At 34.0% G+C, this 144,179-nt stretch overlaps 10 protein-coding genes, 2 long non-coding RNA genes and 2 pseudogenes across 15 annotated transcripts; 6 read left to right on the top strand and 8 right to left on the bottom strand.

Annotated features, from left to right (window-relative positions):
* Window positions 1-8,029: 8,029 nt before the first annotated feature.
* LOC131655573 (uncharacterized) lies at window positions 8,030-9,387 on the top strand. Its single transcript, XR_009299823.1, has 4 exons — window positions 8,030-8,182; window positions 8,540-8,566; window positions 9,078-9,159; window positions 9,242-9,387. It is a non-coding gene; the product is annotated as an uncharacterized LOC131655573 (long non-coding RNA).
* A 2,698-nt stretch (window positions 9,388-12,085) lies between these two features.
* Window positions 12,086-13,613, bottom strand: LOC131655572 (uncharacterized). Its single transcript, XR_009299822.1, has 4 exons — window positions 12,992-13,613; window positions 12,822-12,890; window positions 12,596-12,627; window positions 12,086-12,373 (listed from the first exon to the last, which is right to left on the bottom strand). It is a non-coding gene; the product is annotated as an uncharacterized LOC131655572 (long non-coding RNA).
* Window positions 13,614-21,952: 8,339 nt separating this feature from the next.
* LOC131655571 (protein RESPONSE TO LOW SULFUR 3-like) lies at window positions 21,953-22,629 on the bottom strand. The gene has a single exon (XM_058925415.1). The coding sequence runs from the start codon at window positions 22,533-22,535 to the stop codon at window positions 22,185-22,187; it is 351 nt and encodes a 116-aa protein (XP_058781398.1). The 5' UTR covers window positions 22,536-22,629; the 3' UTR covers window positions 21,953-22,184.
* A 2,733-nt stretch (window positions 22,630-25,362) lies between these two features.
* Window positions 25,363-27,241, top strand: LOC131661216 (uncharacterized). 3 transcript variants are annotated; one of them, XM_058930673.1, is made up of 7 exons: window positions 25,363-25,495; window positions 25,627-25,687; window positions 25,784-26,451; window positions 26,542-26,653; window positions 26,813-26,908; window positions 26,990-27,104; window positions 27,200-27,241. In XM_058930673.1, the coding sequence occupies exons 1-6, from the start codon at window positions 25,428-25,430 to the stop codon at window positions 27,071-27,073; spliced, it is 1,089 nt and encodes a 362-aa protein (XP_058786656.1). In that variant the 5' UTR covers window positions 25,363-25,427; the 3' UTR covers window positions 27,074-27,104; window positions 27,200-27,241. The 3 variants fall into 3 exon arrangements, with proteins under 3 accessions (XP_058786656.1, XP_058786657.1, XP_058786655.1); XM_058930674.1 differs by having other exon boundaries at window positions 27,182-27,241; XM_058930672.1 differs by having other exon boundaries at window positions 26,990-27,241.
* Window positions 27,224-32,118, bottom strand: LOC131661217 (ABC transporter B family member 19-like; annotated as a pseudogene).
* Window positions 32,119-45,881: 13,763 nt separating this feature from the next.
* On the bottom strand, window positions 45,882-46,220 carry LOC131655570 (peptidyl-prolyl cis-trans isomerase FKBP12-like; annotated as a pseudogene).
* A 1,567-nt stretch (window positions 46,221-47,787) lies between these two features.
* LOC131661214 (uncharacterized) lies at window positions 47,788-54,517 on the top strand. The gene is made up of 15 exons (XM_058930671.1): window positions 47,788-48,083; window positions 48,167-48,301; window positions 48,420-48,506; window positions 48,619-48,690; window positions 48,939-49,143; window positions 49,912-50,030; window positions 50,360-50,749; window positions 50,844-50,978; window positions 51,207-51,347; window positions 51,548-51,703; window positions 51,810-52,001; window positions 53,121-53,281; window positions 53,436-53,550; window positions 53,770-53,850; window positions 53,965-54,517. Exons 1-15 carry the CDS (start codon window positions 47,955-47,957, stop codon window positions 54,160-54,162), a joined length of 2,316 nt encoding a protein of 771 aa, XP_058786654.1. The 5' UTR covers window positions 47,788-47,954; the 3' UTR covers window positions 54,163-54,517.
* A 13,485-nt stretch (window positions 54,518-68,002) lies between these two features.
* Window positions 68,003-74,438, bottom strand: LOC131661213 (uncharacterized). 2 transcript variants are annotated; one of them, XM_058930669.1, is made up of 11 exons: window positions 74,171-74,438; window positions 73,529-73,636; window positions 72,676-72,861; window positions 72,471-72,582; window positions 72,363-72,396; window positions 72,187-72,227; window positions 71,998-72,032; window positions 71,760-71,912; window positions 69,147-71,620; window positions 68,574-68,645; window positions 68,003-68,445 (listed from the first exon to the last, which is right to left on the bottom strand). In XM_058930669.1, exons 2-11 carry the CDS (start codon window positions 73,597-73,599, stop codon window positions 68,396-68,398), a joined length of 3,228 nt encoding a protein of 1,075 aa, XP_058786652.1. In that variant the 5' UTR covers window positions 73,600-73,636; window positions 74,171-74,438; the 3' UTR covers window positions 68,003-68,395. The 2 variants fall into 2 exon arrangements, with proteins under 2 accessions (XP_058786652.1, XP_058786653.1); XM_058930670.1 differs by lacking the exons at window positions 72,676-72,861; window positions 73,529-73,636; window positions 74,171-74,438 and having other exon boundaries at window positions 72,363-72,413; window positions 72,471-72,525.
* Window positions 74,439-76,321: 1,883 nt separating this feature from the next.
* LOC131657970 (uncharacterized) lies at window positions 76,322-79,311 on the bottom strand. The gene is made up of 3 exons (XM_058927311.1): window positions 77,956-79,311; window positions 76,931-77,875; window positions 76,322-76,849 (listed from the first exon to the last, which is right to left on the bottom strand). The coding sequence occupies exons 1-3, from the start codon at window positions 79,309-79,311 to the stop codon at window positions 76,322-76,324; spliced, it is 2,829 nt and encodes a 942-aa protein (XP_058783294.1).
* A 24,653-nt stretch (window positions 79,312-103,964) lies between these two features.
* On the bottom strand, window positions 103,965-107,281 carry LOC131655569 (uncharacterized). Its single transcript, XM_058925414.1, has 9 exons — window positions 107,131-107,281; window positions 106,791-107,025; window positions 106,515-106,662; window positions 106,257-106,407; window positions 105,948-106,073; window positions 105,770-105,850; window positions 105,369-105,561; window positions 105,024-105,294; window positions 103,965-104,521 (listed from the first exon to the last, which is right to left on the bottom strand). Exons 2-9 carry the CDS (start codon window positions 106,995-106,997, stop codon window positions 104,244-104,246), a joined length of 1,455 nt encoding a protein of 484 aa, XP_058781397.1. The 5' UTR covers window positions 106,998-107,025; window positions 107,131-107,281; the 3' UTR covers window positions 103,965-104,243.
* A 9,224-nt stretch (window positions 107,282-116,505) lies between these two features.
* LOC131661212 (cytochrome P450 714A1-like) lies at window positions 116,506-120,053 on the top strand. The gene is made up of 5 exons (XM_058930668.1): window positions 116,506-116,961; window positions 117,741-117,967; window positions 118,363-118,616; window positions 118,937-119,306; window positions 119,493-120,053. Exons 1-5 carry the CDS (start codon window positions 116,652-116,654, stop codon window positions 119,922-119,924), a joined length of 1,593 nt encoding a protein of 530 aa, XP_058786651.1. The 5' UTR covers window positions 116,506-116,651; the 3' UTR covers window positions 119,925-120,053.
* Window positions 120,054-126,761: 6,708 nt separating this feature from the next.
* LOC131661211 (GCN5-related N-acetyltransferase 3, chloroplastic-like) lies at window positions 126,762-128,668 on the top strand. Its single transcript, XM_058930667.1, has 4 exons — window positions 126,762-127,302; window positions 127,525-127,583; window positions 128,136-128,192; window positions 128,271-128,668. The coding sequence occupies exons 1-4, from the start codon at window positions 126,829-126,831 to the stop codon at window positions 128,452-128,454; spliced, it is 774 nt and encodes a 257-aa protein (XP_058786650.1). The 5' UTR covers window positions 126,762-126,828; the 3' UTR covers window positions 128,455-128,668.
* A 107-nt stretch (window positions 128,669-128,775) lies between these two features.
* On the top strand, window positions 128,776-130,261 carry LOC131661210 (uncharacterized). The gene is made up of 2 exons (XM_058930666.1): window positions 128,776-129,466; window positions 129,567-130,261. The coding sequence occupies exons 1-2, from the start codon at window positions 129,013-129,015 to the stop codon at window positions 130,067-130,069; spliced, it is 957 nt and encodes a 318-aa protein (XP_058786649.1). The 5' UTR covers window positions 128,776-129,012; the 3' UTR covers window positions 130,070-130,261.
* Window positions 130,262-130,432: 171 nt separating this feature from the next.
* LOC131661209 (uncharacterized) lies at window positions 130,433-133,756 on the bottom strand. The gene is made up of 6 exons (XM_058930665.1): window positions 133,484-133,756; window positions 132,075-132,552; window positions 131,632-131,965; window positions 131,380-131,478; window positions 131,174-131,294; window positions 130,433-131,060 (listed from the first exon to the last, which is right to left on the bottom strand). Exons 1-6 carry the CDS (start codon window positions 133,674-133,676, stop codon window positions 130,846-130,848), a joined length of 1,440 nt encoding a protein of 479 aa, XP_058786648.1. The 5' UTR covers window positions 133,677-133,756; the 3' UTR covers window positions 130,433-130,845.
* Window positions 133,757-144,179: the final 10,423 nt, after the last annotated feature.

Here is a 144,179-nt window from a genome sequence, read left to right as displayed (position 1 = left end):
GTTAATTGGGAGCCGGAGAGTCAGGTGGAGGACTCTTATACGAGCTGGTTACTTGAGGTATGTTTTCGAGGACGAAAACTCTTTTAGTGGGGGAGAGTTGTAACACCCGTATATTTTAATTTTTAATTTAAATGGAAATTTAATTAATAATTAGAATTATATGTGGTTTGTGGGATTTAATTGGAAAATGATGGTTTATGGTGTTGGGCCATGTGTGATGTTAAGGAATGAGGGGGTGTTATGTTAGTAAAGGTTTTATTCCAATTAAAATTTATTTTATAAAATAATAAGAATTGGGAATGAGAGAAAGGAACGTGAAAAGCAGAGCAGAGGAGATGAGGGATTGGAAAGCTGGTACGTGAAGAGGAGCAATGGAGGGAGAGACCAATCAAGAACTCTTGGCTAAGGTAAGGGGGGACTCTCTGGTTATCATCTATTATCGTATTCTTGGATAATGATATTGATTAGGGATGTTGTTGAGTCAATTGGATTATATGTCGGGTTTATGGAGGTTATGAATTGATGAAAATTGCATGGATTATTGATTGATTATGTGTTGTTTTGATGTGTGATGATGAATAATGATACAATTGATGATTAACTGCCTGTATATGACGTTTAGAGTCAGTTTTGGACTCAGATTGAGTCAGATCACAGGATCTGACGCAGACCCGAAAGTCTGTGAAATCGCCGGTTCGCGCCGCGTCCTAGTGTTGGTGCCGCGAAGGCGTACTTGTTTTCTCGCATCGCGCCGCGTTCATAGGTTGGCGCCGCGAACGTGCTTGTGTGCTTCAGGTCGCGCCGCGAACTTTGGTTGCGCCGCGTGCTGTAGCGTTAGTTGTTTTCTTGGAAAAGTTAAATGATGTGTAACTTTCGAACCGTAGGTCCGTTTTTAGTGCCGTTTCGAGCACGATGAATCTTATGAGATAGCCTACGTGTTTAAATGATGGAATGAGGTGTGAATCCAATTATTTTTAAATATGATTTTATTTCTTGGTGAATGATGTATTGTACATGTACGTGATGAGATGTGTTAAATACATGCTACGTTGAAATATTAATCATGTGATGATTTGTTTAATTGGATGATATATTGTGGACATACATGATGAAATGTAACAATATAAGATGTTGTTCTGAGAAACATTATGATGTGATGAATTGTTGAGAATTGTATGATGTTGATTGATTTGTTTTGGAATGATGTGGATACATGTGTGTTCTTCTTATTGATGACGATGATTGATGTGGACACATGTATGTTCTTTAATGATGATGATGATGATTGATTGTGATTGAATGATGTTGAAAACATGTACATACTTATTGGTGATGTGGTGTTGAGATGAGTTGTTCATCGTGATTCGATGATGTTTTAAGTATGTTATGTGTTTTTCATTCATTCATATGTATTTGATGATGGATCCCGTTGATGAGTGGATCGTTGGTGGCTAATCCCCATTGTGCGGAGATTAGTAAGCAGTCATCGTGTGCCCATGTGGGGTGTGAGCGATGAGGCTAATCGTGTGCCCATGTGGGGTGTGAGCGATTAAAGGGTAGTATCGTGGAGAGAAGTCCTGTGAATATGATTCACGAATTTTGGTACCACATGCATAGTGTCAGTTCATACATATGCATACTTTTATAACATGATTGGAAGTATTCCAGTGTTATAAATATTGATGATGTGTTGGTTGCGTGTTTTGTTGAATTAATGTTTAGTATGATTGCCTGTTTGAAAGATGTGTTCGTTTGGCCTTGTGTAAATGATGGATGTTCCTGATAATCTGAATATGATGAAATTGGGTGAATAATATAACTATGATGTGTTGTTATTTAAGATGCAATAACATTTGTTAACTGTGATGAGACTCACCCTTACTGTTGACATTTTCAGATTGAGGATAGCTGCTTTCGACTTGGTGAGGATTAGCTCATAAGTCAGTTTAGTTGTTGTGTCGGTGTCATGCTCTGATAGATGTAACACTGGGGACGCAATGTTTTGAGTTTCGATTATAACTCTATTGTTTATTTTATTTGAAGTCTGATACATTAACAATGTAATGTTGACTTGATGATTTGATTCCGCTGTGTAAACATGATTTTTTATCTAATGAGTTATAATTCAGATGTTTCAGTGAATGCATGACATATGCCGAACGTATGTTTTCTTTTATTTTTGAATTGTGACACCCTTTGCATGTTTACTCTGATTTAATTTTGTTAAATTATCGTGGGGTATTAGAGGGGTGTTACAAGTATGTCTTAAAATTCAATTGCTCATAAATTCATGACCCTCTCAAATTCTCTCATCCAGTCTAGGTGTTAACTGGTCATCCAGTCTACATATAAACTACAAAATTACATGCTAATTTAAATTCATAAATTAAGCTTCATTAAAATTTGCATTTGGTCCATGACAAATGGTAGTATGCCAACAAAGATACCACTCCTAATTAACTTAATATGATTTTTAGTAATTTTGTGACAATGTATTGGAGTTACTGTAATTTTAGTTGGGGTCATTTTCAAATTACAGTCACTGCACTGTGTCGTGATTGCTTCTAAATAGCTTTGATTTACATTTGATTTTTCCAAGTTCACCTCCAGGTTGTCATACCTCACAGCTACTGGCTGACCATATGAGTCTCTCAAATTCTCAGTTGGATTGTTTCTCTGACTATTAACTTCATGTAACTGCGTCAAACTTTCCAATCCTAAAAGGTTAGTGAAAGAAGTCCTGTTGAAAACATTGTATTTGGCTGTGCTTAGCCGATCTTCTACTTCTGTGTTGCTGTCTGAGACTGATCCTATCTTCTCAGGATTTTGATCAATGGAAAAATCTCCCGACAATTGAGGTGTCACAATGAAGTAATGGGATGAAAATAAAGCATTTAACTCTTTCCTACCACCCCCATTACATGAATTTTCTTGGCCTTCCCCAGTCACAGGACTAACAAATTCCACTGTACCATGTTCGCTAATATTTCTTTGATCAGGTTCCGACATCTTACAATTTGACTCATCTTTTAAGCTGCCAATAGTTCCACAGGAATCAATGTTGTTGCTGTCAACAGTTTCTCTTTCTTCAGGATGTTCAATGTTGTCTTTTGTCATGGAACTCAATTCATGAACAGATTGATTCAATATTTCCCACGGCTTTGCATTTTCTTCTGGTTCCACAATCTGCATTTCTGGTGAGTTTGACTATCATGCTTGCACTTTCATCATGGCATGTATCATACTTGCTGCTTGGCTTTAAGGAAAATCGAGCAGCAAGGGACATGAATGCAGAACTGTCAAACAGAAAAGAAAGGGAAAGTGATGTATCATGTATTTTAATTACATGATAATTTGTGATGAATGCACATTTAGGATAATTTGTGATTATTTTGTATTTGGTATCTTTTTCTATAAAATAGTACTCATAAATATTTTGTATTTGATAAGCAATGATAAATGTGTGAGAAAATAAAAGTGATAAATGTTATTCTTGAAAGTATATCACTCATACCTTGACTTCTCCCATATTTTGTTATTCTTTTTCATTTTTAATTAGTTGGTGATTTATGTTTACCTCTTTCCCCATTATATTTTCAATTTGGTTGTGTTACCACATTTACAGTGACATTTGCTGTAATTTGACCGCGGGTGTCGCACGCTCGCGAAAAAATGAACAGAGTCGCCACTAATATATTTATCCCATAAGGGAAAGGAATATCAGAAAACCTAACAAAAGATAAGAACAGGGTCTTGCGACCAGAGAATCAAGGTGCGGGAGTCGGTTACGCAAGGGGAAGGTATTAGCACCCCTCGCGCCCATCGTACTCGATGGTATCCACCTATGTTTGTTTCTATCTAAAGGGTGTGTACTATGTCTATGTCTACATGCGAATGCATGCAAAAGAAATACGGGGAAAAGAAGGAATATTTACAAGTGTGCTCGTTCAAGCCCCGCGACTTGATGCCTACGTATCCTTTTCAGGAATCAGGGCGTCGTAGTTCGGCTCGCGATTTTCTGTTTGTTTTTGTGTTTTTTAGTTGGGCGGAGTTAACGCTCGCGCTCTTGCATAAGGGGACAGCCTAGGATGCAATGGAGCGGAGATAACAATGCCCTTAAGAAAGGAGAGGAGAGAGAGAGTTTGAGTGTTTCGAGGAAATCCCTTAAGCAAGGGAAACTCGAGTTACTCTTTGGTTTTTGTCTTTTAGAAGTTGGGAACTTACGCCTGAATGGGACCCTTAAGCAAGGGAGATCCAAGCACTCGAACATTCCCTTAAGCAAGGGACGTTCAAGCTTCCATTCCCTTTTTAAGAATTTTCACTTTGATTATTAATGTTTTAAGTGTTTTCTTTGTATTTTTTATGGGGATTTTTATTTTGAGTATTTATTAAGTGTTTTATGTTGTAAAAGAAAAAGAATGAAAAGGGGGAGATTAGCCTAGTTTCTAAGCCTAATTGTTGATTACTTCTAATAGAAATGAGGAAGAAGTTATTTTTGGTATTTCACAATATAAGAAAATATTCACAAAAGGAAGAGAATTAAAATCTAAACTATTCACGAAAATATGTACACAAACAATTGCACTTTATTCATGTGAGAAATTATTTTGAAGAATTAACAAAGAAACTATTTATTTATAGCTTTACAACCAATCACAAATCAAAGAAATCAACAAAAAAAAATCAATTAAAGAAAATAAACTTCTAAAAAAGTCTAATTGGGTGAAAATGTCTTTTGTTATTTTTATTTGCAAGGAAATTGAATTAATAAGCAAAAGAGTAAAATATGAGACTATTTTTATTTAGTTTGTTTTTATTAGCTGGGGGTGCAAAAGAAATGTTGATTGAACTAAATTCTAACTACAAGGCGCCTGGGCCTGTTACTGGAGGTGTGGGAACAAAAAATGAGCTGAGCCCAAGGCCAAATCGTGGCCCAAATCACATATTGCCAATTTATTACTCATTTGTTATTTCATTCTTGTTATTGCATCAGCATGTGAAATTATATTAACCTATGATCTAAAATAAAATGAAAATGTGACATGGTATCAATTGGTTCAGTGGAGTTTTAAGTGATAGTAAGACAAAAAGAGAACCAGGACCAATCATAATGCGCCATCACGTCCATCCAATGATTATAATAAAACAAAAGTCATTCACAAATGGGAACAACTGCCAGTAATAACGTGACACGTAGGCAACTGAGGGAAATGAAGGCTTAAACTTTCAGACGCCGGAAACCTTGTTCCGGTCGTCTTCTCCGAGCTAGACTCGCCGGAGCTAGCGGAAACTCGCCCAGAAATATGCAAGCCGCATACCGTTCTACTCGTATTTTCGTGTAGAACACGAATCTAGCCTTTGTTTTCATTAATTCTCTCTCTATCTCCTAAACTGAAACCGTTTTAGAAACCCTGACATGAATAAACTCCATGAAAACGCAAGATAACTATGTCAGGACATTCCTCGAGATGTATAGAATCCAATGGCGCCGTTCAAACGTCTAAACAGTCATGATCTTATCCAAACCGAAATCAAAACTCAAGTATCATAAGATTGAATGCCAGAGGAAACGAGACCAGAGATTCAGATGCATACACTCCTACACATGGTCACTACGATGCTGAGAAAGGTTTGAAGATTTACCTGTTGACGGATCTTGAATCAAGTCGTAAAGAGAGCCTTACGATCCCTTCGCTACTTGAATGAGACGAAGATGATCATGTTAAGCTTTAAATCCGGTCTTGATCTCTGAATGAGCCAAAGCTCGATGGAGCCGACGTTCAGAAGTGAAACTCGATGATGATGATGATGATGAGAGAGAGATTGGTGGCTGAGTTTGTTGGTGAGGGTGGTTGTTGAAGCTCGGTGATGACGATGATTTCTGAAGCTTGATGAAGATTGTTGTTGCTGTTACGTAATGGAAGTGAAGGTGGTGAGGGAGCACGGAGGATGCGGTTGGAGAAATTGTTATGGAGTGTGAAGGTTTGATGCTTCCACGGTTTGGATGAGAAAAGGTGATGGTGAAGATTAGAAATGGATGAAGATTTGAAGGTGGTTGAGAGTTAGTTGTGGTGGTCGGAGTTAGTTGTTTAAGTTTGTTATGGTGGCCGGAGGTGGAGATGAGAGGAGAGAGAAGAGGATGAAGAGGGTGGTGAGAGAGAGGAGGAGGAACTGAAAAATGGAGAATGGAAGTGTGTGAGTTTTTGTGAATCGTGAATGTGTGTGTGAGTAATGATTGCTGCATGAACCTCTATTTATATTGCCAATCATTGGCTCATGATTACAATCCATAGATGTGGTACTTGGAATATTTTGCAACACAACTTTTCCATTTTTCCAGTGTGGGACTTGAAATGTGTTGTATGTGTTGCAATGGTTGTGTAGCTTTGTGAGTCATCTTGCAACATGCATGGCTTCATGCAAATCTTAATGAAATAGTGCTTGCATGGTAAGTAATGGCATATAGAGATAATATGTTGAACAATTCATGCATGATGCTGCAGCAAATGCACTTTCTCTGACATGCCCAAAGTAGCCACTTTATGCCCTCATATCTCATGCCATGGGTGACCAAATGATGCAATATTACTGTCATAGCAAAGAGGGCATGGGGTAGAACAAGATTGTTGTTGAAAATATCTCAAGATAAGGCTTAGAAGTATGAGAAAAACAGCCTTGAACTCATGCAATTACCACTGCACGCGCCCAGCAGGATGCTGTCCCATGCGTATGGTCAGAACGTGACTCTGCGAGGGTGGTACTTTGAGCCTCTCTATCTCGATCAATACATGTCCAAAATTACTGATATTGGTCTCAATGGATAGAGGACATGGCAAATAATATTTTAGAACTGGGCTTGTTTAAGATAGTGACTTGTGGAGGAAGAAATAGGCCTTGACATTTGGCCCACCGTGTGTTTGCTGAAATGCGTTGCGTGCCCAGCATTCTGTGCCTTGGCTGCCTGCAGAGTTTGGTCAGGGTTGGGGCACCACTTTGAAGGCTTGTATCTCACTCAATATTTATCCAATCATACCAATTCTCGTTCCAATGGATAGAGGAGATGGCAAAGAAGAGATTGATACCAAGTTTGCACCCATGGCACTTCTGTAGAGCTCTAAAAATGGCTGGAGATTTGGCATGCCAGGTGTTTGTGAAAATGCCAGGTCATGACCTGACTTGTGACCTGGAATAGGACTTGGTTCAAATGAGTTTCCAGCAACTTCCCAACACTTTAACTCTTCATACAAGCTTCAAATGAAAAAGTGTCCAACTGCAAAGTTGTTCTCCTCCATGAGAGGAACAACTTTGATGTTGGAAATTTTTCCAGAAAATGCCATTTGACACGTGTAATCCAGTGCTGAAGCGGACTGCCCCACAAGATTTAAGACATCAAAAAATTTTCTAAGTGTTGGAAATTGCCCTTTTACTATTTTTTCCAACTTTTTGCCGAACTCCCGATTTTATCCATTCTTCGACTTTTCTTGATTAATTTTCCACCAAAAGTCAATATTTGAATACTTCTTCTGATTTTGACCCCAAAAGTCAACTGTTCTGATTTTTCTGACTATTGATGAAATTCCCGATTAAATCTCCTCCAGTCAAATCCAGTCAAACAAACACATCCACCTAGTCAGTATGGGAACTTTTTCACACATAGAAGCCATTCCTGATTGAATGTTGACCAGAAAGTCAACTGGTTGACTTTGGTCAAAGAAACCCTGATTTGGGAGGCCAGATGATTTGTAAGCTTGTACCCTTCAATTAATGCCTTGAATTGAGACTGAGAAAAACCCCAATCCAGGAGGACTTCCTTGAACATAGAATCACACGATTATACCTCAGTTCCCTTATTCTCTGATCAAAATTCTTTGCAACAGAGCTTTTTCTTGCTAGCCTTTGAATAGCACCAATGATATGAATGCATGAGTGTGAGTTATGACCTAAGTGATGTATGTACATAAATGCAAAGCCTAAGCCAGTTAGAAGTTAAAGGGTAGGACAAATTTGGGGTATGACAGCGGGGGAGTATCGAATATTTGAATATCTATTCGTGATGAAACTGTTTAAATTTGGAATTATTCTTTTTGCAGGAGCTTGGAGTATATTGTATAGAATTCATGCCATGTAATGAGTTCAATGAGTTGGAATACTACAGTTATAATGTTGTACAAGGGGACTATAGGTAAGAGAGTCATTGGTGATGAAATCATTATCATTCTTATCGATGACATTTGATCATATGATCTTCTGAGTTATAACTTATTATTGATTTTATAGAATAGCTTCTTTTGCGCTATTTATATATTACTCTGATCATGGATGCCCTAGAGTTCTTGGTATTTAAGCACCTAAGCATACATTTTAATAACTAGGTTTATCTTATACAGAAATTACATATCAGTGTTTTTTTAAAATATTTTTTTATGTCATAGGAGTTCTTGATATTTTTTTTGAACTACTAGATGTTTCCTTAATATTGTAGTTCCAAATTTATCTTATGATAATAATTCTCTATGCTATTTGTCTTTTGATGTCATAGGCTGATGGACTTGAAGTTGATGAAAGGGTATGGTTTTTGCTGATCCCCTTGGATTATTACGAGACAAAACTGTATTTAAACTTATTTAGAAATGGTTGGGTGTTGAGTCAGTGGTTAGCAAGCAATCTAAAACATCAAAAGTAGCAGATGCAAATACAATCAATCTTATGGTTCTCTAAATCTGTTTCTTTTAGAAAACCGGGAGATCATATCCACATGCTTGTGCTCCACATTGACGTAAGGAAAGTATTTTATCATGCTATTCAACAAATTAGTGGAGGAAGTTGAGTCTATAGATAAAGTATGGACAAAATATGTTTATGTGCATTTCTAATAGATCCAATTATTTCTGATACTTTTATGCACATTTCTTATAAATGCAAATATTTTTTAGAGTATGGACTAGGATTACCTGAGGAATATGAGAGTTTGAAAACTGTTATGTTTATATAGTACATTTTATACCTTTGTTTCTTAAAATTTTACTATCCATATTTCTTTTGTTTAAAATTTTATTATCCATAAATTTCAATTTCAGGTCCTTGCAGCAACAATAGTTATTCTAATATTTTCCAATGTTCAAGTGGCTCTCTTTTTTGCCATTAGTGTAAGCTATGCAGGTGAGTCTATATTGATCTCTCAACTCCCACACCTTAGTCTTATTATTGGTTTTAAGTTTTTGCTTAAAACATATACATGTAGGAGTGATACTGCATGCTGCATTTCGGTTGGTCGGAGGTGGATAGTCGGTTAATTAAAGAAACAATGACCCACTTGCTTTTAGGAGATTCAAATTGCTCTGATAATGAAGAAGGGGACATGAAATTAATACAGAAGATAGCACTGAGGATTGGGAGTGTCTCAACAAATTGGATGTTTATAATCACATTTAATTAAGATAGAGTTTTAAAAAATTATAACCAACATTTAATTAATATAATTGATTGTTTCAATTATTCTATATTTATAATCAATAAATATATTTGTGTAAAAACATGCAATAAATGTATTTGATTATTTCATAAACAAAATATATCAAATTTAAATGCATATAAATATGAATAAAAAGTTTATAGCACTGGAACGGGATATTTTCATGTTTTAATATTTGTTAGCGAGTTCTCAAAATTTCATTTTATTCAAAATTATTTATTTATTAATATTTTGTATCTTTTCTTTGATTACATAAATGATGTGAGGAAGGAAATAAATAGATTTGTAGGTTGTGACATTTAACCATATATATAGATTTATTTTCTTTTCAAATTATTAGTAAATTGCTATGACACCAATAAACAATAATTTATAAGTTGTTTTATGAGAATATTATTTTAAATAAATAAATATAACAATTTAAAGAATTTATTGATGTTTTGTTTAAAATAAAACTAACAAATACCTCAATATTTTGAATTTTTTTAACATTTAACACATTGAAAAATAAATATTGGAATTGTTTGATAACTTTATATTACACAAAATTAGCATATAAATACTATAATAAAATATAAATATTATAATCAAATATTTAATCATACGGGTCACTATCAACCTAATATTTAATTTATTTTAATTAATAATTGATATGTAAAATCTTTTCATTTTGTGTGATTTTTAATACAATTGAATTTTAAAATAATTATTTATTTTACAATTTCAATAATTCAAATTATACCGTATTAAATAAATTTACCCGTGCGGGAGCACGGGTCTCTTACTAGTTTTTATATAATATAAATTAAGATAAATTCTTAGAAGAAATAAATTTTCTCCCATTAAAAATATTCCTTTTATTCTTTAATACTTAAAAAATCATTTTCACATATTTTCTAACAAATATATTATATTGAATAGGATTAAAATTATAATAAATAATATAATTAATATATTATATATTATTTTAATAATTAAAATAGTTATAAAAGCAGTGTTTATTCCGATTATGTAAAAATTAGTACACAAATGATTAAGGAAATAATATATTTTTAAATAATTATGACATATTTATCAGATTGTGTACATTCTCCAATTTTTAATAGAATCTCGTATTTTTATTTACACTTTCAATATTTCTATATGATTTTTCTTTCCACAGCAATTATAATAAACTTTCTAAAAATCACCTGCCTCTTCTTCATTTCCATCGAGAATACAGTCTATTTTTTATAAATTAATTGTATCAACAATATACTTTTTCTCGTTTATAATTTATTGATAACTTTTTAAAAACAAATGATAAATAAAAAGTGGCAAATATACTCAATAAATGAATAAAATATTTATTGTAGTAATAAGGGATATGTACAAATATCATAAAGTGATTGATTTAATGATAGAAAAGTATAACGTGAGAATTTTAATTTATTGTATGGTCATAAACCATGGTTTGATTTAATAATTAAATTTTATAAAATCTACCATAAATATAATTAAATCATAATTATTGTAATTATTATTTAATTGCCTTTAACATATATAAAAATAAAAATATGAATAGAAATAAAAATAAAAATTGGATCTCTGTCTTAGTTTAAAGTCTTTCCGTCCTCCCTTGTGATCTTAAACAACGAAAATTTAAATTTATATTGAAAAGTTATAGAAAAAACAGTCACCCATATATATATATATATATATATATATATATATATATATATATATATATATATATATATATATATATATATATATATATATATATATATAGGGCATATCATATGAGAATGACATATTTATATGAGAATGTGAGAATGAATCTGAACCATTGGATTTTAAAATAAATGGTGGAGATTATAATTGAATCTTTTTTTTCTCTCTCCTGCATCTTGAAATACATGAAGTAGGAGAGAGAAAAAAAAGATTCACCCATAATCTCTACCATTTATTTTAAAATTCAATGGTTCGGATTCATTCTCATATTCTCATATAAATATGTCATTCTCATATGATATGCCCTATATATATATATATATATATATATATATATATATATATATATATATATATATATATATATATATATATATATATATATATATATATATATATATATATATATATATAGTAATTAGGAGTTAAAAGAGAATAATTCAAAAGATGTGTGATGTTTAGAGACCCACATAATCTATTTAAATAAATAATAATCATAATGAACATTGAAAGAAAACATTGGTATTAAAGTCATTGAACAATTAAAAGGCATAAAATGATTCAGTTTTTTGAAAAAGTAAAATTAAAAGGCATAAAGTGATTTAATTACGTGTTTATTAAAAGCAGATTGAAAAGTTATAAAATGTTTTAATTTCCATTTAGTAATAATAAATTTAATTCAATAAAAAAATTAATAAAGTTCCAAATAAATAAGGCGATGATTCTTAGAGACCTCTTACACAGAGTCTATAATTTTCCATCGACGGGACGTATTCAACGGATGCAGAGATGGGTTCCTTCAATAGAGATGAAAAGTCATCAATAAGGTTTATAGTATGGTTTTGTTATTAAGTGGATCAGAAAAACAATTTTACTTTAAGGGAATCATTGACACCAGACTATACAAAACAAACTCTTGCTTGCAGCATTCAATACAATATTAGATATGTATAGACACAGTGTAAACAGTTATATTGCATTATCAACCTCTATTAAACCCTTTTTCATTTCATGAATATCTAACAAACACAAAATCAGCTGGTTTATTTGAGTTTTCAATGAAGATCTGCTATAAACTCCTCCCATAATCTCTTGACATCCAATTCCAGCTTTGCAAGAGTAAAGTCACCTGCAGTGCAGTATCTTCAAAAGCTATGTTCGTCTTAATCTTTATTTCTACCAATCAAACTGCAAAACCGAAATTGAATAACTGAGATTTTTCATGTTACAATAGACATAAGCATAAAAAGTAGAAAATAATCCAATACAATAGACCTTGTTGAGAATAATAGCATTATAACCTATATCTGTGTACTTTAGATAACACAAAACTGCACATACAAATTATAAAATAAGAAAATTCTACTAAACTTTGAAACTTATATATAAAATTAATAAAAAGAGACATACTGAGTGAGACAAACCAATCTTTGGAATGGCCTCTGCAACAACAAACATGAGAATTAGTTAAGAGTCAATAAATCGATTCAATTCAATTAGATAGAACATAAAACCCGAGAAAAAATATAAAGCCCGAGAAACATATATTTCTGTCAACATCAATACACTCTAACTAAAATAAAAATTAGTTTACACAACATAACAAAAGTTGGTCCTATTTCAGATCTATTGTAACCTTGCGTTTGCAGGAACAATGAAGAAGTGTCCCAATTCTATACACGCTTCAATTCCTCTTCTTCGATTCCTATCAAACAAAAAATCCAATTAGATTATAACCTAACCATAAAAACCAAAATTGAATCCAAAAAAGTAGATGAAAAGAGAGGAATTCATATCTATTGTAACCTTGCGTTTGCTGGAACAATGAAGAAGTATCCCAATTCTATACACGCTTCAATTCCTCTTCTTCGATTCCTATCAAACAAAAAATTCAATTAGATTATAACCTAACCATAAAAACCAAAATTGAATCAAAAAAAGTAGATGAAAAGAGAGGAAGAGAGGAAGAGTAGAAGATCAAAGTTTTGCGTGCGTCTCTCATGGGAGGGGTGAGGCCATATCTACACTCAATTACATCTGGAGCAGCGTCACCAGATTCACTCACCATAACCACGTAACTTACCAGAATCAAAAATTGATCGAGGGGTTTTGAAGTAGAGATGATGAGAGACACTTTGATCGGTTTAATTTTGGAAGATGATGTCTGTTGCAGCGGGAATCGGAGCGTGAAGGTGGCGCTAGGGTTCTCCGGTAGAGAGGATCTAAGAGGTTTGAGGGGGAAGAGAGAGAATAAGAAGAATAGTTTAGGGTTTGAAACTCTCCTAAAACGTGATTTTTTAAATAATGATGCATTCTTTTCATTTTTCCCAATAAAAAGTTGGAAAGTGACTTTTTAGAAAACTGGAAAGTGGTTTTTCATTTTTCAAGGTGAAATTTGAAATTTGAATTCCAATATTATGTCTTTCCAGCTTCTTGTGTATTAAAATAAATAAAAAATCAGTAAGAAAATAATGAGGGATTGACATGTCAGCAAATTTTGAATTACAATCAACCATGTTTCAGTATTTAACAAAAAGACTAAGCTGCCCTTAATTATTAGATCAGTTTAAGTTAAACTCAATTTGGGTAAACTTGGTAATTCCAGGTACTTTAACTTTTATATATTGTTAATAGATTTCATCAATTGAATTTCCTGCAATAATGATGCCATATACATAAACTAGTAGCCAAGTAAATGATGCATGAGTTTTTTTATGAACAAGGAATCATCATAGTTAACTTGATGGAAGTTGAAAGAGATTAGTAGAGATGTGAGTCTTTCATATAATTTTCATCTAGCTTGCTTTAGGCCATAAAGTAACTTGAGGAGCGCTCATATCCTTTATTTAGTTTGGATGGGCTGATGTAAGGAGGAATTATGATATAAACATCCAGTTGATGGAAGAACCGATTGTTAATGGTTGTAAGTGTTATAATTAATTTGATTGTGGTAGGTTTATCCACATATGAATATGTGTCAATAATCGAATTCCTCAATCTTATTGTAACCCTTTGCTACCAGTCAAGCTTTGAATCTCTCTATAGCATAATTTGCATGAAATCTAATCTTGTAGATCCATCTACATTCATATATTTGTGTTAGGTGGGAAATCCACTAATTTACATGTACATGTTTTGTCAAGAGTTGAAAGCTCAATTTGCATTGTTTGGTTCCAACATTCAAATTTGCTAGCCTTATCATATGACTTACTTATAGTGAAGGTAATAATGGACATGGAATGATGAGTTTGTTAGGGAGACAAACTTGAATAATACATGTACATTGAAACTGGATAGTTCATGCATTAAAAATATTAACTAGAAGCGTCGTTGAATGAATTGCATAAATAGTCTTTGACGTTTATTGAGGATGTTTGATTCGAGTAGAATTCTGTGTATGTTGGATATGGTTGGTAGATTCAGGATTTGCATGAAGAGTGGATCAATCTTGTGGAAGATTTTTGTGTATGTGTCCTCAATGAGTATTTGATAAGGTTGACTGATATGGTCATGAGTGATATTGGTTGGATGACGTAAATTAGTTTTTGGGAGATTTTATGGTAGTGAAGAATTTTGATTAGGTTTAGGTATGAACAATGTATGTGAGTATTCATGATGATGTGAAAAACTATGTTGAGGATTATTGGTTAAATAGATATTCCATTGATTAGTAATGGAAGTACTCTTGTTGTGATAAGGAATGATATATTCTTGAAATAAGACATTTATTGATTGATATGAATATTTCTTTTGATCGAATATCGAGAAAAACATATCTTTTGAGACCTGACTTGCAACCCAATAAGGTTGATTTTCTTGCTCTAGTTTCAAGTCCAGTTTTGTAGGATTAAGTTGTTGAGGCATATACTAGACAAACAATTATTTTAAAGGATTTGAGGTCAAGTCTGTGGATTTATGTGCTTGCATTTATGACCATTAGTTGATTTCACTATTTTAAATATGCTCTCACTATTTTACTCAAACCAAATGACCCTCAACATTTGATTCAAAAAATCTCATTGGAAGATTTTCTAGTGGATCGAGATCTATATTTCACTTTGTTTTAATTCAGTGTTAGGACGATTACACAAAATTCAGTTATTTAGGTAGGAATTCCATCCAATTGTATCTAATACAACTCTCAATCAAATATTATCAGTTGGGTGAATAACTCCTTATTCTAATTCATCATTTGGATTATTCTCAACTCTTTCTTGTAAACGTATATAATCTTATTATAATTAATTTAGTTAAGTTAGACTAAATGCTTTAGTAATTAGATATTAAATTTATCTCATCACACCTTACTAATATATAATATGCACCTCGCGTTGGGTGAAACCTACGTATTCGATACTAGTCTCGATGAGTGCTAAAATTTGAATAGCATAAACTTAATATTTATTTATAGGCAATTTGTAAGTAGTTTGATCTCACCGACTTATTTATCGCATGAATCGTCTCTCATATGCATTGACATATATTCACATGTATCAACATACATATCTAAAAAATAATATGATTATGGCCCCTAGCACAATTTTTCCCTAAAGCCAATGAGAGAATCTAAGCTAAGCATTTTGTTTCGATCGAATTAATACAAAAGCACAATAAATAAATAATAATAATATGGTGTTTATTATTATTATTACCTTCTGTAGCAGCGTTGTTCTTCGTTCAACGCTTCTGATCGTTCATTCGATTCTATATCAAAGGTGTTAATCGCCACAAGAGATAAATGTTTCTATCACTAAGCATGCTCATTCATAATGATCGACTTAAGGAAAAATAATATTTTCTATTGCGTTTATATTATGATTTCCCTTCGCGGGTGATATTGATCGTTCTCAAAACGTCAACCTCAAAGTGAGTGAAGGAGATCTCTCCCCCACCCCTCACATATTTGATAATATGCACCGTACGTAAGAAACTACTTATCTTCCACCCCTTCGTGCCCGCCACATACAAGATTTTTCCCCTCCATACAAAACTCTAAATTAATGTCTTCCTCATTATCGGTAAAAGAGATCGTCAAATCCTCACGAAACACCTTTACCCTCATTTCATTTTTGAAAACGGAGTTGACATTCATCATATCATCATGAAAGTAGTCCAAATTTGTGTGTAGAGGCCATACACTAGTTGTGAGAAATAATAAATTAAAGTTATACCTCTAGACAAATTGCTGTTGGAACCACTAATAAAGTTATCCCAAACATTGTTCCCAACCATATCCCTCATTACTAAGTTTACTCAAATGTTCCATTTGCTCACCTCGAGCTCTCAACACAATAAATTTATAATTCACATCACTCTCATTGGGTCTTATGTTTGACCATGGTGTTATAATCAATACACTCCTTAAGAAAAAATATTCTATAAAAATATGAAGGGAAATAAATATCGGAAAGGAAGAAGGGAAACACTTGCAAATGGGCTCTGAAGGGTGCTTGGCTAGCTGAGCATGAAGTATAAAGGGTTTTTGAGTAGCTGAGCAAGAAGAAATAATCATACAGTCAATAAAGGGCCTATATTGAATGGTCCTTTACAAGAAAATGTTAATCATAACCATTCTAAAAAGAAACCCAAAGGTCTTTACAAATGAACCTTAGATCAACATATTAGACTATCTCCACCAATCGTGCGGACCATTTTTAACCCAAAATCAATTGTATAATAAGCACCACATTTTAACTACGTATACTTCTCAGCCACTATTCCCCTAAAAGCCTTGTGCTTGTGGGGGGTGTGAATTTTTATTTCTTATCTCAACCAGTTTTCCCCTTTAAGCCTCTTGCTTGTGAGGTTGTGGACCGTTATGACTTTTCTCAACCACTTCGCCCCTACAAGCCTCGTATTTGAAAGACTATCGAGCATCATGAATATTTTAGCTCAAGCCCACATAAAATCAACATTTTTTCTCATTCACTTATGACCACATCATATGCACGAAGAGCACATAAATTAGGTTCAGCAATATCAAAAAACATGTTTGACACTAAAACAAACTCGTCATGTTTTGTTATATTATTTGTGATGAATCATCCACTATGCTCGCTACTGGAGCAGAGTCGTGTGAGTCAAAGTTAACAATATAGCCTAAAGATTGTGCATCACCGGCTAAGCCATAAATGGCTATATATATACATATAAATATTGTTCTGGCAGAACATATTTGGATTACTTCCCGAAAGTGAATCCGACAAGGTCATAATTGTATAATATAAGGTGACTTCTTCACTAATTTAGACCCCAGAGGGAGATGTTGGATAGTTTGGGGGATTCGGGTGCCACGATTATGTAATGCGTGCACCCAAGAAGAAGGTCTTGGTTATTCGTCAGGTAGAAGCCCCATTTATAGTGTAATCCTCCCTTGGATGCCCCAAGAGTCACAGTTTGATGGACATTAAGCACCTGTAACCATCACAATTATTAGCCGCCTTGTAACATCTGTAACCGTCGCACATAAATTCAATAATTTCCGTAACGTTCATAACCAACCATTAAGTGTCTTAACGGCCTGAATTCGAGGCATGTATTAACCCAGGTCAGGGATATACATACAGACACAACTCTTGAGAACTCATGTATGAACAACCGACCTCGTCATGGAGCCTTACAAGTCGACCTAAGTATTTTTAGCATGTACATAAGCCCCCCGATCTTGAGGCACATCGGGATGAAGAGTTTGGCAAATTTAACTTTTTAAAATTCTTCAGTCGGCTTGAGAAATAGGCTACGTGATTGATCCAACGGCCAGGAAAATGCTTGTGTGTGTCAGTAGTTTTTTGACTTGTGTCCATTATAGAGCTTGGTATGCTTTAAATCTAGGAGAGCCCCAATGCGATCTCGACCTGTTGTAGACATACAATCCAGTGAATTTTTAGGGATATATAGGTTGGATGTCCCCAGCGACTTCTTGATTCGCAGTTGTCATAGAGACCTGCCGGTTTCTAGACATAAAGAATTTGCAGAAGCCCCAGCGGTTTCCCGCTTCACTATAAGTAATCAAAACCATGTGAGTTTGATCTATGCGGAAGTCTGAGGCTACGAGTATGTTTAGGACTCTTGACCATTGCAGAACTCGGTTGATTTTAGACCTGTAAAAGTTAGAGAGCCCCAATGGGTTCCTGACCGGTTGAAGTCTTTGAACTCTAGGAAGCTCTTGACATAGATAGGGCGGGGAGCCCCAATGACTTCATGTTTTGATGGCATCACAGAACCCAACAGGCTTTAGATATGGAGAGGTCGGAAAGCCCCAGTGGGATCTTGACCCATTGTCATTTTATAGAACTTAGCTAGGTTTTAGACCTGGGATGTAGTAGAGCCCCAGTACAAATTCAATTCCTTAGTATTTTGCAATTTATTTTTATCTAAGTCATGGAAGACTTTACACGCTCCTAAGACGGCACCTCCTGCATAGTCTTTACTTTCTGCATGACCGCGGAGGACCATTGGTGTGGTGATAGAGTTTTAATTTACTCAAATTGTTTTGTCAATGGTCATGACTTAAGTCTCTTGCGGCTCCGCATAGTGTTTTGAGCCTCTATTAAGGAGCAGGATGAAGCGCTTCGAGCAAGTGCTATCCCGGCTGGTTTAAAATGCTTTGTTCTTCTGTGATATCTGAGTTATTCATATCCCGATTGTTTGGGTAAAGGAGTAACTTAGCCCTATTAAAAGGTTTCTCAACTGGTATTCGTTGTTTTGATCATCCTTCGATGATGCATTTGTAATTTTTTCTCAAATTTGGTCAGAGGTTTCTTATTGAACATAACTGAAGTTCGGAGTCCCTGGCGGGTTTAAAGTAAAAATAGGGTCAGAGGCTCGAGGGCGTGGCCGATGTATGAGCCCCATGCAGAATGATGTTGTAGAGTGGGGTTAGAGGCGCGAAGGCGTGGCCAGCTTCGATGCGAACAGAGGCCTAGAGGCGTAACCGGCTTCGGTATGGAAAGAGGCTCGGGGGCGTAATCGGCTTCGTGTAGACATAGGCTCAGAGGCGTAACCGGTTTCTTGCAAACATAGGCCCGGAGGCGTAACCAGCTTTGTGCGTACATAGGCCTATAGGCGTAACCGACTTCGTGCGGACATAGGCCCAGAGGCTTAATTGGCTTCGATGCGGACAAAGGCCCAGAGGCGTAATTGGCTTTGGTACTCGACTGTCGGATGAGTGTCAACTCGATTTCTTCCCTACAAAACTGACAAACAACAAAGATAATTTAATATGTCACAAATAATTGTGTTTAGATGCTTTCCTAAACAAAATCTTCCTGACCGGGAAGCCTATATAACCCCCCAAGCGTGAGGTTTGTAGAACAAGGTGCAGCGCTTAAAGCAAGGCTATCCCGGTAGGACATTCTAGTTTATTTTAACAATAATGTGCATTGTCCTCCTTTGATTTCTTATGTAATACTTAGGTTACTCCAGTGACACTCTTGCATAATTTCTATGGGTCGAAAAAATATGAGGTGTCTCTCACCTGCGCAAGCGAAAGGAGAAACACTTATTGCGTAAGCTCTAAAAAGTTCTTTAAAATAAATACAATCGCCAAAGATCATTACTCGCCTTTATCTAACAATAAATTAAAGCATACATAATTTTTCACATATTCCACCTCTTGAATTTGTCAACAATCTTGCAAGCCCGTATAAAGATTCAGAGTCGGGAAAGTTTATTGGCTTTTGTCAAAGAATGCTTAGTGTTCTCGGTCTTAGGCCCTTCTAGCACCTCAACTTCATACATACATGAATGCATATATGAACTTTATCTAGCAAATACAGCTAGTCACTAAATACAGTTACTTATCAGTTCAAATTTTATATATAATTTCAACTACACATTCGTAATATGAATCATATGGGATCCAACAATAATTGAATAGTTTATTCCACAAGTAAGAATCACTTATCTTTGACTGAAGGGTGCAGTATGATGAGTCAAAGTGAGATTGATGTGGCGAGTTCTTGGATTCGTCGAGTCAACTCGCCGGTTTACTCTCTAGATCGCCGGCGGATCCAATGGGTGACCTACATCAAAGTCAGAGATTATCGCCAATATTGGTGGTGCGATCCGCTATTTGGGCATGCTTTCTATCTAACGAACACTATGAGCGATTGGATCAGTTTCTCGACTCCTGTTAGCTTCCTTTCTTGAGACTTGTTGTCGCAGAATACTCTTATGTCGCTTTTAACAGAACTAGGTGTTTATTTGATGTGATCCTCGTTACCTTCTTCGACCAAGGTTGTGATAATGATATTTTGATCTACATAGACAATTCCAATTGGCGAGGTCCCCCAGAAAGTCTCATGGTACCCGACATTCTTTGACGGCAAGGTGTTCGTGTTCAACTGAGAGTTGTCGAACTGATTGTTCATATTCGGACCGAAACGCACATGACGGGAACACTAAAATAACCAAATTAACGCAATCATATGACGCTATTAGTATGTAAAAGTAATTATCTTACAGAAAAACAACTTATCTTCCATAGACTTTGTCAACGCATATGTCCATTTGTATGTTGAACACTTATGATACGTCTATATAAAAAATACATAGTGATCAAAGCTCATCTATCACCAGGGGATCTAGGAGATCGAACGTGGTGACCGAAAGCTTAAAAGACTTGAGGCTGAGTTAGTTTTACCGAGCTCCACAGTGCGCGTCAAATGTTCCGGCATAACATATTTGGATTACCTCTTGAAAGAGAACGATTATGGAATGTGTGCACCCTGTAACATCTCGGGCCCCTCGTTAGGCGCTCCTGACACTTCCACCTCACAATCTTCTCTACCCCCTCTCTAGTAGAGTTGTTGCCTTTCGTGGGAATCGAACCATGTATCCTAGGATTGAACAAGTACTTGAACCCCATAATACATGGTTCGATTCCCACGAAAGACAACAACTCTACTAGAGAGGGGATAGAGAAGATCGTGAGGTGGAAATGTCATGAGCGTCTTGCGAGAGGTCCCGACTGTTACATAAAAAATAGCCTTATAACATGTGTTTATCTTGTAAGTTAATCATAAACACCGATCAAGTTAACTTATAAATAGCTACTATAAATTAGTAAAATTATATATTATAAATAGGTGAGTGAGTGATTATTATTAATCTAAATTTATAAACTATAAGATGAATTATAAAGTTAAGAAATAGTCTTTTATCAAATAAAATTTAAATTAAATAATTTTTTTTAATATATGTGATATTCAACCAATCAAATCGACTAATCGACATAGAAAACTTTCACCCTTCGTAGCCCTTAAGGGTTTGGAATTTTTTTTAGTCCCGAGCACTATCGAATTCGAGATTCCAAGAGAAACAAACCCTTAGGACAAGAGCTCCCTGAGAGTTTGAGAATTAAATAACTTTGATTCCGATGTTTATTACAGGAAGCTGATTTATCCTAAGATATTTTGTTCTTTATTTTGGTGTCGGTTGGATTCAATTGCACTCTGTTTTTTATATTCGTTGCACGCTTTGTGGGATGAAGGCTTGTTAATAAAAAACAAGCTAGAAATATGGACCACCACCAAAACCCCTTCTTTATGGCAAATTGGCAATAATTAATTGCAATTTGCAAATGCTTCCTTGCCACGGGTTTTCTCATCGTGGCTTCTCTCAACTTTTGCACACAGCCACACATTACTTTTGTGTTGAATCTATACATGCTGCCGAGTTAAACGGTGATGGTCCTACATCCTTTTCCTTTAATTTCATTAATTTAGTAGAAGACAGAAAACAGCCTCCACACGCGAGAGGACAATATAATCCCAAATTAAAATTTTCTCGACGCACAATTATGAAAAATTACAAAATTTAATCATTCCATAACATAATTTAATTTAAACTCAAAATTTTGGTTAATCTGCAAAAGATCGTTTACCATCTCATTCATCAATCTTCCAGGCTCATTTTCATTTACATATACATTTATGACGTGGTAGCCGCAGATACAAAATCTATTACAAGCCTCATTTTCATTTTCACGAAGCCTTCGTTAGGTTGAATACGAAGGAATGGCCTCGTGTATGAGCCTCTGCGCGCGTGAGAGCTGCTCCATCAGAGAAACTATCCGATCGTGATAGTCACGCGCTTGATAAACGGCTTCTGCTTCCAGCTCTCCGAGCTGCGAGCAGAGTCTCTCCTCGGCTTCCTCCGCCACGCGCAGCCTCTCCCACGCGCTCTGTAACTGCCGTCTCATTTGCTCTTCTCTCTCCTTGCTTTCCTTCAACTCCTTCTCGAGCTCTTCGTTTCTCTTTTTCAGCTCGGACTCTGGCTCCGGCACCACCGCATTTTTAATCTGCTTTTTTGCGCCGGTGCCGATCGCTGCCATCATAAAAATACTCATGAAATTAAATTCTAGATTTGGAGATAAGAGAGATGCGGTGGAAAGAAGAAGCTTTGGTGATTTTGGGTTTGAGTGTGTGTGGTGTTGAGAATTGAGATGTGGGTATAAATATAGTAAATAGATCGTAATTGGGTGTGTCCAGGTTCAATGAACCTTATTTTCACTCTTACTGTGTGTTTAACCCGTTCAACACTGCTGGCTTCGTTTTGTTTTTAATTGTTTAAATAACGATTTTAATGTTTTTGTATTTGAATAACATTCTTAATGTGGCATATAAACAAAACAAAATGTATTTGGATTAAATTTTGACCAAATACATTTTGATTTTTTTGTCAAAGAAAGATGGATTTGTTTTAAATTTAACTACATTTGTATTCATATTTTATTTTATTTTTATTTTACTTCTTGTTAAAATAACATATATTTAGATAATACTATCTCCGATCTCATTTATAAGAAAATATTCTCTTTTTAGATACATTGAATAAATAATGTATCTGGACAATATGTTGTCTAGATACATTATTTATTCAATGTATCTAAAAAGGGAATCTTCTCTTATAAATGGAACTAGAAGGAGTATTTATAAATATAAAAATATGATTATTTAAATTCAAACATAAAATTAGAGATGACAAAAAAATCCATACCGGGAGTATCCACAAATAAAATTTGTCACGTGTACGAGTTGGATGGCTTAATGGGTTTCTATGGGTAAAATAAATAGATATTTAGTTACCTATTTTTTTACAAATACAAATACGAATTTGATGATTTTTGTATTTGTGGATATCTATATCCGTTAATAATTATCAAAATTACTTAAATATTAATATTAATTTATTTAATATAAAATTATTATTATTATTATTATTAGAATTATTTAGTTGAATTGTAATTATTATTATTATTTTGTTGATTTATTATGTGTACTGTATTAAAGTAGTAAATAATTTTTTAATGAAATTAGACCTTTGACCCATTTAAAATGTAGTTTTGATTGGAAAGTTTAATTTAAAAGGGTTTTCGACATATATTCGGGCAATCGGATCCTAAACCTAGAAACGCTTTCACTAATAGTTTCAAAATCACTTTCTAGAAATATTAAGTTTCCCTAATTAATTAACAAAGTGCTTTCGCGGTATTTGTTAACAAAAACAAATCAATTTTAACCTTAAGTATCAGAAGACTTTCGATCTTATCTAATGTATTCACGACTTTACTTTCGTAATACCATACCAAATTAAATTCAGAAAATTTGTATAAAAACCAAAACAGTGTGTAGTATCAATCCTAAGAAATAACGAACAAAGTATCGTCGAATCGACGATCATCACATTCCAGCACTAATAATTTAGTTGGACGTGATTACGGTAAATGAAGACGATTTTGTTTGGAAGGTAGAATTAAACATGCTGATAAATAAGAATGTGCACTGAAATAAACGTGCGAAGAAAGTAAATAGACAAAATATAGATAAAGCTGAATTAAATAAGAACCTGCTCCAAGCGAATGCTTGAATCTAATACAATGGAAATAAACTTCGACTCAAAGTAAATGCAGGAAATAAACTTTTGCAAAGTGTAAATGCAGGAAGATAAATTACTTCAAAATAAAGGTGTTTCAAACCTGACAACAACAACAATGCGATAATCTTCCAATGTGAAGAATTAAAGCCTTTTGAAGATGAACTTATGCTTAAGTTGTACTAAATTTGGATGGGAGAAAAAGTGAAAAGGAAATTCTATTAATAATGCATAGAAACCCTAAATCATGCCATGATGATTGCTGAAAACGTGTGAGAAAATATAGGAACAAGTGGAGGAAGTGGAGAATGAGCACAAGTTCACTTTTGTAACTGCCTGGAAAAACAAAAGGGTGGCGAACGCCACCCTTACACGGCGACACCATCTTCAAAAAATGGGAAGACTTAGTCTTCCTGAACGTTGGTGGGTGGATCGGGTCGCTCGCCTCTTGGCTTTCTCCATAGTGAACACCATCACGAACGCCTTTAGTGCGAATTGATTAATTTCCTTCTTTTTTATTTCATTTGTTTCATTTCTTCGCGTAAGCCCCTAATAAGGTTAAATTGAGTGAGATTTGATCATGGAATCTCAACGCCCACATAATACTAGGAATAATAACAAAACAATGATAAAAACATGTGCAAATCGAGTCAAATATGTGATGCGTTTCAGTGTATTCATATTGCTTCGGGGATCTGGTTTTTAAATCGAATGAGATTTGATCATGGAATTTTGCGGGAGTCGAATGATGATTCTTATAAACGACATCATAATTTTGTCTAGGACCAAAAATTCTAAATGAGTGGAGATCATGAACTCTTGATGTGGTGGTGTAGGTATTTGGAGAGGTTGCACGAGGTGGATCTACAATGTTAGTACATCAACACCCAAATCAATGATTGAATTAAAAAGAGATACAGTGAAATATGAAAAGTTCCTTTAGTCTTAGATTCATTTCCTGATAATTGTAAATGAGTATTTATGTTTATTGGGCTCCTGACAGGAACACAATAATATTTATGGATATCCGTAAATATAAGTGGATATCTCAAAACACAAGGATAATGTCGAGTGAATATTCGCAAAGGTATTAGACGGATACAAGTATCATATTTTAAATATTAGACGGATGATTTTTTAATAAAAGGTGACTTTTTGTAAATATCTTTCAATTTATAATTCATACATGTTAAATTGCATTTTTTTAATAAAAGGTGACTTTTTGTAAATATCTTGCAATTTATAATCTAGTCATTTAATGGGTGATCCATATAAATTAAACTGCCATTTTTTAATATAATGCGACTTTTGGTAGATATTTCGCAATTTGTAATAAACAAGACAGTTAGTGCGACAGCAAGACAAGATGGATCCTGATTCGTGGAGCACGTGTCCCTTCTGTGATTTACCAGTTCCTTCATCTCAACTTCAATGGTATGTATGGTATGCGTGTGTATGTATGTTTGTATGTATGCATGTATGTATGTCTGTCTCTTTCTTCTTCACCATTTCACATCGATGAATTGAGCATGATGATATAACAATATGATTCTGCATACATGCAGGCACGCCAATGATCATTTTCATGATCCCGAGCTGCCCCAACAGCCCCTCCAATCTCTACCGGTATTCTCACAATATCTATTAATCTATATGCCTACATGAGAGGTTCCTCTTGTGGTTCTAAAGCAATGTTTTTATGGAGAATTATATATTTTACAGAATGAACATTGTAACTATTATGGTGGTGAGACTAGTAGAGATAAAGGGGAGCATGAAATGGATGAAAAAATCTCTTGTTTGATTGGTTTACAAACAAGTAGTGAGTTTTACAAAGTTGAACCGGGTTTGATGGCCTTATTGAGAAACTGTTTGGAGTCTGAAACTGAGAATTCGAAAACCATTTTGTCCGGTTATGTTGATCATTTCCAGAGCCTTGATTCCGAGGATGCTGGATGGGGTTGTGGATGGCGCAACATTCAAATGCTTAGCTCTCATTTGCTAGCTCAGAGGCTGGATGCAAGAGAGGTTTTGTTTGGTGGTTCGGGGTTTGTTCCTGATATCCCATCGTTGCAGAGATGGCTTGAGGTTGCTTGGGAAAAGGGCTTTGATGCCCCGGGAGCTGCTCAACTTGATCATGTTGTTTATGGTTCGAAAAAATGGATAGGGACTACTGAATGTGCTGCTCTCTTGCGTTCTTTTGCGCTTCGAGCTAGAGTAGTCGATTTCGGTCCTAAGGAATCTCAATCTGTCGCAGGAACAAGTGTTGATAACAGTAATGTTGACAAAAGTGAGGCTTATCAAGTTCTCATGGATTTTGTGTGGAATTACTTTTCTAATGAAAATACGATCCAATTCGATCAGCAGCATGTTCTGATCAGCGAGAAAACGTGAGGGAACATTTAAAATACATATATTTAACCATACAAACAATTTTGTTTCTTATTTTTTAAATTTTGAATGCTTTGTTTGTTGGAAAGGCCCTTGTACTTTCAACATGATGGTCATTCAAGAACAATCATTGGCGTTCAAGCCAAACATCAACCGGATGGAGTTCAAACGTACAGTCTCCTAGTTTTGGATCCTGCTCATGTAATTTGTCTTCCTTGCCAACCATATACTTAGCTGTTAATATCTGTTCTCTCTTAATTCCAACGATTTTGAGATTTTCCATGTTACGCCAGAGCCTGTTGTTAGTTTTGCATCCTTCCATTTCAAGTTTCAGACTAAGAATATTTTTTTTCATTATAGAGTACGATTGCTCTTGAAAGATCATTAAAGAAGAAAATTGGATGGCAAAAACTTATAAGAAAGGGGAGGAATACACTGAAGAAGCCACAATACCAGGTTTTGTTTCTCTTAACAAAAACTTATAGTTGCATTAGATTAAAAAAATTATTAAGCTTGATGATCTTGTTTCTATTTCAGTTGTGTTACGTTGATCCCGGAATTGCTAGTGAGGAGGAGATGGAAAAGCTCAAGACAATTGATAGTGTCTTCTTTGAATTATAGGAAAACATGTAAAGCATTTTGTTACATTAAGGTACTCTGACTATAATTTAATTACATCAGAGAAGAAATTTAAGAAAAAAGCGTAGTTTTGTAAAATCACACAAGTAGTGATTTTCATTGTTTCAGATACCGTTTTTTAGAAGCATCAACCTATGAGGTTTCGTCAAAGCTCTGTAGTCTGAATAATCTTGAATAAAGTCCTGCATCCACTGCTATTAGAGTTGAGTGGGAGCCCGTCTCTACGATTCTACCTTTTTCCATGACGATTATGGTATCCGAGTTTTTGACTGTGGAAAGTCTATGAGCTATTGTGATCTGGGTGGTTCTTGAACACAAACCAGTTGCTTCCTTTAGATTCATTGCTTTAATAGCATTTACGATAGTTCTTTCAGACTCAGCATCGAGGGCACTTGTTGCTTCATCAAGGAGTAATATTGATGGCTTCTTTAGTAAGGTTCTAGCAATGGCTATTCTTTGCTTTTGTCCTCCTGAAAGCTGGCAACCTTTCTCTCCAACAACAGTGTTATATCCATTTGGTAGATTACTCACAAATTCATGTATATTTGCTTCTCTTGAAACCTCCACAATTTCGCTTTCAGAAGCCTCGTTATTGCCATAGCAAATATTGTCTCTAATTGAGCAGTTGAAAAGCAGTGGCTCTTGTTGTACCAGTCCTATTTGTGTCCTTAGCCATCTTAGATTATATTCCCTCAAGTCTTTCCCATCAATTAGTACTTTTCCTTCCACTGGATCGTAAAATCTTAGTAAAAGGGCCAAAACAGACGATTTTCCAGCGCCACTCGGTCCTACAAAAGCCACCTTAGATCCGGCTTCAATTTGCAAACTGAAATTGTCAAGAACAGTGACTTCAGGTCTTAAAGGGTACTTGAAATTTACATTTTCAAATCCAACAGTTCCTTCAATCCTCTCGGGTTGTGAATCATCCGCTATATCTGGTTCAATTTCGGTTTTACGGTCAAGGGTTTTGAATGCTGGGGTTAGCATATTGATGGCAGTGATGACAGTTGGGATCAGTGTGTATAATTCTGTGATAGAAGGAACTGTGAGAGAAAATATTTGGTATGCTCTTATTCCATTTTCAAAAGAGGCTTGGCGTCTGTCGACCAGAATTGTAGTGTACCACAAAGCAACGGCGTGTGCAATGTTCCACAAGCAAAGGGAGAAGCCTTGGATGATCCCATATTTGATACTTTCTTTCCTGTACTTTTTCTTCGGAATGTCCAGATATGTTTTCGCTTTCTTCAATACTTGTTCTTCATGGCAAAAGGATGCTATAGTCTTTATGTTGGTTGTGGACTCAGATGCAAGAGCGACAAGGTCTGAATGTGTAGCCGAGTAGTCTCCTGAAAATCCCTTGGCAGACTTGGCTTGAATGAGACCACCTATGAAGTGGCAGGGCATCACAGCCCATGCCACCAAACCCATTCTCCAGTTGACATACATGCTAACACCTGTTGCTATTAGTATGGAGGAAACACATTGCACAATCACGGACATGCGGTCAGCGATTATGATTTTGACCATGGAAGTATCGCTAATGATGCGTGAAGTTAACGAACCGACTGTGTTGTCAGGTTTGTCAAACCAGCCTACTTCGTTCCGAAGCACACCTGTAAAAGTTTAAATGATTATCAACTGATGTTTGTTAAACCATTCTGGCATTTTACGGATATGATGCGTTTTGGGCTTTTAGCTCATGCCGAGAGTTTTTTCTTCCCTCAATGAAAGAGAGTTAAAGCATATAGAAATTATAATAGGGAAATATCCAATACCTGAATACAATGCACGTCTGAAATTCGCCATGGCCTTTTCTCCAACCACTCCAAAGAAGTAATGCTGGAAGGTGTGGCTAAATAATGAAAGCAACCCTATTCCAGAGAAGATTGCTGAGAACATTCCAACTTTTCGTTTTGCATCTTCTTCAAAGTATGCTACTCCGATGGTGATGATGTAGAAACCGAAAAACGGCTTTGAGATGCCAGAGAAAGCTGCTGCAAATGAGCCAATAGCAATCTTCACCAGCTCCTTCTTTTTTAAATCAAACCAAATTCTGAAAAATACATTTTCTTCTCTTACGCTCGTCTTGTTTTGTTCCTCCACTACAGAATGCTCTGTGAGATCTCTTTGGACCTCTCTCTGTGCCTCCGGTAACGGTCTAGTTTCATCAATAGTGCCTACTTGGCGGGAACTTTTACTCTTGGAAGTTGTAGTTCTATCCATTAAACATTTAAATCTGGTTAGAGTTGTTCATTGAGTGCCATTGGTTCAATATTAGAATATGAATATGAAGTGGCTAATTACCTTAGTTCAGGAGCTGATTCAAGGTTCTGCATGCTGAATAATGTACTATAAAATTTGCTCGTCTCTAACAAGCTCTGGTGTGTTCCTGTCTCTACGATTTGTCCATTCTCCACTACAGCAATCATATCTGCATTTACAACTGTTGAAAGCCTGTGTGCAATCAAGATGACAGTCCTTCCCTCCATAGCTGTGTCAAGTGCTTCTTGAACCAGCTTTTCCGACTCTGAATCGAGGGCACTAGTGGCCTCGTCAAGCAGAAGAATGGGAGGATTTTTCAGAATGGCTCTTGCAATTGCGATTCTCTGCTTCTGACCTCCTGATACTTGAACACCCCTTTGTCCTACCTGTAATATCAGGCACACATATGGGGCGATTAATGATGTGAATGGAAAAAAGACGAGTTTGAAAATACATCAAAATATGATTGATGTATACAAAGTATGAAAGTTATTAGAAACAATACAAAATCAGACAAGCCAACATTAAGCTAACCACAAAAGTGACATCCTATATTGAGTATCTTACCTCAGTTAGGTACTGATTAGGAAGCTGTGATATGAAAGAGTGTGCATTAGACATCACTGCTGCCTTTTGAATCTCTTCATCATCTGCGTCCATTTTTCCCAGTTTCAAGTTATCCTTGATCGTTCCTGTAAAAAGTGATGGTTCTTGGTATACAGCCCCTATATTACTTCGAAGAAACTGCAGATCAAGGTCCTTGATATTGTGACTGTCAATAAAAATTTCTCCTGAAATGTAATGAACAATATCAGGCTTGGCTATTTGCATTCAAGATCATGAAATCAGTTCCTATTACTCTAATGCACTAATTAAGCTAACCTCTAGTGGGGTCATAAAACCTAGTTATCAGGGAAATGACAGTGCTCTTTCCGCAGCCGCTGCTACCAACTAGAGCTACTGTCTTTCCTGCTGGTATGGACAATGACAGTCCTTGAAGGATAGATTTCTCTGGCCGTGACGGGTATGAAAAGTGAACATCTCGAAGCTCAATGTAACCGCTAATCTTTGTAGGAATCTTCCCTTTTGATTCATTATGTATTAGTGGCTTTCTTTCAATCACTTGAAAGACCTCATATCCCGCAGCTTTTGCCTGATTGAATATTTGCATGTCTGGTGCTGCATAAGTGATAGATCTATAATTCAAAAAGAAAGTTTTGTTACTACACACTGTTAATCTTTATTTTCATTCTAAAACTAGCATTAAGTTTATTGCTTCCTTACATGGCGCCGAAAAGAATACTCATTACTGCGGTTATTATATCCCCTCCCTTTGCTCTCCCGGCTCTGACAACAACGGCTCCAACCCATATAATCAGTGACCAAGAACAAAAACTCACAGTTTGAAACATTCCTGTTCCAACTCCCTTCACAAGTGCCTCCCCCTTGCTTATGACATACTGTTTGTCCATGTTCTCTGTGAAGGATTTGACTGCCAAACCCTCTCCAACAAAAGCATATACGGTTTTTATTTGTGATATGGTCTGTCATAATATGATTAATATCAGTAATAGAGTTTGTTATAGTCAGCTATATGACAATAGATTAGACTAAAAGTATTACTGATATTGAAGACTTGGCTTGTGTATATGCGTGTAAAATTCACAATTTGTCATGTTGTAAATCATAGTATTGTACTATGCATGCATCAATGTTGTATACCTGTTCTATCATAGACGTTGCTTCAGAATGGTAAAACAATTTGGTAGTTGAGATCCTGTTCATTTTCTTAGTGTAACTTGCTCCAATTATGAGAATAAGAGGGACAACCACTAAACAAAGCAGTGCTACTTCCCAACAGGCTATAGCGGCTATCACAATTCCGGCGATGAAAGTTGCGCAGCTAGAACTAAAGTGACCTAGCTGTAAGCAAGAAATTCACTTGGGTGGTTCAGTCATAAAAAAGAAAGATGAAACTTGCTGTTACAATGATTTGTTTGCTTACCTTTTCACCTATGGCATCTTGTATAACACTCATGTGCTTGCTTATTCCAGTGATGACTTTTCCACTTGTTAATTCTGTATCAAAAGCTCCTATCTCTTGGCTTAGAACTGCTTTTAGATATGCTAATCTTAGACGCGATAACTGTCTTTCACTTGCATACATCCAACAACCAATCTCTGCATAAATTTTCATCTTATGAGTTGTAGAATAGAATTCCATATTTCTAAATATATGATCATGAAAATTCTGTCATAAACATGAAAGAAAAAAATACCAAGTACTCCAGCAGGAAATGTTGCAATGGCCATGTACCACACGTACGGAACAACCTAAAATCGACGTCAACAACATCAACAACCTATATGTTTAAAGGTTTGTTTGTGTGTACTGATATGAATATTGTTAGTATCATTGTTAACTTAAGTACCTTTTTAAGAGCGGGAACCATAGCATCAATGTCATGAATATTGTTACCAAAAGCATTAAGAGCTTTTCCTAGCAACAAATACCCAACAGGAAGTGCCATGCCATGCACAACAGAACCTAAAGTTCCCAAACCCATAAGAATCCAATCCACATAGTCAGCATAGCTCAACAGTTTAAAGAAAGGCAAAGCTCTCACCGCGTTCTTCTTCACCTCATCATGATCTTCTTCTTCCATTTGCACGACTTTTTTGGGTCGACCCGGTGGTGCCATTATAGTTAAATAAGTAATATGGCAGCAACACTATTGCTATGTACGTGTGAAATATTTTGGGATTGAAACTGAATGTTTAGTTTAGTTTAATTTTATTGACTTGTATGTATATATAGATGAGTGATATTTGTATTCAATTATATCCATGATAGTAATGTGGGAAGAATATGCGTTCAAAAGATTACGCTCAACTTAAAAAATTGTACTAGAATGGCTTTGTACTCTTGGTTTAGTTCATTTGTTTGGTCGATGTTCACAAAGTTGCTGACAGAAGATCATGCATGCATACGCCCATAAAAAAACATGCAATAGTTTAGCAAAGCTACCTGTATTATCCCAATAATTGTGGTTGACCATGTTTCTTTCTTCTGATATTTTCTTTTTAAGAACTCTTTTTTAAACAATATTTGTGAAGCCTTATATTAATGTGTATACAGTTTATATTTAGGAGGCAAAATACTTTTTTCCATATTTTATTTTCGGAGTTCATTTTGGTCCCTTAATTATAAAAAGTTTTATATTAATCTCTTAACTCTTTAAAAGGTGTCATTTTAATTTTTGTCATATTAGCGACCGATTTAGCGATCAATTTTTGAGTTTTTTCGTCGCTAATATGACAAAAAGACTAGAATGATACATTTTGAAGAGTTATGGGACCAATATGAAATTTTTTGAAGTTAAAGGACCAAAATGAACCTCAAGATTAACATACGGGACCAAAAAATGTATTTTGCCTATTTATGAAATGTAATTAAGAATTAAAATTGGACATCTCTTTATTTTTATTTTTTCGGTTTATCACCACCGGTTTAATCCGGTTCGAGGGTCAGTTCTAGCATCAAGTGGTATCAGCCCTCTCTCAAGCGGCAACGAGTAGGATAAAAACATTCATTAAGGATACAAACGGCAATAGTAACAATTGAGTCTTATCACACTAAGTGGCATCGATTATATAGATGAACTTCTGTCATAATATTCTATTGAGAATCATGTTTCTTTTCAAATTGTTAATTTCGAGATCTTTTTTAACGACTTATAGTTTTTCTTAGGGTTTTCTCTATCTCTAATTGTTTGACTCTTCTTCATCTTATTTACTTTTTTTTTTTACATAATCTTCATGTTTTCTCTCTATAAGTTCAAACTACTTAAATTTATTTTTACCATCTTTCCTTTTATAGGTGCTACTACTAACATTCTTTCAAAGGGAAATGTTCTTTCCACCCATAGTGGTGCCTTCCACACCCTTGAAAACCCGACAATGTCCTTCTACGCATCCAAAATCACATTAGCCTTCACGTTGAGATTCACCCCCAATTTTTTTTAAAATATGGTCTGAAGATGCATCTTTGTATCATGTTTAAGTGTATTCGGAGATGCATCTCTGAAATACCACATGCACTCATTTATATGGTTTTGTTATTCACTCAACTGACGTAATTAACAAATCAGTTATATTTTGAAAGATGCATCTCCGGATATGCCCAACGAAAAATTTCATAAAACACCACCTTGCATGATCTTCTTCTTCGTGCTAAAAACATACTCCATGCAAAACTCTTAAAAAAGATTTCTCTCATTCTCAGTCAATATTTTACCTCCAAAATATCCTTCTTGTATTTCATCACTTCAAAGGGAGCAAAACGGGCTGAAATTGCAGATAAATCTCATTCATTATGTCCCTTACTCCTTGTATTAATCTTGTCTTTGAATGGGAAAATGAACGTTGAATCCGGAAATGCATCTCCATACTTTGGTGTGGTATGGATGTGTACATACGAATTATCCTATTTTTCTGTTATTGGTTGCATTAGATATAGTGCACCCGAATATATTTTTCAAAGCTATTGTGCGTATGGATGTTAAATCGGTCGAAGTGAAGCATGATATTAAACCGGATGAAGTGAATAATTATGTCAAACAAGATGAAGCGAATGATGATGTTAAATTGGATGCTCAACCGGTTGTTCTCGAGGTAGATGTTTGTGCATAATTTACAAATAAAAAATGTTTATTGTTCGTGAACATATGCTACAATGGGTCCGTAGGGAGACCGGAAAATTGGGGGTTTGGCATTAGAATTGGAAGATCCAACAATGATTTGGATAGAAGACAAATATTTGTAACAATGATATGCAAAAGAAGTGGCACGTACTAACCAAGGATTAGGAAGTTGAAACGCGATGTCACTGGATCGAGGAAATGTAAGTAACCATTTTAAATTTTGCGGATACCATATGGAGTATAAGACATGGAAATTTAATATGATTTCCAGTAAACATAATCATACCTTGAGTGACAAGTTAGTCGGTCATTCTATTGTATGTCGCCTTATTTCGGACGAGATAAGGCTTGTTTCGGGTATGACATTAAACATGGTGGCGCCGAAAAACATACTCGTATCTTTGAAACGGAAAAACCCTCTAAAAATTTCAAATATCAAACAAATATACAACGTGCATGCTCAAGACAACAAGGCGGTAAGAGGACCAAGATCTGAGATGCAACAATTGTTAAAGCTTTTGGAGAATGACAACTATGTTTTTAGGTACGGAGTTTGTGAGGATAAATTTACCATTCTAGATATATTTTGGATTCATCTCGATTCCATCAAGTTGTTCAACACATTTCGCATCGTCCTCATAATTTATTCAACATACAAAAAAAAATAAGTATATACTTTCACTCTTGGAAATTACTGGTGTAACTTCTACGGAGATGACTTATTCCGTCGATTTTGCATTTTTTAAATCCTAAAAAAAGAACCATGATACACGTCCTTTGGAAAAATGCAAGAATATGTTGAAGGACCAAAAAAATATGCCACAAGTCATAATCACTAACCGCGACACCACACTTATGAACTCGATTGCAACGGTGTCTCATACATCGTCCATATTACTTTGTAAGTATCACATAACCAAAAATGTGAGAAGTTGAGTAAAACTTGCAATTGGCACGAAACAAGTCAAAGGTGAAGTTGGAAAAATTGTCAAATCTGGTGTGGTGGTGGAAAATATAATGTATGCATGGAATTCTATAATAAATTCTTTCACATAAGAATTATATGTCGAATCAGCTATACATTTAAGGAGTGTGTGTGTGTGTGCGCGTGCGCGATATATCCCTATTTGGTGAAATATGTTGAGGGCACTGTTCTAGATCAAGTTAAAGAGAATATTGTTTGTGCATGAACCAATCAGGTTTGACACTTTGGCAATACAACAACTAACAAAGTTGAATATGCACATGCGAGACTAATGAATTGGTTGGGAAACAATAAAGATGATTTTTGTCGAGATTGAGACGCCGTTAACCAAATGCTGTGAAAATAACATAATGAGGTACTGACATCTTTTGATCAGAGCATTATTGTGTAAGAACACCAATTCAAATATAACATTCTTTATTCACAGTTGATTGGTAACGTATCTCAGGCGGCATTGAATTTTATTTTTTACGAAGTCAAGCGAGCGGATAAAATAGGTTCAGATAACTCAAAGTATGGATGTATACGTAGGAAGACTTACGGTCTTTCATGTGCTTACTTTATTTCATAGAAGATGAATCTTGAAAAACCAATATGTATGAATGAAGTTTGCACTCATTGAAAAAGGTTGTGTTTTGATGATGATGATGATGGTGTGATGAAGAATGATAAATCAAACATATCTATCTTTTTTTCACTCAACTGACTTAATTAACAAATCTTTTTTATTTATGAAGATGCATCTCCGAAAATGCCCAACGAAAAATTTCATAATACACCACCTTGCATGATCTTCTTCATGCTAAAAACATACTTCATCACAAAACCCTTAAAAAAGATTTCTCTCATTCTCAATCAACATTTTACAACCAAAATATCATTCTTTAATTTTATCACTTTAAAGGGAGCAAAACAAGCTGGAATTACAGGTAAGTCTCATTCATTTTGTCCCACACTCCTTGTATTAATCTTGTCTTTGAGCTGAAAAATGAACGTTGAATTCACATATGCATCTCCGGACGGAGTTTGGTATGGTTTGGATGTGTATATCTGAATTGTCCTATTTTTCTGTTATTGGTTACATTAAATATGGTGCACCCAAATATATTTTCCAAAGCTACTGTGACTGTGGATGTTAAATCGATCGAAGTGAAGCATGATGTTAAACTGGATGGAGTGAATAATGATGAAAACAAGATGAAACGAATGATGATGTTAAACCGGGTGCTCGACCGATTGTTGTCGAGGTAGATTTTTGTGCACAATTTACAAATAAATAAGTGTTTATTGTTCGTGAACATATGCTACAATGGGTCCGTAAGGAGACCGAAAAATTGGGGGTTTGGCATTGTAATCGGAAGGTCCGACAATGATTTGGATAGAAGACAAGCATTTGTAACAATGATATGCGAAAAAAGTGGCACATACTAACCAAGGATTAGGAAGTTGAAACGCGATGGCACTGGATCAAGAAAATGTGAGTGACCATTTTAAATTGTGCGGATACCATATGGCGATAAGACATGAAAATTTAATATGATTTCCAATATACATAATCATATCTTGAGTGACAAGTTAGTCGGAATTCCATTGTAGGTCGCCTTGTTTCAGACGAGATAAAACTTATTTCGGACATGACATTAAACATGGTGGACCGAAAAACATACTTGTATGTTTGAAATGGAAAAGACCTCTAAATGTTCCAAATATCAAGCAAATATACAACGTGCATGCTCGAAACAACAAGGCAGAAAGAGGACCAAGATCTGAGATGCAAAAATTGTTAAAGCTTTGGGAGAATGACAACTATGTTTTTAGGTACAAAGTTTGTGAGGATAAATTCACCGTTCAATATATATTTTGGATTCATCCCGATTTCATCAAGTTGTTCAACACATTTACCATTGTCCTCATAATTTATTCAAACGTACAAAACAAACAACTATAAACCTTCACTCTTGGAAATTGTTGGTGTAACTTCTACGGAGATGACTTATTCAATCGATTTTGCATTTTTGGAATCCGAAAAAGGGGACCACGTGACATGTCCTTTGGAAATATGCAAGATTATGTTGAAGGACCAAAAAAACACGCCACAAGTCATAATCACTGATCACGACACCACACTCATGAACTCGATTGCAACGGTGTTTCCTACATCGTCTGCATTACTTTGTAAGTATCACATAACCAAAAATGTGAGAAGTTGAGTAAAAATAGTGATTGGCACGAAACAAGTCAAAGGTGAAGATGGAAAAATTGTCAAACCTGGTGTGGTGGTGGAAAATATAATGGATGCATGGAATTTTATAATAAATTCTTTCACATAAGAATTATATGTCGAATCGGTTATACATTTCAGGAGTGCGTGTGTGCGATATATCCATATTTGGTGAAATATGTTGAGGGCACTTTTCTGGATCAAGTTAAAGAGAAGATTGTTTGTGCATGGACCGATCAGGTTTGGCACTTTGGCAATACAACAACTAACAAAGTTGAATATGCACATGCGAGAATGAAGAATAGGTTGGGAAACAATAAATATGATTTTTGTCGAGATTGGGACGTCGTTAACCAAATGCTCTAAAACTAACATAATGAGATACTAACATTTTTTGATCAGAGCATTATTGTGTTAGAACACCAATTCAAAGACAACATTCTTTATTCACAGTTGATTGGCAACGTATCTCTGGCGACATTGAATTTTATTTTTCAGGAAGCCAAGCGAGCGGATAAAACGGGTTCAGATAACTCAAAGTGTGGATGTATACTTAGGAAGACTTAAGGTCTTTCATGTGCTTGTTTAATTTCAAGGAAGATGAAGCTTGAAAAACCAATACGTATGGATGAAGTTTGCACTCATTGAAAAAGACTCTGCTTTGATGATGATGATGATGATGATGATGATGATGATGGTGTGATGAAGAATGATAAATCAAACATTTCTATCATGACCAAGTGGGAAGTGATCCAAGAGAAATTCATGAAAGCTGATGACATAATGAAATTGCACATCAAAGAGCAATTGAGGAAGATTGCCTATAAAAAAACAACGGATTTGAAATCACCGTCTAAACATATTAAAATAGAGGGTGCCCCTAAAAACGTCAAAGTGACAACTCCACGAGACGGTCGCCTTCATACTTTGAACATGTTGACTCACATTTTCTGGATTCTCCGACTCCAAAACCCCAAAAGAGTATTTTCAAGGGTGCTCGCATTAGCAAACCTTCTTTTTCACCCCCATTACCAAAAATCATCCATATTGAAGAAATGTCACTTTTATGCACAAATACGATGGCCTTGTGAGCTTTCTCTATTATCGCCGTCTTCTCCTTCTCCGTTAGGACAACATCCACCTTCTCTGATCCTTTCAACACTTCCAACAAACCCTATTGAACAAGAAGAACTTGCATCTTCAAGCGCCATAAACTGAAATCGTTCACTCCGGTGAGTTTCTCAATCTCATAATTTGTTGACGACATCTTCTTCTCCATGCTCCACGCACCAATTTGTTGTAACGAGAGTCGCCAAGAACAAATTAAAACTATGCGAAAGATTAAGTTTTTTGAACAAACACAAGAAACCCTTTCAATTTTACGAAATAGAGAGAATGAAGAAGAAGAATAAATCAGGATTGATTATAACTCTTTTTTCTATTCAGTTCCTCTATTAGGGTTAAAAGATTACGAGTGAATAACAACAAACAATACTCTCTTAACAACCTGGAAGAACCAATCTATTTATAGACTATTAAGTTAACTTAAACAACAAGCTAACTTACACAATTGGGCTAACAGACTTGCGCAATTTGACATGCTAATAACATAGCATATTTCGGCAACTACATGCTTGAACGGACTTTGACTATAATATGTAAGACTTCGACTTCTATCAAACTAATCCTTATCGAAATTAGAGTTCAATCCAATTACCACGTAAGGAGATAAAATCGTTCATTTTTTCTAAACCATTGGTCCTTTAGATGCAAGCATTTGCTATCTCAGGATTTACAACCTTTGAGGGAATGTATACTAGAAATATGTTACTCATTTAATACCATTTATATTAGTTTAGTCCTAACAATTTTCTTTTCTAGTTGTATTTCTCTAACCGTAAATTTAATCATGTTCGAACATCATTTACTAATATCTATGTAATTAATTCATCAATATGTAATCATTAAGGTAGAAAAATTGTCAACTTTAAAATTCAAAAAGGTTTGAATCATAAATTGTTAGTTCTAGTTCTATTAATAAAAAATAATTTACTTTTTAAATATATTAAATAATTAATGTATCTGAACTATATGTTTATTAAATACATTATTTTTTCAATAAATCTAAAAAGTAATTTTTTATTTATAAATAGAACCAAAAAGAATACAAGAATATTTTTAATGTCAACAATATTGTATAATTCCCGTTTGTTTTGGTTTTATTTTTAGAATGATTGTTATAGTGTTAGAAATTTTTATTTAAAAGAATTATTTTAACTTTTTTTTAAAATTTCAAATAAAAAATTAGTTTAAATAATTTTTTATAAAATATCATTTTAGATCATTTATTATTTTGTTATAATTTTTTAAATACTAAAATTATAAAAAAAATAATTTAAATTAAAGTTACTTTTAATAATATTTTATAAGATATTTTAATTTTTTTTAAAGTATGTGATTCTATGTTTGAATGTTAAAATTAGTTTTTTAATTTATAAAAACAATAAATTACAATAATTACTATTTTAGGGTGTGTTTGTTTCAAGGATAGAAATTGTATTTCTGGGAATCTGAGATTGGAAATAAAACAATTTTATGTTTGTTTCAAGTTTTTAAAAATTATTCTCTGGTATATTTTATTCCAAGGAATATTTTTACATATCATTTTTGTCATAATTATTCTCATACTTAAAAGGTGGAAATCCAACATGCTCATGGAAATAAAATTTGAGTATTTGACTAACTCTAACTTCCCACTCCTACTCACATATATTTTATTTTTATTTTTTATAATTTTTAAATTGAATAAATATTATAAGCATTCTTGAAAATTTTAAACTTTTAACCAAACACTTGCATGTAAATATTATTTCTAAGAGTAATAATCCTGGGAATAAGATTCTAAGAAATAATATTTTATAACTTGAAACAAACACACCCTTAAAATTATTTTTTGTAACATTTTTTTAATTTTTTTTATATAGATAAAACAAAATGGGTCATTTAAAGATGAATTAAAATCGTGAGCGAGAAAACTCCTAGAAGTTAGTCTAGTGGTAAAAATTTGGAGCTTGGGTTATACCAAAAATTTTATAAAAAAAAAAAGAAATCCATGAGCAAGAGAGATAATAAATTATTAAACTACAGTTAAGCAAAAGTTAACGGTGCGTGCGGACTGCGGATCTTCAATAAAGTTAAATAATCATGAGAATAACTGGTTTGGTGGGATTGTTCATTCGAATCTATAATCAGGATGTCAAACGTTTTCTAATTAACTAGTTTTAACCTATGATACTGTCTGTAATATAATAATCTAATTACATTAGTAGAAGATATTTAGTAGTTAGGATATGAATGTTGTCTAGGATTTGTTAAACACACTAGGATATTCCATTTCCATTCAAACAATGGAAATTCTTATGATGCCAATTGTTCCCTTCCCTTGCCAGCCGTTTGCTACTTCAACTCGATAAAAGACAGTGCATATAACAGCTACAACATCTCTAGTTTCTTTTATCATGATTTAGGGATAGCTGTATTAATAAAATGGTAAACAAAAATGAAGATTTATTGTCTTCTCACTTCTATGTAAGTTTCTGGTGCATATAATTAGGGGTGTGCAAAATATCCGGTTTTGATGTTCAAAATCATAATCAAACCTAAACCACTTTTAAATATCCGGATATAATTGAATGGTTATTAACCGGTTTAGTTATTAATGGTTTGGTTATCCATTCATATAATCTGGATATAGTTAAATGGTTATTAACCGGTTAAATTATTTTGAATTCGGTTATAATCCGGTTATTATCCAAATCCAAATATTTTAATTTTCAAAATATTAATTTTTTTTGAAAAAAAATATTTTCGGAAAAAATAATTTTCAAAACTGGATTTTTTTAAAAAACCGGTTATATAATCATAACCAAATTTATAACCGGTTTTATAACCAGTTTTGATTAAAATGTGGTTATGGTTATAAATCCAAACCATTTAAATGGTTTTAAAATGGTTATGGTTTGGTTTTTGAAAATAACCAACCATGCACACCCCTGTAGAATAGCCTGGAGTTTATTATAATAAACTTATTACGTGTGTATACGTATTTCAATTATTCTAAAAAAGTATATTCTTGTAATGTACTAGTTAAACATGTTTTATAATATAAAATTTATGGCTAAATTACTTCTAGGGTACTTTATGTTATTTAGTTGTAACGATTTGATCCTTTAAGTTATTTTTGCTACACATTGGTCCTTTAAGTTATCTAACACTATCAACATTGCCCATGGTTAAGAGTTTCGTCCCAAAAATGATGATTTGTCACTAACGGTGCTGAGTTGTCAGTTAACGTTTGCTGACTATGAATATATTTTATTGTTTCTTTAATTTATGAAGAAAATTACCTACAAATCATGAACCCTAACCTTGCTGAGTTTACGTTTCATTCTCATTCCGAAAGTTGTGAACCCTAATTTTTCTTCTCTCTGTCAATGGCCCAATTCGGTAGCAGCGCAACAAATCGTAGAGCTGAGAACTCAAGTTCGTTAATATCGAGTGCGTATCAATCTGGAATTGAACCATTATGTTTGTGTGGATCCAAAGCAGCGATAAGATCAGTTAAGAAGAAAGGAAGAAATTTGGGGAAGCTATTTTGGGGATGCAAATACTTTAAGGTATGTATGTTGTAAATAGGTTGGATATGATATTTCATTCTTATGTGTCTGAGTTGGGTTTACTCTTTTTGATTTTGTTAACATAGCGAAGATGATAATCCTGGTTGCAATTTTTTTCTGTGGTATGAAAATCAACATAGTGATGAAGGCAAACAAGAGATACAACACACTGCATTTTCAAGGGTTCTAAATGTGACGAAAAGGATTTACAACTCAAGATGCTTAGGAGGGATGACAACTACAACAAGGATATCATGAAAAACATTTTGAAGATGTTGAAGATGCTATTTTATGTCATAATCTGTTTAGTTTTGATTGTTGTAGTGTTAATTTGTTTGTTGTTTAAGGAGTAGTGATCTTAGTTAATGTTAATGTTATGTTGTAACACATAGTTTTTGGCCCCTTGATGTAATATTTGATGACAATTGGAGTTTAATGACATCTTCTTTATCTGTGTTGTATATTCCAGTTTTGATACTGCAATTTACTACTTAGTGTAATGTATAAATGAAGGACCTGGTTGTTACAATATAAGAATAAGTAAAACATTGTTGTTACTAGTTAAAATCCTAAAGGATCAGTTTGTTACAGAATAAAACGTGACTGATATACATTTTTATACACAAACCAGTTGATAACAATGTTATACACAAACCAGAGTTAGATGGTAAATCCTTAAATAACCAAAACATTGCATATTCACTTAATCAAAACATTGTCATAACAGAATTAGATAGTCATAACAGAATTACATAGTAGATAGTTGAGTACTTAAACTAATCAAAACATTAGATCCCAAAATAATCAAAATATTAGATCCCAAAAAATAGTCTACAGGGTTACATCCTATTTGGATTTCCTTTTAAAAGGCATCTTGGGTCTCTGACTTGTTGGTGGCTGAAATGCTGTTGTTGGTCCTTGTCCTTGTCTAGCCCTTCTCATGGGAAGTAGCTGAGCAACTGTGATTGAATAGCGTGTCTGAACTCTTTATTTTTGGGTCACTGCTGATTGCCTTGTTTGAACTCTACTTGTTGGTTGGCTTTGGATGGTGGCATTTTGAGATTGCCTTGTTTGAACTCTATTTGTAGGTTGAGACTGTACAATTGTGGGAGTTTGGGATTGTACAGTTGTGGGTGTTTGGGATTGGACAGTTGTGGGAGTTTAGGTGGGGACATTTGTGGCACTTTGAGATTGAGCAGTGGTTGCATTGTTGGACTGTCTTGGTGCAGATGGACATGATGATTTGTTATGTCCAGATAGACCACATGCTGAGCATTTATTTGGCAATCCCTTTCTGGAAACAGTTGTAGTATCCTTCCTCTTTTCATCAGCATCTATGTTTCTTCTCTTTTTTGGCCTCCCAGGTGCCCTTCTGGATGGGGGTGGAAGAATGTCAGGATATGGTGTCAATTCCCACAAGTTCTCCCCATTTGTTGGATATATCAAAGGTGCATAGAAAGCTTGGTATGTCTCCTTACTAAACCAGGAAGGAATGTACTCAGTAGGGTCTTCAGATCTACTGAGGATGCAAGAAATTGCATTATGGCATGGAATCCCAGCCAGCATCCAACTCCTACAAGAGCACTCAAACTTATTGAGGTCAACTGTGAATTTCTACCAAGTCACACTAGTATGCCTCACTTTATAAATCATGTTGCCTGATAACCTAAAAAAATGAGAATTGTATGAGTATAGTGTTTCAGAATTACTGTCATTTATGAAGTGTCATTTGAATTACCTTGCAATAAAAAACCTTGAGAATTCTTGCCTTCTTTCTAGCACCTTCTTAATTCTTGGTAGTACAGACTCATTATACTCTTCAATCTTGGCTCTATTAGTTGCCCATCTATCCATGAGGTACCTTCTGATCTCCTCCATCATTGTTACAATTGGTTTTTGTCTTGGCCCAATAATAACACTATTAAAAGTTTCAGACATATTGTTCACCAACACATCAATTTTTGTTGTATATTTGAATTATGATTTACTCCAAAATCTAGGAGGAATCTTCAACAAATGCTTGTATGCTTCCTCATTAACCTTTCTCATCTCCCTCATTTCCTTTTCCCGTGCTTGGGGATAGGTTGCCTTTGTTGCCCTCCACATTAATTCCTTCAATTGCTTTCCCGAAAGCCTTTTTCTAATGTTGCTATATAGATGTCTAACACGAAATCTCTGGTCAACTCCAGGCAATAACTCCTCTATTGCAGGTAACAGTCCCTAATCATGTAATGAACAAACAGTGTTACACTTGAAAAGGACTTAATATGTTACATTTTTAAAATAGAAAGGACTGAATTGTTACAAAATAAAAAAGTTAAGACGAGAATGTTACCTTCTACGGATCTGAAATTAAATTAAATTTCTTACAAATTTCTGGTCCTCCCAAGTCTCTAACTAGCAGGTCGAAAAACCATGCCCAAGAATCCTTTGTCTCAGCTTCAACTACAGCCAATGCAATGGGCAACATTTGATCATTGGGGTCTCTCCCAACTGCTGCAAGACTCTGCCCACCATAATTGCCCTTGAGAAAACATACATCTATTCCTAATATTGGTCTACAAACTTGGAAACTTTTCTTACAAGCTTGAAGGCACATATAAAGTCTATGGAAACTTGGTAGTAATGGCCTGCTAACATAATCTTCATGTTGTTGTTCAATTTCAGTAGGATCCACATCAGTTGCTTGGACATTGATCTTGATGGTGTTGTTTGGGTTAGACCTCAGTAGCTCATGTGTGTAGTCATAAAGTCTTCTATATTGCTCCTTGAAAGACCCTTCAACCATATCTAGTGCTGCCTTTCTTGTCCTGTAAGCTTTCATCCCTAAGTGACATGACTGACAATGTAAATTAGATACCTTTGATAAACTTGACACCAACTTCTATAGTTTAGAAAGACTGTAATGACCTAACTGAGGATGGATAGTGAGTGGAGAATCTTTAGTTGAGCATGTTTGAGATGACAGTGAAAGGTAATAAAGGCCTTGGGATTCACACCCAATACCAATTGTCTGTCCCGAAATCCGATCATGTAGCATAACATTACTGTTAGTGAAGGTGACAATACAATCAAGAGAACGATTTAAACGACTGACTGAACGTAAATTAAATGGACAATTAGGCACATAGAGAACAGAAGTAACTGAGAGAGAAGGCAAAATTTTGAACAGTACCAATCCCTTCGGATCGGGTTAGAGAGCCATTGGAAGAAGTTATAGTAGGTAAGAAACCAAAGGTAGAAAGAGAAGAGAAAAGATTTTTTTATTATCGATAATATGATCAGACGCACCAAAATTAAGGATCCAAGAGAAGATGATTGAGAGAGGAAAACAGATGAATTACCTGTGTGTGCAACTGATGTAGTAGGATCTGAGTTTTGATAATTCTGATACCACTTGAGAAAATCATTGTAGTTTGGCGTAAAGTTCTCAGGAGTAGCCATGAGTATTTGAACAGAGAAAATATCACGCGAACTGGGTGAAAAAGGCCCTGTTGGAACTGGATCATAGTTTTCCGTGAGTGGAAAATAAAATTTGAGACCAGATTTGGAACAGTTGCACGGTGGCGAGTGGGGCGATAGAGAAAATCGCCTTGATCGGAAGGTCGCCGAGATTAGTAGGGACGACGACAGAAATGCGGTGGTGGCCGGAGAATTTTGAAAACATATGTTGGAAAAAGTCATGGTAGTGTATGGAAAGAAAATCAGAGTTATGACACAGTTTTCCAAAAATATCTCACCGGAAGACAGTGGGTCAACCGGGTAAAGCAAATCGGAGTTATGACACAGTTTTCTAAAAGTTTCTCACCGGAAGACAATGGATCAACGATGTAAAGCACAATGAATCTCTCAGTAGACTCTAAATACCATTAAACAAGCCCAATGAAATAGAGGATACTCAACTCATACTAATAATTTAGCATAGGAAAGACTAAGAAGGTTTTCATTGTGCACTTAAGACCTCGATCTCAAACTCCAAGACAGAGTTGAGTTGTACTCTCTAGGCAGGAAAACCACCAACATCATAAGCATAATCAGTAGAGCACCGAAGACGAGCAACTTCGCCGAGTTGCACGCCAAAGACACCTTCATCCCATCATTTGATGACAAAACCTTGGTCTGTTTTGAAGGTGAATGGGATTATGGACAAGATCCTTTCTCATCTAGAACTTCTGAGATAGGTCATCGTTTTTACCGTAATCGGTGCAGTGAACGGTGACGTTCTGGCCTGGGCTAGGTTGGGACCGGTTCCAGGTCTTATGATTTGCTTCTTAACTCCCATTTTTTCTTCTTCTTCTTCGCCGGTGAGATTAAAACAAGAGAATCGTGAAATGTTAAGGATGAAATTTAAATTATTTTTTTACAAGTTTTTTCAAAGTTCGCCCATGTGAGAGGGGATAAAATACATATTAACCCTTCATTTTATGTTTATTGTAATCCTATTTGTTTTTATATAAATAGTTATCTTATCCATATTAATTGTAAGCTCAATAATCTTACTTTCTCAATTATTATGTTTAATATTTTTGGTTTTGAATGTCAATCTCGGAAGTTCATTTTACTCCCTTAACTTCAAAAGATTCATATTAGTCTACTAATTTTCAAAATTTATCATATCAATTATTTTCAACTTAATAACAACAAATTTAACGATCAATTTCTTAATTTTTTTCTTCGCTAATTAAATGAAAAAGATATTTTTAAGAGTTAAGAATCAATATCGATTTCTTTTTCTAGTTAAACGACCAAAATGACTTATCTACTATACAAACAATTAATAAAAAATTGACCAATCTGACTATTATGCCCTTAGTTAAAAAAATTTTTACAAATAAAAAAGGGCCATTTGGTAACTAACAAAATCACATATCACTTTTCATCCTTTCAATAACCAAGCGCCAATTGTCGGCCTCTCATTGGTCCAACTTTTTAACTTTTCAATAACTAACTTTTTCTCCCCAACACACTTCTTCTCTCTCTTACTTAAATTTTCAAATTTCTTTCACATTTCATTTTCCCACACTTTCTTACTTTCATTTTAATTTTTTTTCATTTAATCACAAAAATTATTAATAATATATATTTTTTAACTTTAATAAAATTAAATATTTATTTATCTCACGGGTCACTATCAATACAATATTTAATTTATTTTAATCGATGATTACACACTTTCTCTTTCTTAATTAAAATTTCAAATTTCTCTCAAATTTTCTTCCCACACTTTCTTACTTTCATTTTAATTTTTTTCTCTATTTATGTATCAACTCTAAAAAATAATTTATTTTTTAATTTTAATAAAATTAAAAATATTGTAATATCACGGGTCACTGTTAACATAATATTTATTTTATTTTAATCAATCATTATTTTTATTAGAGAGATAATATCCTTATTTTTAAAAAAAATTTCTTTTCTTCATTTCACGATTTTTTTAAAGATTATTTAATACAATTAAATTCATATGATTATTGTTCATTTTACAATTGTATTTAAATATATTTTATATCAGATCAAATAAAATTTTTATTTCACGGGTCATTATCAACAAAGTATCTATTTTATTTTAATCAACAATTACTATAAATTGAGAGATAATTTTTAATTTTAAATGTTAAAATTTCATTTTTTTATCTTCATCTTTCAGATTCTTTTTTTATATAATTAAATTTATATAATATTTTTCATTTGTAATTAAATCATTTATTAAAAATTTATATGTATCTAATTAATTTCATACAATATTAAATAAATTTACCCGTGCGGAAGCACGGGTATCTTATAAAAAAGAATTAAGTCTAATATAAATAACTCAATTTCTTAGGTAGCATTAACCTAAATATTCTCTCCCTTAAAAAAACTTAAAACTTCTCTAGAAAACAAATAAGATTGTCGCTCCAAACATCATCTGGTTTCAAACGAGGCAGACAAAGAAACAGAAAGCAAAGGCAAAACCGAAAGGAACAAAAGAGTTGCACTTGTGTTATATTGTCTACGGAAGAAGAAGAAGAAGAAGATGGAGCCTCTCAAAGCTGCGATTCCAGAGAAACTAAAACAACTGATTGGGGATAGCACTGTTCACACTCTTCGCGACTCATGTTCTTCTCTTCATAACTTCTTTCTTCATTTCGAACCATTTCACCAGGTACTACTCAACTATACCTTCTCTTCTCTCATTCCAACAAAACCCTAAATTATTGCTAATTATAACGCTTTCGCTGTTCTCAGATGGTGGCTGAACTTGCAGACCCTAGCTATGCTCTATGCGGCAAGAACAAAGAAACCGCATTGAAATATAAGCAGCTTGGTAACCAATGCTTCTCAAACGATGATTATGCCAAGGCTCTGGATTATTATACTCAGGTATACTTATTTTGATTGAAAGAGTGCCAATAATTTCTCTGCGTGAAAATGGTTTTACTGGAACTAAACTGGTTTGTTTGTTTTGAATTTGGTTCATTAACGCCGTTCCTTAATATAGGCATTGCGTAGGGCTCCTTTTGAGGTTGGTGAAATTGAAAATAATCTGATTGCAACATTGTATATTAATCGAGCTACTGTATTGCATGTAAGTTCAATTTTAGTATTAGTCTTAACCTCTTAACCTACTCACAATCCCTTTTTATATATGATATATAAGGGTTGATGTTATTTCCATTATGCGGGTGTTTTCCCTGCAGAAAATGAATCTTTTGGTAGAATGTTTGCGAGATTGCAATCGAGCTCTTCAGATATGTCCGAGCTATTCAAAGGTGTGTTTTGATTCAATTACTTCTTATAATCCTAGTTTATTTGGTTTATGTAGTTATTATTACATAACAGGGTAGAACGGGATGTGAATTTTTGCATTTGTATTAGGTTAGTTTTGATATGTGCAATAAAATTTCATGGTTTATTGAATCGATGTTTGATGTAGTTGACTATTATGAAGAAGAATAAGGATGCAAACTTGAATTCTAGTTTTTATTCTTATTCATGTAACTCTTTATTTTGGCATCAGGCATGGTATAGGAGAGGAAAGGCAAATGTCTCCTTGGGAAATAATAGAGATGCGATCTGTGACCTAAATATAGCTAAGAGTGTCGAATCATCCACAGGTGGTAAGAAACAAATAGAAAGTGAGGTGAAAATTGTTTTAGACCAATCCAAAAGTGCAAATATAGCAGTACAGCCGCGACACAAGGAAAATAGCTTGAATACAGTGGGTAAGAAGCGTTCCTTGTTAAACAACTGGGAAATTGGTCAAGACTTTTTTTGCTCTTTTGTTATGGTAATAGCATTTGAAGTATGTTTAAAAAGTAAAGTGTTGCATTTTGAATTCATCATATTTCACTTTTGGACTCTGTTATGCTTATGCTCGTAAATTAAGTCTTGGATACCTTTAGGAGAAAGAAATTGCCTAAATTTTAACCGGAGAAAATAGTTTTAGACGCAAAAGACTGGAAAATGAATGAAACAAGGGTTCACTGATCCAATAAACTTAGCCAAGACACCCTTTTCCTTCTAGAATTAAATTATGCACCTTATCTGGACTAGGGAGGACAACTCACTGTTTTGGAGCAGAAGTAGACTTAAACTTCCCCTTACACATGTAAGGTCACTCACTTGAACATCAAGAGGACCTTACTTTATTCTTCTCATTCCTGGAATGAAATGTCTGGGATTTTATGCTAGAAGAGTTAGAGGTGTTTCTTGATATAACCCTTCTCCATAAAAGGCTTCACTTTAATCTCATACTAATAAACTAGTATGCTAGGAAACTTCAATCGAGATTTCTAATATGTAAACCTGTTCGGAAACAATTGGGGCTTTGTCGGTCACATTTTTTTAGTCCTGACTTCTATTCAGTGCTCTTTTACATCTGGTGTAGTTCGTATGTATTCTGTTCTACAGTGTAGTCCTTACTTATAATTATGAAAGATCCATTTTTTCTCCTTTTGAGATAGTAAGATGATACAGTGCATTTGTGGCAGGTGAGATGCCTCAAATAAAGCTGCAAAGTGTCTCCATGCCTGATAAAGGAAGAGGCACAGTGCCATCACATGATGTTTCACCAGGTTCGTTGGTTCATGCTGAAGAACCTTATGCTACAGTAAGAAACAACTATTTTCTTTGTAATATCAAGTTTAAACATTTTACGCATATCACATGCACAATGCTTTTAAAAATAGTTAAATAAAGAGTAAAAATATGTGTTCTATACAATGCTACAAATTTAGGCAAATGGTTGCTTTTAATCCGAGTTTCTTTCCAGAGAACCGGAGACACTTGACATCTATAATAACTACAAGAGTTTTCTTATTGTATTAGCTATTCTGCAAGCAAATAGAACATCATTTTAATTTGTCCATAGCTTATAAGCATTAATCTGCAGTCTTCTCGAGATCGATGTTTTTTTTAACATGAGTGTTTTTCTTTCAGATAATATTAAAGCAATGCCGGGAAACTCATTGCCATTATTGCTTGAACGACCTACCTGCTGATAGAGTTCCTTGTATATCATGCTCAATACCATTGTATTGCTCCCGCCAATGCCAGATAAAAGCAGGCGGGCAAATGTTCAGGATTTCCACAGAAGATAATCACATTCTTAAAAACTTACCCTGTGATCTTGGAGAATATGCTGCTGAAGTGATTCAGTATAAAGATTGTGAACAAAAGATTGATGATGTTACTGAACATCAACACGAATGTCAAGGGGTACATTGGTCTGCTGTACTGCCTTCTGAGATAGTTTTGGCTGGCAGAGTTCTAGCGAAGTTTTTGTCGAAGAGCTCGTCTGAAGATATCACAAGTTTTGTGGAAAAGTTGGTATGTTTTAATTGCTTGTATTTCTCTTAGTTGATTGCATTATTGTTTCTGACTATGAGTATCTGGATGCTTACAGCTTCTCCTAACTGTGCAGGAGCTTTCTCATTGCTACGAACGTATGCCATTTGAAAGTAAATTGGATTCACATATATACGCCATTGTACTGTTATACTGTCTTAAACAGTCTTATACAACTATATTTTCCATTGATGGAATCTCTATATCACAGGTTGTTTTGGCATTCTTCTTCTTCTTCTTTTTGTGTGTGGAAGGGTGAACGTGTCTATTTGTACAATAACATAGCAATCTATAACAGAACCATCATAAACCTTGTGTGGCAGAATTTTTCCAATATGATAGCGGAAGTATTTGTTGTTGAAGAAATCAATTTATTTTGATTTTTTTGTCGTAACTAATCATTAGAATAATCAAGTTTTATCTTGATTTGTCAATACAGGCTGTCATAGTTATTTCTCAGATTAAAGTGAATTGTATGACTGTTGTTCGTTTAAAATCAATAGACGCTCATGGACTATCAGATCAGTCTGGAGGATTTCCATTTCATTCCAGTGCGCGTTTAACTAGTAATGTGGAACAGGTACACATGTTCGTTATGCATATATTTATCAGTTGGTTGCATCTTTTTTCTTTCTTTTTACATTTATTTGCTTGTTCTATGCTTACATATTTTTTTCTTGAAGTCCTACTATGATAGTTTAGACAATGTTGGTGATGGAATTTTGTTGTTGTTGGCGATATCCTTTGTGATTCTGAGCCATATTCCGTTATATATCCCAGGTCAGAGTGGGCAAAGCTATTTATAAAGCTGGCAGTTTATTCAACCATTCTTGCCAACCAAATGTTCATGCGTATTTTCTTTCACGCACACTCTATTTACGAACAACAAAAGTTGTAGCAGCTGGGTGTCAGCTGGAATTGTCTTATGGTCCACAGGTAACTTATTTTTGGTAATTAACATCTGTAGTTCTTATTACATGTTGTTTTTGGTATAAACACCTTGTTCAATGGTTCAATATACATTTACAGTTCTATTTTGCAGGTTGGCTTGTGGGATTGTAAAGATCGCCAAAGTTTTCTGAAAGATGAATACGCATTTCATTGTCAATGTACTGGTTGTTCAGAAGTCAATCTATCTGACATTGTCCTCAATGCTTTTCGTTGTGTCAACCCAAATTGTTCTGGCGCAGTGTTGGAAAGCAGAGTACTTGAGTGTGAAAAGCAGAAAATCATTGTAAGCCATTTTGAGGGGGTATTTATCAATACTTAATTTAATACTTTTTCTACATTATAAATGCATGTAGAGTTGATTGACTTAACATTTCCGTCCTGTCACATATGTTGCTTAGCATTTAGGAGTTTGGGGCTTCGATATATGGTCCTGTGTTCAGGGGTGTGCATGGATCATAAACCAAACCAAACTGAACCATATATATGGTTTGGTTTGGATCTAAAAATTGTTTCTATAAAACCGGTTTAATTTTTTAAAACCGGTTTACTTGTGGTTCAATTCAGTTTTAAACCGGTTTTTTACAATTAAAAACAGTTTTAAAAAAACCTGTTTTAAACCGGTTTTTCTCAAAACCAGTTTTTTATTTACTTAAAAAAATACAGTTTTCAAACCAGTTTTCAAACAAATTTTATAAAAAATCAGTTTTTCATTGTAGATTTGATTCCAATCACTTGGTTATAAATAACAAAGTTGAGTAATTTCTCTCAAGCAATTCAATATGTGATGCATTTTGTATTAATTTTAGATACTTTCAAACTCAGCCATCTCAGTTCTGCAAACAGGATTGAAAATGTGATATCATGGATTCAGTTTGTGAAAGAAAAGACTTGTTTAGATCCAACTCAAAAAAGAGAGAAAATTGGGAACGAACAAGAGAGATGAGTACTGCACCTGAAACTATGAAAACCTAGATAATTAGTTTATCGTAGATTAGGTTAAATTGAATTGAAGAAAGAGATTTGATTTTACCGTTTGGAATAAATTGAATTCTTCTGAGAGATGAAAGATTTGAGAATGGCGTGAGTGGGAAGACATAGCAACTCAATGAGAAAAGTGAGGTGACTATACATATCGTGATGAAGGGAGAAAGAGACAGTGTTATTCACTTATTCTAAATGTGGTATCCAATAAGCTTAACCGGTTTAGAATATGGGTATCGTTTTTTTTTATTTTAATTTTATTAAATGGGCCACCAGTTTTATAATATGTTATTGGATTGGGTTTTTAAATTTGGAATAATTCAGATAGGAATTTGGTTTTTGGTTTTTGGTTTTATTGCACACCCCTAGCCTGTGTTTGAACTATTATCTCCCTTTAAAGTTTAAAACACTTCTCTTTCAGGTTATCAAGAATGATGACATCTCTGAAGTATGTCTGAATGCATTTAACCAAAATGATGCCTCTGTTCATATTCAACCTGGGCATTGTTTAAAATGTGGTTCTTACTGTGATCTAGAGTCTTCACGTGCCACAGTTGATAAAGCCTTAATATGCATAAAAAGGTACGCACTGTTCAATTTGCATCCCAATAACAGCCACTGAACTATAGCTTGCTAGATAAATACTCCAGTTATCAATACTGCATGAGCTCATAATAAATATTAGATGTCTGCTTAATTTTTCAACAGTTTACGAACTGATATATGGAAATGTCAGGTTGCAGGATGCAATATTGTCAAAAGAAATTTCAAATACTTTCATTTCAGACGCTTTGAGATCTCTTCATTTGCTAAGATCAAATTTGCATGCTTACAATAAGGTTATTGCAGAGGTGAGTTCAAGCCTTCATACAAAGTTCTCCATTAAGTACAGTTTTCATATGTTTGTTGCGCTAATACTACAACTGTGTGTATTTTGGAAAGACCCTCTCTCTGCTTGTGTTTGCATGACCGCTATTGAAAGGCATGGACTGTAATGGACAAACAAGGTCCCGTGTTTTGAATATGATGGTTTGACTTTCATTTTCCTGTACATTATCTGCTCTGTGCAGGCTGAAGACAACCTTGCCCAAGCTTTTTGTTTAGTGGGAGAATTAAAAATATCTGTGAATCATTGTAAAGCATCTATTCAGGTACTGTGTTGTGTTTGTAATTGTGTGAATGCATTTCGAACATGGTCTTGTTATCAAATTAAACCGACTTTCCAAGTATGATGATAAAAGTGATTCATTCTTTTGCCATTGCAGATTCTGGAAAAGCTATATGGTCCTGATGATATTGTTATTGCCTATGAACTTGTGAAGCTTTCATCTGTCCAACTTTCCTTGGGTGACAATAGTGCTGTCGACAGCATTAGTCGAATAGGTGCTATCTTCTCACGTTATTATGGACTTCATGCAGACTTGGTCTTTCCTTACCTTCAGTACCTCAGGAGAGAAATTTAGAATTTTCAGTGAAGGTTCTCTAACCAAATGTTTTTCCAGCAAAGTGAGCTATAAGGTGATAGAAAAAAATGCCAGTCATCGCTTAAATGACAGGTCATTTGATATAAAAGATCTAATGCAGTCAAAAACCACGAGAAAAGTTACTCAATGCTCATCCATGTAGCTCAGCAGTTGGCGCTTCTTGCTCAGAGATAAGATAGCCTTTGAATTGCTATATTCAGGCGTGTTATCCAACTGCTCTTGCAGATAAGTGTATTTTATTGATGGTACAGTTAAATTTAAAGACTATCATCATCATCATCATCTAATTGGGATCAAGAAAGTTCTGAAGAAAAGATGTCTGTCTATTTGAATATGTTTGCTCTATGTTGTTTTTATCTCTTAACATTTCCATTTCCCTTCAAACTCAGGATATGGATATAGGCATATAGATCTCATTTGGTAGATGAGGACGATAAAAACATTCTGTCTGCATGGGTACAATATTTATAGTCTATTTCAATATGTAGGGGTGGCAAAGCGGGTGGCCCTGCCTCCGTCTCATTTTGCCTCCGTCTCATTTAAGCCCGTCCAAAAGGAGGTGGGGCAAGGTAGGCCAATTTAGACGTCCGAGTTCAAAAGTCAAGTCTGTCCTATTTATTAACGAGTGATTCGCCATTTTTTTTTACAATTTGATTTACTATATAATTTATAAAAATTGTAATCATTACTAAAGAGGTCGAGGCCGTCGAAAGAGATTTTTTTAACAACGCATAATAGAACAATAGAAAAATTGAAATGAATTTTCAATCTTTTCAAAAATTAACAAAAGGAGTCAGAAATAGAAACTAAAAAAAAAGGGTGGTCTATCTATGGCTCTGTTTGGTAAGGCATAATTTTAAGCTTATGTCTTATAGCTTATATAAATTCATATGACAATTTAGACCTGTTTGATAACGGTTTTTTCATCACTAACTTATAGTTTATTTTACTAGTTTATAGTTTATTTTTCAAACGCTATTTCAAATAGCGTTTTAGGTTATAGTTTATCATCTTTTCTTCCTTACTTATCCTTACTATTTTAACATAAATTCATTTTTATCCTTTATAATTTATTTTAATTTTAAATTAAATAATTATGTATTAAATATCTTTTATGTCATTTTACATTTATAAGTTATTTGAACTGCTAATTTTATCAAACAATTTAATTATCTTATCAGTTATCTTATTAGTCCCAACCATTAGCCATAAGCTATCAGCCATCAGTTATAAGATATAAACTGTCAGCTAGCTTATCAGTCAACCGCTATTTTTATCAAACAGACCCTATGTTAATGGGTGCTAATTTATAATTTTAAAAAGATAATGTTTTGTAAAAGAATAAATTTTATTTATAATAGTTATGTTAATGTTTTAAAACACATTATTTTTGTCAACAAAACAACATTCAAGGAAAAGATCAACTTCAATTATCTTATTAGTTATCAGTCTCAACCATCAGTCATAAGCTATCAGTCATCAGTTATAAGCTATAAGTTATCAGCCAACTGTTATTTTTATCAAACAGACCCTATGTTAATGGGTGCTAATTTATAATTTTAAAAAGATAATGTCTTGTAAAAAATTAAATTCTATTTACAATAGTTATGTTAATGATTTAAAACACATTATTTTTGTCAACAAAACAACATCCAAGGAAAAGATCAATAAATATGAAACTTTGTTAGGAAAAGATCAATGATCAATCTATTGGATAAAAATTAGATATACAAAGTCAATAATTAAAATTAGTAAATTAGGTATACGCAACTTAGCTTAAATGCATGTGTTTATGGAGAGGAAGAAGAACAAAATATATGTGGTGGCTTGGGTGATCCAAAGAGATAAAAATTAGATATACAAAGTCAATAATTAAAATTAGTGAATTAGGTATACGCAACTTAGCTTAAATGCGTGTGTTGATGGAGAGGAAGAACAAAATATATGTGGTGGCTTGGGTGATCCAAAGAGAAAAAAAATAGTGAATTGGCATCCTGGCATCCTCAATGCACTGTCCAATTTTTATGATGATTAGGCTGGACGGACCAACTTAAGGTACCAACTTAAGGTACCGAGCCAAAAACCTCGGCCCGACCTGTCAAAAAAAGTTGATCAAATGGCCCATCCCAACGGAGCCTACCTGTTTCACCACCCTTAAGGATATGGAACAAGGGGTTGGTTTCATCCTCACAGGAAAAATAAACAGGTCATTCCGGGATTAAAATTGACTTCTGAAGTGAATCATTGTTAGTTGTGCTCGTCTCAACTCCCCCAAATGATTAAGAGAGAATTTCTTGATGCACCCTTTATGGAGTGAAAACACCTCTGAAAATCCCAAATTGTCGTTCGGAGACACATCTCCGAACGAACCACAAAGACTTTTAAAAAAATTGGTTCGAATATGCATATACGAAAACACCTAGAGACGTTTCGCATATACATATCCAAAAACATGGATGAGCAGAATTATTGGCAGAAACAATTGTTTTTGACATTTTTTGAAAAGGATCAATGTCAGCTTGATCCGTAATTTTGTTAAACCATTAATAAACACAAAAACAGAAAACAATAAAACAAACACAAAACAAGTAATGTAACACCCCTTTTTACCCCATAAATAATAAGCATATAATCAGAGAATAAGCATGCATATAATTAAAAAGGGCGTCACATCGACGTTTTCAAAAACTAAAAAGCTTTTAAAAACCGACAACATTTATCCACAAAATACAATACACCTGGCCATTTTAAATAACACCTGACATATAATCATAATTCATCCAGAATATGCATTAACAGCGGAAAGTAATACTCATGTGTTTCATATAAATGATACATGTCTCATACCATGATCATATCTCCATAAACAACTCATAAGATAACCATAATCATAATATTTGGCTTAAAGCCTCTCAACAACAAAATTAAACAGGTTCACAAGTTATAAGAAAATACATAAACAATTAGAACATGAGTTCAACGTCTAAGCTACCCAGTGTTACATGACCAGAGCATTGACTCGCTACTTAATTACCAAGCAAACTCAGAAGAAACTCCGACTAGGTCACACGCAAGCTACTAATCGTCAAACCTGCATGTCGCCAAACGAGGGCAACATTAAAACAGAAGGGTGAGAATACGAACCATTATAAAGAAAGTATAACGGAATACAATGGTTAAATCAACACTTCAAGTAATTAATCATACTATGTATAACCATGTAGATAATAGTAATCAACCCATATTTCACATGTTATCGAGTACACAACAAGCTTGAATAGTATAATATTTCAATTCTACTATTATATTACTCCCTCCGTCCCATAATATATGTCATAGTTGGTCATTTCACACGGATTAAGAAAATGTAATAAATGAAAGAGAGAGAATAGTGTTTTTACAAAACTATCCCTGCTTATTATTGGTGTATTTGAATGATCATAAATGTAAAGTAAGAGAATAATAAATTAAGAGTATTAATTAGAGGGCATAATTTGGAAGATAAAAATTAAAATTGCATTGAAAACTTAAGGCGACACTTATTTTGGGACAAATAATTTTATCAAATGCGACACTTATTTTGGGACGGAGGGAGTATCAATTAAGTACACAATCATAGTTATCACATATTCACACATTTTATCAAATATATATTCAAACTTCATTCGTTTCAATTATCAAACTCATACACATATCACAACTACATCAACTTCACATACTCCATTATCGCATAATTTTAATGTGACTCAATGCACGATATGTGACGCTATGCATGTGGTACCGAATTGTGAACCCAAAGTTTCACCGCTTTCCGATTCAATATCTAGAATCCAAGCCACGCTTCCGATCCGGACAAGACCAAAGCCCACCCAAAATGTAAACATATAGTCTACCGCTTCCGATTCACTCTAGAATCTAAGCCTCACTTTTGTTTCAAAGCAAACCACCTTTGTTTCAAGGCACACTATGATATGAATGTATGTACAATGTTAACAAACATATGCAATTAAGATCATCTCTACCATCTTAACTTTCCGCATATCACAATAATTCAACTCTATGAATTATCCACCAATTGTACACAACATTCACAACACACACACATCATTAACATATAAGAGGCCAATTAATCAATTACGATTCACACAATCCAATTAAGACTAGTAACCATACTATCTCATGTTAATTCTCATTTTGCCAATTATACATGAACACACACTTTCAACATCAATCAATTAATCATTAGAATTAATATTAACTAACTACTCACAGAGAATCAATATTAGCACAATATCATTGGCATGGAAATATATATTTCTCAACATACATATTCAAGACAAAACACAATTACGGACAAATCCTCAAAATACCGTAATTTACCGACAAACCGAATAATTGATCCAACTTCAAATATATTCCAATCAATTAAACTCATTGCAATTAATTTAACTATTAATTAAATCAACTAATTAATAATTACACTTCATTAGTTCCAATTTACTACTTCATTTTCTATTAAAAAAATCAACATTTTAATATAAGAATATTCAAATCCACACAATTTCGGCCGGTTCGTAAAATATCACTATTTCAACAAAATAACACTACCACGTTAATCTACTAATTAAACTTAGCTACCACATAAATTTTCATCAAATTCCGGACAATTAATTATACCGCTTAATTCCGCTATTCGATCAAACGGGACTGTTTCAATTGTATTTCAATTTATAACTATGGTTCATTTCTATTACCTTATACCATGATACATGTTTCTTTATGAACAATATGCACACAGGAACAACATAGAACACATTTTTTAAGCATAGGACACATTTTTGAAACATGAGAAAAAACAAAGTAAAGGCACATACTGACATAGCATAAGAAAACGCAAATGGTAAGGATTGAGTTTGCCAAATAAACTGAATATTCATCTTTAACTCAAAACTCCTAAACATTATATTAATAATTTTAAATTATTAATATACTATTAATATTATTATTGAATTTATTATAATAATTATTATTATTATACTAAAGACATATAAGTCTTAGTAACTTGAAATGTGAGTTTTCTTGAAAACATAGTAGCTAATGTGATGCTGCTACTTTAACATACTAATAGTATTAATCACTAATTAATTATCAAGTTGGTTTTATGCATCCAAGTATAGAAAGCTACAAAAGAACATGGTTTATCATTTATTATATTTAAAGTGGCTTCAAATGAAACAGAGGTGAATATACATGGCAAAATACATAGCAAAATATATATCAAATATGTACATCATTAATGAAAAGTGGCGCTACAGTTATTGCCCACTTGTTATATCTACGAGAACGAGAACATGGCAAAGCATATGCAGTGTGATTCATGAAAATAGCAGAACAATTTCTTTGATTTCTAAACATAAGTGCCACTTATAGTATACATATATGAATGAATTTTCACTCAATTTATCAACCCAAACACAATTAATAATCATACATCAAAGATTATCATCAAAATTTAATAATTTCAAAACCATAAAAATTAGGGATTTCAACCTAAACATGTTTCTACCCATTGACCCAATCATACTAACCCATAATAATAAGGATTCTCCCCCTTACCTTGAATCAATCTCCTTCAAACCCTAGCTTTTGCCCCTTGTTGTTCTTCCCCTTTTTCTCCTCTTCTCCTCTTTTCCTTCTTTTGAAAAAACTCGGCAAAATGAAAATGATACTTCTCTCCCTCATTCTACCCTTTACCATATCATTCATATTGTGCTTAACCCATATAATTCCACTTCCTAACTAATTAGGCCCAAATGATAACATAGAGTAGTCAAATAAATAATTATGCTCCAACAAATAATATTATTACCCTTAATATTATTTTCCAATTAATCCAATTAAATCCGACTTTTTCTCAAATAAGTAAAATCCAATAATAATATTATTTCTAATATTATTTCTCTACATACTCCACTTTATTAATTCTTCGATTAACCGAATAAATTCTAACTTCACTTAATAATTTGAACACGTTTCTCAATAACACCGACAATCCAATTAATTATCAAACTTCGTCCAAATTAAGTAAATAAATCCTTATTTAATTTAATTAGCCAAATAATAAAATTCGGACTGTTACAACTCTCCCCCACTTAAAATATTTGCGTCCTCGAAAATTCAGTTGACACAACCATCTCAACACCAAAACCACATCCACTCTCTCTCGATTCATACCGATACAAAACGTTCTACACTTACGACTATACAAAGCTTCAAAATATGTCATTTCAACATCTGAAGGAAATACCATGCAACACACAATCCTTTCGATGCACAACTTAGCAAGTCTCTTCATCGAATAATCCATCTTCATCGGAATAAAACGAGCACATTTCGTCAACTATCCATACTGACAGCTTTCCCTCATTCAAATGAGTACGTATCATGTGAGCAATATCTACAACTACCAATTTGTGATGATCAAACTTGAAAAAAAAGACATTTTAAACAAACAAATATTGACTTAAAGGGCATATGAAATATCTTTTTATTAACTATTATATGCGAGTAAGAAACTCACCCATCATCTGCAGGAAGTATTGAGATTTTAACGACGTCTCCACTAACATGGTTAGATAAAGATGGGGCTTCAATGACTATAATTTGAGAAGGGATTGGTTGAAATCGAGGTTGAGAAGGTTGAATGTGAGATTAGGTTGTGGCCGAGGTTGATTGGGTTGGGATTGAAGTGGTAAAGGGTGGCATTGAGTGGATTGAGGACAAGGTTAAGAATGATGGGATTAGGATCCAGATCTAGATGGTGGTTGAGTGAGTTGAGGTTGGATTGAACGTGGAATAGGTTGAGGTTGTGGTCGGGATTGAGTGAGTTGAGGCCGACTTGGATGTGGAATAGGTTGAAGTTGTGGTTGGGATTGAGTGAGTTGAGGCCAGGTGCTAGAAGAAGGAGATTACCAGGTGTGTCTTATAGGTGCACCATTTGTGACAAATTTGGTCACAATGCTCAAACTTGCAAAAGCACAACTCAGAATCCCAATGCACTTAAAAGAAAGGTATGTCTAGTCCCTATCACAACTCAAAATGTTTTTTCAACCTGTATATGAAATTAACAAATGCTGTTCTTCATTCATGTAGAAAAAGGTTAAGTTGGATGCTCAAACTGCTGCAACTCATGGAGCTGAGTCTGGTGCAACTGATGTAGCCCAAACTGCTGCAACAGATGGAGTTCAAACTGATGCAACTCATGGAGCTGAGTCTGGTGCAACTGATGTGGCCCAAACTGCTGCAACTGATGGAGTCCAAACTGCTGCAACTGATGGAGTTCAAACTGATGCACGTCAGACTGATTTTTTTGGAGACATCACTGATGATGTGATCTCAAGCCTGCCAGAGTTTAACTCTACCCAATGCTCTGCTGTGGATGGAACCTCACAAAGGAGAGGTAAGAAAAAGATGTCACCTACCAAGCCAATCAAGAGGAGGACAAGTGAAAGACAGAAGTTGTTCTGGTTTAAAAAACCAATAACTGGCCCAGGTGCTAGCTCTGAACAACCAATATCAGTGACTGATGAAGATAACAATGATGAGTCAAGGCGTGGGAAGAAGAAATTGAAGAAGAACTATTAAGTCATGATTATGTATAAGTCCTAGTTATGTATAATGCTAGTGAACTTCAATATTTTGTTTATGTGCTTTTTTTGGAGGTACAATGATGATGTATTTTGGTACAATGTTGGTACAATGGTTGTCCTTTTGTTATCCATTTTGTCTGTTAAGTAATTTTATGCTACATTATCAACCAAATTTTTCAACAAATTATAAGAATTTAATGATTCATACTAAATCACATTAATTGAACAACCAAAACACATTACATTGCATATAACTGTCAGTTACATCTTTTGTCTCAAATATGAATTCATTTCATTACATATATGTGTACATTACACCAAACAAAAACCAGGACATAAACAATGCCACTTTCAGATGGGAAATGCTTCTCTTCAAAACAGCCTGCTTCAATTTGGTTTTTTCCAGAATTCCTTCCATCAACTTAACCTTCATATTTGCCAATTCACAGTCCTTGCATAAATGTTCCGAACTGCTGATTTCGTCATCCCAAATAAAAAAATCACAACTATTCTCCATCTGCAACAATTACAAAACAACAATCTTATTCAATGTTCAGTAAACCCATTTAACAAAAAAATGAAATACCTAAAACCTTACTCCTGCATTCTTGCACTTCCAGAATTTCCGTCCGCGATTCTTGGACGTCTTGGCTACCCACATCTTCATGGGACGACTGCATCCACATGTGGGGATCTTGAAATTCACGTTGGAGGTGTAGGAATTGCAGCTACTGATACTTTTACTGGTTTCCATTTCCACAGGTGAGAGTATGAACGACGAGAGGATGAAGCAACTGGAATCACGAAGAGAGGATGAAGCAACTGGAATCAAGAAGAAGAGATAGCGTAACCCTAAAATTTGGGAATAAACCCACCCACGATTGGCCCTGAAGAAATTGAAGGAGCAAGAATGGAAGAAAATCAGAATGAGATGACATCGTGAACCCTAAATCCCAAATTATAGAGGGAGACACTGCCACCGTGTCACAACCATGCCACATAAGCCAGAAGATCCATTACACGTAGGCATTTCTGATGGAATCTCCCTCATTAAGGTTTCCCTCTGGAGAATCTTTATTTGTTAAGGGGCAAAGGCTAAATTTTTTTTTAATAAGGGGGAAAACCGAATATCGCTTATTTGGCAGGGGGTGAACACTATTTAACCCTAAAAAATAATATCATATCCAAAATTAATAATTTTATAATTAAAAGTGATATATTATTACTAAATAATATCAAAAATTTATAATAATAAAATAAATATTATACTATTATACTTATTTATATTATTATTATTAATAGTTGGTGTCTGAATATTATATTATTATTATTGTTATTATTAATATTACAATTAGTATATTTATTATTATTATTATTATTATTATTATTATTTAATCTTTATAAATGGTCAAATTAGTAATAATGCTATTAGGGTTTTTACCAATGAATTATTATTGTGACGACACGTGTCTAGGATGTCATCGTGACAACCTTAAATTTAGATTAAGTAGATACTTTTTATTTTAATTTAATTTTAAAGAGAAACAACATTTAGAAGCTAATATTAGAAAGTTATCAGAATGTTTAGAATACTCCCTCTGTCCCAAAATATAAGAGAAATTCTCTTTTTTGATTCATTGAATAATTAATGTATCTGGTCTATATACAGACCAGATACATTAATTATTCAATGAATCTAAAAAGTGAATTTCTCTTATAATTTGGGACGGAGGGAGTAGTAATTTCAATGAATGTGATTAGGTAAATTACATAATAAAATAAGAATAGAAATAACTAACATATTGTGATAGAGGGTATAATAGTATTATTGATTAGGTATAATTCTCATTGTAGATGATGCAAGCAACTTGTAGAGTGGTGTTAGACCAGGAACAAACAAATTGCCAGGAAAAAACAAATTGCCATCTTGCACCATTCATGTGTGGTTAATGCCATAACTCCACGACTCCACTAGATAACATCATAACGGATTACAGCTGGCACGCGATAGAGACAGAGAGCAAATATTCACTTGTTCCAATTTTTTTTTCTTTTCTCTTTCTTTTTGTTTCCGTTTCCTTCTCTTTCTTCAACATCATCATCTTCTTTCTGTTTCTCTTTTTTTTCTTTTTCTTCTTTCTTCCATTTTTTTCTTTAAAACCATAATTTAACAAAACATGAAATGACGGAAAACTTTCAGAAAGTAACTTGTAATATTTTCGATTCTCTATCAGCATAACAACTCGATCTCGAAAAATTAGAGGCTTGTGTCGTGAAAAGTTTATTTTTTCCATATTTGCGACGCCATTGATGTTACTGGATCAGGTGGTTTTGGAGGCGGCGACGGTAGTTCCAACAATGATGAGACTTTGTTCGGTGAAACTGGAGATAATGGTTGCAGCAAGGAATGTTTGTACGGCAGCTTCAATAGTAGATCTGACGGTTTCAACGGTTGAGACAGTAAATCTGGTGGTTTTGCCGATGGCCGTTGCGATTCCGAAGGTTTATCCGGTGACGGAATAGTCATCAGAAGTGACGTAAAAGATGACGCCGGAAGTGTTGTCGAGATTATTGTCGGAAGTACTGTTGGAGTTCTTGCCGGAGATGCTGCTGGAATGCTCGTCGGAGTATCAGGGTTCAAATACTCAGCCTTGGAATTAGCTTTAGAATACTTGATTTCTTCAGCTTTGAGAACAACAACCGAAAGTTTCTCTTGCCATTCCTTGTTTTTCTTAGTAACAGAAGTGTGAGATTCAGTGACAACCCTGAAAATCTGTTGAATGAAAGAACCTCTAATGGGTTGGTGACGCTCGCTTTCCAAGCTCTTCTCACACACTCATATGGCTTTGGCCTTGGCCGCGACATTTTCAACAACTTCAAAACACACAGGAACAATACGAGAAGAAGGAATGGACAGAAATGGTTGAGTACTTTGTCGGTGTTTGTGTTTATGTTTAAGATTCCTATTCCCAACATCATGTTCCAAATAGTTGCAGAACTGGACTTTTTGAGAGGTTTTTTTGGATCTTTTCTTAAAACAAGGATGAGACATTTGTAAATGCTTCTCAAAATCTTTTCTAATTGTGTAATAGGTTTTTGTTGGTTGCAGTGGTTGATGATGATTATTGTAGTATAATGGATAATGAGATGATGAATAGGATGCATATGGATTAGGTGGAGGTGGTGTATACCCATGATTAAAATACAAATATGGGATTGTAACATGTGGATTTGTGGAATAAGATGAGAAAATTTCCCATGGAAAAGATGGAAATGAGGAAGTGATTGGAGATGTAAAAGGGGGGTTTGTGGGATAGATGGGAGGAATACTCCATGGATGATATGAAGGTGTGTGATAAGGATAATCCATAGGAGGATTTGAGTACATGGATGAAAGCACCAATTGATAGGATGCTAAATAAGAACCCTAACAAAACTATTAAAAGCTTGAAAATATAAACTATGAAGAAGATAAAATAAAAGGAATAAAGATAAATTTCATTTCATTTCTTTGATATCCCAAATGTGTCAATGACACTACATTATATAACATCCATAATGGATAATAAACTAAAGCCCAAATACAATTAGAGCCCAATAATAATAACAATAATAGTAATAATAATACTAATAAATAATACTATTATACCCTCTATCATATTGGCGGCACCAAAACAAAATTTTTACTTTATATATTGGTATAGATTACATTCTTTTAGTTTTGAATTTTCAAAAAATTTGCAACAACTATAAAATGTTAAAAATATGTATTAAATAAAATTATATGCACTAAATATTTTTTTAAAGGCAAAATACTCATTTTAGTCCATCAACTATACCCTTGGGTTCACATTGGTCCCTTAACTTTTTTTCGTGTCATTTTGGTCCCTTAACTTACAAAAAGTTTCATTTTAGTCCTTTTTGGATAATTAGCGACAGAAAAACTTTGAAATCCGTCGCTAAATCTGTCGCTAATTAGGTAAAAAGGACTAAAATGAAACGTTTTTGAAAGTTAAGGGACCAAAATGACACGAAAAAAAGTTAAGGGGCTAATATGAACCCAAGGGTATAGTTAAAGGACCAAAATAAGTATTTTGCCTTTTTTAAATAACTAAAAAACATGTTTTTGAAGTCAATATCACAAAATGTAGAACGCGAGTCTAACAATAAGATGTCATAGAATTTCAGTTTAATTTTATCAATATTTTTCAAAATTTCTTACAACAATTATGAAAATTTAAATAATACTATGTTCTAAAATAAAAGCATCTTAAAGAAAATGAATTTGAATTTAAAGTGCATGACGGTTTACCCGTCATCCTGAACCAAAAGGCAAAAAACGACACACACACACCAATTTAAACATTCATGAATTAAACCATACAATTTCATGTTCATCATTACAATTCATGTTCATGGATTAAAAACATATTATAACTTTAAGAGATTACCAATCTTCATATTCATATAACAACACAACCAAGCATACACATTCATACCAAATCTATTGGAGGTTAAAGAGTCATCTACTCGACTCCTTATGCGTATATCTTTTATTAATGTTATTCCTCTCACCCAAAGCTCCAAATTCTCCCTTTTGCCTCCAGCCGCTTTCTCACAATTCTTTCTAGTACTGTTAAAATTTTCTCTAAACTTAGATTATATTTTAACTTATATAGTTAAGGTAATCTAATTCAATTTCTAATTTCACCCCTCAGTTACAAATATTATTATTCATTTCTCCCCTATATTTCTCTTAGTTTATTCTACCGGTCCAAATTATTGATTTTCTATTTAACTTAAATAATCTAATAAAATACTATTATTTTAACTATTAAAATAAACTCTAATATTTTAATCAACCTTTTTCCCCCTCCATTTACTCTTCACACTCCAACCATAATTTCACACACTCCTATCACTCATATTTATTTAATTAAAATTACTCAATAATTAAATAAATATACAAAATTCATAGTAAATCGAATAATTTAATAAATTTAAAATTTTGGGTGTTACATAAAACACTCACTTCCTTTAACGTGGACTTTAGAATCATCAACAAAGGTAACAGAAGAATGATTACTAGAAAGATTAAAAGAGGAAAAGATACATGAATCCCACGACATGATCAGTGACGCCAGAATCAATAATCTAACGCTGAGAAGAAGAGGATAGTCATGGTGTAGGATTACCTATTTGGATAAATGTTGTTGTAGAGGAAGATGGAGATGATTGCTGGAAAATCTGAAACTGTGTATATTTCTTAAATTCTTCATTTTTTGGAGCCGGAATACAAGTTAATTCTTAACTACTCTATGCCTTTCATTTTTTGAAGGCTAGGGATCAGACTAAGACACTATATTAGCAAAGTGAGAATTAACTTGTACATGGGAACAACGGTTTCGATAGTGATCAAATTCTCCACAGCCAAAGCACTGGACTGGAGCACCACGACCACTGCGACATCCTCCACCTTCATATTGCACAGCTAAAGCTGGACGGTTAGAGGAGTTATTGTTTGTAGTAGTAGTAGTAGTAGTTGGACGTGCTTCCATCAAAGATGAATGCATAACCCGAGAGAAAACTTCAGTACTGTTATCAACCTGTTTATTGCACAAATTTTAGAATCGAACCACTTCATACTTTGAATCAAGACCAGAAAATCAACTCAAGGCTATAAGTTTTTTTTTGTGTTAACATATCTTCGACAAATTTGCACACTAGAAGAAAAGTCAACTCCTCGATATATTTTTTAAACTCTAAAAAATAATCCATCAACTAACGCTTATCATGTTTGGGTCGAAAAATCTCTTGCAAAAGAGCATAAATGTGATTCAGATTTTTCAGATTTACCAAAAATAAATTTCAAAAATTCTCACAACTCTTTCACAGTCTTGCAGTGAGCAATAACTGATTGAACTTGCCGAAAAGTTTTCACCAGCCTTCTATTTTGTTGCTAAAAGGGTTTGATTTTTTTACAACAAACCCTAATAGGCTCAAGATACCATGTAAAAAGAAAGAAAAAATATGAATATACACACTACAATGTGTAGTGACCCTCAAATTTATATTAATAGGTTAACTGTTAACATAGTAGTACATAAGAAAGACAAATGGACCCAACTTGTATACTTAATACTGAATCCTAATAATATAATATTATAATATAAATCAAAATAATAACTACATATTTTTTTATAAGTAATAACTAATTACATTAGTTATCTGCAATGAACAATGATCTTAGGGACAACCATAAGACCACATGAACTTTGACAACATTAGAAAAAGAATCCAGGGACAGGAAAATTTTCTAGGAACCAAGGCAGGATCATATGAATTATAATTTTAGATCAAAGAAATAAAATAGCTCGACACAATTTAATGAATTTACAACATTCCACCCAACCCCCTAAATTTCATAACTATCACCAATCCTCTGATATTATTTCTGATCTAGCAATCGGTGATGCAAGAACTCCATACTAATCCTGAAATGAACATGTTTTTGGGATATGACATAGACAAAAAATTCCCCATAGCATTAATGAATCTTTGACTCAGGGCTTGGTTCCCCTAAAAGCTGAAAGTGAAAAGAATGACCTTGATCCTGGAATATGAAACATGGGAAGGAATTAGTAAGGGTCATCACTAGTCAGAAAAGAAAAATGTATAATTTCACTGTATAAAGATCACTAAAATCATATTTGCAACTCAAGTCATAGAGTGAAAATTGACCTCTTGTGGCTGGACCAGCACCTGAATCACGGCCACCTTGCATCTTGTGAGAACCCTTGCCATCATCTCTTGCTGCATGACAGATATTTGTAAACATTGAGAATATTGACATGAGGAAGGAAGGTATCTCGAACAGAAACATACAGCTTATTTTTCAAGCCAAGTGTGACATAAAAGACAGCACAAAGAAACTAGCAGCATGAAATGAGTTCCCAATACCAAGGATGCTATAATTAAGAATTTTTAGAAGATTAACCAAGATAGGCTTGAAATAACAAAATCATAGGCTTCTAGATAAAATTTAATACCAAATAAGTATAGCATCGTTTGTTTAACAAAGTTGCATATATACAAGGTTATGTTAGTAAGAGTTTCAGCACAAGGAAAGCATCAAATGTTTGAGCTTTTCAAGCACGTGTTAGGGGAAGGTTTGTTATTACCAAAAATGTGAGAACATTTAGGATATTGGAATTTATTGCATTGCAATAGGGTATGATTGAGGAGCAATAAAGTAAATTAAAATAGAAAGGCGAAAATAAGAGGAGGAAACCTACTAGAAAATTTTACTAGTACCTAAATAGTCATAGCTTTTTACATTGAGAGCAGCCTTTCTCAGTAGATTGTCAGCACTCCTTTTATTAGAATTTTTAAAATCCTCAGCATCATCTTCTCCTTCAGAAAAAACAGATGGACTAGACCAGCCTGTAGAACTTGTATCACCTTTGCTCTTCCGAGCAAATTTCAAAAGTCTTTTCAGACCTTTGGGTGCATCTTTTTGGTAAAGCATGGTAGGAGGATTCTCAGCATTTCCCCACTCACCAATGTCAGGTTCGCTGATTTCTTCTTGAAGCATCTGTGATAGAGAATGGCGAACACGAGGACTAGTTGATCCTGCTGGTGCAGCATTGGCCAGAGATGCAGGTTGAAATGTGTTATCCTCACATGGCTTGGGCAGCTCCAGATCCTCTTCTGTCTCTACCCAGGCTGAAGGTGATATGGTTGATTCTTCTTCATTCCGTACATTCAAGGAAGATTCTTCTATATATGTTAAGACATCCCTAGTACTAGGATCTCGGTCTGAGTTTTCTGTCTCACCACATAGCAAATGGTTATTTATCTGATTCTGAGGGTCAGATTCTGTAGCAGCATTTTGATGACTAGGTGTCACAGTGTCCCTGTCTGAATGCCGACTTGCCGAGTCAGAAGCATTGACAACCAACTCATTTTCTTGATCTTCAATACGGTCTTCACCATCTCTGTGAGATTTGTCAAGCTTAGGAGAAGGACTTTTATTCTTGTTAGGATCGCTAGTACCATTCCCCAATCGAGAACCCTTGCGTAGAAATGGTTTTGATTCCAATGGAACTACAGTGCTTTTCTTGGTCCCCTTGTTACCTAAGCTAGTCTTGGAAGGAACACTTTCTCCAGAATCTGATGTCACTTTTGATTTGATTGCACTGCTCTTGTTTGATTTGATAGCATTGCTCTTGTTTGGGATACCTGTCTGCCGCTTCTCATTCGTGCTTTTGAGATTCCTGGCATTACTTGGCTGAATTTCTTTCTCATTTCGGCTTTGCGGCTGAGATTTTTCCCTTTGTGGGCTTGGTAGGGGAACAGATGTTGTTAACACCGGCTTCCGACGTGTTGGGGTGCTGCTAGCAGATGAAGTCCCTCCACGACCTATAGAAGGGAATGTCCCAGTAGTCTTAGGTGAGGGTGTTGCTGACCAAGACTTACGGGTAGCAGGCATTGATGATGATTTAGCTGACGCTTTTTTCGCAACTGTGGGCTTAGGGGTTGTTTCCTTTGGGGAATTTGCGGGCTGAGGTGAATTTCTAAGAGGTTTTTGAAGTAACCTTGTAGAGCTTGTTTTAGTTGCATTCACATTTTTGGACATTTCAGCCTTTTTCTTATTCACTAATTGCTTCATTTCGTGAATCGGTGCTTCTTTTCCTACTCGCTTTACAACCTTCTCTCCTCGGAGTTTTGCATCTCTTTTCTCCTTATAATGATCATAAGACTGCCCTCTCCGCTCAGATGAAGTGTTCTGGTTTTTTCTAGGCTGGGGCTTTCCAAAAAAAACAGGCTTACTTTCAACCATTTTCTTAAGAATCTGGTTGAACTCTGCTTGTTTTCGTTGATTCCATTCTGCCGAGGCTGCCAACTTTTTTATTGTTTCCTCTCTAGCTATGGGACTGGTTTCTTCTAGATTATCTACAGTATAAGAATCTACGTTTTCCTGTCTTTCAGGTTTTACATCAGAGTCAGGGGTATTGTGACTTTCAGAAATAAAATCAGACACCACTTCTACTTCAGAATTCTTAGAAGTCTCATCACATATCGCATCGTTTGACGTCAATGGAACATGATCTTGGGAAACAGGATCTTGCAGGCCTTGAACAGAGGTTTCCCCCATACCTGAGCTCCATCTTCTCAAGACAGATTTATTTGTACTAAGAGACACATCTGTTAATGACTTCTTCTTTTGAATATCTTCAGCTTGATCCCTCTGTTTACTTTCAAAAAGACTGATGGCATCTTGCACAGTTATTCTCCTTACATCAATTTCTGGCTTCTTAAAAGGCTGTTCTGATTCTTCCCCTTCAAAACCATTTTCAGCAGCGTCTCTATAAGATCTAGCAGGGAAAAAATTGAGACTCTTAATAGTTAATGCAGCTGCTCTGCGGGGCCCGGACTTTCCTATTTGTACCCTTCGCATTGGGGATGCTGACCTTCTGGGTGTTACAGATCGTTGTAGGGAACGACTTCTCTCAGCAGATACTTGGTCCTCATCGCTAGAGTCAGAAGATTCCTCACTTCCTGTTGAACTGTCTCTCTCAACTTGAGCAACTTTAGCTGGTGAAACACCGTACTTAATGGGTGCATCTGAAGTTGAAGGTTTAGATATCTGCAGGTCTTTAAACTTCTTGCTTACATCATTATGCGGCACATGAGTTACATCACACGTGGGCATGGTAGTTTCATTGTTCAGGAGACCAACATTCTGGCTTATTTGATTCAGTTCTATAAACTTGCACAACAAATGCCTGAAAACATAAACAAATTGAAGGGAAAACATGCTTAACAGCAGAGCAATGTTAGTGCAAAATAAAAACATATAAACACAATCCTGTACTTGCAACCACACATTCTGAGAGTTAGTTAATAAATTTGTTTGAAACTTACTCTAAATTAGTGGCACCAAAACGATGGGAGAAATTCACCAAATGCGCCATATCTTTAGGGGAGCATTTAGCATCTGCAGCCTTGTTAAAAGTTTCAGCTAACTTGTTGCTCAAAGCTGTGAGTCGTAGATCCATTGCTCGTAAGAGTTCATTCCTAGCAACATATTTTGAGAAAGCTTAATAACGGGTGCAGCCAATATACATCTGATAAATGTAATGTCATAGTCATAAGAACATACTTTGAAGCATCGGATGACACGGTGCTAACTTCAGCCTGTTTGTATGCAATAAATTGTTAGTTGAAATATGATGTAATATAATACAGAAAAATACCAGATAATTGAAATTGAAGAAGTTGATTTGTTGGTAGTTGCGTGAATGAATTTGCAAAATGAACCCACTCAACAGTATTGGAGAAAAGATATTACTATGGAGGTTGACGCTTCACCGTTCGAGTTGCGACTACCATCTGCCAAATGTGGGAAATGCAGTTAAAATGAATGGAAATAGGGAGAACAATGGAACCAGTCTACTGTCTACTCAACCACACCATGAGTCCAATTGCTGATGCATTCAAGTATAATAAGAATTTAGTGAAATTTACCTCTTTCACCGCTTCCAAGATGATCCTGACAGTCCTGATTTCAAAAGACATCTATCAATCAAAAGCTAAACACATCTCGTTTTGATTTATTGAAAGACAGACTATTACCTTCCCGTATAAAGAAACATGGAATTTTTTTGAATCCTCCAACTGAGACATCTCATCCATGATGGTATTCATGACATTTATTGAATCTGGTGAACCAACAACATGCAGGAACCTAAGAGGCAAAATAATATCAGAGCTAGTAAAGTTTCCCTACAAATCAAATGAATAATAACAAAAAAAGGATAAACCACTATTTGATATCAACCTTTTAACAGTTGCTTTTGAAAACCATTCAGCACCAGGCAGATCTCTTGGTAATTTAAGATCAAATTTTGCATCAAATCCTTTAGAATGCAAATTATTTATTTCAGGTAAATGTGGCAATAGATGTTCCAAATGCCCAGCTGCCACTTTTTCAAATTGACTCCCCTTGCAGACATATGCCTCATACCTATGTGACCACCATGGAGGAAAATTTGAAAATATAAAATAATATCATATTCAAACATAATAAAATTAACAATCACGGAATCATGGCAGATTCAATATAAAGTTATTTAATGCAGAATTAAATCTACTGAAGGAAGAACTAGAAAAAATATAATAGAGTATGTGTGTACAATAGTTGAGAGTCAATGTTGTCAATGGCAAAAGGCCAAAAACTTGCCATATATAAGCACACCATTGCGGGCGGCCTATGGGAGTGCCAGGTATTCCTTCACAATTTCTTATGGCAGTTATCCAAAAATCCATCATTGCAGAGCCATGACCGCCATTTAACAAACTGAAGTGGAAAAAATTGGCAATTTACCATACAAATTCAAATTGGAATTCTGATTCTTTATTTTTATTTTTCTATAGTCAAGCGACGGAAATACACACCCTTACACTTCTGCAATAAACAAATTACTTCAAAAGATTTCCCTCTCAGGAAATCAAAAAAATATATTAGGAAAACAACATTTAAAAGGAAAACAAGAAATCCCTTAACACAAGTCTACAAAAAAATACTAAGACAGGTTCGTGTGTCAACTTCTGTTTCTAGTTGAAAAACCGGTACGATGATATGGAGCTCAATTCTAAATTCACATAGTATCATTGCTGATACTATTACTAACCTGTTTTGATTCGGGAAAATCTTAATTGAAGCATAATCCAAAGATGCAGCACCATCAATTGCATCCTCCATTTCCAATATTTCAAATGAAAAACAAATGAACTAGAACCTGAAACAAAAACAAAAACAGTATCAAGACAAACTACATACAAAATGTCACTCCAAATTTGCTCAACACTTTCTCCATTAAACAAATGGCACCAAGTGACAAGCACCAAACAACACCAATCCTATCCATGCAACTAGATCATATTCAGTTATTGAAAAATACAAATACAAATACATAAACCTAAATCATACACCTAAGCATAAAGTTTAATACATCCCAAATAATAACACATATTCCTAATTTGGTGTGAAAAAAGCGGAAAAAAAAGTAAAAGAGAAAAATTAAACAGGATACGGTTGGAATTAGAAAGTAATGGTAATATGAAATGAACAAATAAAAACAGTTAGAAATGCGTTGATTGAAGTCAGATCTAGCAAGTGTATACCAAAAAAATCAAAAGTTAGTAAGGAACGAAATCTTGGATGTTCAAACCCGGTCAAAACGAGGGAAGCAGAAAAAAGGGGGGAAATCAAAACCGAAATGAAACGGTAACAGAAGAGAAATGCAGTAAAGGAAAGTGAAGTTGGTGAATACCTTTCTTTCTGGTTGAAGTAAGAAACGGTTGAGATCTGAAAACGAGTTTAGTGGATTATGTCAGAGTGAGAGATCTTGAAGATGAAAGTGAGAGTGTGAGAGAGAGATGAAGAAGGTGTTGCGTGATGATGCAGCATCCAATTTGAATCTGCAATGATATAGAGTCGGTTACGATTGTGGTCCGCGGGTAAGTTGATTCAACTGGTTAGTTCAACACGACCACCACCCTCACCGCATAAACATCACTCACCATCCAGTTGAATAATTAATACTCTTGTTTGCATTGTACCCCACGCGTGCAACTCACGCTCCCACCACCACTTTTTTTATTTTGAATTTTTTTTTCTTTTTTTTTTTGAAAAGAAATAGGAGTAGTAGTAATCTTGTAACACACTTTTTTAATATACTTTCTTTCAAATACTGCTCCTTTATTAGATGAAATCTAGTTAGGTTTCATGAATTTGGAATTGGAGTCATTTCACCTAAAATGAAATGATGTACATAAATATAGTAGTGTAGGTTTCAATTACTATGTCCTGTTTTTTACACTATCAATTATAGGGATAATAGCTATTTTCCCCCCTGCCATATTAGCGAGGTTTGAAAAACACCCCCGTAAAAAAAAAAATTTAGATTCCCTCCCTAACATATTCAGATTCCTACAAATTGGTCCCTCCCCCCATCCAGTCACCAGAATCTGAATTTTTTTAATAATTTTTTAAGTTGTTTTAATTAGTGACATGGAATAGTTGATGAGTTGGCACAGTAATTGAAGGTAGCTGCGGTTAAAATTGTTTCACGAGTTCACAACACTCAATCCCAAACCGAAAACCCTAAAATAAATTAGGTTATCTTCTTCTTCTCCCTTCTTCAACAGCAGCAGCAGCTCGATCATCTTCTTCTTTCTACAAGCAAAACCCTCGTTCTTCCTTTGTCGTGTTCTTCCTTTGTCGTATTCCCGCCGTTGCGTTCTCACCTTCGTCTTCATGGAAGAAAGCTCAAACACAAGCATCCTCTCTAATGGAAGAACAAGACCCAAATGTGGACACGATCTCCCAATGAAAATGTTTATTTCCAAATCCAAAGCAAATCCAGGGAGAAAATACTGGAAGTGCAAGCACTGGGGGGTTAGATTCATTAGCTTTCCAATTTTCTATTTCTTCTACTTATTCTGATTTCCAGCTATTTGGAACATAACTGTATTATGTGTTTGCAGAAAGAGGAGGATTGCGAGCTGTTTCTATGGGATGATGAGTATTTTGGAGTGGACGTTTCAAAGGAAGATCGTTTGGTCTGTACGTGCGAGACTGTGGCTCACCAGATTAAGATGCTCACGAAGGAGATCGAAGAATTGAAGATTGCTATTGACAACACTAGAAAAGTAGTGAAATTTGTGATATCAATAGTTGCTTGTTACTGTGTGTTTTATGGTATAGGCTTAGGTAGAATGTAAGAATTTATGTTATAAGGCTTAGGAAGAATGTAAGAAACATGATTTCATGAATGTCGTGTAACTCAAATTTCTAATGTGAATCAGTTGCTCAATTATATGTAACAGACCATATTCAATTGTTATTTCAGATTGTTGTGAATCAATGTTGCTCAATTATGTGCCAAATTTACATGCCAAGGTTTATGTGCCAAATTTATCTGCCATAACAAAATGCTTAATAACAGATATCTAATACTTTGATACCATAACACCAGACCGCCATATAAATGCCTTTATTGTGATATCCAATATTGCAAATGCCATAACAGAATCCTTATAACACCAGCTGCTATGATACAATTAAATGCCATAATACAATTTCTTATTGCAGACCAAAACAAATAGAATATTGATAACAAAATGCTCATAACAGAATGCTCATACCACTATAATACTGATAACAGTTGCATTACAATGATCAATAACATGATCATTATATGTTCATTACAAAAAGAGGCATAGAACCAACACATGTTCATTACATGTTCATTACAAAAAGAGACTTAGAAACCACTTGTTCATTACAGCAAACCCTAACAATTGAACCACATGTTCATTACAAAAAGAGGTTTAGAAACCTTACAACATCTATTACATATTCATTGCAAACAGTCACCAAAAACAATGATTTCCCCTAATGCCATAAAGTTACAAATAAACTACTGAGTCATTCTTCTTGCAATGTCCTTCCATTTTTCATCTGCATCATCAAGTACCAATGGTGTATCTGAAGTTGAGCCTGGCCCACTAATTTGCCTTGAATTCTTCAAAATCTTAATCCTTTCACTAACCCTCTTCCTCTTAGGCTTGTGAACAGATGCTTTTTTCTTCTTTTTTTTTGCAACAGATGCAGTAGACTTAGGTTGATCAGCTGCTATGGTTGTTGTTTCAGTTTGACCATGTGATGCAGGAGCAAGATTGACTGTTGCAGCTTGAACATCTGTAGAGGGTGTGGGATTGCAGACTTGTGATAATTCTTCTTGTTGCAGCATAGCTTCAATTGCAGCATCTATGTCAGGATCATCATAAGTATCAGTAGGTGCAGCTTCCTCATTTCCAATAGGTGCAGCCTCCTCATTTCCAGTAGGTGCAGCTTCCTCATTTCCAATAGGTGCAGCTTCATCATTTTCAGCAGGGAGATCTTCCTCATTTCCAGCAGGTGCAGCTTTGGCTCTTGGTGCCTTTCTCTGAAAATCATGCAATGTATTATAAGCAACCAGCTATAAACAACAAGCTATTAAATTGAATAAATGTATTAAGTTGTTTACCTTTCTCTTTAGTGCATTAGGGTTTTGTTCCTTGCTTTTGCATTTCCTTGAGTTATGCCCAAACTGATCACACTTTGTGCATCTATATGAAATACCAGGCCTTCTCATTCTTGAACCAGACTCATCTTGTTCCCTAAACCTTAACTTCTTTGGCCTACCAGGTCCTTTCTTAAACATAGGTGGCAGCATATCTTCCACATCTACTGATGGCCACATGTCCATCCCATTGATGGGGCTCACATTATGTTCATAACACTTTTGATATGCCTCTCTAGTATAGCACTCATCTACATATGACTCTGGATTCAAACTTTGATAACTCATGGCAGAGACAGCATGCATACATGGTATACCCACTAGTTCCCAAAAACAACATGAACATGTTTTTTTCCCAAGATCAACTATAAACTGTTTACCATTGAATGGGTGATGCACCTGCCAGATGTCACCCATACTCCAAGTAGGGAGCCATTGACCACTCATTGAGACTTCCTTGTCTAGCCTCTTCCTAGGCATTGGCATAATATTGTGATTCCACTTGCTTAGCTTTTCTAAATTATTAACAATCCTATTCATCAAGTAGTTTCTAATCCACTCACACATTGTGAGGATAGGTTTGTCCCTAACTTGCAAGATTGTACTGTTAAATGACTCACTTAAATTGTTCATCAATACATCACACTTTGGATAAAAAGAGAAAGAATGCTTACACCACAATCTGGTTGGAACACCCATAAGCCATTCCCATGCCTTCTTGTCAAGGGCCTTCAACTCATTCATCTTTTTCTCCCAAGCTTGAAAATATGTTGCTTTAGCAGCTCCCATTAAGAGATCCCTAATTGCTGCACCACCACCAAACTTTTTCTTAAAATTTGCATAGAGATGTCTAAGACAAATTCTATGCTCAATCTGCTCAAACATTTCTTCAAACACTGCTACAAGTCCCTGTAAGTAGTGGATTAGTCAGGAAAAGGAAAGAACAATATACAACAAGTAAGAAAATAAAGTTGTATAAAAGAGCAAACCTTTTGTTGATCTGATATAAACACATATTTCCTCTCTACACCAACATCTTCCATAAGTAATTGCAGGAACCACCTCCAGCTTTCTTTTGATTCAGTCTCTACAACTCCAAAAGCCAATGGATAATACTGGTCATTTGGATCTCTAGCCACAGCTACTAAGAGTTGACCTCCATACTTTGTTTTAAGATGGCATCCATCCACACCAATGAACGGCCTACAGCCATTAATGAATCCCTTCTTGCATCCATCCAAGCAAAAGTAAAACTTATCAAATCTTGGTTGAATAGTAGGCAGAGGCCTCTCCACATCAATCTTGATAGTATTCCCAGGACATTGTTTTTTAAGCTCTGCTGCATACCTCCATAACATAGTGTATTGCCTAGTTGCATCTCCTTCAACTATTTCTTCAGCCAAGCATTGTGCTCTCCATGCTTTGCCTTTAGTGATACCCACAGCATATTTCATTCTCATTTCAGACATTATTTCAGACACTTTTACCTTTCCCATGGACTTCCTTTTTTCCACCACTAGCTTTGATACCCACTTTGAGTTGGCTGATTTGTTATTTAAAACCCTAGCACAACTATGTGACCCCACCCATGTTTTTAGTTGGTAAGTGTGTCTGTCACCAACTTTACTACACAAAGCCAAAAAACCACATTTGCCCTTACACTCCACCCTAACCCTATAGTTTTCATTTTTTACAAACCTTATCTCTCTTCCATTAAGAACAGACCATTCCCTAATAGCATCTTTGAACTCCACCAAAGAATTAAATTCCATTCCTAACTTGAATTTGAAGTCTTTATTCATCAACTCACTTCTAAACTTTTCATATTTTGGATTCTTTTCATCACCACTTTCATCGGGATCAGAACTGTCCAACTCCTCACTACAATAATCAACATCATCTCTTGGGATATTAGTGGGGATCTTGCTTGAGGTACAACCAAACAGTTTAGATGGAACAGATACCTTGACTTTGGGTGATTGTTCAGTCATCTTGCTTTTCTTGCTAGCACTTCTCTTGTAAGCAACTGATTTGCCATTCCCCACAAGCCTTCTACCTTCTGTGGATTTCTCTAATTCCACTTCAACATAATCAGCATCAACTTCAGGGGCTGCTTGTTCTTCCTCGTAACCTTCATTTTCTACTGCTGCCCTCTCTTCTTCACTATCATCAAACAAGTTTCCTTCAATATCACTGTCATCACTGCTGCTACTGCTGTCATCATTTTCTTGCATAGGGTTACAACCAGATGGCACAGAAACCTTGCTTACGGTATCCACAACATTGTGTTCAACCCATATATGACCATCGACGTTATTATTGATACAATGTGTGGCAATTTCCATAGCTTCTTTGTCATCGGTGACATGGAAGTAACTATCATCAACACCTGGGATCTTCCTCCACAGTCTAAAACCAACATTACCCCAGTCTTTAACTAAACTGAAAGCTTCAAAGTAGCTCCAAGTATCCGGGTCTTGTTCGTGAACAGTAGTTTCGTCCCCACCCTTGTAGAAGATGAACCTTTTTTCACGCACAAATTGACCCCCATGGTGAAATACGACACTGATGGTGGACATTTCTGAAATTTAATATAAACAACTCGCATTAGGGGACCACAAAATTGGATTGGGACCACAAGAGAAGTAAAAAATGTTCAGAACAACTCAATCTTTTAACGCACAAAAAAACAACGTTTATACATGACATACCTTTCAAAACTCAATGCGAGGAAGAGCGTTTGTGCCTTGCTTCAAAAATTGATTTGCAGGTGGTTGATTTTGGTGATGAACATCTGGGTTTAACGTTAACAAGATAGGAAATTTGTGGTTGATTTTGCTTCAAATAATGTTTTAGGGTTTTGAGTGTTGTGAACTCGTGAAACAATTTTAACCGCAGCTACCTTCAATTACTGTGCCAACTCATCAACTATTCCATGTCACTAATTAAAACAACTTAAAAAATTATTAAAAAAATTCAGATTCTGGTGACTGGATGGGGGGAGGGACCAATTTGTAGGAATCTGAATATGTTAGGGAGGGAATCTAAATTTTTTTTTTTACGGGGGTGTTTTTCAAACCTCGCTAATATGGCAGGGGGGAAAATAGCTATTATCCCTCAATTATATTATTACATTATTGAAAATATTTTATTTTATTTATATCAAATGATTTATTGATTGTGTAAAAGAAATTGTGGTAACAGAAATTATTTGATTTAAATGATTTTTTTTTTTAAACTGAAAATATTATATAAAAATAAAAAAAGAAGAGGATCACAAGATACACAAGGGGGGACCGAACCAAGACCCCTTATAAACAAAGCCTAAGCCTGGGGGTACCCTCCATGTCTAAGAGGTAATCCTTAATTAAGATAGAGTGCACGTAATTATACCAATTATAACTACTATTAGAAAGACCTAAGTTGGCAAGAAAATCAGCACAAAAATTGGCCTCCCTATAAACATGGGATATCATGAAGTCAATATTGCGAGTGTACGCAACACAAAAAAGCCAACAAGATCTAATTTTCCAGAGAACCAACGAAGAGTCAGAGAAAGCTTTAACCACCGAACTACAATCTGTTTCCATCCAAAGTTTTTTCCAACCCAAGATTCTAGCCTTATCAATAGCTAAAATTGCCGCCATCAATTCTGCAAAAAAAGCTGAGCCTTCACCCAAAAAATCCGAAAAACTACCAACATGACACGCATTCTCATCACGAAAAATCCCACCACACGCAGATAAGGAAGGATTGCCTCTAGCCAAACCGTCCACATTAATTTTTATCCAACCTTTTGAAGGAGGGTGCCAAATAACATCCATCAACATCGAAGGCCTGCTAGGAATGATACCAATATTAAAAGCTTTAAGAATTCTGAAGCTCTCAATAGAGTTATTCGAGCAACAAACAGAAGTAGATAGTGTTATGGAAAAGTCATTAGCAAAATTTTGAATTTGTTAATTAGGTTGGATATGTGAATTTTTAATAATTATTATCTCCTTATCATATGTTATAAAAAATAGATAAATTTTTTGATACTTATAATTATATTAAATTTTTAATTTATTTTAAACTAAAATAAAAAATTAACGTGGCATTGAGTCACTGCATTTGATTGGTTGAAAGTATGAATATTCAATTAAATTAAATGTGGAGTGTTAAAAAAAATTTGTCTTTTAATTTTAAAAATTAAATTTTGACCTTTCTATTATACCTAACTAAGATAATTTTTTTTTTTTAATGAAGTCTACATAACTACTAAGATAATTTTTTTTTTTAGGGAGGTGGTTAGTTGTCTTTGTATAATATATTTTTTTTCACAAAAAAAAATATATTTTAATTTTTTTTAACGTCTTCATTTATCTTTTATAATTGGTTCATGAAGTGAATAATGAATATGATATGTGGGTGTTAATTTGAAGAGGTAAGGAGGGAAACGAAGCTTGACAAAGATTGGATTGAGAAAACCAAAATAAACGACAATCGCTCACCGCAACCAGATGCATAACACGCGTGCATTTGGGGTTTCTAGATCCATACATATGAACAAACACTAATATAAATAAACACATGTTACTCGTCAAATTTGTATTAATTAATATATTCTATAAATAAATAAATTTCAAACAAAAATTTGTCCACCTTTGGTAATTTACCATGCATGCCCCTCACTCTCTACAGAATATATACAGAGACAACTAACCACCTCCCTAATATCATCACCTACATTATTAAAGTTATAAATCTCTCACTATCTATGTTTTTGTCTTCTTATGATAGCGTACGCGTTTGAGGAATAGAATAAAGAGCACAAGGTTTCCCATGTTCATTTCTTTTGATTTTCATTACTTTATCACATTAGAAAGTTTTTCTTAACCTTATTTATGATTAAGATTAAGAATAACGTGATTGGATTGCCTTTTGTAATAGTATTGAGTGTCTATTTTGTCTTTAATCATCTAGTTTTCAAACTCAAAATGTCTAATCTGTTCAATAATTATTTCAAAAAAGCTAAAATACGACTTGTTTTTCTATTTTAATTATAAAAAAAATCCGTTTCTTAATTTTTATTTCAATTTTTTCTCAATTTATATTTTCACTAAACTTTTGTATATTTTTTATGACGTGAGTTTCATTTATGCCATACTCTAGTATTCATTATATTATATTTTATGTTTATTTTAATTAAATAATTTAATTGTTGCAAAAATATTGGTTTAATATTTTTGTTTGATTTGTATCTTATATGTATTTCTATTATTTGAGGTTTGTTTTAATCTCATAACTTTATAAATGATTATTTAAGTCTTTCGACTTAAAAAAAAAAAACTCAAATTTATAATTGGTGTCTTCTTTTATCAAGCTTTTGGCCACAACAGAAAAATCGATGTCCACAATTTGTTTTCATCTTTTTTTTATTTGATTACTCGCAAACTCCATATGTTTGGTTCTGATTGTGTCATGTCCAGCATCTAAGTTGATATCATCTAAGTGTTCGATTCAAGAACCAGAACGAAGAGAAAACAGACAATGATAAGACTGACCAAAATGAAAGGGAAACAGACAAAAACAAAGACGAACCAGAATGAATAAAGACGGAAAATTTTCTACGAACCAAGAACAGATCAAACTCAGAACGAACCAGACACATTTACGAACGAACTCAAATGAAGATGATGTTGTACCACAATAATGAAATTGAAAGATTGATGATGGTTTTCACAAGATTAAACATGAATCAACGGATCTCTCTCAACCTTAATTTTGAGTTCTTCCCCTTTTTTGCATGGTTACACAGGATAGTGTTTTACACTGTCATTGTTTTAAGATTTAGTTAATTTTAGGTTAAATACTTTTTTCGTCTTGTATCTTGTAGTCAGGGATCATTTTGGTCTCTTAACTTAAAAAATATCATTTGAATCTTTTAGCTATATAAACTTAATCATGTCGGCTCTTTTTATTTATTCAATTAGTCAAAGTCAAACAATAAAGTTGTGTGACACTAATATAGAATGTCAAGTGGCTTTGAGCAATTTTGTGACGGAAAAATTTGTCACTGAAAATATTTTACGGGTTTTTATTGTTGCTCTTCATAATCCGACAAAATCCAAAATTTTCAAAACCTGTTGGGGCTTGTAGTCGCGAGTTTTTATTTTCATTAGTATTCCCCTTAATTGCTCTGTTGGAATGGTTTCTGAGACTAACAAATTATTGTCATTGGAAGAAAGCTCTCACTTTTCTCTTTCTTCTCCACAAACCCAAACGGGTCAGGTTGATGTGCATAAGGTATATCCTTATGCACGGTGCTTAAGTCTCGTACGAGTAGTATTTAAATTGTTCTGAGTAACATTTTAGTTAGAAACGAGTAATAATATCATAATCCATGAATAATATATGCATTATTCGTACACATCTATTAATTATGAGTGATTATTAATTGTGAGTAATGAGTACACTATTCTGAGTAATATTTACACTATTCTGAGTAATATCGAATTTTAACTATTTTGAGTAATATATTCATTGTTCTGAGTAATATTTATACTATTTTGAGTAATCTGTATATTATTTTGAGTAATAAATATAATATTTTGAGTAATATAAACAATATTTGAGTATTTATGCACCGTGCATAAGGATATACCTTATGCACATCAACACATCCCAACCCAAACACTTCATTCTACACACTCTTTCTTTCTCAACAACTCATTCATCTCTCATAGGTTGTTTTTCGATATGAAGAATCATGGTCATTGTCTCGATGTTTCTTCTTACACCACTTTAATTAATGGGTATTATGTAGTTGGCGGAACAAGAGATGCATTGAAGGTGTTTGAAGAATTACTTATTAGAGAGGATGAATTCTAGCCTTATTAAAAATTTGTATGATACATAAAGGACCAACAAAATTTGCTTGAAGTAAAATTCAAATGAATCCGAAAATTAGTCAAAAAATTTCGCATATAAAGAATAGAATCATTAGACCATGTTGGATCAAATATCATCCCAAGAAGATACAACAATAAACAAATTCTTGTGTCTTATGATTTTGTTGAAGCATTCAATTTCATATAGTGTTGTGCACTGATTTTTGCATTAAGATTGTGTTTTCTTTACATTATGTTGTTTATTACTTTTTGAGTTGAAAACTTTGAGTGTCCAATATAATAAGTTGCTTATTATCACTATGTATTATAAAAAGCCATGATTTTTCCACCAAAACTATGAATGAGTAGTATTATGATCTAGATTTTAGGATCGTGCTTTTTTTTATCATTCATATAAACATGTTATAGGTAAACACAACATGGTTGTGTAAAAGTAATTGAATAATATATTACCCGTAATTTTAATACCCTCTTGAGTTTTTTTCTTATTCCTTTTTATAAGACTCTCTTCAATTTTTAAAATGCATTAATTATTTTTTTCCAAACACACCCTAAATTATATCACATCTTTTTCGATAATCAATAATAAATATACATCTATGAAAATCAATCATTTCCCTCTTCTAAGGATAAATTTGTAAATATGTATAAATAGTCAATAAATTTAATACTCTAACCAACTTTTTTAACTAGCGTAATTTTGTTTACGGGGTCTTATATTTAGGGACGAATGTAGTATTTGTTACTTATTTTTTAATTAAGACGACATATTTTGATACTTAATTTGGATCATGTTAGTCAATGTTCAAATTCTAGCTATGTAGAAAATGTTGCAACAGTTCTATGTGGGTTGTAAATGTCCAAATTTGTCACTTGATTTTCTATGAGATTGTTGGAAGTTGAGGAAATAATGGTGTTGAATGATTCTGAAATGATGGTGATGGTGGTGGTGAGTACATAATCTCACATTTCTTATGAAGAAGATAACATTTATGCATGAATATAGTTAACCTAAAAACACATTTTAGTGATTATTTTTAGTGATGTTAAATCGGTCACTAAAAATTACATATCCTGTGCTATGTAAGCAAAAGATGACGTTGTTACTGACATTTGGATGAAAATGACTAATATGATACTTTTTGAAAATTTAAAGGACCTAAATGATATTTTTTTTAAGTTATTGGACCAGAATGAATCATGAGTACAATATACTGGACCAAAAAGAGTATTTAACTATAATTTAAATGGGTAAAAAAGAGGAGATGAACATACGAGGTAAAAAAGATAAATATATCACTTTTAAATGTTTTTCAAAATTTAGAAATATTGAAAATCATATTGGAACGGTTTTCATTAACCAATATCTAAGAGTTAAGAATTGGAAGTTTAATCCAATCATTGAATCAAAAGATGGGAGTCTTCATGAATTTCAGGAAAAATCAAGAAAGAAGTAAATCATAGAGAAAGTGAAGGAACTAGTTCAATTACTTAAACATGAAGATACAGGCTTAGAAATTAAATAATCGTCAACTTTATCAAGCTCCTATCATAAAATTCGGAGGGTCTCCTTCGAAAGGACATACTCAATAGTTGAATGATCTTCAAAAGATTCAACATTAAATGAGTGAACCTCATATATAAGAAAGTATGAAGAAGAAATATCTTCGAGTGGAATCTTCGAAAAAAGAAAATGAGGAGAGACATCAACCTTAAGGAAAAACATAGAAGAATCCTCTTCTAACAAAGAAGGTGGAGTCTAATTAAAGGCATCCTACAAAGAAGAAGATGTTGAGGTAACTAAACCATCTTACAAGAAATTGTTTAGAACGAGTGCTAATTTAGTTGAGGAAAATGATAAAATTAAAAAATGCAACTTTGACCTTAAGGAATATTTAGGGTTTCTTGAAGAAAACAATAAATAGTTTAAGTTAGAAATATTATAAACTCAAATGAATCGTGTGTGTAATACCCAACATCAAATATCAAATCATTGTTAAACTAATGAATCTTAGTTGGGCTAATTAGTTGGTTAATAATGCAATTATCCTGAGAGTTTTGGGATTTTACTCTAAATGACCAATTGAGTTAGAAGGGCGTTTTGGTATTTGCACTCATTAAGTATTGAAAGCTAAAACCTAAATTTTCCTTCATTTTTCTTTTCTCACCTTATTCTCAACTTAAAAAAAAATCAGAACAAGAAGAGAGTTGGAGGAGTTTCAAGTGAAAACAAGGAAAATAGAGAAAAGGGGATTCAAAGGAAATCATCACCATCAAGCTCAATCACCACCATCCTTTCAATTTAAACCTCAATCCTCTTTTTTCATCTCTGAAATTTGATTAAGCAAGTCCTAGTTAGGACTTGGGGTTTAGAAAATCCTTAAGGTTTTATGTGAAATGGGGGAAATTGATGATGTCTTGATGTTTATGTTGTTATGATCAATTTCTCCATATGAATGTGTGTGTGATTAAATGATAGATGCATGAATATATGAATATGAAAATCTTAGATTTTGTGACATACATGTGGTTGTACCAATTATGAAATTTATCTCTTGTGATAACATGAAAAGCTTCAAAATCATGAGGATTAAGGATAGATTGTTGAATTATGTTGTTGTCAGTGTAATTTTCGTAGGATATATACTTGTAGTATTTTAGCCATAACTTTATCTTTAGACATCGTTTTTCAAATTTTATTTACTTTCTAGAAACTAGACTCGATTACCTTCAGTTTGAATTTAAGTTGATCACGGTTGGCAAATAATTGAAACCTAAAAACCTGTTACAAGTTAGATAAAAGTTGTTGTCTGTTTTTGTAACATGTGTGACCTTTTAGGATAAACTGCACTTATTGAAAACTAGGATTGATATGAGACCAATTGAGTTTGAAAGCTTATTTGTGTTACTTTCATATTGGAAATTTTTATAATTTTATTATGTGATTTGAATTTCTGGTGCTATGTTGAACTTAGATATTTTGCCTTAGGATTTATGCAGAAAATGTTGTGATATGGTTGGACAGAAAATCTTGTAACTAAGGCTAGAAAACTCGAATTTAGATGAGATCAATTGGGTTTTAAAGCTTATTTGTGTTACTTTTATACTAGAATATTTCATAATTTTATTATATGATTTGAACTTCTGGTGCTATTTTGAACTTAGTTATTCTGCCTTCGGAAAGAATATCTTTGGTACTTCCTGTTAGGCCCTAAATCTGTGTTAATGGAATTAAGGGAGTGAAAGTAGGGATTTCCTAACTTAGTCATTATGTAGTTCGAAATGTAGGAGAGTAAGTCCCGTTAGACAGAAGGTAGGAAAACTCTGGATACCACCTTGCTAGACTAAGTCCTAAGAGAAGGCGGCAGATAAATTCCGGAAACCGCCTTATTGGATATGGTCATATAGAAGGGGACATAAACTTCTGTAAAATGTTTCCTTGATGGGAAGCGGGTTGTCGATCATCAATGACGTTCGAAACACTAGTTGGGGTAGAGGTTCGTCAAGACTTCGACATGATAGATTCGTAGCTCCTATTGTTCTATGTGGTTCAATTGTTTAAGCAATTAACTTATACGTTATTTTGAAGTGTGTTATGCTTCGTTCCTTGAGTCCTATGATGTAGTATATGTGAATTCTAGTAGGATGAAATTAAGGATAATATTTTTCCCATAGATCCGAGTGGACCCATAAGTTAGGTAGGCTCATTGAGATTTAGAAATCTCACCCAAATTGTTGTTAATATTTTCAGGTAGTTCAATGTAGGAAAAGAACAAAGGCAAGGATAGGGAAACCGGAGTCAGATGATGATGTTTTAGCAACTTCTTATGCCTTCCGTTGTATTTTGGATGTTAGAATGTTTTATATGATTATCATGTATTTTGGGTTATATTATGTATTTGATAATGTACCATGTACTTGAACACAATTGTATCGGTTACTTATGTATGACTTTCAGTACCATAATTAAGGCTTCTTACTTATTATTCTAGGCATGTATGTATGGGGTATTACAATGTGAGACTTGTGTCTCTTTGAAAAAGGAAGTAGTTGAATTGTATGAAACCCTAGGTAAGTTTACTCAAGGAAAATAAAAGCTTGAATTGATCCTATCGAGTCAAAGGACTTTCTTAAATAAGAACGGACTAAGATTTAAAAAGGATAGAAAACCTAATAAAGGTGTAGATCTCAAGAAGAAGAATCGCCCCGTTTATAAATGCATACATTGCAAAAGGATTTACCATTTATAGTCCATCTGTTTTGACAAAATGAAAAGGTCTAAAGGTAATAACCCTAGACCTTCTAGAAAAACTAATGCACCTGGACCCAAGAAAATTTGTGTACCAAAGGTGATACAATGTTTTAAAATTTTAGCTAATATTAAATGAAGTTGTGCAAAACAAAAAGATATATTATTAAGTATACAATGTTTTAAAATCTTTGATCGAAGAATGTACAATGATGGTGAATATTACTCCCTCTGTCCCAAAATAAATGACACATTTGGGAAAAAAATTGTCATAAAATACTTGTCACTTTACATTACCAATGCAAATTTATATTTAATCTACCAATTGTATCATTTAATAAATACTCTTAATTTATTGCTTTCTCACTTAATATTAATGTTATTTCGAATACAGAAATAGTTAATCGGGATAATTTAGTAAAGTCACCATTCTCTCTCTTTCATTTATTACTATTTCTTAATCTGTGTGAAGTGGGCCATTGCGACAAATAATTTGGGACGGAGGGAGTAACAATGATGGTCAAAACAAACATTTTTTAGGATGTCTCAACATTTATGATTCTTATCGATCAACTAACCTCATAGCAGGTTAAGTGGATATGTGTGTAATGGATTTATCCATCTCGTTTTTTATACTAACTCGTGCATCCAACGATATTTAAAGGAGGACACACCATAATATGATTAGTGTTTCCTTTAATGGAAGTTTTTATTAAGGCCTCTTAATATTTAAGGTAGTACACTATTTTAAAGTTGAAATGAAAGAAAAACTCTGATTAATCCTTTAAAATAATGGTTTTAATTTTTCTGATCTCAATAAATTATGTTTACTAACTAAAAAGATGAGTTTCTAAGTGTTCTATAGAAAGGAGGTACAAATAAGACTTAACAGGGGTGCGGAAAAGGAATAAAATACCACACATGGCCTAAAATGCACCAACGAGGCTGATTGACATAAGCTCAATCGACTGGAACCTTATGGAGATCGATTGAAATAGATTGGCACACATAATTTCATATCAAATTCAAGCCAAACCAAGTCTCCAAGGCAATATCCTACATTGATGACAAGCCCCTAAAATCCTGAAAGATCTAATTGACCAATCAATTAGAACCCTTAGCCAATCGATTGGCACACCCAATTTGGAATGATTTTGATTTGATCTTCAATCAACAAAATCGTCATCGATTGCTTTCAAGAAATACACAACATATCATCGAAAGGTGCACTATAAATAAGTATGCTTGTTAGAACAAGATTTGTTCTTATCAATTATCTTAGTTTTGATGATAACAATAATATGAATTTTGCTTAAGATAATATGGTACTCTAATCCAATGCAATTTCCCTTTCAGGAAATATATATAAAGAGTACGCATAATTCAGCGCTCAGAAGTTGTGTCTCAAATGGTTCAGCATGCAACATCAGAACATGGTCTGGCAAGACATCAGAAGATGGTCGAAGCAGAATCAGAACATGGGTCTATGGAAGCATCAGAAGAACATGAGATCAGAAGCACTGAAGATCAGAAGATGGTATCACGCTCAGAAGCACTTCAAGGTCAGAAGATCAGAAGATGCTATGCACCAAGCTGTTTGACTCTGATGATATTCAAACGTCGTATTCACAAACATCAGATCAGAAGGAAGTACACGTGGCAGACTACGCTGACTGACAAAAGGAACGTTAAAGCTACTAAAGGCTACGTCAGTAGACACAGCGTGAACAAGGCTCGAGGTAGTTGACAAAAGCGTATAACATTAAATGCGATGCTGTACGGAACACGCAAAGCATTAAATGCACTCAACGGTCATCTTCTCAACGCCTATAAATATGAAGTTCTGATGAGAAGCAAGGTTAACGATTCTGCACCAAAACTACTTATATCAAACTTGCTGAAACGCTGTTCAAATCTAAGCTCAGAATCTTCATCAAAGCTCACTACATTGCTGTTGTAATATCTTAGTGAGATTAAGCTTAAACTGTAAGAGAAATATCACAGTTTGTGATTATAGCTTTTAAGAAGCATTTGTAAACTCTTAGAATTGATTACATTAAGTTGTAAGGAACTAGAGTGATCGTGTGATCAGTATACTCTAGGAAGTCTTAGCAGTTGGCTGAGCAGTTTGTAACTAGAGTGATCAGGTTGATCAGAATACTCTAGAGGAAGTCTTAGGAGTGAACTAAGCCTAGAGTGATCGTGTTGATCAGTAGACTCTAGAAAAAGTCTTAGGAGTGAACTAAGCAGTTGTTCCTGGAGTGATCAGTGTGTGATCAGAAGACTCTGGAAGACTTAGTTGAGGACTAAGTGGAAAACCATTGTAATCCGTGCGATTAGTGGATTAAATCCTCAGGTTGAGGTAAATCATCTCTGCGGGGGTGGACTGGAGTAGCTTCGTTAACAGCGAACCAGGATAAAAATAATTGTGCAATTTATTTTTATCGTCCAAGATTTAAAGTCACACTTATTCAATCCCCCCCTTTCTAAGTGTTTTTCTATCCTTCAGTTGGCATCAGAGCGCCGGTTCTAAGGTGCAAGCACTTAACAGTGTTTAGAAAAGATTCAGGAAGAGAAAAACGCTTCATTTAAAAGATGGTTGATGAAAGTGAAAAGACTACACCTACACCTGCATCTACATCTGGCTCTGCTGAGCAATACAACGGTAACAATGGTTATACTAGACCGCCGGTATTTGATGGTGAAAACTTTGAATACTGGAAAGATAAACTGGAAAGTTACTTTCTGGGTCTAGATGGTGATCTATGGGATCTTCTGATGGATGGTTACAAACATCCAGTAAATGCCAGTGGCGCAAAGCTGTCAAGGCAAGAAATGAATGATGATCAAAAGAAGCTTTTCAGGAATCATCATAAGTGCAGAACTGTTTTGCTGAATGCTATCTCTCATGCTGAGTATGAGAAGATATCTAACAGGGAAACGGCCTATGACATATATGAGTCCTTGAAAATGACTCATGAGGGAAATGCTCAAGTCAAGGAGATAAAAGCTCTAGCCTTAATCCAGAAGTATGAAGCCTTCAAGATGGAGGATGATGAAGACATTGAAAAGATGTTTTCAAGATTTCAAACTCTTACTGCTGGATTGAGAGTTCTTGACAAGGGATACACCAAGGCGGATCACGTAAAGAAGATCATCAGAAGCTTACCCAGAAGATGGGGTCCTATGGTGACTGCATTCAAGATTGCAAAGAATCTGAATGAAGTTTCTCTGGAAGAGCTTATCAGCGCCTTGAGAAGTCATGAAATAGAGCTGGACGCAAATGAGCCTCAAAAGAAAGGTAAGTCTATTGCATTAAAATCAAATATCAAGAAATGCACTAACGCTTTTCAGGCCAAAGAAGAAGATCCTGAAGAATCAGAATCTGAAGAAGAAGATGAACTGTCCATGATCTCCAGAAGGCTAAATCAACTCTGGAAGACCAAGCAAAAGAAGTTCAGAGGCTTCAGAAGTTCAAGGAAATTTGAACGTGGAGAATCTTCTGATGAAAGAAGATTTGACAAGAAGAAGGTCATGTGCTATGAATGCAATGAGCCTGGACACTACAAGAATGAATGTCCAAATCTTCAGAAGGAAAGTCCCAAGAAGAAGTTTCATAAGAAGAAAGGTCTTATGGCAACCTGGGATGAGTCAGAAGATGATTCAGAAGATGAGCAGGCCAACTGTGCGCTGATGGCGACAGAAGATGACGGATCAGAATCTACATCAGAATCAGATTCTGAAGAGGTATTTTCTGAACTTACTAGAGATGAGTTAGTTTCCGGATTAACTGAACTTCTGGAATCCAAGTCTCAGATTTGTATTAAATACAAAAAGCTGAAAAAGCTATTTGAATTTGAAACAAAGAGGCTTGAATTGGAAAATTCTGAATTGAAAGATAAACTTTTAAAATTATCCAATGATGTTGGATCTCCTTCTAATTCAGAAAAATCCATTCCTAGTCTAAACCATATTCTGAAAGAATATGATTTAAGTTTCAGGAAGTTCTTATCTAGAAGTATTGGCAGAAGTCAGCTAGCTTCTATGATATATGCCGTATCTGGAAACAAAAGAGTTGGCATTGGTTATGAGGGTGAAACCCCATACAAACTTGAACCTGTTGATGAAATGAAACTCACATACAAGCCATTGTATGATCAGTTCAAGTATGGCCACTCTCATGATATTAGGCACACTTCACATGCACAAAGTTTTCACATTACACACACTAAGAAGCATGTGACACAACCTAGGAAATATCATGAAACTCACATTAAGAATTATCATGCTGTTCCTCCTATTGCTTACAATGTTAAACCCAAGTTCAATCAGAACTTGAGAAAATCTAACAAGAAAGGACCCAAAAAGATGTGGGTACCTAAGGATAAGATTATTCCTATTGCAGATATCCTTGGCTGCAAGAAGGACAAAGCACAACATGTCATGGTACCTGGACTCTGGATGCTCGCGACACATGACAGGAAGAAGGTCTATGTTCCAAGACCTGGTGCTTAAGTCTGGAGGAGAAGTCAAGTTCGGAGGAGATCAGAAGGGCAAGATAATTGGCTCTGGAACTATAAAGTCTGGTAACTCTCCTTCCATCTCTAATGTACTTCTTGTAGAAGGATTAACACATAACCTCTTATCTATCAGTCAATTGAGTGACAATGGTTATGATATAATCTTTAATCAAGAGTCTTGCAAGGCTGTAAATCAGAAGGATGGCTCAATCCTATTTACAGGCAAGAGGAAGAACAACATTTATAAGACAGATCTGCAAGATCTTATGAGTCAGAAGGTGACTTGTCTTATGTCTGTTTCTGAAGAGCAGTGGGTCTGGCACAGAAGATTAGGTCATGCTAGTTTGAGAAAGATTTCTCAGATTAACAAACTGAATCTGGTCAGAGGACTCCCTAATCTGAAATTCAAATCAGATGCTCTTTGTGAAGCATGTCAGAAGGGCAAGTTCTCCAAACCTGCATTCAAGTCTAAGAATGTTGTTTCTACCTCAAGGCCATTAGAACTCTTGCACATTGATCTGTTTGGCCCAGTCAAAACAGCATCTGTCAGAGGAAAGAAATATGGATTAGTCATCGTAGATGATTATAGCCGCTGGACATGGGTAAAATTCTTAAAACACAAGGATGAGACTCATTCAGTGTTCTTTGATTTCTGCATTCAGATTCAATCTGAAAAAGAGTGTAAAATCATAAAGGTCAGAAGTGATCATGGTGGTGAATTTGAGAACAGATCCTTTGAAGAATTCTTCAAAGAAAATGGTATTGCCCATGATTTCTCTTGTCCTAGAACTCCACAGCAAAATGGGGTTGTAGAACGAAAGAATAGGACTCTTCAAGAAATGGCCAGAACCATGATCAATGAAACCAATATGGCTAAGCATTTCTGGGCAGAAGCAATAAACACTGCATGCTATATTCAGAATAGAATCTCTATCAGACCTATTCTAATAAGACTCCCTATGAATTGTGGAAGAATAGAAAGCCCAACATTTCATATTTCCATCCTTTTGGATGTGTATGCTTTATTCTGAACACTAAAGATCATCTTGGTAAGTTTGATTCCAAAGCACAAAAATGTTTCCTTCTTGGATATTCTGAACGCTCAAAAGGCTACAGAGTATACAATACTGAAACATTGGTTGTAGAAGAATCAATCAATATCAGGTTTGATGACAAGCTTGGTTCTGAAAAACCAAAGCAGTTTGATAATTTTGCAGATTGTGATATTGACATATCAGAAGTTGTTGAGCCAAGAAGCAACGCATCAGAAGCAGAGCTTCTCAGAAGCAAAGAACCTGAAGATCAAGTATCAGCTTCTCTGGACAATCTAAGCATTTCTGAAGAACCATCTGTCAGAAGATCATCCAGACTCATCTCTGGTCATTCAGAAGATGTCATTCTTGGAAAGAAGGATGATCCAATCAGAACAAGAGCATTCCTTAAGAACAGTGCAGACTGTCAATTAGGTCTTGTATCTTTGATCGAGCCAACTTCTGTTGATCATGCTCTAGAAGATCCAGACTGGATAATTGCTATGCAAGAAGAACTAAATCAGTTTACAAGGAATGATGTTTGGGATCTTGTTCCTAGACCAGATGGATTCAATATAATCGGTACAAAATGGGTCTTCAGAAACAAGCTCAGTGAGAAAGGTGAAGTGGTAAGGAACAAAGCCAGACTGGTGGCTCAGGGTTATAGTCAGCAAGAAGGGATTGATTATACAGAAACCTTTGCACCAGTGGCCAGGTTAGAATCTATTCGTCTATTAATTTCTTTTGCCACTCAACATAACATCACTCTCTATCAGATGGATGTTAAGAGTGCCTTCTTAAATGGTTATATAGATGAAGAAGTTTATGTCCATCAACCTCCTGGTTTTGAAGACTCTATGTCTCCTAATCATGTTTTTAAACTTAAGAAATCATTGTATGGATTGAAACAGGCTCCCAGAGCTTGGTATGAACGCTTAAGTTCCTTCCTTCTGGATAATGGTTTCACTAGAGGAAAAGTGGACACTACTCTCTTTTGTAAAACCTTTAAAAAAGATATTTTAATTTGTCAAATATATGTAGATGATATTATTTTTGGAACATCTAATGCTACACTTGGAAAGGAGTTTGCTAAGTCTATGCAGGCTGAGTTTGAAATGAGCATGATGGGAGAACTCAAGTACTTCCTTGGAATACAAATAAATCAAACATCAGAAGGAACGTACGTTCACCAAACCAAGTATGTGAAGGAACTTCTGAAGAAGTTTAATCTTCTAGACTGCAAAGAAGCCAAAACTCCTATGCATCCAACATGCATCCTAGGTAAGGATGAGGTAAGTAAGAAGGTAGATCAGAAGTTATACAGAGGTATGATTGGATCTCTTCTATATCTGACTGCTTCTAGACCTGACATTCTGTTCAGTGTTTGTTTGTGTGCTAGATTCCAATCAGATCCTAGAGAATCTCATTTAACTGCTGTTAAGAGAATTCTAAGGTATCTGAAAGGTACTACTAATGTTGGCTTGGTTTACAGAAAATCTAAAGAATACAACTTAGTAGGATTCTGCGATGCTGATTATGCTGGAGACAGAATTGAAAGAAAAAGTACTTCAGGAAGTTGCCAATTTCTTGGAAGTCATTTGATCTCCTGGTACAGCAAGAAGCAAGCAACTATTGCGCTATCAACAACAGAAGCAGAATATGTTGCTGCTGCTGGTTGTAGTACACAGATGCTCTGGATGAAGAGTCAGTTAGAAGATTATCAGATATTTGAGAGTAATATTCCTATATTCTGTGATAATACTTCTGCTATATGTTTATCTAAAAATCCTATTCTTCATTCAAAAGCTAAACATATTGAGATTAAACATCATTTCATAAGGGACTATGTTCAGAAGGGTGTTATATCTTTAAACTTTGTGGATACAGACCATCAATGGGCTGATATCTTTACAAAACCCCTGGCTGAAGATAGGTTTAAGTTCATTCTGAAGAACATCAGTATGGATTTATGCCCAGAATGAGAAGATGAGAAGTTCTCATGTATGAGTATCTTCTGAAATGAATGTGGAACATTTTTTTTAATCAGAAGTTCTGATTGAATTCTTTTAGAAATTATGATTCGGTTAGTACTAACGTTTCATTGTCTAAGTTGATTCAGAACCTCTTTTAAAGCAAAACAGCTGTTACGTTTTATCTCGGGATGGTAAACCTGTCGTTACTATTCATGGATAAGCGCGCGTGCAGTTGAAGGGACGCCGACCATAGGTAACTGTGCTAGTCACCTCATTTGTCTTTATTATCTCTCCTCACGTCACGTAACATTAAATGCTAGTCATCATTCGTTTCATTTCATTTTCTTTTAAATACTCTTTAAACTCTTCTCTTTCCCTCTCAACTTTTTCTATCTTCTTGTAATCCTCTTTTGACTAATCAATGAAAAAGTTTCTTTGCTTTTACATTCAAGTGTCTCTATTTGTCGTCTTATGCATCTGAATCTTTTGAAATATTTCTTTTTGATGTTATGACAAAAAGGGGGAGAAAGATAAATGATAAATGATTTGATTAAATCTATCAGTTGCTGGGTAAAGGCTCCCACACATTCACTAACAAGAACTGCAAGTTCTATATGGTTTAAGTGTTTTGCAGGTACAAAGAAGTGAAGTAAATCTTCAGAAGCAAACACTAGAAGCAAAACCATAAGAAGCGTTATTCTGTAAAAGGAATAAGCTCTTGGAAACTGAAGCAAGCTGAGTGCTGTCAAGCTTCAGAGATCAGAAGCAAGAAAGAAGAATGAATCAGAAGCACTGATAATAGAATTTGAATATCATTGTCTATCCTGTTCTGACAAAATTCTATTTGCTCTGATACATATAATGTTATGGCTCTGATACATTATTTCAGCCTATATGGCTCTGATACATATAATGTGTTCAAACATACATTTTATGTTCTAACTCGTTCATACTGACTTTTGTCGTTTAGTTTTTTGTTCTGTAACATTTCAGGATGTAGAGATGCTCTGATGATGCTCTGGTACATTCAACAATGTTCTGATACAAATCTAGCATGAAGTGACGTTAGTAGACATTCAAAGTTCTGAAGCTATCCGAGGGAAGCAGAAATCAGAAGATGTGAATGTTCTAAAAGATCCAGAAAACTCAAGTTCTGAAGCTGTCCTGAATGGAAGCAGAAATCAGAAGCTGTGAATGTTCTGAAGATCAAAGAAATTCAAGTTCTGAAGCTGTCCTGAATGGAAGCAGAAGTCAGAAGCTGTGAATGTTCTGAAGATCAAAGAAATTCAAGTTCTGAAGCTGCCCAATGGAAGCAGAAGTCAGAAGCTATGAATTCTCTGAAGGCAGAAGCTTATATGATCGTCTCTACCGAAATAATCAGGGAAGTCTTTTATCAAAGTTCTTCGAGTATTTATTTCAGGGGGAGATTATTTATCTCAGGGGGAGATTGTTAATCTCAGGGGGAGACATATTCATATGCTTATGCTATAGCTGTGTAATTTGTCTTTTGCCGTCTACTCTTTCTGATCGCAAATTCATATCATTTATATATGTTTTTGTCATCATCAAAAAGGGGGAGATTGTTAGAACAAGATTTGTTCTTATCAATTATCTTAGTTTTGATGATAACAATAATATGAATTTTGCTTAAGATAATATGGTACTCTAATCCAATGCAATTTCCCTTTCAGGAAATATATATAAAGAGTACGCATAATTCAGCGCTCAGAAGTTGTGTCTCAAATGGTTCAGCATGCAACATCAGAACATGGTCTGGCAAGACATCAGAAGATGGTCGAAGCAGAATCAGAACATGGGTCTATGGAAGCATCAGAAGAACATGAGATCAGAAGCACTGAAGATCAGAAGATGGTATCACGCTCAGAAGCACTTCAAGGTCAGAAGATCAGAAGATGCTATGCACCAAGCTGTTTGACTCTGATGATATTCAAACGTCGTATTCAACAACATCATATCAGAAGGAAGTACACGTGGCAGACTACGCTGACTGACAAAAGGAACGTTAAAGCTACTAAAGGCTACGTCAGTAGACACAGCGTGAACAAGGCTCGAGGTAGTTGACAAAAGCGTATAACATTAAATGCGATGCTGTACGGAACACGCAAAGCATTAAATGCACTCAACGGTCATCTTCTCAACGCCTATAAATATGAAGTTCTGATGAGAAGCAAGGTTAACGATTCTGCACCAAAACTACTTATATCAAACTTGCTGAAACGCTGTTCAAATCTAAGCTCAGAATCTTCATCAAAGCTCACTACATTGCTGTTGTAATATCTTAGTGAGATTAAGCTTAAACTGTAAGAGAAATATCACAGTTTGTGATTATAGCTTTTAAGAAGCATTTGTAAACTCTTAGAATTGATTACATTAAGTTGTAAGGAACTAGAGTGATTGTGTGATCAGTATACTCTAGGAAGTCTTAGCAGTTGGCTGAGCAGTTTGTAACTAGAGTGATCAGGTTGATCAGAATACTCTAGAGGAAGTCTTAGGAGTGAACTAAGCCTAGAGTGATCGTGTTGATCAGTAGACTCTAGAAAAAGTCTTAGGAGTGAACTAAGCAGTTGTTCCTGGAGTGATCAGTGTGTGATCAGAAGACTCTGGAAGACTTAGTTGAGGACTAAGTGGAAAACCATTGTAATCCGTGCGATTAGTGGATTAAATCCTCAGGTTGAGGTAAATCATCTCTGCGGGGGTGGACTGGAGTAGCTTCGTTAACAGCGAACCAGGATAAAAATAATTGTGCAATTTATTTTTATCGTCCAAGATTTAAAGTCACACTTATTCAATCCCCCCCTTTCTAAGTGTTTTTCTATCCTTCAATGCTCTCTCGTTTATTCTTGCATCTCAAAATTTTCTTCTCCTATAGTATCTTTCTTGTGTGAGTTCTCTTTCACTCGCCATAAGTATTATCATGGCCTTTATAAGACACAAACTTGGGGAAGCACCAAGAATGGATGTTTCACTACACGTTGATAAATAGGAAACAAAAAAGATAAGATGATAATCCTAGGGAAAATGGTGATTCAGTTGTGGGACATGGAGCCAAACCTCTTAAAAAGTCACAAACCATATCATCAAATTTTTCAAGTCTCTCTTAAGGATTTCTTCACTCGGGACCAGATAGAACCTTCCCAAACCATATAATAGAATTTTGCTTGAACTTAAGGATTGTAGGAACCTCACTAAGAATATTGGTAAGGGGTGTGGAAATAAATATCAACAAAGATAACTTTGGAAGAATTTTTGAGCTACCTTTTGTAGGAAAATCCTACACCCTTGATGGACCTTTAGGATTCAAAAAATTCAAAGACTTCACAATACTAAGTGGCCTCGTTATCAATCCCATGGAGAAAGAGAAAATCCCTCTAAAATCAACACACTAAAAACTAAAGGTTTGGATCATTCACTACCTTCTAACTATAATTCTCTTTTCAAAGAATGTGAACCATAGTTGTGTTCTTAGAGAAGATGTATTACCCCTTTGGCTTTTAACCCAAGAAATTCCAACAAATTGGGTAGAAGGAATTTTAACCACATGATTCCTTACAATGAGATCCATGCAACATGACTCCCTTATGGACCAATGATCACAAAACTCTTAGCAGCCTTCAACATTGATACCATGGATGAAGTTGTAGACTCAACCAACCATAGAAACACATGATTACCCGATAATCAAGAAGAAGAAGAAGAGCCAAAAGAGGTAGAAGATACCAAAATCATCAAAGTGTTGAAAATATGTCTCAATTTAGTCAAGGATATGGAAAAGATCAAGAAAATCATCACAAGATTATGATGCTTACGACAATGAATGGTTTCACTTATGTGCTTTAGAATATTTAATTGTTTTCCTTGTTTTCCATACTATTTCAATTATGTAATTTTCCTTTCTGTAATTTGAATTCCTAGTAATTTCAAATTAATAAAAGAGTGACATTTTCACTTTCCAAAATTCTTACTTGCGAATAAGTAAGTTGCATATTTAAATTATCACAATGTATCTTTGTCACGGATTAGCTACGATTTTTGGATTTCTGTATGATGTTCATGTTAGCGACGAATTTAGGCACGGAATATTTGTCGCCCTAAATTTAATTTATATAAATATTATAAAATTGGGACAAAATGACATTCATGTCAGCACCTTCGCCACGCCGGCATTGTCACGTTAGCTCTGTTAAAAACGTTAGTAGGAGGGACCAAAAGTGTGGATGAAAAATTTTAAAAGGACTATTCTTTGAAGAAAAATTTTAAAGGACTAAAATTAAAAATGATTTTATATATATATATATATATATATATATATATATATATATATATATATATATATATATATATATATATCTATATATATATATATATATATATATATAATCAATATTTTTTTTAAAACAAAAAAATACACTATAAAATTAAATTAAATGAAACAAATATTTTTATATTATTAACAATAGTTGGGTGAATAAAAATACAACAAATAATATTTTAACAAAATATTAAATACATCCTTATTCTAAAAGTATAAATGATTTGAGACATAAACAATTATAAAATAGACTTATAATAAGACAAAAGAATACATATTTTTAGAACAAAAATATTGAATATATGTCATTTCACTTCAAACTCAACTATAAGAGTCTCTCTAATGGTGTAATTCATTTTTTGGTTTTTTGTGATCCATTAAGCAACATCATCTTAAAACAACTCACTCAGTTTTCACTCCAAAACTCCAATGGTGCAATTTTAAAAAGCTCATATTGGGTCCCACAATTTTACTTTATATATTAATATTTTATTCATATTAAAGTTTATTTAGTTTAAGTAATAATTTAAATTATTTAAATTTAAATTAATATAAAATAAATATAATTAAAATTACATAAAATTTAAAATGATAATTAAAATTAATCTCAAATACATGACATGTAATTAAAAAAAATAAAAAATAAATAACATAATAGAATTACTCAAATTTAAATTTCTTCATCCTCGTGTCCAAAACGTTCCCAAATATGTTCGACTAAATCTCCTTGAAGTTGGCGATGAACTTGTTTTTCACGAAGACTTGCTCTTCTTTGTAGTCTTGTTGCAAGATTCGAATGAGGACCGTTAAATGTTCCAGTCCTTGAGTTGTTGTTACCTGCATTATCATAAGAGTAATCAAAATCACCTCTATATGTGTGTCGTTCGTCTTCGACAATCATGTTTTGCAATATGATGCAAGCATATATGGTATGCTTGAGGGTTTCTATGTGCCAAGCACGCGCTGGACCACATATTATTGCAAATCGAGATCGAAGCACTCCAAATGCACGTTCCACATCCTTTCTAGTTGATTCTTGGTGTTGTGCAAATAGTTTTCTCTTTTCTCCTTGCGGAATTGAAATGGTCTTGACAAATGTAGCTCACACAGGATATATACCATCCGCTAAATAATACCTCATATTATATGGAGTCTCATTGATTGTATATTGCACAGTAGCAGCACGTCCTTCCAAAATATTGTTAAACTCATTGGATTGGTCTAGCACATTAATGTCATTGTTTGAACCAGCAATACCAAAAAATGCATGACAAACTCATAAGTCTTGTGATGCCACTACTTCAAGCATGATCGTGTGTTTACCATGATCACCTCTACAAAACTGTCATTTCCATGCAACAAGACAATTCTTCCATTCCCAATGCATACAATCAATGGAACCTAGCATGCCTGGAAATCCACGTGACTCCCCCATTTGTAAAAGATGCTCAACATCATGTTATTAGGCCTTCTCAAATACTCGGCCCTAAATACCTCATTCACGCCCCTTATGAATCTCTCTAAGCACTCAATTGCAGTGCTTTCACCAATTCGAACATATTCGTCTACAATGTCAGCGGAAGATCCATATGCCAACATACGAATAGCAGAAGTACACTTATTCAATTATGAAAGACCCATTTTACCAGTTGCATCGACCCTCATTTGAAAATATTCATCATGATTTCCATGGGTTTCTACAATTTGAAGAAACAAATGCCTATGCATTGTGAACCTTCTACGGAATTGGGCATCCGTGTATACTGGATTTTCTGAGAAGTAATCGTTGAATAATCATATATTCTCTTCTTCACGATTCTGATCTATCACTGATCTTCTTTTTCGAGCATCGACAACAATAGTTCTTCATATGTGTTATCCATAAGTTCTTCTTCAATCACCTCCCAAAAAAGTTTGTTGAGGTTGTTTGAATCTATTGAAGTGAGAGAAAAATGATAGAAAAATGATAGAAGAATGAGAGAAGGGTGATAGAATAAATGATAGAAGAATGAGAGATGGTGGTAGAAAAGTGAGAAAAGAATGAAAGTATATATAAGGCTAGTTTGAATAACGACTATATTGAATAACGACTAATTTGAATAACAGCTAGTTTGAATAACGACTAGTTTGAATAATATTTAAATATAATAAATATAATAAATATAATAAATACTAGAATATTGCATCTTATTACAATAGTTGTTGATACATAACAAGTACTACATAATTTTTAAATATAATAAATACTAGAACATTGCATCTTATTACAACAGGTGTTGATACTACATAATATTTAAATATAATAAATACTAGAACATTGCATATTATTACCATCCATATTTTTCTTTTAGGTTATTACAACATTTTTCATGAAATTCACGTTGACTGTCGTTCATCTTAGAAGTGTCTGACATTATGAATTGCATTTGTGTTTTCCTTTGCCTTACCTTTTCGTTCTGTCGCCTTTTGTCCCATTACACGCTCCATTGGAGATGTTGAGTTAAACTCATAACTTGAAGGTATCTCTGAGTTTGGCAATATCGTGTATGCATCGCTAACAGAATTCTTTGTTCTCTTTGAAGAATTTTCGGTGGATGCTCCCATCCATTTAGGTTCATCTTTTAAAAGCCGTGATGCATACTCAAGATTGAATGTTGCACCTTCATCTTGTTCAAAAAAGCATGTGCATTGACTAAGATATCTTTCTTTGATGCCCCACTTTTTTTGTCACAAACAACTTGTTTGTAACACCCAACAAATTTTTGAACAAGGTCATTTATTCAATGCCATCGAGATTTTAATTGGCCTTGTAGCTTTTCTCGTGACTGCCCACGATATTGGTTATAGTTATCGGTGATTATTAACCAAAAGCTATCGACTTTTTGATCAAATCCCACAATTGGATCCTTTGAAATATTGAGCCATGATTGCATAAGAAGTGTATCCTCTTCCCTTGTGAATACCTCTCGAGTTTTTTTTAACAAAACGCCTTTGTTCTTTTTCAATTGTAATATTTTCAATACCAACTTGAGTTGAAAATTGTGGAACTTGGCGTTCAGACATAAACCCATTTGGTGTTTCGGGTTCATGATGAGAAAAAATCATCCCATGAGTATTTATCTGTGGTCTAAAATAAAAATTTGGGTTGTTTGGTGGCGGAAAAAATACGGTAGAGTTTGTTGACGGTGAGGAAAATTGAGAATTTTGCTGATTTTACATGAGATAGAACATAGATTGTTGAAAATTATATTAATTAGGGTCCATTTGACCTTAACAATAATAATTTGAACTAAAAAGATAAAAAATTTGGTTAAATATATGATCAATTGAAGGCTAATAAGATGAAATTGTGAGAGAAAAATTTAATATACTATGAATAAGGAATAAATTTGTAAGATAAAATTTGACTAACATTTGCTTCTATTTATAACCAAAAAAATTATTAAATTAAAAAAAAAGAAGGCAAAAGAGCTGTTGCATAGTTTCTAAATTATATTATTATTTTATTTAAAATTACCGTTGCTTTGCATTTAAACATCGACATGCGTGGCGGAACTTTAATTTTAGAACTTGATTCCAGGTGGCGCATGAAACGGCAATTGATTGCGGTTGGAGATGGCCTAAACAATCTCATTATATAATGCATTATATAATGCATTTAGCAAATGCTTAATCATATTATTTAATCCTTAATTAGGAAGCCTGGTGAAATAGAATGCAAAACTTATGTCATTTTTTTGCTGAAAGTATGACAGCTGGGAGAATAGAAGCCACGGTGGGTAAAGCAAGATAGAAAAGAATACAACACTTGAGTAGAGAATTGATTGGAGTAGAGAAACTTGAGTAGGAAAGATTGGCAAATCGTAAAGCTACCACTCTGATTATTGTTTGCTTTTGTACCTTTACGGCGTATTTGGCATCACTGCCCATACAAGTAACAAACCATACCATGTGCAAAGTGCAAACGAATTTTCACCACATGCCACAAAGCAAAAAAGAGACTGATAAAAAAATGAATTCACAACATTTTTGGTCCATCCAAGCAGGCTCAATTAATGTAACGATAGATTACAACACAAGCAACGTTTGGTGATTTAACCAGTATAGCACTTCATACAGATTTGTTACCAACTACAGAAAATAAAAACCCTGCATGTAGAACATGACAAGGAAAAAAAAACTGAATGATACAAAACACTTGAATGATGTTACAGTTTCAGAATGTTCTTTTGACAGATCAAGATGATCAACACAGGGCAGCAGTACAGTTAACACATTACATCAGTTAGACCAGACATGAACTAGACCATGCCTATTTCCCGTATAGATCTCATTGCGATCTTCGTCATAGAAGAGAGCAGTAATATCTTCCAAGGCTTCAGCAACTGTGCTTCTCACTCTGGAGACACTGGAAACATGTTTTCGCTTTTTTGAATTACAACTTTCACTTGAAGAACTGTCGCAGCAACTGCACTTATCGTCCTTTGAAGAACTGTTGCTTGCTCTGATTTTGGCAAGACACTTGCCAGATAAAATGTTGCTGACATTGATGGAACCCGCTGCATAAAAGCAGAGCCTGTTAGTATGCAGTTTGAAAGATAGGAGCTCCTTACAGCAATAGATAAACACACATTGCAAACTATTTAATTATTGTGATTTGCTATTCTGTGCCATTTTAAAACAAATCGAGTCAAAACCAGGAAAAAATAGCTAAGAGTCAGTTTGGATAAACTCCTCAATAAATACTGGCAGGAAAAAACATTGAAATAATCCTACAAGCACTATGAATCTTCTAATCACTACATGAAATGAGTTTCTGCTATTCAACATTTTTAAAGGCTCTCATATTCTTTCTTTGTAGCCAACCTACAAACGTTAAAGTGTTTTTCATTAGTTAAGAATCAAATACATATCTTAATTGAAATGCCCACGTGCAAAAAGATCGTCCATTTCAGATCTGGTGATTTAAGCTGTGAGTTTCAAAAAAAAAAAAATTCTTCCATTGTCTCACACAAGGTGCATTGTTACAAAGGGACAGAAGGAATAAAATACGGAAAGTACCACTTCCTTCAGATAACGAATCATCTGAATCAGCTTTGCAGTAGGATATGATAAGATCCTGGTCACTGGTTATGTATATGTTGTTTGTATTACAGTCAGGATGCCACAAGAGATGGTCCTCAAAAGAAGTTACAAGCTCTCCACGGAAGTTCCACACAGCCACAGTCCGATTTCGAAAAGTCAAGAATAGTTGGTTCTCGTATAGAAAGATAAATGCAGAAGGTGTCATAAATTCACTTCTGCTAACTTCTCTCAGCTCAAAATTCCGCACCTAAAATGTACATGAAGTGAGATATCCGGTAGTAGAACCAAGTATATAATGCAACAAAGAGGAAAATTACTTACATCAAGAATTTGAAGGTTTTCATTTTCTTGCTTGACAAGTAGCTTTTCGTTGAACTGTTCGATAAAATCCACCTTCTTATTCCGATAAAGGAGATGGTTGAACGATTTCAAAACAGTACCATCTTCTATTGAAAGGATTTTAAGTGGGACGTGGCTACTTGATTTAGCAAAAATCAACAACATGATCCCCGGACTAATCACATGAAATCATCAAACAAGGTTTAAGTGGTGTAAGTACAACATGATCACTCAGAGAGTAAAAGAGTAAGACGATTGATATTATTAAAAAAATGATAATTATTATATGATATGATTTTAGAGTTCTTGCAAGACCAACTATAAAGCATGTCAATGGAAGAGTTTTCTAAAAGTGAAAGAAAATCCGGATCGAGAAAAATTACCTGATCTTAATCTCCTGGACATTTTTATCAGAAATGGAGTACAACATTGAATAGTTTTTCAGGTCAAATACCTTGTATACACTACAGGATAAAAAAGAGAAGATATCACTATCAATAAACCTTGATATCTTATGTAATTATACCCAGGAAAAAAAAGTTTCAGGACAGTAATATTTACCTATCCAGAGCAGAGTATGTAAGTACCTTCCCATTTACATCATCAAACTCTACAAACCCTGGCCACTTCAGAGACTCGGATTCAAAAAGAGGAAAGCCAGAATCATGTTTACCCCTCCTAATGTATCTGAACAGCATAATAGTTTTATCATAGAACACAACAACTAAAATCTGGAAATGCATTATTAACAGCTTTTCTATTTGTTATTCCGCATTTTGAAAATGATTTGATTTTCTCAGTGTTTATTCCTTGAGTGAAGGTGGAAAGAGAAAGAGAAGGAATTATAAAACAAGAGAGAACTATACTTACTCAATCCTTGTGCTTCTGCATTTCAAGGAACTATAACTGTCTGACGCATAGACAGAAACTGTGATAAGCGAGTCGTTATTTTTGTTATAAAATAGACTCCTTATAACTTCATCTGGACTGACATTCAAAAAACATATCCGTTGATTGGTTTCTGAAGAAAACAGTTCAAACACGCAACACAAATAATAAATCAATTATAAGTTACAAACAGAATTACAAGGCATATTAATACTAGACACTAGTAGTAAATAATTCTACCTCGGCTAAATGCTGCACAAAGTCCAGATTGTGCAAGAGCAAAAACAATATCCTGTGCTGCCACAATCTCAATAATCTTCGATCTTTTTCTCAGAAACGACAATATCAAAGTCGAAGGACCTTTTGGATCATGTGTATCATACTCTTCCTATAAATAAATACACACTTCAAGTTGGATCGAAACGAGTAAAACAAAAGGCTACATACTTCAACTCAACCCTAACCTAACCTAACCTAACAAACAAAACCTCACAACATAGAAACTCAAACCCGAACCTGCAAGCTAATATTCCTGAATCGTTCTTGAGCATCGGTCATACTAAAAGCCCGATCACGCTTCGAGCTGATTTCACGTCTCTGAAGCTTCTTAACGCTGTTGACAAAGGCATCCCCCGTTCCACCGCGACCAGTCTTCTTCGCAATCACTCTCCGGCCGCAGCAAGGTCGAGGACTCACCGTGATCCTTCTCCCCGTACTCTCCATGTTTTCTTCACAGTGAGAGCTTCAGCATCTGCAGAAAACGAGAATTAGGGTTTTGTGTTACTGTTACTGTGAGAAATTGATAATGCGAAATGTGAAGAACGAAAAGAAGAAGAAAAAGAAAAATAGAGTTCACCAATTCAATGAGGGTCGAAGTCGATCCCGTTTCAAATTTCTGAACTTCGAACACTGATTGAAGCTCTTGATACTTTGATTATTATTTTTATTTTTATTACTATTATTACGATAAATATATAATAAAGAAAAACTAAAGATAAATTAAATATAAAACGAACACTGCGGAATTTTGTCTCTGACACTGTGCTATTTGTAGTAGGGTCGCAGGCCCATGTTTAAATAGAAGCCCAGTTTCTTGAATTTTGAGATGGATTTTTTTGGCGGTAGATTAATATTTTTGAAACAATTTCAAAAAAATTATCTTGGGTTGAAATTGAAAATTAAACCAGAATAAGAATGTTATTCAAGCATTTTTTTTACATCAAATTCTAACCTTGTATGTGTTGCTTACTCTATCTATATGATATGGTTTGGTTGAAAAAAGATTCTCTTCTATTTTTAGAAAAGATTAAATGATAATAGAGACATTTTCTAACACGGATATAAATTTATTTAATTGACCATTTCAAGAAATGCCATGTAGAGGAAATCAAAATTAAAGGTATGGAAGGAGTATCAATAGTTATATTATTTCAGTTAAAAAAAATTGTGAGAAGAGAGTTAGCAAAGACTGAAATAGAAAAGAGATGTCCAACTTCTCTTGTTTGGTATGCAGATAAATAGAATAAAGAAATTAGATTTTAGTGAGACCTACACCTTTTTATAGTCTTCTCTCGTATAAAAAAAATTAGATAGAAACATGCTCTTTTGTTCCATTTCCAATTATGGCCCTCATTAAATTGCCAAGGTTTTTACGCCAAGGTATAATACTTATAAGACTAGTTTTTTTTTTTTTTTTTTTTTTTTTTTTTTTTAAGACCAATCGTTAGTTGGTCCAGTGGTGATTGGCGCTGGACTTGGTAGGGAGAACCACGGTTCGATCCCCCGCAACTGCGATCGGGAGGGGGCTTGATCCACTTGATGCCAGAGCTGTTCCCCCGAACCGGACTAAACCGGTGGTTATAAACCAAAAAAAAAAAAGACTAGTTTTTAAGAACAAAATTACTTCAAATTTTTTAAGGCCAGAATGTGGCTAACATTAACATCATTTTGATAAAAAGTGATTTAAATATCAAAACCAAAAGTGACGAAATAATAACAAATAAGATGAATTAAAATAATTAAATAATAAATAGCTAAAATTAAAAAAATATGCAGTAGTATATATAAATAATATGAGTAAACGTAATAAAAAGCTAAAGAATTAACTACTATATTTTCGATTTTATTTTATTAATATGAGATGTATTTAAATATGGGTATTTTTGTCAGTTCAAAAAATTATTTTAAATCTCCCTTCTCTATTTCTTACCTCTTTCTCTTATTTCAAACCATACATCCAATCTTCTATATTTTTCACATATTTCTCTCTTCTTGCTCTCTCTCTCTCTCTCACCTATTTCTCTCTTCTCAATTTTTTCTCTCAACTAAACACACCCTTAGGGTGTGCTTCGTGTTGAGAATCAAGTGTGAGTGTGGATAATAGTCCCACATTGGAAATTCATGCGGTGACTTGAGCATATATAAGTGGGAGAACCCACTCACCTATCACCTTAAGGTTTTAGGTGGAGATGTGGTGTCTCTCCCACAAAGGTGTATTGCTTAAAGAATGTCCCGGAAATTAACGATGCTCCCGACTCGACCCTCCCCCGATGTTGCGCTAACACTTCGTATAAGAGATTATGCAGCGAGAGAGATACAAGAGAAATATCAACTTTTTTTGCTTGGGACATAAGAGAAGTATGGAAGAGAGATTAATTTTTGATGGGTCCCACTACCTTTTTATTTCTCTTCAAAACAGCGAAGAAAAGGAGAGGATAGCGTGCTTTTATACTATTTTCCATCAATGCCCTTGTTTTTTCAATTCAATAGGAATAAATCGTTATATGCTTTGACGAAATGGATGAGTGACTGAAAAAGAGTGCACTGCAATCTGGAATCACAAAGATAGGAGAACAACATAATATGAATAGTTTCTTTAATTAAGTTATTAATTAATTAATTAATATTAAAAAATAAATTTAATATTAAATAGATATTAAAAAAGTATACGGTGTATTTAAAAGTAAGATAATTTAATGAAATTAATTACTTGATTTATATAATTAAAATAAAAATAATTTAAATAATTTTTTTGACAAGGTCATTCTATTTCTCCTCTCTTTATATTATACCAAACAATAACTTAAATCTACTCTATTTCTCATATTTTTCTCTCTTTTCTCATTCTCTCTTCACAACTTCTCTCATAAACTAAACACACCCTTAATGCCAGTCTTATTTGTGTGTTTAGGGATTATAACCTTCGCAATAAAAAGTATTTATATTATGAATCATTCAATAGTATTTATTTATTTATTTATGTATAACAAAACATGTTGCACAATAATATAAAAAAATATTATTGAGATAAATATAATTAAAGTTATGTAAAACTAACCTTTAAAAGAATGAGAAAATTGTATATTTAACTTCTAAAGAGGATCCATAAGAATCTTTTTGCATTATTAACGAATCATTTCTATTATGGATGAAACTTTTTCACGGTAAAAGTAAACACATATTAAAATCACACACATCAATCACATTTGTATGTTTGTATGTGTATGCACCTTTCTATTAGAAAAATGTTTTTGAATATTTTTGCCTATAAGTTATGACATGTATTTTAATATGTGTGCCAACCAGGGGCGAAGCTATAGCCCAGCGAGCTCGGGCATGCGTCCGGGCTCAACCTCTCATTTCGTTATATATTCCCCATCTAATAGTTGATTTTTAGACAATACTAGGGGCAAATTAGTAAGTTTTAGAAAAAAATTAAGGGCAGAATTAGTAAAAACAGGGTGTAAAATTTTTGGACAAAATTAAGGGCAAAATTTTTAGACAAAATTAAGGGTAAAATTAGTAGAAACATGATGTAAAATTAGTAAAACCAAGGTGTAAATTTTTTGCCCGGACTCCTTAAATTTTCTGGCTCCGCCACTGGTGCCAACTATTGCACAATCTTTAAAGTAAGACCAATATAGATAGATGGTCATGTCTAAAATATAGAGAAGAGTCAACGGGATCAACTTGTCTAAAACTTGCATAGAACTTCTAAAACTTTATTGAAATATTTATGGATAGTCTAACCTGAATGTTGAAACCACTCTTAGACATTTCTATATGAGGAAGGTTGACTTATCATATATAAGAATGTCATAACATTTTCCTCTACTTCAATGTGTTTAGTAAGTGTCAATCCACAATTATTAGTTAACTCACATATCAAATGCTAAAAGACTTGCTTCATATCTGAAGTTGCTCATAAAACCTATTGTCATTTTCAGTTATCAATCCAGTATATAATTTGTATCTAAAGAGACTTGAAGTAATTTTCTTTCCTTTGACAATGTAAGTCAGTACATGGTTTGTGACCAAAAAAACACCCACAAATGTCACAATACCAATGTCTAGTGTTGTGTTGGACTTTAATTTTCATTTCAAATGTAATATCAGTTTCATCTGAATTCTCATATGATTTGTCATTCGGCCTATTACACAAAATATTAAATATTTGGATAGTTAAGCAACATGACAACTTAAACATGACAACTTAAAGTAAGAGTGCATGAATCCAATAATGATAAATAACATAATACATCCGCAAAACCAAAAAGGAAAAATAAATGAGATAAAAACTCAAAACTCAATAATTCCAACACGTCAATAATGACATTTCCAGTAAGTATCAATGTCATAAACCCAGCGTGACGAATATGATATTACTATCAACCTAATTAAAAAAACAGTTTCAACGACTAATATCATATTCAAAGGAGCATATCAACCCATCATCAATCATGTGCCTTACCTTTTTTTCTAGACTAGTTTCTAGTTAATCAATGGTCATATTAACAATGATGTTATCCATCAAGTGAGCAAATGCTATCATATTTTATTTATTAGCAAGGATTCTCACATCTTTAAAGTATAAATGAAATTATGAAGGATAGAAATCCATCCAACATTTTTAAACATTTCCCATAAATAGGATCGTGATATGGTTGTTCTTGTTGGCTTGGACCTAACCCGTCGATGATTAGATCAATAAATCATTGAAGTTTTTATTTTGCCCTAATTTTCTCTCATTTCCTTGAAATATTTCTCTTTATCAACTTCAAAACTATCTCCATCTCCTTCAACCTTAATAGTTGTAATATTCTCATGGTCATCTTCAAAAAGAGATTTTCATCATTCATGGAGTGATTAATATGTGAGTGACTTGTATAGGGAAACCCCGACAACTATTGCACCCATAAAATATTTATCTAACAATTCTATAAACTTAGGTCCTTCATCTTTTTAATTTCAAAATATTAGAATATCCTAATAAAGAAATAAATATACATAAAAATCATGTAATTATTAAAAATATTAGTATAATATACTATGACACACAAGACATTCTTTCAAATTATTGGACAAGCTAAAGAAGTAAGCAAGAGAAGCTTAAGACGTTCTTACAGAATATTGGAAAAAAAAAGAGAATTTACAAGTCGGTTATGCAAAATAAATCCTTAATTAGAAGATACGAACAATTAATACAAGTACACGAAACAATCTAGAAAATGGAGAAAACAAATAATATTATAACTAACGTATACTTTTATAAAATGAACTTCTAGTTTTTCATAAAATAAAGGAAATTATAACAAAACATTTTGGTGACATGGTAACTAAATGGATCCCTAGTTGTTCGATGAAGTTATGGGGTTAAAGGACTTGATGTGTTGCCTACAACAAACCCACAATTGAGCAATGTTGATGATAACACTGATTAAAAACATACTTATTAGAAAGTGTAGTTTATCCAAATAAAAATACACAATGTGTTGCTTGAGTGAAATAGTTTTTTCTATATTAGCATGAAACTAAATTTTGTTATGTTTGTGTTATATTATTTTTTATTAAAATAATATTTTAAATTACAATCATCTTTACGACTGTGTTATGGTCTAAAATGAGAGAATCTTCAATTTTTAGGGGAATTCATGCAACTTTTTTTATGCAGGGGATTTTTCAAACGAGCCGTATATGGCAGGGAGGAAAATAGATATTAACCCTAAAAAAAATTAGGGTTGAAGGGGAGGCGAGGGGACTGGATGAGAGAGATTTTAACGGAGGGAATGGGATGTGTGTGTGTGTGCGTGCGTGCGTGTGTGCGTGTGTGTGTGTGTGTACTTCAATAGAGGGGAGGGGAAGAGATGAATTTTAATTAAAAATATGTTTGGTTCACAAGGGGAAGGGAGATATTTTATTAATAATTTATATTTTTATCCTTATAATTTTATATACGGTATAAGATATTTACAGTTAGAATATTCGTAAATATTTTTTGATAATAAAATATGCATAAATAATTAAACTCAACTTCTAATGTTGATTGATTCAAATATTTATAATGTAACGTTAAAACAATTGAGTATACTTGACTTAGATTATAACTTTTCGACACAAATTAAATTATGTGTTGATACAACTTTTAAATTGTGATGAATCATCTAACAAAAAATACGTAATATAATTCAAAATTTGATGTATAAGAAAATATAATATAATACATAACAAAATTTTAAAAAAAATGAACATAGATAAAAATAAATATAAAAATTTGTAAATAAATAAAAAAACAAAAAGTGTGGTGAATATAATGTATATTAACCATAAAAATACAAAAAAAGTTTAAAGAGAAGTTGATGGAAACAAAAGAGAAAATCATACAAAAGAGAAGCACTTATACGGAAAAAAACAAATAACTTTAAAATAATAAAATAAAATTGTGGATATTTTAATAAATATAAAAGAAATTTAAATAATAAAAACCATATTATCTCCCATCCCGTCTAAATCACTGCGATTTGGAGGGACGCAAAAATTGTGTTTTGGAGGGATTTGCTCCCCTCACCCACCCCCCCCCCCCCCCCCCCCCCCCCCCCCCCCCCCCCACGCCTAAATTATATAAAAATTTATATCATAGATTCAATTTCACTTTTAAAAATCAAAACCCTAAAACGAAATGAGAAAAATAAGATACGGAAAAGAACACATAACAAAAAAAAGCGAGAAGAAAAATATGTTCAATTTATTCTTACCCTACTTCAATAAAGCGAAACGCCAACAGAGAGATGAATACGATGACCACATCGTGGCAAAGAAGAAATAGTTGTTCATGGATTCCAATTTGATATCTCATACAAAATGAAGAGGAACCTTATAGCTAAGGTTGTTCCGGTTTTGTAAATTATGTGAGGGTAATTTTGTAATTAAGCACTTGAGTGACTTAAGTTTCCTGGTTTTTTTCTTCATGTTTTCACAATTTCTCTCTCATGAATCGCATAATGATTTTTGAGAAAATTACAATACTAGTTTTTCATTTTTAGCCAAAATGTGGTTTTTTTTATTAGTGTTATTCCATTTTTTTTAATTGTAGATCTTGCTCCATATATGTTGGAAATTGTTCTCTAATTGTGTTTCATATTTCTTCAACATATCATACATCAACTTGTGTTGGATATTATCATTCACAGTTACTAGGTACACCATTGTCGTATCTTTCATTGAAATTTTGCTCGTTATCTTTTAATCCACTAATGCTCTATACACCTTAAAAAAATTCAAATCACTTGAGTGTGGTCATCTTAAAGAGTTATAAAGTGAAAAACAATCGCATATAATAGACAATAAAGTTTAAAATTTTAAATTAGGCTTTCCATTTTCCTTTGACAATCCTACAATTTCTTTCAATCACACTTCAAAAACTAGAATGATAATAGTCAAATGTTTTATTTCTTGATATAGACTGTGGAGAAAGTCTAAAATGTGCAAGATCCTAAGAAACCTTATAATAAAGAATATCATTAATCAACAAGTTAGTATTATACAAATAAATGTAATTGAAGTTATGTAAAACCAACATTCGGAAGGATGCACAAATCTTAAGTTCAATTTATTAAGAATATTCAGAAAAAACTTTGCATCATGAACAGATCATTCTCATCCACATAGTGCAAAAGTAAACCATATTTTGAAACCACACATAATCATCACATTTGTACTTGTATATCATTTTCTTGTTAAATAAGTTTTGGCTTATCAGTTGGGACATGTATTTTAATCTTCACGCCATTTATTGTCCATATGCAGTCTCTAAATTAAGGGAAATATTGACGATCATTTCCAAAATATAAGAAAAAAGAGTTAACAAGATCAACACGAATAATGTAGATTTATTAAAATGTGTATAAACATGCCTCTCATTCTCACTCATGCCTAGCAGCATGTTCTTCATAGAGAAGAAGTAAGAAGGTGTCATAGAAGCCCCCAGGAAACTATCAGGAACATAAGCAACAACAGGTTCCTCTTATTGGGCTTTAAGGGCTTCAGGGGCTATAGGCGAAGTAGGGGAAACACGTTTCCTGGAAGTCGAAGCAGGAGACACGTGGGCTCCGAAAGTCGACGCTTCCGGATCAAATAAAGTCACACCAACTGGTGGTCGCGAAAGGTATGTCTCTCTCCCTGCATACCGATGTATGTTGGGTCACTCGACCACTTTGAATCAAGCACCTGCCATTGCGCTAAAAGCAATTGTTGTTAGTGAGGACCCAACTATATTTCCTTGCAGCTAAGAGCCCTTAAGGGGTTGTGCCTAACACATCGTAAGCGCCATAGGTTGAGATGTTTCATCTCATTGAATCACGTCGGTGACATTGGATAAACAAATCCAAGAATCTCCCCCCGTGACAGTCGGGGGGATTCAAACCCGTTACATTTCTCTGATACCAATTTTTGAATCAAGCGCCTACCACTACGCTAAAAGCAATTGCTATTAGTGAGGGCACAACTATATTTTCTTATAGAAAAGTTCCCTCAACAGATTGCGCTTAACATATCGTAGGCGCCATGGTTGGGATGTTAAGCCCATCGAATCGCACCAGTGACGCTGGATAAATAAATCCAATAGACTATTCCTGAATCTGTTTGGATTTTCAGCCATTATACCTATAATAAAACCAAAAAATCATATTAAAGTCAAAAGGTTGTAGGAACAAAGGAAAGTAAAATCCAGAAAAGTTTGGAAATGCATCTCTGTAAAAATGAAAAAGAAAAATCTGGGGATGCATCTCCGTAAAAATGCGCGATTGCTGAAAACCCCATTTAGTTCCCTAAACACCCACAAATGTGAATGATGTCTACACAGCTGCCTCTTTTGAAAGTGACTACAACCTAATGTATTTTAAACAAACTTTTTATCTAATACATCACAACTAAAAAATAGAAAAGAAACGAGAAACTTAACGATTGAGAGTTGTTGTACAAAAAACTTGAATGTAGTGCATATAATGTCATAGAATTGATTGCATTGAGGTAGAAGTAGTGTTAAAGCTTAAAAACTGGCGCACTTAAATCTTGCTCACGAACTCTTTGAAGGGGTGTAGCAAATGAAGAAGGAAGTGAAAATGAACTAGCTCGAGTTATTTTAATTAAAACTCGTTCGGAGATGTATATCCGAAAAACTCACTGAACGTAAAACACAGAGTTTTGAAATAAGGATTATTACTGAGATATATCTCCGATCATATTTTGGGACAAAATGAAGTGGCTCACTTACTAAAGCGTTGGAAGTATGTAATATGGACGCGTCCAAAGATAAATCTTCGTAATTTTAAAGTATTTATGACTTTTCACCGTCATGAACTAACACCCATGAAGTGGAGAAAGTAGTAGCAAGTCTTAAGTTTGCACAATTATGAGACAAAGCCCAACCCTGTGTAACTCACTGAGTGTCCTATTAGAGAATCATATTCTCTAGTGTCTTTTCTATCATGTTCTTAAATCTGCATTAATATCAACCATTTGTTTGTATTAGTGTCTCAACAACCACCATCCAGCCATAGGAGGAGACACAGGAGAATATCTTAGTTTATTTGAACTTGTGATTATACAATAATTTTCCTATTTAAATGCCTATAACTTATAAGTAATGTGTGGATGATATCCCTTTTGAGTTTAATTATAATTTACTACATAAACAAACATATGTATAATCCCATTTGTTTATTGGTTGTACGTATGATATGACTGGTCGGTTCATGAACACATTGGTCTCTATCCATGATATGGATACAAACATCATGCATTGCTATACATTGATGCATGCTTTTTGCATCGTGTCTACTCATGTTCTTGTCCTTTTATTTGCATTTTCTTGTGTCCACTTCCCAAACAAAATGCTTACGTGTCACCATTACAAAATCTTGCTAGAGTGGAGCCTGCTCTATATATGATAAATACATGCATATAGGTTTCTGCAACTGGACAAAATAATCAGCTTTTGCTCTCTCTCATACAAATAATATATTAATGTATTCTTGTAGCTAGCTAGCAAGCACTGTATTAGAGTCAAGAGATAGAGAGAGAACAGAAAGAAAAGGAACAGAAATGGAGGAAGTGTTTTCTTTTGGTATGATTATCAAACTAGCTTCTTCACTTGCTGTTGTGGGTATTTTCAGCTGGATACTTTATGTTTATGGCAATTTGTGGTATAACCTTCAAAGGGTTAGAAGGAAGCTACAAATGCAAGGTATTAGAGGGCCTCCACCTTCTTCTTTTCTACATGGGAATCTACCTGATATGCAGAGAATCAAATCACAAGCTAGCTTATTATCCAAACCAAATTATGATCAGTTTCTAGCTCATGATTATTCTGCAGCACTGTTCCCATTTTTTCAACAGTGGAGGAAACAATACGGTATAATATATATTTACCCTTTTCTTCTTTTTTTTCATTCTTCTTTCCAGTTTCATTATTTGCACTGAACTCATTTCAACATAGTAATGGTAGTAGAATAGATTATTGACTGATTTCTCTTTAATGATGTTTGATTTTTATATTTTATTAAGTTAAGTTAGTTCATTTGGTAATCCGTACAACTATCTCAATGTGCGAACTGTGTATAGTTTTTGTTGCGTTTGTTTGTTTCTTAAAAGTGAAGACAAGGGGGCCAAGACTGTAATGCATAGTTTTAGTGCTACCTTAATTTAAGATGTGACAACACTGTCTCTTTGGACATTCCTCGTTGGTTTTCTTTCTAGTGGGATACAAAGTGGAGAAGCATACATTGTTTTCCTAGGGTAAAACATGTCTACAAAGTCGAGGAAGGTTGACTCAGTTGGCAAGGAGTTGACTCTCATATCGAGAGGTGGTGAATTCAACTTCTGCTGTCGATGTGAAAACATCTTTAGTTTGGTGGATAATCAGTATGTATTTTTGTAAACGCTATTTGAGCCGAGCCCTGTCTGCTCTAACCCTGGTGAACCCCGGAGCCTAACTCACCTAATCTTCATTTTAGATATTGATTTAGACTTTGAATAGTGTTAATCCATGTACACAAAATCATTGATATATTCTTCCAAATCTTTCTTTATAGGCATTAAGTATATTTTTAAAATCATTGGATTTTCAAGTGATAATAATAGTCATTTTACAACCGTCTCGGAAGAATTATTACTAATCATACTATTTTGCAGGTTTAGTGTACACCTACTCGATAGGGATGAAGCAACATTTATATGTAAACGAACCGGATCTCGTGAAGGAAATGAACCAATGTATCACTTTGAGTTTGGGTAAGCCTTCTTATATAACTAACAAACTTTCACCAATGCTTGGTAATGGCATTTTGAGAGCCAATGGTCATAGTTGGGCACAACAGAGAAAACTTGTTGCAGCTGAGTTTTTCATGGACAAAGTTAAGGTATATCTATAAATTCCTCAACCTTGTTCAACTTAATTTCTCATTCTTTGATTAATAATTAGGACTAGTCTGATAAGCTATGCTTATAGCGAAATGGAAGAGTCATGTAGTAGATTAATTATACACCATACAGAGAGTTATATTCGAGCTGGATAGCAATAACTTGAATCAATTTATATGCAACTAGCACCACAAGATAAAAGAAGCTATAAAGCCTATCATGTTCTATGATCATAAAATGGAAAGGGATGTCCCTCCACCACTACCTGTTTGCTTCGAGTTTGAGGAATCATTTTTCCTGGCTAAATATATAGATTTGTATATCTTTGGACAATTGAAAGGTAACATGGTAGGGACAGTGAATATGTGGAACTTATGCATGGCTTTTGTGGCAGGGTATGGTGGGACTTATGATAGAATCAGCACAGCCATTACTTCTAAAGTGGGAACAAATTATAGAGGAGCAAGGTGGGGGTGCCACTGCTGAAGTTAAAGTTGATGCTGATTTGAGAGGCTTTTCAGCTGATGTTATTTCAAGAGTTTGTTTTGGACATTCTTATTCTAAGGGAAAAGAAGTTTTCTTAAAGCTTAGAAGCATCCAAACGATCATGTCAAACCATGGCTTCCTTTTTGGACAGAGCGGTTTTCTGTAAGCCGGTTATATTTGAATTCGATTAAATATGTGGTTATTCATTCCCTTTTGTTATAGAATCTATAAAGCCTTAGGCCTTATTCTCCAAATTAAAAAGTAATAATAAAAGGAAGTGTGTTTAATGAGCTAGAAAACTCAGAGCCGTCTTAAGTTTTTGGAAGTCCTGTGTAGTTAACTATGCTTTAATCCTGATAAAACAACTAGAGATTTTATTTAACCATAATTTAACAGTGAAAAATTTGAGGCGTGCTGTAGCCCTACATTGAACACTCTCAAAGACGGTCCTAGGAAAACTGACTGATAACTCATGCCTGCAGGGAGAAACTGAAATTTTGGACGAAGAAGGAAGATGAGATAAGCAGTTTGGAGAAAGAGATAGAGTCACTGATATGGGAGTTAGTGGAAGAACGGAAGCGAGAATCCTCGTCAGAAAAGGATTTGATGCAGTTACTGCTGGAAGCAGCAATGAGTGATCAAAGTTTGGGGAAGGATTTCTCAAAGCAGTTCATTGTGGATAACTGCAAAAACATATACTTTGCTGGTCATGAAACTACTGCTGTTGCAGCTTCTTGGTGTTTGATGCTTCTTGCTTTATACCCCGAATGGCAAACTCGTATTAGGACCGAGGTGGCTCAACATTGCCCCAATGGCATACCAGATGCAGATTCTCTCCCTCTTTTGAAAACGGTATGTACTCCGAATTTGATTCTGTTAAAAATACACATATGTATGTTTTGAAGCACTGACATAGACACGGACACCAGACACACAGACACACAGACACGTCTACAATGATAAAAATTTCAAGAAAGAAACTAATTGAACGCCTTCCATCATAAGTGTCGGTACTAAAGAGCATATTTGTAAATGCAGGTGACTATGGTGATTCAAGAAGTGCTAAGATTATATCCACCAGCAGCCTTTGTATCAAGAGAAGCATTTGAAGATATCCAAATTGGAAACCTAAATGTTCCAAAAGGTGTTTGCTTATGGACACTGATTCCAACTTTGCACAGAGATCCTGAAATTTGGGGACCAGATTCAAATGAGTTTAAACCAGAAAGGTTCAGTGAGGGTGTTTCTAAGGCTATCAAGTTTCCACAAGCGTATGTGCCATTTGGAATAGGCACTAGGTTGTGCGTGGGGAAGAACTTTGCAATGGTTGAACTAAAGGTTGTGCTAGCCCTTATTGTCTCCAAGTTCAGCTTCTCTTTGTCTCCTAGCTATAAGCATTCTCCTGCATACAACATGATTGTTGAGCCAGGACATGGTGTGTATATTCTCATTCAGAAGAACAAGAACTGATGAAATATATTCATCAACCTTAACATGCTAGTGTTTGATTTCTTTTGACTTATGTTTGTGTACATGTTTATGTTTAATGTTTTTTAGTTAAAAAGAGTTTCTCCCTTCACTATGATTATTTTCCTTCTATATGACATGACTCTGATTTTATTTTCAACTGCTATAACATGACTCTTTTTTAGTGCAATATTACATGACTATCCATTATCTCTCTTAAGTTTCTAAGCCACATCCTCCTCCTATAGAAGACTTTGTGAAGAGTTCATGATCTCATACAAGAGAAGTAATCCAAGTGATAGTGAGAAATAGAATTCTAGTTTCTTTTGAGAGAAAGAGAGTTTCGTTTCCATCATACTTTGGTGATAATTTAAAGATATTTGTATCATCAGAGTCAGATCAGATTGATAGATATTCTCTTGTATCATGGAAGTTTATAAATCTACTTTTCTACAATGGAGACACTTAACTAGAATATAGGCCTGTTTCGGCTTTAAAAAAATGGATTTTTTTTTTTTTTAAAATAGATTTTCCAAAATCGTTTTCCCAAATAATACAAGTTTCTTTTTATATTTGTTTTTTTTAAATGAAACACTAATTTTGACATCCTATAACATAAATACACATTATTGAAGATCAAAACATAGTCAAAATCGCAATTTTTTTAAAAAGATGTATTTCAAAAATGATTTTTATGAAAATCTATTTGAAATAGCTTCAAAATTAAGTGATTTTTTGAAATTTTGATATCCAATTTTTTTTCCCATAAATACATAAAATACCTAAAATCACATTTTAAGAATAACTGTTCAAACAAAATTATCATTTGAAACTTTTATAGAAAGTTTTTTTACAATTTTTTTTTTACAAAATTATGTAACACTGTAAAAATCATTTTTAAAATAATCCAAAACAAACAGGTCCTAAGTCTCGTTCTCTTTTACATTGAGAATAATTTTGAGATCTGAGAGAAATTATGCAGACACTACTCAATAGTTGTATTAGAGATCTTTAAGCTCTGGAATACTAAGAGCATCTCCAATGATAGTATTTTTCAATGAGTTCTCCAACTAGACATCAATATAATAATTAAATATTAAATCAATTTGCCATGTTATAGTAGAGTTGCATTGCAATGCAACTAGTAAAAAATTGTGGTACCCAATCAAATTAATTTATAAGGTAAAGTTGTGGGACCCATTTGAATTACACCAATAAAATAAATATTAAATAAATTATTTTGAGATGATATGGCTGGTGGGACCCATAAATAACTCAAAAATGAGTTGCACCATTAGAGATGGTCTAAGGTGTATCCCAAGAAAAACGTTATTGGTATGCTCATTGGTTCCAATAACGGTTGATTTTCCACGTCAAAAAGTAAACTTCTTTGTTGTGAGTATAAAGCGTGTTAGTATTTTAGTGCATGTCTAAAAAAGTTTTCACTAAGAAAATACTTTGTATTTGCGCGTGTCTATTAACCAACCTCTTTTTCCTAGGAACTTCCCTGGTGCACTTTATTTACTAACTCATTTTTATTTTAGTATGTAACAATAGTCCCATTGGTTGAATAAAACAATGTCTCGTGTAACTCAAGATAGAATGTTTTATCACTCATGATGGATATATGTTCAAGCTAATGGATGAAAATTACACATATTTGAAGCTGATGATAGAATACACTTATAATGTAAATACTCGCATGAGCCAATCAGACAATAGGATAAACCTGAGGGAAAGACTGACAAAGTCCAGCAGATGGAGAATCAGAAAATAATAGTTGTGATTCAAAATACTATGATCAAAGCTTCTTATAGCATGTATCTACTTATATCAACACACATGAGTTGTGGACAAAGATTGAATCATTGATTTAAAAGAAGACAACCAAAAGTAAAGCTCACCTTGTTAGATGTGTGATGAAGTTGAAGTATTCAAACGGTCAAAACATGATTGAACATCTAAATACCTTCAAATATAACGTAAATCAGTTTACAAAAAATGAAAAAAAGATAGATGACAAGTTGTAAACATTTATACTCCTCTATTCATTGCATAAGAGTTGGGATACTAAAGTTATAATTGTCAGCAATCATTCTCCAAAAGGAAAACAACTTAGCATGGAATATGCTATTGACTGCTTGAAAAATCAAGAGGAAAAACAAAGGTAAAAAGCTTGAACAATCAATTTGAAGCTAATGTAATTGAAAATAAAGGAAGCAGTAAGAATTGCAAAACTTCTTGTCGTGAAAACCTCCAGAGGATATCTAAGTCTCACACTAGATACAATTGTTATTATTGTGGAAAACCCTCTCCATAAAAAATGAGTGTGATTCTTAAAGAGATCGTTCATCCTGAGCAAATTGACCTAAAAAAGAAGAATGAAAATGGAACCACCTGTGAAGTATCCTCATATGACGAAAATGCATTTCTTCTTAGAGAATTATTTTATCTAAATGTTTCATCTAATGACTGCATTTGGATAGTTGACTCAGAAACATCTTTCCATATTACACCTTGAAGTTTCTTTTGGATTGACTGCATTATGCAAAACAACTTGGAGTTTGTTGCTAGTTCCGTTGTAGAAGACAGACATGTTGAACACAATGAGATAACATGTGTGCTGCAACATCTGGTCTCTTACAACATACAAATGTTATTGCAGTTATGGTTCTAATTTATTTTATCCAAGATTCACTTTGCAAAGAAGATCTACATATTCAAGCTAAAGAGTTAATTTGGATGTACTAGTGCAACATGTTGAACATTATGCTTTAACACGTGTACAGTGCAGCATCTGGCCTTGACAACAAGCCATATGAATGCTGATTGGTGCACAATTTTTGATTGGGATCACTACGCCAAATTTAATCTTTAACAGCACCCCTACTAAAGCGCTTCTAGTAAAAAGCGCTCTTATAGGTTGCACTAAAAACAAAATAAAAAAACACGCTAAAAAAGCGCTCTTAAAGGGGGGGGTATGAGAGCGCTTCTGAAAAGCGCTGTGGTAGGGGGGGTGTATGAGAGCGCTTTTGAAAAGCGCTTTGGTAAGGGGGGGTATGAGAGCGCTTTTGAAAAGCGCTTTGGTAAGGGGGGGGTATGAGAGCGCTTTTCAAAGTGCTGCTATAGGGGGGTTTAATGAGAGCGCTTTTTGCTAAAAAGCGCTGGTATAGACCAGGCTATGAGAGCGCTTTTCAGAAGCGCTTTAGTAGCCTTTATTAGTAAAAGTTAAAAACAAAAACACGCTTTCACTTTCTCACTTTCTCTCTTTCGTTTTCTTTTTATTACTGTTTCTCACTTTCTCTGCAACCGAAAAACCGTCCGTCGTTGCCAGCCACAGCCACCACCGTTCGTCCCTCCGTCGCCAGCCACCACCGTTCGTCCCTCCGTCGCCAGCCACCACCGTTCGTCCCTCCGTCGCCAGCCACCACGAGCAACCTCCGCCGTTCTTCTTCCTTTCAGATCCAAAACACACGAGTTTATGGTGAGTTGAGGTTCGTGTTGTTGCTGAGTTCGGTTTCGATTCTGAATCTACAAACCAAAACCGGGTGAGACCTTTCTGAGTTTATTTCTTATTCTCTCTTCCTCTCTCAAATTTCTGAAGGGTTTGTTTGATTAGGAAAGTGATGAACAAATGTTTGGGTTTGATGAATGTTTGTCTGGTTATGTTTGATGATGATTTGTGAATGGTTTTGTTTCTGATGAATGGTTTGCGTGTATGAGAAAGATGAACAATTAGGGTTTTGGTTAGTGTTTGCGGCTGTGTATTGTGATTGTTGTTGGATGAATATGAACAATGTATTTACAGTTTCTGGAGAGGTTTTTCGAAGATGATGAACAGAATTTTTTTTAGGGTTTTTGGTTGTTGGCTCTACGGCTCTACGGCTGATTTTTTTTAGGGTTTTTGGTTGTTGGCTCAATTGACTTGTTCTTTTATCAAAAACTATTTTTATGTGCATGTGGTTGTTAATTGATTTCTTATAAATTGGTTTCTGTTCTGGTATAGCACTATTTTTATTAACTATTTTGTCTTTTGTTCGGAGATGAGGAAATTTTTGGTTGATAGAGAAAATATTGAGAATGTGAATGTTGGGTAAATAATCACGTTTTTCTATTGTAGGTTGAGCTTCAAACAGTGGATGGACTGGTAAAGGATAGAACACAATGTGCCCCTGCCGATTATGTTCCACAGAATAAGAATCAAGTAATGTACCCCGAAGCTAAGTCTTCTGTGGCAGGATCGTTCGGGGTACAGTTATTTGATTCATATTCTGTGACACAATACAACATAGCTCAGGTGACTACTGGTTCTCCACTAAAGCATCAATACAACATAGCTCCAGATAATACAGGAAGCGTACATTGGTTGCATAAGAACTCGGAAGTTGTTTCCCATTTAGTTGTTTTGGTTTAGAAATATGTGAATTGGTTTAGTTGTTTTGGTTTATAAATATGTATATATGTATTTTGATTTACATTAATGGTATATAATATAATACTTTTTTGTATATAATCGATATCGATTATAATGGTATTTATCGATTTGAAATGATAAATTATAGGTTCATGAAAAAATACTGCCAAAAAATAGTAAATTACAGGTTCTAAAATATTGCTGCCAAAAGTGCAGGTTTAGAAATAATAAAAAGCATAAAAAAAAAAAAACGCAACATACGAAAGCGCTTTTGAAAAAAGCGCTCTTATAGGGGTGCCTACCAGAGCGCTTTTTCTTGAAAAGCGCTCTTAAAGGGGGGCCTACAAGAGCGCTTTTTCCAGAAAAGCGCTCTTATAGGGGGGCCTACCAGAGCGCTTTTAAAAGCGCTTTCGTAGCCTATGCCAGCGCTGGCTTTGGCAGCGCTTTAAAGCGCTGTTAAAGGCCAAAAAAAGCGCTTTTAAAAGCCTTGCGCGTTGTAGTGGATTTAATCATATTTGTTGCAGTTATTTTAGCAATTTTTGTTTGATTTGTTTGACAATTGGATCCAGGGCATTATTGTCGCGAAGCAGAGAAATGATTTAAATGTTTAGTGCCCTGAAGTTGATGGTAATATTAGCTTGAAAAGGGCCCACTTACATCTTCCTCGGATTCCTCCGAAGATTTATTGGGGTAAGAGTATTTGGAAAATAGGTATTCCTCCCCCTGTTTCCATTCTGATATGGAGGATTCTGCATTGTATGTTAGCTACTGATGAGCAGTTGATCTAGAGACCAGCAATTGACCTCCATTTATAATGTGTGTAAAATTTTTGTTGAAAACATTCCTCATATGTTATTTGAGTGCAGCTTTGCTAAACATCTTTGGGCCTGGTTCAATAGAATTACTAGATCAAACCTTGTCATTTTTATAGCTGATTGTTGGAGTGTCTTGAACTCACCTGTTTCTAAAATTTCTAAGACTATCATGGTTGCCGGTTTTTCTAATGTCTTGATGGGTGTCTGGCATGCTAGGAATGTTTCAAGATTTAATGGCAACCTTGTTAGATGAGAATAAAATGCTTCCAAATCTTCTCTCAAGTGGCTCTTTCTGGAAAATCTACTAAGCTTCCATCTAACAATAGATTTTATTTTAGATATTATTAGCATATAGTTTCATTTGTGTCAGAGAGTTATAATATGAATCAAGTGTACTCAGTTTATTAACGTTATGGTAAATTATAACGTTTTAGTCCGTCAATATTAAAAAAATTATTACTAAAATAACATTTATGAAATTTTCATATTTGAATATTATATCACTTATATAAGATCATAAGGGTAAAAATGTAATTTATTTATAAAACCCCTCCCCTCCCCTCCTGAACCAAACATATTTTTAATTAAAACCCCTCCCTTCCCCTCCCCTATCTTATTTTGAACCAAACACTTATTTGATTAAAAAAAATCCCTCACCTCCCCTCCCCTCCCCTTCCCTCCTTTAAATCCCCTCCCCTCCCCTCCCCCTCATTTGAACCAAACACACCCTTAGGCTTTTAATCCCCCCCTCTTACCCCCAGGATAGTTAAGGAAGTGCTTTGGTGTCCTCCTCTTTTTAACTGGATCATAGGTAACCATGATGGAGCCTCCATGGGTAACTTGGTTGCTACTAGAGGTATTTTTCGAAACTGCTCAGGAGTTTACTTGGGTAGCTTCTCTTGTTTTCCTGGTCAGGGCGACTCTTTTTTTGCAGAGATTATGAGTGTGATTCTATCTAGTGAGCATGCCATTGCTTTCCAGTGGCAATGCTTTTATGCTCGAAACAAACTCAATGCTCATTATTCACTCCATATCTAACCTAGATTTTGTGCCTTAGAATATTAGAAACCGATGGTACAACTGTCTCAAGGCAACCAAGTCAATTTCTTTTTTTGGCCACCAACATTTATAGGGAGGGAAATCATCGTGCAAATATTTTAGCTAGCATAGGCCTAACTTCTAGGAGCTATATGTGGTGGAATAACTTGCATTTAGATGTAATTAATGCTTATAGGAACCTTCATGGTTTGCCTATCTTTAGAGTTTCTTAGTTTTTTATTAAAAAAAAAAATTAACTTTTTTTAAAACAATAGTAATTTTATTTATAATTTTAATTATGTTTTAATCTTTAATAAAATACATATATATTACATAATAATGTACTTATATTATATGATTTTAAAATTAATCTTTTAATTTATATAAAAATATTTTTTTTAATATTTTAAAAATTATTTTTATTAAATTATTTTTAAAAATGCAAAAAATATAATCAATTCTTAAAGTTAAAAAGTCCCTATATTTCCATCCTTTGTGTTACTTATATATCCTTTATACTCTTTTCAAAATTGTAAACTTGATATTTCAATTTTGGATAATATTAAATGAAGAGTGTCACAAGGAATTGGAAGTAGCACTTCACTTTCCGTTATTATTATATCCATCCATCAACACAAAAATGGTGGCAATGGGAGTTGCAGCAGCGTACACTCATATCCACCTGATAGAGGCTTCCAGTTCAAAATCAATGGAATTGAAATGGGTAAGAACAAGAATCACCAAAACCTCACAGCATAACAAGAACATAGAAAATACTCTATCAACACCCCTTCTCCCAGTTTACATTTCCACTAACCCACGCCACGTTGATCCTCAACGTCTCCAAGACCTCTGCTCCACTTGCAACCACTCTTTTCAGAGATTTTCTGGTACCCCTGAACCTGTCGATATCAACAAACTCCGCATTGCTCTTTCTCATAGCGATGTTCTTGTCTCTGTTTTTTGCAAACCTAATATTGTTGATGAGTTGGGAAAATCTTCGTCTTCTGTTGTGGATTTCTTGACGCCGGTTTCTCCTTCCCGGGATTTGTTAGTTGGATTTGGCCGTGCTGTTTCTGATTGTGGTCTCACTGCTTCTATTTATGATCTCATGGTAACACTTGCATATATACTTTTTTTTTTTTTTTATAACAAACATGGAATAAAAAAGAAACTTTTTATTTTTTCTTGATAGCCCATGAACTGAATTTGATAATTTGGTTCTTGGGTATGGTTATTTTGGTTCTTTTGTTTTTGGGTTTTCTTGGTTTTGGGGTTTGTACTTGTTGGTGATGAAAAGCATGTGCGTAATTCAACGTGCTTCAGTGTCTCGCAGGTTATTCCATCCCTGAGGAGAATGGAAATTGGAAAAATTATTGTTAAAAAAATTGTGAGGTATGTTAACACTAATTGCTTCTCTTCTTTGATGATTCAATGCTAATTTGCATGATTCCTGAACTAGAGACTTTCACTTTGCAGCATAGCAGAGAAACATGACCTTTTGTTGATGAGATTCCTATCTTATTCTTTAAGTTTTCTTCATGTTCTTTTTGTTGGTAGAGTTTTGGTTTGATGTTTGCAAGTGTGCATTCACTCGCATCAAATCGGAAACATTGACACTGCAAATAATTTGAGAAAGTTAAATAATTGCATGTATCGGTGTAAGATACACCTTCAATCGGAAGCACTAGATAGGTCTCTACGTTGCAGCTTTGTTGTGTGTTTGAATTTGAATATGCACTAAATGCTGTCAAATTGAAAACAACAGTTATGGTTTTAATTTGAAATATAGGTGGATGGGTTTTCATGAATGAGCTCTGATCTCGTGAACATAAACCTTGTAGGAGTTGAATATTAAAGTGTTTTGTGTATAAGGCTTCTTCCCATTTTTGGCTATAGATCAATACATAAAACTTCAAATATCTCTGAATATGATTTATTTTGCAGAATGCTTACAAATAGAGACATCTATGACATAGCAGCCCTTTGCTCAGAGGATGAGAGGTTGTTCTTTATACTTCCACAGACTGCTTAGTTTTATCCATTTGTGAACAGCAATTGATGTAATCAACTTTTTCTCAGGTTGTTTTTTAAGGCTTGTGGATTTGGTGGTGACATTTTGGACTCTACGACCATGATGTACACAAGAGCTGCTTCCTCAACAATCCAGGAAGGCGAGCAAAATGTCACGCGCGCAGGCCAAAAGTTACTGTTGATTCCACCTCTAATAGAGAAACACTACAAATCATCAAGGACAAAAATATAGAGTTGTGTTTCGCTGTATATACAGCTATCAAAAAGAAGATTGTTATTGCGTCATTCTTGGCCGGTGTATATTCAACGGAGCAAAGAAAATGTGTAGTTACAAGATTTTTTTTTTTTGGTCGTGCTTTAACTGTAATTCTTTAAATGTGATAAATATTGATGCTTCTGGAAGAACAAATTTTTGTACAAAGCATATCCTAAATCTGCCTTTTAAAGATTTTAGTGTCATCCCACAAGTATTCTAGATGTTTTGTCATTAAACTAATATATTTTATTTGATGTTAAATTGGTCTTTTATATAAGACATCATCGGTTAAACATTGTTAGATTCCTGTCTTCCTATGATAAACTCAACAGGAAAAGAAAAAATTGGCAATTTGGCAGAAGGGTGACCCTTGAACAGTGAATAGGTATAAGGATTTTCTGAATCAAAGAAAAGAAGACTTAAAAATGAAGCAAAGCATGTTTACTTGGTCTCTTTTTCTCTGTAACCCATGTTTAAAGAAGCTTAAAGAATACAAGATCCTTTCAACACTTGTTTCTTCTTTTCGCATCTCATATGGGAATTATATGGGTCGAGTTCTGTTTGAAATCTGCTCATGGTCTGCAGCATTCAACTTCACTTTGGAAGCGTCAATGGTATGCGGTTGGCTGGATTGATCATAACAGCAAATATTGCACCAAAGTTGTAGATTCTGGAAATGCAAATCCAGTTTGGAAAACCAATTTCGCCGTTCCTGTTGATGACTCAATACCGAACATCCAAGACTTGGCACTAAATGTCGAAGTTTACTGTATAGACCCCATATTCAAGGAAAAGCTTCATGGCTCAGCTACGATTGGTCTGAAGAGGTTTCTTTTCAAGCAAGCGAAGAATAATGAGGCGTCAATGCCAAAGCAAGAGGGGGTTCGGAGCTATCAATTGCGAAATAAGAAATCCAACAAGCCAAGAGGTTATATTGATATTCTGATTCATATTTCGGACGGTAAGAAAGAACTAAATTCTCATCCAGGTATGTGATTATTTCATAACCTGTCAAAAACAAATTTACCTCTAGCTCTTTGTAAAATTCTTATATATTTTATCTGAAACTGTAAGTTGTTTCACATTAGGTAGCAAGGAAAGAGCAGTGCTTTTAGATTATGGTAACAATGCCCAGTGGACTGCAGAGGAAGGATTAAGGCAAGCTTACCTGCAGAAGCAGCCTCGCGATTCAATCCATCAGCCAGAAAATTATGAACGCACAAACGTGCCAGACTCCTATTCAGTGCCATTCGCCACTACAAACTATTCTGAGCAATGTGAGGGTGAACCAAGCTACCATAGAGCAGCTGGGCCAAGCTACCATACAGCAGCAGCTGGGCCAAGCTATCAACCACATAGAACTAGAACTCCACCACCATCCCCACCCTATAACGTTGGTTATATTCCCACTTATCTCTCGAGAAATGATGGCTTGCATCCAAGCTTCACAGACATACCACAATCCATGGAAGAACCTGGTCAAACTGTGCCTCCAGGTGTTGTATTGGAAATAAGTGCCGAGGCATTAGCCGCTGGTGCTGCAATATTTGGTGATGACTTCTTGTCAGGATTTGATGTCATGCAGTCCTAGAAGATGTTACTATTAACTTACTAACCGATCCTCCTTCCTGAACCAAGCATTAAAATCAGCTCAAATGGTTACATTGTATATAGTTCCACATTCTTAAAATTGGAATTCTGTCAAAGAATTTGCAGAGAGAGATTCAGTCATTGGTCTGAAACATTAAGATGTTTTATCGCTTATATAAATTAAGTTTGCAATATTGTCTTCCAAAGTTGTTATCTTCAGTAGCTCCTAGTTTTGGCACTAAAAGAAAGGTAACTTAATATCAAAATCATGTATCAGGATTATCTGCTGCGGTCGTTTAAAAATTGCATGAGATCAAGCCCTTAAAGATACTTTATTGTATATAATATAAAAACTGCAACTCTGTAAATTGAATGACCAAATATTCAACTTCACTCCCTGCAGTTATCCATTTACAGAAATTAAATACATAATTACATACTTAAATACATAATTTAGAGACCTCTATGATATAAGCACACAGCCTATGCCATAAATGAAGACAAGGATCATTCAGGCAGGTTAACACATAAAGAAGATAGCTTCAAGGACTTTAACAGGCTAGCACTATAATGTAATGTAATCTACTATAAAATTTATAGGCACTTTTCCACTTCCAAGCTTTTCATTAGCTGGTCTCGTCATGCTTGGTGAATTTAATGAGTATGTATCAGTACACCTTTAAATGATCTTCCTCCATCTGATCAATCGCATTAGTATCTTTTTGTATTATATGGATTTTCTGTAACGTAAAACAGGAAGCCTGAGTAGTACGAAATTCATACTGCAGCTTGTAGATATTGTTCGTTTGAATCGCCCGCTAATTTCCTTAGAAAGTTTTCAACGATTGAAATAAATTCCTCCACTTTTTCTTCATGAGGCAAATGGCCACATTGCTTAATTACTTCAAGCGATGCTCCTGGTATGACTCTTGAAAGTCTCTCAGCATTCCATGCAGGAACTATTCGGTCACTATCACCAGTTACAATCAGAACTACATAGTCAAACAATATCATCAATTATAATCAGGGCTCAACTAGGGGCATTGAAGCGAGTTAGATCTAAACACAACAAAAAAGATATTCCATTAAGGGTCAGTGGCATCACCAGGACAAGATATTTCACTAAGTCTTTTAGAAAGTGCTGGCTTTGTATTAGGTTCCTCATCCAGAAGCGCTGCAGCAGTGAATTCCACCAGTGCCCTATCCCAATCCTTAACCCTCAATGGCTGCATTCAATGCTAACACCCAGGTGAGCACAGACTAACGAAAATAACAGAAAGTATTGTTACAGAATAGTAAAATAAAAATTACCTTTGTATAACCACTAAGGACATGCTCAGAGACCTGTTTTGGATCATACCATGAATTTCGAACTGCAGCAGTACCAAACTTATCAATTGCCATTCTTACCTGAGATTCATATGAAAAAAGGGTCATCAGTTTAGTGGTCATGAGTCAAGACAAATTATAGACGGTGTCAGCTTAAGTATTGCTTTCAAACTAAATGCATAGAATAGTGTTCGGATCAAAGATTATATAGTACTGCATGAACAGGTGTATTACCAACATTATTGCAGGGGAAGAAAGCAGGATAGCTGATAACAGTTTCCTATACAAAGAGTTGAGTAAATCTATCATCGGCTTCATCATCTTTGTTATTGTTATTGCAACATTCTTGATAATCTTGGACAACGACGTGTAAAGTTCAATAAATGGATTTTTTCTGATAGAACCACTGTCTTCTTTCATTTCATTATCTTGTCTTGGTTGATTCTCTTTAACAACTTTGGGTGTAGTAAGAGGCGCAAAAATTGCAGGGGCAATTAAAATTATAGCAGCAACACGTTCAGGAGCTTCGAAATATGTTTTAACTGCTACACTTGAACCAGCTGAGTGCCTAAAAAATCATTTTTGAAGCTTCTAAGAAAAGGGACTAAAATCGCAAAACAATATCCATGTGAAAAACAAAGGCAATCAGCAAAACAATAGATAGAATATACACATACCCAACTAAAATTGCTTTCTCAGCTTTTAATAAATCAAAGAAGTGCAAGGTAGCAAGCACTGAAAATGCCATGGAGTATGCATTTAGAGGTTTAGCGTCTCCTGTTGCAGAAGATAAGTTGACCCGAGATGTTAATCCAAACGCTGGCCTATCAAAAGCTAGAACTTTAGAACATGTAGCCTCAGCCAAAGGCTTCATAACTCTTTTCCAAGAGAAAACTGAGGCTCCAAATCCATGTAACAGAATCATAGGCAAACACAGCTTGTTGATTTGATTAGAAACTAAAGCCTGATTCTGTAAAACGGTTTGTTCCTTGGAATTGGATTCAAAATCATATATCTTGTGGTGTATATGCACTCCTTTAAACTCACAAAAACAACTGTCGGGATCAGCTAAAAGCTTTGGATCCACTAATTCATCCTGGTCTATTCCAGCTATCTCTCTCCTTTTCTTCTTTGATCCCACATCCAACAACTGCTCTGGAGAAATAAGATTCAACATGAAACAACTCACATAATATAAGTAACCAAGTAAACAAGGCTCTAGGATAAACAATTTAGGAGCTGTTTGGATTGGCTTATTTGAGCCTATCTACTGCCATAAGTTTTGTGATACCGTTTGGGAGACTGTCAAAACAACTTATACCATTTTTTAAATATTTTTTTGAAATTGTTCTTATAAATTCTTCAAGATAGCTAGTGAAAACAACTTATAATATATATAAAAACAATTTAAACTCATTTTACCTTTTGTTATAAAAACAGCTTATGTGAATTTATTCATAATAAACACTTATTTTGATAAACACTTGTGCTATAAGTTACAAATAAGTTGTTTAACCAAACAAGCCTTTAATCCAATGACTTTAATCCAGTGCTTACAGTACAAAGTACAAACGCTTATCGTAAACGTGCGTATGTATAAGTTGTTTCTATAACAAATGTCAAATTGTTTGTATATAAGTTATAATAGCATGTTTGGTTTGGCTTTTGGAAGAGGCAAAAGCAGTTCTAGAGGTGTAAAATTGATTTGGGAGTGATTTTGAGATGTTTGGTTCTTCTAAAGTAGAATCAATTCTGCCTCCATAAATGTATCCGAACACAAACTCAATTCAATTAAAATCAATTCTAACAAACTCAATTCTATAAAAATCAGTTATGTCCACGGCCAATCCATACACACACTACGATGTTTCCATAAGTTATTAAGTTATTCAGGAGAGTTTGTGAAAGTAAACCAAAAACTGTTTTCATAAAATCTCTGGAATAGTCATAAAAGTGCTTATACTAAATCAATAATAACAATTACTTTTCCCCACCATTCCCAGTTAAAAATGAAGAAAGCAAAAAAGAAACGACAAGGGTGAAGTAATGATTGAAGAATGAAATGAAAGAGAAGAAGAATGAGAACCTGAACCAGAGACGGAAGAAGCAGAAGCAATGAAGGTATTGTTGTGGTCACGAGTAGCATGGTAATAATGTGGAAGCCATGAAGAAGCGAAGAGCTTTAAACGAGAAGAACGGTTATTATAGGAATGTGTACAAGTAGGTGTATGAAAAGGAGTAGGGGGTGTGACTCCACAATTCACCGCGATTCTCTTCATAATCTCAAAATCGCTTTTCAGCTTCTCTTCTCTTTTCTGCTTAAGCTCAATGCTCCGTTAACTCATTCAGACAGTGCCTTCTTGTGTCCAAACGGATAAACTGATTTTAATTATTTATAGAAATTTTAAATCCTTAAGGACTAATGCTAACATGCGCGTAAGGGTACAGGTTAATGGTTTATTTATGGAAATATTTCCTTAAAAAATTGTGTATTCAATTCTTTAAAAATATACATGTTATTTTATTTAAGTAATTTTTTCTACTTTTAGTATTTTTATTCATGACCTTAATAATAGTAAATAATTTAATAGATATAATTTTTTATTGGTAAGTACATGTTCAAAAACTTCCACTTATTTATTGACGAAAATGCCATAAGTCTCTTAGAATCAATCAACTAAGGCATTTATTTCATCTATGTTAATTTCTTGCTCCTATATGTTATCTACTTGAGGCTTAGGCTTAATTACGAGTAATTAAATATTCAAGTTGAAGATGATTTATAGTTGAATTCACCAATGTCAACATTTCAATAGGGTGTTCATTGGTTCGGGTAAATCCGAATCAAACCAGAATCCGAACCAAACCATAGTGTTTGCGTTGAATATTTTTTTAATTCGGGCAAGAACCGAACCAAACCAATGAAATTCAATGACAATCGGTTCGGGCATCGGATTTTCAATTTTCTACCCGCAAGCCCAGCCCAAACCAACCATAACAAATTATCATGAAAATTACTATCAAACATTCAACTTCAACAAGAAAAAAAAAGTTGTATGTGGACAAGTTAAAGTTATGCTATCTTAATTTGTTATTAGAAAATTGTTAGTGTAATGTGATAAATGAACATAAAGCTACGAAACACATTCATTATCATATTAACTCAAGTGACTAGTTATAGATTCAAAAATCTTTATCTTAGATATTTTTTTGTTAGATATTTTTGAATCTATTAGAAAAAAGTTTATAGTCTAATATTTAAATTTGAACACTATTAATACTATATTTTTTTATTAATACTATATTTTTTTACATATTATGAACAATGATTTTTTGTAAATAAGTTATTTTTTAAAAATATTTTTTCATTTTTTATCTACCCGATCAATCCAATCCAAACCAATCCGTTATTTCTCGGGTCAGTTTGATTTGGGCTTTATTGCAAAAACTTGTAAATCCAATCAAAACCAATTCATTTAATTTTAATCGGTTTGGGTATCGGATTCTCTCAAAACCGAACCCCCTGGTATTCTTATATTTAGTTGAGTATCGATTTGTGTAATGAAATAATAACATTTAATGTTATATCATGATTTGATATTATTTTATTTTAAAATAAATTAAAATTTTTAATTTATTTATACTAAAATATTGTAACCAACCAAAACTCTTAATATCAAAGAACTTACCAACACAAAAATACATAAAATTAGGGCTAATTTGTTTTATCTTTAAAAAATGAGTTTTTGGCTTTTAGGAAATTGTTTTTAAAAATATACAAATTTTTTTATATTCATTGTTTTAAAATTGAAAGACTAATTTTGACATCCTATAACATAAACATACATTAATGAAGATCAAAACATAGTTGAAATCGCAGTTTTTTTAAAAATATTGTATCTCAAAAATGATTTTTAAGAAAAGCTATCTGAAATAGCTTCAAAATTAAGTGCTTTTTTTTAAAATTTTGATATCAAAAAAAAAATTAATAAAATATCTAAAATAACATTTTAATAATAACAATTCAAAAAAAAATCATTTGAAACTTTTACGAAAAATTTCTTTGTAAAATATTTTTACCTAAAATTTTTAACACTATAAAAATCACACAACAAATTGACCCTTAATCAAATACAAAAAAATCATTTTAACAAGCGATTTTATGTTTAATCTTACATATTTTCTTATTTTGGCGACCAATGCCCTTTGTGGAGGTCTTGGGTTACATGATTTGAAAAGTTCAGAGGGTTCCGGTCAATGCCCCTATGGAGGTCTTGGGTTAAACGAATCGAAGAGTCCAGTAAGTTACGGTCAATAATCCATGTAGAAATCATGGGTTAAACGACTCAGATTCCAGTGGGTTCCGGTAAATGTCCCTTGTGGAGGTCTAGGGTTAAGCAACTCAGAGAGTCCAATGGGTTCCGGTCAACATCCTATGTGGAAGTCTTGGGTTAAACGACTCATAGAGCTTTATATGTTCTGGACCACGCTTCGCTGACACCTGGAAAAAAATATGATTTTACTGAAACACCAAAGGAGCCTCATTAAAAACCTTTCCCTTGCATGGGAAAATCATGCTACCACGAGAAGCTATTTAATAAAGATTTTTAATGTATAATTTATATTTTTTTCCCGACAACAAAAGTCGTTTTTAACTAAAGTAATGTCTTAAGCTCGTTGCATTCCAGGTCTGAGGAACTTCTATTCCTTGTATGTTCTATAGCTTGTATGTCCTATGTGACAGCTTCTCAAGCACCCTATATGGCCCCTTCAATTGTGATGTAATTTTCCTTTTATAGCTGGATCCACGACCAACTTCAAAACCAGATCACCCTTTTCCATCACCCCTGGCTCCACCTTGGTGTTGTACCTCCTTTCTCCCATTTTCTTAGGTGCATATTCCTGAATGTGATCTATTTCCTGCATTTCTTCAAGTAAGTTTGAAGCATTTTTGAACTCGACCCGGTTATCTTCTTCATTGAAGTGTTCTTGCCGCCGTGTATGGGTGTTGCCTTTCAAGTACCTAGGTGCTGAGTGCCAGAAATTCATTATTTTTACTATTGTTTTGTGGCACTTATCGATTCTTTTGTATTATATTCTCTGAATAATTCCCCGCTTTTTGTATAAATATGTATAAATAGGATTTAATTGAGTTTTTATTCATTTATATACCATTTGATAGTTTTCTATTCATTTTGTAGATATTGAGTCGCTTTTGGAGCACGAGCAATAAAGTGCCAAAGACACGGCTTCAAAACGCGTAATTTTGAGCGACGGAACCAACGAATCATCGAATAAATCTCAAAATCAAATAAAAATAAATCATAAATTTAGTTGATATTCATTCATTATTGGATAGAGCATGGAATAAGCTTTCCAACGCTTCGAACCGGGCGCAAATCGGAGTTACGGTTCTCGAGTTATGGCTGAAACAGTGCAGAACTTTTTGCTGTACTGGTGTGTCTCGCCGGAAGAAAAAAGGGCTCGCCGGACGAGCCCAACCGACCCAAAAATGTGCCAACTTGCTGTCTGGAGTCGCCGGGCGAACCATTTTAGTCGTCGGGCGAAACAGTGTCTGCAGAAACGTGTTTTAAGGTAGAAAAATCACATTTTTGGAGGTATGGTTGGATATTTTAGAGCTCCAATCCATCCAATAGCATTTTTTGAGTGGAATGATGCTAAAAAACACATTGGAGCTGTCAAATGGATGATCCGGGGTTGAATCCTTCATCAATTGGAGTCGACAAATCGGGAGATTTTTGGGTTTTTCTCCATTTATTCTCTTTGTAGTTTCTTTTGTGAGTTTTGTTATGTATATACTTTGATCTCATGTATATTTGTTGACTATTATGTTATATAAAGCTTGCTTTCATATTTTTATGGATTATTGTCTTAGATTGTTGCTTTGTTGCTATGTGTTTGAGTTGCTATAGAGATGTAGGGCTCTAATGCTTATCTAGGATGATTTTCTATTAACTTAATTGCAGAGATGGATTAGGTTGATAATCACTTAGTGTCAGTGCTTAATGCGTCTGAGTGGTCGTGTTTGTCTGAGAGATCGACATTTACGGGAAGCTCGGATTTCTCATGTGTTGTTTAGGTGTCTGAGAGATCGTCACTTAGATAATGTTGTGGGTTGTGTTGTTGACATGTGGTAATATTGATAGGTTACAAGTTGAGTATATTCGGTCAATAAGTTTAAGTTTGTGAAGAGTAGATTATATGCAATACTTGATAGTTTCTTCTATTTGAAGAATGAATTTATTTTATGTTCATATGTTATATTTTCCATTTTTACTTAAAACCCATTTAATCTAAACTCATAACTGCGGAAACTGTTGAATGGCAGTTTGATATCACTAATCTCTGTGGACACGATAAATTCCCGGATAAATATTTCCAAAACTTTTGTTGCTTGCCGCTTTACCGCTTCAATACTAGGCATTCCTCTTTCAAGCAAGAAGTTGACAGACAATAATTGTCGTGGCCTAATTGACAAATTGGTCCACAGAATTAGATATTGGAGCTCTAATCTTCTTAGTTTTGCAGGTAGGATGCAATTGATACAAAGTGTTCTATTTGCTACTAGCAACTTTTGGCTGCAGTGCATGCCTTTGCCTAAACAGATCCTGTAAAAGGTAGACGAGATTTGCATAACCTTCCTTTGGTCTGGCTCTGAGGTCATGTCCCGCTAATCTCAAGTGACTTGGAAAGACGTGTGCACTCCAAAGAATAAGGGTGGCTTGAATATTATTGCGTTACAGGTGTGGAGTAAAGTGTGCTTGGCTAAGTATCTCTAGAACCTTAATGATAAAGCAGACACCCTCTGGATCCGGCGGATGAATAGTTTCTACTTAAAAGGAACTAATGTGATGCAGGCTCCCATTAGAGGTTCTGCTACCTGGAGCCTTAAGAGTATGTTGCGACTGAGGGAGGAAATATCTAACCTACCTGATTGGCACAAAATTTTGCAACAGGATAGGTATAGTACGAGGATAATGTATCAGGCTATAATTGGGCAACTACAGGATATCCCGTGGAAGTGCATGATGTATGGCAATGTAGAGAGGCGTAGAGCAATTCACACTTTATGGATGGCTTACCACCGGAAACTACCTACTAAAGAAAGATTGACTCGATTTAAACTTCTTAATGATAATTTGTGTGGGTTCAGCAGGGAGATAGAAATAGTATTTTATGAATGCCTTGCGACTAGTGACATTTGGGGGAAGGTACTGTGCTGGTTAGATCACAAGCATGAACCAAAATCTTGGAACATGGAGCTGTTGGCTTGTGGATATATGTGTAGAAGGAAAGGTTGGAAATCTCGAATCCTGCAATGTGTTGCTACTGAAACCTTACACGCGTGTTGGGGTTTTAGAAACCAGAATTGTTTTTGGGGAAATCCTTGCCAAACAACCACAGTGAATGATATCATTGGTGTAGTTATTTATAGATGTCGGGACAACAAGAAGCTCATACAACATGTTAGTAGGCTCATGATGTCGTAGCCTAGTCTTAGGTTGTTTTGTTTGTTGGTGATCTGGCTGTAGTTGGACCATCAGGGGGTCACTTGCTTGTATCTGTTTTTTGATTCAATAAAGTTTCTTTTAATTCAAAAAAAATGGCATCGGATCTGTAAACCATATGGAATGAGGTATCTTTTGTTGAGGAATGTGAGATTGTATGGTATGACCACAACACTTCGCAGAGTTGTTCAACCCAGAAACCTTTGTCTTCGTCCAATTTTTTTTCATACTTGAAAATACGACTTTATTGGTGGCTTCCGCTTGTCCATTGTCTCGGGGATGCTCAACGGATGCGGATTTTATTTGAATCCTTAAATTTAAACAGAATTTTGTCACGGTCGATGGAAAAATATGTCTTACTGTCAAAGACGATGGTTTTTAGTAAGCCAAAATGATAGATGATGTTCCACCAATAAAAATGTCGGACTCTCTCTGTCATTATCCTGGACACTACTTCTACTTATACCCATTAAGTAAAATAGTCGACCTGAACCAATATGAAATTCAGTTGACCTGGTGCTAGTGGAAATTTACTCAGTATGTCCACGCCCCATTTATAAAATGGCCATGGCGAGATAACTGAGCTCAGCAGCTTGACATGCGGTATGTATGAATAGAGTGTATCCATAACATTTTCCGCATTGATTAACGAACCTGACAGTATTTCTCAACATCTTCAGCTTGAAATACCCGACCCTCAAGAATTTGCTTGCTAAGGACCTCCCTCTTATGTGGCTTCCACAAATTGTTGAACATGTGAGTCCACACACAAGAGGTGGTGAATTATGAGGATTTGAAAACCAGTAGTTTAAAATCTATTGTTATCATTTTTAGAGTTTAAAAATATTTTGATAAATTTTTTTGAGTAATAGCAGCAGAAAAATAAATATGCGGAAAATAAAGAGTTAAGGGTAAGAGAATTGACATTAGAAAATTATACAGGTTCTGCCAAGAAGACTTAATCATATCCCCAAGATTTGAACTTTAGAGTATCCAGTAATGTTTACGAGCTTTTAGTAAGTCAAACTCTCAAACCTCCTTATACAAGGAAAAATGAAGTTTGAGACTAACTTTTAACCAAACAAGGAATAGCAGAGATAAGTTGTTAGTTTTCCTTCCAAACACGAAATTGAAGCGGTTAGTCCCCAAGGTAAACTGAGATTTTATACGGACTTATCTTGAACCAAATACAAGGTTTTAAACTAGCTATTCTCCGAACTAAATCGAGGTTTTAAACATGCTGACCATAAACCGAGATGAAATTTTACACCAAGCTTATCTCAAACCATTTTAAGGTTATACCCAGGCTGAATTATGAACCGAACTAGTGTTTTAAACAGGCTGACCATGAAACAAGTTGAGATTTAATACCTGGTTGATCTTTAACCGATGTAAGTTTTTACTAAGGATGAGCTTACGAACCGAATCGTGGACTTAAGAAATAAATCCCCAAACAAACTTTTAACAGGTTTAAATTTGAACCCAAGCAAACACTCCCTTAAAAATAAATTATTCAACCAAAATACAATATTTCAATTTGGTTATTTATTAAAGTTTGACGCGGACTAGAAATATGAAGTGGATTTTTACTCCGCTAAAAAATGATATTAGTAAGTTTCATTTAATATGGATCTTATAATTTTTAGATCTTTCAAAAAAAAATATTTGTCACATTTTTTAAAAGTAAATATGAATTTTAAAGTAATGTTTTGGATCAAAGTCTAGGGCATTACACAAGACATCAATTAGAATATTTCTCATGGCTTATTTATTTTGCCTCCTCAAATTGTTGAAGAAATATTTTGAAGATTAATTTGTCATTTGATAATATTAATAATGATAAACTAATTTTGTCATGATCTGTAAATGATGATTTATCTTTTAAAGATGCATACAATTGTATCATGAGGGATCAAATTGGCCCTTCTTTGACAAAATTCATTTTCCATCCCTACATACCACCTGCTAAGTCATTAGTGAGATAAAACTAATGCATTATATAATTGAAATAAGAAGGCAACCTGATTCGAAGAGGAATGCATATGGTTTTGAGGTGCTCTCTCTACAATCATGATAAAGAAACTACAAACCACTCATTTCTTAGATGCATGTACACTTTACTTTTTTAGCATTGGATGAAGCGATTGTTTGGCATGAAAATTGATAAAAACTAGTTACGGAATATTATTCAAACTTGCTGGTAGAAGTTGGAGCTCTCAAATTCAGAATCTGATCAAGACTCTCATCATAATAATTCTTTGAAAAACATGGCTCACAAGAAATGATATTAGGTTTCAAAATGGTAACAATGACTTTGATAGAGACATTTTTAATATTAAACAATTGGTCTATATTATTAATTCAAGGGGCACATGTAAACTTCAATTCACAAGTTTACAATTATTAATTTTTTTGACATCAAATGTCGACCTTCTCTCAAATCTAGAATTATACAAGTTAATTAGTGTTTTTCTTGTCATGATTTGGTTAAGTGAAACACAGATGGAACTTCAAGAGGAAATCATAGAATATTAACTTGTTATGACATATTTAGGGATAATTTATGAACATACTTGGGAGCTTTAAACTAACTAACTACTGGTCATTCGTGCATTTTCTAATTTGAATATTGTTCCTTAATATATTTTAATTAAAAGGAAAAATACTTTACATATTATACACTCTTTTAGATTCAAAATATCTCACATTTTTAGAGAGAGAGAGAGAGAGAGAGAGAGAGAGAGAGAGAGAGAGAGAGAGAGAGAGAGAGAGAGAGAGAGAGAGAGAGAGAGAGAGAGAGAGAGAGAGAGAGAGAGAGAGAGAGAGAGAGAGAGAGAGAGTAGATAAATTAGTCAATGCCAATTTTTTGTTGTTGATTATGACACTTGGTGAGATTCACTTTTTTATTTATGCTTTTGAAAGTTTTTTGAGAGATAGATTAAACATGTCCAACTATTATTTTTGTTAGTTTTTTTATATGTTAGGTTTTACGTCCCCTCGTCTTTTTTATTTTTTAATTTTTTATTCAATAAAAAACATTATTTAGTTTAGAATTTTTAAAAACAAAATTGATAAGATAATAAATAAAGACTTGTTATAGACTTTATTTTATGCATTTTATTAATAAAATTGTAATTATATAATTATAAACTAAATTAATTAGAGATTCTCTCGCATATCCATTAAATTTATAAAAAAAATGAAAAAAATTAAAAGTGACATAATGTATTTAATTTCTTCATATTTTGATATATTCAAATAGATAAATAATAACATTATATTCCATTTTGCTTGTGTTTGAATATACAAAATAGTAAAAGAATAAATTTATTTTGTATTGTTTGAATTTACACAAATAAATAAATAAAATAAAATAATTAGATAAAATTCTTTAGATGTGATTTTTAATATATTTAATAAAAATATGATGAGTGTATAATTTTCTCCCACCCATAAATTATTTTATTTTATTTTCACTCCCTAAATAATATTTATGTATATTTATCATATTTTTATTAAAAAAATAATAAAAACCACATCAAAAAAATTATCTAAAATTTCTCCTTAAATAAACTCGAACATTTTAGAATGCATTCTAGTACTTGTTTTTGTTTTTGTATTTTTAATATATAGACGGAGTAATAATTTTGTATTTTAAAAACTTGCTTTTAAAATTTTAAAAACAAGAAAATATTATAATTTTATAAACATTAATTATTTCTTATTTAAAAAATTTAAATACACATTAAAATAAACCTGTATAAAATCCGGAGGCTTTCTACCAAGTTTATAATAAAAAGTAGATAATAGTATCAATTAAAGCATTTGAATATATCAATACCGTTACAAAAAGGAAACTAGTTAAATCAATGAAATGATCAATTATCATAATAAGTCGTCCCCGGGTCAATCAAAAATGGAAATGTTGGTTTGAACAATTCCATGATGCAGTAACGGGCGCTTATATAAAAAGATAAACTTAGTTAATTATACCTAATAATTAATATTTTTTAATAAAATTTTATATAATTATTGTGACAATTAGAATTTTTCAAATTTTAATTATAAAATAATTTGTGTATGATCAATTAAACTTTATAATGAGATTTTAAATTAAATTTTATTTTTAATAATTATTTATTCTAACTCTAATAATTTTATTTTAATTTATTTTAGTATAAATTTTGGAGACTATTTATATGCTATAATTAAATATTTAAAAGTTTATCATACAATTAATTTATTTATTATCAAATATTTATGATGGAAACCAAATTTATTATCATTTATGCTTTTATTTATTATTTTTCTGATCAAATTAAAATTTTTTTGTAGTTAGAAACAACCAAGACTTCATATTTTTTATTTTGTCTTTGAGATTCTTCTTCATTTTAGAGACGAATGAAAAATCAGTTTTTTGTTAGGGGTCCAATTTTATTTTTGCCCTGGGTCTCTAAAAAATCGGGACCGGCCTAATATATATATATATATATATATATATATATATATATATATATATATATATATATATATATATATATATATATATATATATATATATATATATATATATATATATATATATATATATATATATATATATATATATATATATATATATATATATATATATATATATATATATATATATATATATATATGAGACATATCAAATGAGAACTTTGGTTATTATGAGAACTGGGAACTTTTAATAATAACTAAACGATTTAAAATCAATGTCTCATATTTCACTCAAATTTTAATAGACAATAATTGATAGATAGATTCTGGTTTAAATACATATCACATAAATGCATATATGAGCATTGATTTTAAATCGTATGGTTGTTATTAAAAGTTCTCAGTTCTTATAATAACCAAAGTTCTTATATACGGGACGTATCATATGAGAACGCTAGTTTTATGTGAGAACATAAGAATGAATATGAACCATTAAATTTTAAAATAAATGGTGGAGATTATGTGTCATTCTTTTTTTATCTGCGGGCTGGCGGACTCCATGCATATTCTTGTCTCTGGAAGAATAACAACTTTTTACTTGCATAGATTGTGATGATTATTGAGATGTTTCATATCTTGTGAGTTAGATGCAATAGGCTTTGCACTTGAGCACCGATAAAGGTGGAGAGATCTCAATTCTATAGCTTATCGTGCCCTAGTATGTTTGGTTTATGGAAAAGCTTCCCTTGAAAATAAATTCGACAACTGCTTTTTGAAATATGACCTTAAGAT

The sequence above is a fragment of the Vicia villosa genome, linkage group LG3 (assembly GCF_029867415.1).
Source record: "Vicia villosa cultivar HV-30 ecotype Madison, WI linkage group LG3, Vvil1.0, whole genome shotgun sequence".
Classification (NCBI taxonomy): Eukaryota; Viridiplantae; Streptophyta; class Magnoliopsida; order Fabales; family Fabaceae; genus Vicia; species Vicia villosa.
Note: the sequence above shows the minus strand (reverse complement) of the source record. Positions and strands in the feature narration are given on the sequence as shown.

Excerpts from the sequence above, each read along its gene's own strand:
- LOC131655571 (XM_058925415.1), bottom strand. The coding sequence starts at position 22,535 with ATGAGTATTTTTATGATGGCAGCGATCGGCACCGGCGCAAAAAAGCAG.
- LOC131661216 (XM_058930673.1), top strand. The coding sequence starts at position 25,428 with ATGGATCCTGATTCGTGGAGCACGTGTCCCTTCTGTGATTTACCAGTT. Across the intron at positions 25,496-25,626 it reads CCTTCATCTCAACTTCAATG|GCACGCCAATGATCATTTTC; the intron begins GTATGTATGGTA and ends GCATACATGCAG. Across the intron at positions 25,688-25,783 it reads AGCCCCTCCAATCTCTACCG|AATGAACATTGTAACTATTA; the intron begins GTATTCTCACAA and ends TATATTTTACAG.
- LOC131661214 (XM_058930671.1), top strand. The coding sequence starts at position 47,955 with ATGGAGCCTCTCAAAGCTGCGATTCCAGAGAAACTAAAACAACTGATT. Across the intron at positions 50,031-50,359 it reads CTGAAGAACCTTATGCTACA|ATAATATTAAAGCAATGCCG; the intron begins GTAAGAAACAAC and ends TTTTTCTTTCAG. Across the intron at positions 51,704-51,809 it reads AATTGTCTTATGGTCCACAG|GTTGGCTTGTGGGATTGTAA; the intron begins GTAACTTATTTT and ends TCTATTTTGCAG.
- LOC131661213 (XM_058930669.1), bottom strand. The coding sequence starts at position 73,599 with ATGGAGGATGCAATTGATGGTGCTGCATCTTTGGATTATGCTTCAATT. Across the intron at positions 71,913-71,997 it reads GTGTCATCCGATGCTTCAAA|GAATGAACTCTTACGAGCAA; the intron begins GTATGTTCTTAT and ends ATATGTTGCTAG. Across the intron at positions 68,646-69,146 it reads AAAAAGCTATGACTATTTAG|CAAGAGATGATGGCAAGGGT; the intron begins GTACTAGTAAAA and ends TCTGTCATGCAG.
- LOC131657970 (XM_058927311.1), bottom strand. The coding sequence starts at position 79,311 with ATGGAAATTGCCACACATTGTATCAATAATAACGTCGATGGTCATATA. Across the intron at positions 77,876-77,955 it reads TTATATCAGATCAACAAAAG|GGACTTGTAGCAGTGTTTGA; the intron begins GTTTGCTCTTTT and ends CACTACTTACAG. Across the intron at positions 76,850-76,930 it reads CTAATGCACTAAAGAGAAAG|AGAAAGGCACCAAGAGCCAA; the intron begins GTAAACAACTTA and ends CATGATTTTCAG.
- LOC131655569 (XM_058925414.1), bottom strand. The coding sequence starts at position 106,997 with ATGGAGAGTACGGGGAGAAGGATCACGGTGAGTCCTCGACCTTGCTGC. Across the intron at positions 106,408-106,514 it reads TTGTGCAGCATTTAGCCGAG|AAACCAATCAACGGATATGT; the intron begins GTAGAATTATTT and ends TGTTTTCTTCAG. Across the intron at positions 105,562-105,769 it reads GTCCAGGAGATTAAGATCAG|TCCGGGGATCATGTTGTTGA; the intron begins GTAATTTTTCTC and ends TCATGTGATTAG.
- LOC131661212 (XM_058930668.1), top strand. The coding sequence starts at position 116,652 with ATGGAGGAAGTGTTTTCTTTTGGTATGATTATCAAACTAGCTTCTTCA. Across the intron at positions 117,968-118,362 it reads TTTTCATGGACAAAGTTAAG|GGTATGGTGGGACTTATGAT; the intron begins GTATATCTATAA and ends CTTTTGTGGCAG. Across the intron at positions 118,617-118,936 it reads TTTGGACAGAGCGGTTTTCT|GGAGAAACTGAAATTTTGGA; the intron begins GTAAGCCGGTTA and ends TCATGCCTGCAG.
- LOC131661211 (XM_058930667.1), top strand. The coding sequence starts at position 126,829 with ATGGTGGCAATGGGAGTTGCAGCAGCGTACACTCATATCCACCTGATA. Across the intron at positions 127,584-128,135 it reads ATTGTTAAAAAAATTGTGAG|AATGCTTACAAATAGAGACA; the intron begins GTATGTTAACAC and ends TTTATTTTGCAG. Across the intron at positions 128,193-128,270 it reads CTTTGCTCAGAGGATGAGAG|GTTGTTTTTTAAGGCTTGTG; the intron begins GTTGTTCTTTAT and ends ACTTTTTCTCAG.
- LOC131661210 (XM_058930666.1), top strand. The coding sequence starts at position 129,013 with ATGGGAATTATATGGGTCGAGTTCTGTTTGAAATCTGCTCATGGTCTG. Across the intron at positions 129,467-129,566 it reads AGAACTAAATTCTCATCCAG|GTAGCAAGGAAAGAGCAGTG; the intron begins GTATGTGATTAT and ends GTTTCACATTAG.
- LOC131661209 (XM_058930665.1), bottom strand. The coding sequence starts at position 133,676 with ATGAAGAGAATCGCGGTGAATTGTGGAGTCACACCCCCTACTCCTTTT. Across the intron at positions 131,479-131,631 it reads CTTCCCCTGCAATAATGTTG|GTAAGAATGGCAATTGATAA; the intron begins GTAATACACCTG and ends TATGAATCTCAG. Across the intron at positions 131,295-131,379 it reads TCCTTAGTGGTTATACAAAG|CCATTGAGGGTTAAGGATTG; the intron begins GTAATTTTTATT and ends CATTGAATGCAG.